At 40.9% G+C, this 121,658-nt stretch overlaps 2 protein-coding genes across 2 annotated transcripts; both read right to left on the reverse strand.

The window, feature by feature from the left end:
- Positions 1 to 24,755: 24,755 nt before the first annotated feature.
- On the reverse strand, positions 24,756 to 70,052 carry LONRF2 (LON peptidase N-terminal domain and ring finger 2). The gene is made up of 12 exons (XM_081326469.1): positions 69,003 to 70,052; positions 48,151 to 48,269; positions 47,531 to 47,653; positions 42,538 to 42,699; positions 40,264 to 40,483; positions 39,413 to 39,509; positions 38,529 to 38,643; positions 37,464 to 37,585; positions 35,883 to 36,041; positions 35,185 to 35,347; positions 33,808 to 33,957; positions 24,756 to 28,395 (listed from the first exon to the last, which is right to left on the reverse strand). Exons 1-12 carry the CDS (start codon positions 69,778 to 69,780, stop codon positions 28,237 to 28,239), a joined length of 2,367 nt encoding a protein of 788 aa, XP_081182595.1. The 5' UTR covers positions 69,781 to 70,052; the 3' UTR covers positions 24,756 to 28,236.
- A 20,191-nt stretch (positions 70,053 to 90,243) lies between these two features.
- Positions 90,244 to 101,952, reverse strand: CHST10 (carbohydrate sulfotransferase 10; the record flags this gene model as incomplete). Its single annotated transcript, XM_081327772.1, has 6 exons — positions 101,841 to 101,952; positions 100,628 to 100,763; positions 99,573 to 99,670; positions 96,486 to 96,720; positions 92,318 to 92,423; positions 90,244 to 90,781 (listed from the first exon to the last, which is right to left on the reverse strand). The coding sequence occupies exons 2-6, from the start codon at positions 100,725 to 100,727 to the stop codon at positions 90,244 to 90,246; spliced, it is 1,077 nt and encodes a 358-aa protein (XP_081183898.1). The 5' UTR covers positions 100,728 to 100,763; positions 101,841 to 101,952.
- Between the last annotated feature and the right edge of the window lie 19,706 nt (positions 101,953 to 121,658).

A 121,658-nucleotide genomic window follows, 5' to 3' on the forward strand; every position in this document is an offset into this window, starting at 1 on the left:
TGAGGAATAGGCACAACTGGTGCACCAGATGAATCTTCAAAGGCCTTCCTGGCCACAGCAGCTACCCCGTTCTCGAGCAGGAGCTGTGAATCCAGGACAATCCTAAGTGAGTATCAGTCTCCAATGCAGAATTAAGACTAATGACATCCAAAAGTAAAGATGAGAAATCCCAGATATAAGAGGCCAAATATCCATAGCCACTTAGTCTTGTCAAGACTGAGCCTGAACTTATTCTCCCCTTTAGACTGAATAGCCTCCAGTCAATAACATAATAACATCACCTTGGGTTAACATGTATAATTGGATGGCATCTGTATATTGATTATATCAGATTCCAAATCAACGAAAGACCTCACCCAATGGTTTCATATACCTAGTGAACAGGAAATCAATGTGAATAATGCCACCCGTTTCTCAGAAAACTATAACCTATAATATCCAAAGTCTAAATTCTGAATATCAATTGAAGTGAAGCTTTGTGGTAATATCCCCTTGATTAAAACTCATGTATGGTTCTTAATGATGTAGTTATGTTTCATCATTATGTCACAATACTCAATATTCTGAAGAAATTCCTTACCTTTATTCTTGCAGCATGACAAGAATAGCCAGTAATTTCAACCCTTGAAGCTTTTATATCTGTGAAAAACCCATCTTGCACTAATCCCAAAATTGAAGAATATCAATAATATGTCCTCTGTAAATTTTTATAAAATGACAAACTTGACAGCAATTCCCCTTCAAAGTGAAATAATTTTCTATATCATACAGGCCTACTTGGGGTAGCCAAAACTTCTATAACTAATAGCCACAGTGGCCTCAGGTTCCAATTCTGCAGCTTCTAGAGTACTCTAGGTCATATTACTGAAATCCAGCTACCAGGTTTCAATAATATAGTATTTATTTATTGTATTCATAAAAAGTAAATCAGTTAACACCTGAACCACAGCTCCATATATTTCAAAAACAAAAAGTGTGACGGAAAATTTCAGCCCATTCCCCTCTGCTGACCTATTCATTAATTTATATTTAAGCAAACAATTGTAGCATAGGTGTCAACTTCCTCTTACACATTTAGCCTACCTAGATCCAGCATATATCTGGCATCAACCACGATAGACCTATGCAAATACAACAGAAAACTCAACAATCCATTTCAAATAAGTACAAATTCATTTTCAAAGGCCCTGTAGACTGAGTGAGAGTACAGCCTCTTCTGTGGCTTCTGGAGGGTCCAAGAGTGATGCAAGAGCACACCTCATTCTCACATATATCTGCAGCTTCCAATAATAAGGTAAAAATGAGGCAGGCTATTGAGAATTAGGTGTTGATATGTCCCCCAAATGTTGTGACATGTCACCTTTGACATGCATAACATAATTCACATAATTCACTATCACTGTTCTAGATCAATCTTCAGATGTGTGCCTTCCAAATGCAATTTCTATAATGCTCCATTAACAGCTGGATTAAAGTCACAGGATTGTACATATCTAGTCACATCTGGAGGAAACAGAAAGACTCACCTAGTCCTAGACCAGGGGTGTCAAACTGCCAGCCCGTAGGCCAGATGCGTCATGGTGAAACCGCGCCCACCCCATTGCCGGCAATGGAAAAAAAGTTGTGATACGTCGCAATACGTCATGTGATGTTGCAAGTTTGACACCCCTGTCCTAGACAATCATCAAAGAACAATTGTCTGACTGTTACCTATTGAAGCTTCTTATCCAAGAAAGAAATATCTGCAGGTAGCCATTAATTGCTGTTATCCTTTGTACAAAGTGTCATTCGATATCCCTAAGACTTAGCCAGCCAATCATTTTGTTTAAAATTCTCGGTCATAAAGGGAAAGGTCAGTGAGAAATCGGGTTTGCTAAGACGTAGATACCTAGCATTCAGGTTGTGTAGCTCAGAAGATAAATCATGACATGCTGTGCATTAAGTGGGAAGGAATGAATAAGAGCGTGTGAGAACTTTTCTAATGCAGTATGCCAAACATAAGATATAAATGTGTCATTATTTAGATAAGATCTTTATTATACAAACATTTATTGAAATACATACAAAATTTATTACGAAACATTTTATAGGCCTTGACAGTGCAGAAGTAAAGAAATGGTCATTAAAGGCTGACAGGTGGTATAAATCACACTGAAGTCTGATTTAATAAATGTAAATCACAAAGATGGCAGGAAAAAGAGAGCAAGACAAGGCTACTAATAGTTGAGAATGTAATTAGGACCTGAACTTTTGTAGTAGAAGCACAGAAACAAGGCTAGAGAAAGGAAGAAGAAAATAAAAGTGGTCCAGGAAATACTGAGAAAATAATATGCAAAGGGGAAGAAGTGAGCATAACAAATGGAAGAGAAGAAAGCAGATCAAAGAGGAAGGAATGGAATCATGTAAAGGATGCTTGTACAGAAATTTGGGGAAGAGAAAATAATATGCTATTAGTATGAAGCAATTAGGCAAGCAAACACACTTTAAAGAAAGAGGAATTGAGTAACCCAAGTATACTATGAAGTAGACTTTTCCTACAATTTTGCTGCTAATCCAACAAATGATTCCACAGGAAATAAAACTGTGGCTTGCCAGTACTGGTAATCTACAACCCCTAGTACCCCTAATCTTTGGCTATGCTAGCTTGACTTATGTTATCCTGCATTGTACTAAATACATAGTCCATTTTATAATGCAAGCATATGGATAGCAGATACCAGCTGTGTTTGGAGTTCAGGTGATTACTGACTCCATTTCAGTTTCAGACAGTTTTAACTTTAACACTACTATCCTGTGTTGCTGCTTTAAAGAGGGAAGATAAAATAAAGAGATTTTATTGTGTAGCTGTTTTTATCACTGTGATTTTGCAGTCCTAATTATTTGTTGTCATTTGTCCACTGGCATTAAAGGTAAAGGTAAAGGTTCCCCCGCACATGCGTGCTAGTCGTTTCCGACTCTAGGGGCCGGTGCTCATCTCCGTTTCAAAGCCGAAGAGCCAGCGCTTGTCCGAGGACGTCTCCGTGGTCATGTGGCCGGCATGACTAGACGCCAAAGGCGCACGGAACGCTGTTACCTTCCCACCGTAGTGGTCCCTATTTTTCTACTTGCATTTTTACGTGCTTTCGAACTGCTAGGTTGGCAGAAGCTGGGACGAGTAACAGGCGCTCACTCTGCTACGCGGCACTCGGGATTCGACCCGCCAAACTGCCGACCTTCCGATCGACAAGCTCAGCGTCCTAACCCACTGAGCCACCGCGTCCCACTGGCATTACCAAGATTTTAAAAACATTTTTGTTATTTTTGCATAAGAATATATGTAAAAACCATTGGAAGACCCCAAAGGCCACGTTAGGGACAGAACTGTATGGAGCAAATCTGTTTATGTGGTCACTAAAAGTTGATGGCATATAATTTAAAAAATGTGTAAAAAGGCCTTGTAGGATGGTAATATTGAATCATTTGAGAGAGATGGCCAGCTCTATAAATCTTATAAATAAAATATATTTGAAAAGAGAACCTAAATAAGCCTTTCTCCAAATTGATGATGTATTGGGGACCACAAACCCCATTACATACCCCCAATGTAGGCTGAAGATATTTGAAGATAGATAGATAGAATTACAAAATCCCATAAGACACCAAATTCTGTAATTTCCTGCTGCCATCTAATGGTTCTTTGAGAGAGTCAGTTTGGTGTAGTAGTTAAGGCATCAGGCTAACAATGGGAGTGTGATGGTTCTGATAGATGAGACCAGTAGAAATAAGAACTCCAAGGCAATTGCTTTCCTCAAAAAATACATTTAATGGCTACATAGTATTGGCATGAACAAAGGTGAAACCAAGGCTTAAAGTTCCCACCCCAAGGTTACAAAATAACAAGTTGAACTCCCCACCCCTGCAGTATGTCATAAATCACAATCCCCAATTAACTACTTTGGTGGTCTTTCTAACAGAAACCTCCACCTGCCAAAACTTAGGTAACTTGGCCTTGGTTCCCACAGAACAATTTATTGTTATGTCTAAACTAAGAAAATACATCTCCCCCCTCCCATTACTGTGGCAACTGAAAACGAAGTGAAGCTGGCTGCAGCCAAAATTCGTTTGAAGGTTGACAGGGAGACCGTGAATTGTACTCCTGGCCTAGGTACAAATCCAGCTGTTAAACTTGGACGTCATTTTCTCTCAGACCTAGGAAAGAGGCAATGGATACCCCATTTGAAAAACCTTGCCAAGAATACTACAGGAATTTGTCCAGGCAGTCACTGAAAAACAGGCATGATAGAACTGAATAAAAGAAAAAGGTTCTTCAGAGTTTTGCAGTCTGTATCTGTCAGCCGAGTACACATCAGGATGCACATTAATTTGAAGAACGCCAAGTGACAGCCTCATGTCTCCAAGACAAAATTTGATATTTCTGCTTAAGATCCATTCATTTTACTACATTCCACCTTGAACATAAAAAAACACATTAGGCTAAGACAGGATTTCTCAAGCCCAGCAACTTTAAGATTTGAGGAGTTCGTTGCAGAATTTTCCAGCCAAAAAGGCATTTTGGAATTGGACTTCACACTTCTTAGTGGCTGAAGTTGGGAACACTGGTATAAATTCATAAGTGAACAACAATCTATTTCTTTATATTTAAAAACAAACTGCTTATTTACATGCCAATTTTTCCAGCACTAAAACAAAGATCTGTAATTTATTTGCTCTCTCATCTCAAAAACCCCTCCTAGTATTTTTGAAAACTGGACAATGGCAGACGTTCTTAAGTACGATTTTCCCAGCATATAGAAATTCTGCTGGCCAAAGTCCACCTGTTAACTGCCAGATGTTGAACTTTTTAATTCCTCAATACTAACTCTCCTATAGTTTTATTCCCACTTATTTTTAAACAAATTAGATATTTATGATATTTTATTCACAGCACATCCAAAAACTACAGCTAGTCACCTGTGGTGTTCTAGCTCCCACTTTAATTAATCTGCTCCTTTTCTTCTGCAAAGTCTCCAACTGCGTCTACTGCTTCTTTCATCTATCCCAGCAGATGCTGAGGGTGCCCCAATTCCAGATTGAGACAACAGAATTTTAATGGGTACCAGGAAGGGTTGAAGAGAAACATGGAGAAAGTAAATATCTTTAGATTTTTAAAAAAAAAAAAACAACCCACAAGGCTCCCTTCCCAAGGCAAGAATGAAGCAATAGAACAAGACGTCCTTAACTAACCCCAGGAGAAAGTCCGAGGCGCGTCCCTGCATTTAAGGGCTCCCAAGGTGTTTTTGTTGTTGCTCCTTAATGCGGGCGGCCTCGCTCGCTGCGCGTCGGACGTGAGCGGGGAGCTAGTGTTCCAGGAACCTCTCCAGCCTCCCTACGTGAGAGAAAACAAGCGGCCTCGCAAGCAGGGACATATGACTCATGCTCCAAGTCAGCGAGGCCCTTAACTCTTTCCCGCCAGCAGGAATGACAGTGCAGCTCAGGCAGGAGACAAAGTGCGGAGGCCGAGGGAGGACGACGACGCAAGACGGGGGTGGGTGGGAATCTCTCTTGCGTCCTTCCTGGCCTCTAAGTTTAGGTTGAAAAAATTCTTCGGGCGGGCTGCCAACGAGGCACCTGTTGCTGACTAAAGCACAATAGCCCGCTTGCAGGTCCTACTCTTAAGAGGTGGGAGACAATAAGGACAACTCATTGCTAGTGCCGATTAATGGTTCCTGGGACTAAATTGCCAAGCACAGGAAAAGGCGCCCTTGGGGTTTTCGGCCTCAATGCTGTGGCACTTTGGTGGAGAGAGAGAGGGGGTTTCTTTTACGCTGCGCTGGGGATAAAACATGTAGATGCGGGTTCTGGGTTGAGCATATTCAGAAGTATCGCGTCAGTTTGTGAGGGAGACTCCGCTAAAGTTTTATAATAAAGGACGATGGGAGTTGCGAGTAAGCAAAACGGGAAGGTTTCACATCCTTGTTGGAACGATAAAGGCTGTGTCAAAATTCAGTCAGTATACAGTAGGATGTTTCCTTTTCTTTATCTTATGATCACATTACAAATGGACAGCAAACACCATCATAAGTGACATGCGTCTTTCTCATCGGCTTCCCCAGTCTGATGTTCTAGAGATGAGTGTGTGTCTACATACCTTTGGGACAGTTTATGAATCCTGGCGGGACTACATCCTGCAGTTTTCTTGGCAAGTTTTTCAAAGTGATTTACCATTGCCTGCTTGTTAAGGCTGAAAGAGAGTGACTGGCCCAAAGTTACTGATACTAAAGCAATCACAATGTCCCATTTCTAGCCTGATATCTTAAACTCCACACCAAATTTCCACAATTTAATGCAGTTGGAGGTCTTGACATTGGGAGAGGCTGCCATAAAAAAATCATTTTTATTTCTTACAACACATATTGGGGAAAAATTCTGAGAATATCCACAGATGGGCAACACATATGTACCTGCACTGATCAAACCTATTACATTCACACATACATGTGCAGGTATCCTGATCAGACCCTCATTATTACGCATAAATACTTGAACATATATGTAGACATCCTTTTCCCTGGGAAGAAAGTATAAATTTCCAGAAATGGAGCAGATCTCTCATATAGCTGCTGCTGATAAAGAGGATGGGAAGAATTCCAGAACTCATGTTTTGCATGCTTTCCTTTCCTTTATAGTACCTACTTCTACATCTATTGTTTGATAACAATGTAACATGAATATGTTGGGGTGTTGTTAAAGGAATTGATTTATCGGTACATGACACTTTGTGAATTTCAACTTGCAGAGTCTGTCGATTCTCTTTCAGGTTCATGATAACATTTCAAACCTATTTCTAGCTCCTGATAGATCTCACAATACATGAGAACATTCAAAAAAATAAACCCAGTTATTTAGAATTTGTGTTTAAATATAAAGTTTATTTTTAGAAACTTGGCTGTGCCAAATATGGATGCTAAACTGGTGATACCTTTTGCCAGGGGAAACTGATGTTCTCAGCTATAAAGGTTGGCAGAACTTTGTAGTTTTGACCACCTTCTATCCTGATCTAACCTTGGTTACTTGCACTGAAAATATATAAATATGTAGCCACACTTATAGAATTGAAAGTGATTTTGATTTTAAGAAGAGCTAGTGTTCTTTTAATTTTTCAGGCCAGAAAACAAGAGGATAACTTTCGGATCCACATCCAATGTTGTAAATCCTCTTAAATTAGCATAATTCTCTGGTGCTTGTGAAGAGAGGGCTCATTACCATCCCTGTCATCCCTAACCTACTTAATCCCAGAACATTACAGTAGGTGGTTGTGCAATCATCCAATGGCTATTTGAACATAAATTTACCTTTTGCAGATTAATGGCACCAAATAATTTTAATTTGAAGACTTATACAGACTTCATGCCACGGTGCTGAAAAACACACCATCATTGTTCTGATTAGTAGGGAATGACACCTACTAATTGTCAACGCTGCAAACATTGGATGTTTTTGCTTTAACAATATAAGAGGCAGCCTTTTCCTTTAAATTGTTTTGCTTTTAGAATTTGATGAAGCTGGGGGGAGGAGAATGTTACCCCAGTTGTTTTTAATAAGATAAGAAATGGCTCATTATGGAAGGGAAGCTTTGCCCTTCAAACTGATTGGAGAATGTGATTTATGACTGCAAATTGGAGGAGGGAACTGTGCCAGATATTAGGTGCTGAAGTGTAATTCAGATTTTGGCATCTCAACATGACGTGCCGACTCTTTGTTCTGAAGGTTCTTTGAAGTGTTTCATTAGCCGGAACCATGACACTAATATTATTACCTATGGACTTACTCCATCTTCTTGGAATGTGTTGAGATTTCCATACTCCTTCTCTATCGTGGATGTCTTCAGGAAGAAAGTGAAGGGAGAACAAATGACAAAAATGTGCTCTGCAATTCCACACCCTGTGACTTGCATATGTTCTTGCATATAACTTCAAGATACAAACATGAAAGGCTAAGATTTGTATTAATAGGTCATGATTCATGTTTTGTCACTTTCATCACTGTGATTTATACCAAATGCCTATATTCAGCATGAACACATTTTGAGCACAGATACATTTTGAGTTATTATATTCTGATGGAACAAATTCAAAATCATACATGTGTTCCAAAACTAAAAATATTTTGTTCCTACCCTAGGAAACAATGCTATTGGAACAAGACTATGGTCTCTTTGTTTTCATCCCAAAGCCAAGGAGTAGTTGGATGGCAGTCCATGCTACTACTAGCTAGCTAAATGCTATAAATTAACACACACAAACCCTGCTTTTCTGACCATTAAAAATTCAGGCTTGAAGATAAGCATACTCAGGCATGCAAACTTATTTCTATGAGGTTTTCTTAATTTCTTTATATTTATTAAGAATTTCAGAAAAAGATTAATCTAAAGAAAAAGATAGATAAGGAAAAGAGAAAAACTAAACTCATAAAACATAATGACTTCTGACCTTCTCTTCAATAGATAATTGCAATCTTATAATCTCCCTGGGGTGTATGGGGTATTTAGGTAGGGATATAATCTCTGGTGGAAGGGTCTGCCATGGCCTTCTTAGGGCTGATTATTTATCTTTGAATGGCACTCAGTCCCATCTGTGGCTCTAAGTGGCTGTAAATGCACGGCAATCACATCCTGGTAAACTGTCTTGGCAGACGGGTGATGGTAGCTGATGGATCTTCGACTCTTGGTGAAATAAGAATTTGTTTATCCCAGCATGTGAAGTTCTGGCCCTGGCAGATTGAGTGAAACAGACTGATAAACAGTCGAACAGTCAAGAAGAAATATCCAGCATGTGTGGTAGTGTGCTAAGAACATCCAGGTCATCTACTGCAACAGGAATGGTCACCTGCCATAATGATTTTCCTTACCACTGCATTAAGTTCTCATCTGCTGAGAGAGTGCCTCCATTGAACTAGAGACTCTGCATTTCCAGATTGGAACTGCAGAGCTACTACAAGTGTGCAGATGAACTACATAACAGTGTGCCTTCTTCAAACCCGAAGGACTACTCTATATAATTTTCCCTCCTTCTTAGATGCTATACAAATCCTTTTAACCCTTAATTTTTAGTCCCCATTTTTTATTCTCAGTCCTATAAAACAGGGCTTTTCAACCGGTAGAACGCATACCACTAGTGGTACGTGAGCACCTGGCTGGTGGTACGCGTAGGACGGGTTGAACAGCACTGTAAAAAAAATGTAAAGAAAATGTAAAAAAAGTATTTTTTTTACTACCCTGCTTTCAGCTGCATTCCATTTCTCCATTCCCTTCTCAGCCTTCGCCATGCATGTGTAGGACAAAAAAAAAGTTCCATGAGACTTTCTAACTTCTCACAAGTTCTCATGAGAAGTTAGAAAGTCTCGTGGAACTTTTTTTCTTTTTTACCGATAGTCCCACAAACGCGTGGTGAAAGCTGAGAAGCAAACAGAGAAATGGAATGCAGCTGAAAGCAGGTTAGTAAAAAAAAATGCGCCGGGAGGCTTCAGAGCACCGAGCGTGGGTGGCTTCTGACTGCGGGTGGGGCAGCTTCAGAGTGCCAAGCGCAGGTGGCTTCAGAGTGCCGGGAGGCTTCTGAGCGCCCTGCATGGGCAGCTTCTGAGCACGGGCAGGGTGGCTTCAGAGTGCCAAGAGTGGGCAGCTTCTGAGCACCAGGCAACTTTTGAGCGTAGGCGGGGTGGCTTCAGAGTGCCAGGAGGCTTCAGAGCACTGAGCATGGGCGGCTTCTGAACGCAGGCAGGGCAACTTCAGAGCGCCGAGCACAGGTGGCTTCTGAGCACTGGGAGGCTTCTGAGTGCCCTGCACGGGCAGCTTCTGAGCGCCGGGAGGCTTCTGAGCGCCCTGCATGGGCGGCTTCTGAACGCAGGCAGGGCAGCTTCAGAGCGCCGAGCACAGGTGGCTTCTGAGCACCGGGAGGCTTCTGAGTGCCCTGCACGGGCAGCTTCTGAGCGCCGGGAGGCTTCTGAGCGCCCTGCATGGGCAGCTTCTGACCATGGGCAGGGCAGTTTCAGAGCGCCGAGTGCGGGCAGCTTCTGAGCGCGGGCGGGGTAGCTTCAGAGCGCCAAGCACGGGCGGCTTCTGAGCACTGGGTGGCTTCTGAGCGCCCTGCACAGGTGGCTTCTGACCATAGACGGGGCAGCTTCAGAGCACCAAGCACAGGTGGCTTCTGAGCGCCAGGAGGCTTCTGAGCACCCAGCATGGGCGGCTTCTGAGCATGGGTGGGGTAGCTTCAGAGCACTGAGCGCAGGTGGCTTCTGAGTGCAGCTCAGCTGTAGCTGCACACACCAAGCCTGGCTTCCAAGCGCCCCACACGCCCCGTCCTTCAGCCAAGGTTGCTAACGAAGCACAGGTGGCCCAAACAGCCCTGCGCTCTCGCATCCGAGCCCAACACATGGGCCCCTCTTTTCCTGGTTGTGCTTACAGTCAGAGATCAGGCCTCACACAGAGCCAGGCATGAGCATCTTCTCCCTCCAACCATGGCAAGAGGGCTGCCCAGAACAAGGAGGTCGGTGCTGGCCCACAGAGGTGCTGCTGGGGATACCCGCAGCCTCTCACAGGCTGCGCTGACAGTGGCCAGAGTCCCGCCCCTCGCGAGAAGGCGGAGAGGCAGCTGGCTGCTTTTTCCTGCTGGGAATGGAAGTGGGAAGTGTTCGACTTCAGGCATGGTTACCAAAGCTAAGGAAATGCCTTCCTACCATACTTCCATGTTCTTTGACTCTCTGCTTTGTTCCGCTGGAGAAATCCCTGTCTTTGCAAGAGAGGCAGAAGTGATCGCCCTTTTGCAAGCAGGAAATCTTGCTGGTCTCCTTGCAAAGAAGGAAACCCCAGGTGCGGGACAAGCCAGGGAAAGAGTGTGTGTGTGTGTGTGGGGGGGAAATCCCTGGCTGCTATTCCCATGCAAGATTTCCTGCTTGCAAAAGGGCGATCACTTCTGCCTCTCTTGCAAAGACAGGGGTTTCTCCAGCAGAAGATGTCAGCAATCCAGGTTGGGGCTGCAGGCAAGGAAGGGAAACCCCTTCTTGTAGCATCTGGGATGTGGAACCCCCCTCCCCCACTGCCTGCCTTCTCCTTTTTTTCTGCAATGGGGGGAGGAGGAAGGAGGAGGTGCAGCAGAGCAGGCAAGATTGCAGCCCACCCCAGTCCCACCCCCCTCCACCAGAGACCCACGGATTTCCTCCTCATGTAAATCACATGACCCTGGGGAATGCTGCAACAGTCATAAGTGTGAAAAATGGTCATAAGTCACTTTTTCCAGTGCCGTTGTAACTTCGAACTGTCACTAAGCAAATTGTAAGTCGAGGACTACCTGTACTTTATCTTTTTTCCCCTTTTTTGACACCTTGCTGGGCGACTGGTGGTACTCGGATATTGCCTTATCCTAAAAGTGGTACAATGGATGAAAAGGTTGAAAAGCCCTGCTGTAAAACATCTTTTTTTTCCTTCTTTCAGCAAAAAGTCCATATAAAGTTTCCAGTCTTAGAGAAAAGTTTTTGTGGGTTTTTTCTCTGATCAAATGGTGAGCCATCTCAGCGAGTTCTAACATTTTCATAATTCATTCCTCCAATGTGGGAATTTCATGAATCTTCCTTTATTGGGTATACAATAGTCATGCTGCAGTTATCATATAGAAAATAAATCTGTCATACGTTTTTTCTAGTTCATTGCTGATAAGATCCAAAAAAAGTTCTGGTTTCTTCATGGTATTCATCTTTAAAGTCTAAAAGTTCCTATGAGGTTTCCTTAATGTTTTCAAAAATCCTGCCATTCTACTAACTCAACAAAATTAAGCAACTATTCTGACTTTTCCTGTGTTGCTTTTGATTGTAGGTGGTTGTTGTTGTTATTATTATTATTATTATTGATCATCGCACAGTCAGCCAGATGTTCAGACTGGATTTGGCATTTTTGTCTACCTATTGAGTTCTTACCAAGGACCTGGGATAGGCAGATGTGGATGTTTGGTGGTATTATAGATATCGTCACAGGATGGAAGCAGTTCCTAGTAAGGCCGCTTTTTGCAATTGATTAATGGCAAATTTGTCAATGCCAATGGTGTTCAAGTGGTGCTCCAGTTGTTTTGGGATTGCATCCAAGGTGCCTATTACTATTGGTACTACCCTTGCTTGCCTTTGCCACAGTCTTTCTATTTCTATTTGTAGGTCTTTGTATTTTGTTATCTTCTCCAGTTCTTTCTCGTCTATTCTGCTGTCTCCAGGCACTGCCACGTCCACTATCCAGACTTTTTTGTCTTTCTTATCGACAATTGCTAAGTCCAGGGTGTTATGTTGCAGGTGCTTGTCTGTTTGAATTCTAAAGTCCCAGACCAGTTTAACTTTATCATTTTCTATGGTTTTCTCTATTTTATGATCCCACCAGTTCTTCCTTACAGGCAAATGATTTCTTGCAAATCTTCCAATGCACCATTGTTGCTACTTAGTCATGCTGCTGCTTGTGGTCAGTCTGTGCGATCTTCTTGCAGCAGCTTACCATTGGTCCACTGTTTCTTCAGCTTCTTTGCATAGGTGGCACTTACTGTCTGTTGCTGACTTCTCAATTTTGACTTTGTATGCATTTGTCCTTAAGGCTTGGTCTTGTGGAGCCAGAATTAATCCCTTGGTCTCTTTCTTCAACTTTCCTGCTCTTAGCCATTGCCAGGTCTTGTAATTATCTGCTTTCCCAGCTATTTTTTTAATGTACTGGCCATGTAGTGCTTTGTCTTCCCATGCCTCTATTCTGTTCTTCATTTGGTCTTTCTTGTAGGCCAGTTTGGTCTCTCCAGTAGTCAGTAAGCCTTCCTGATATACTAATTTCAGTGCATCTTCATCATTGTCCTTCAGATATTCTTCCAAAGCCATTTTTTCTTCTTCAACCATCTGATGTACTTGCAGCATTCCATGTCCACCTATTTGCCTTGGTAGATAGAGTCTGTCAATGTCACTGCATGGATGAAGGGCATGATTCATTGTCATTATTTTTTTGGTCTTCCTATCCATTGCTTTTAGTTCTGCTTGAGTCCAGCCCACTATTCCAGCTGTGTATCTAATGACTGGAATTGCCAAGGTGTTGATTGCCTTCATGGTATTTCCTCCACTGAGTTTGGACTTTAAGATCTTCTTCACTCTCTTGATGTATTCACCTCTAATCTTTTTCTTGACTTCACTGTGCTTGATGTTCTCAGCTTGAAGGATACCCAAGTATTTATAGTAATCTTCTTCATTCAGACTTTTAATGTTATTTTCATGGGGCATCTTGATTCGTTCAGTTTTCACTATTTTTCCTTGTTTGAGAGTAAGTGTGGCACATTTGTCCAAGCCAAATTCCACTGCAATATCTTGGCTATATATAGGGACAGTGTTGAGCAACAATTCTATTTCAGAAGATGTTTTTCCATACAGCTTCAGATCATCCATGTAAAGGAGGTGGGATAAGTTTAAGTTTAAGTCTGGCAGATGTTTTTGATGTTGGATAGCCATGTCCTGAGTTATTCAGTATTGTTGACAGAGGAGACAGTGCAATAACAAATAGTAGTGGTGATAATGAATCTCCTTGAAATATTCCTGTTTTGATATTAACCTCTCCCAGTTTTTCACCATTGACCTACAACTGTGTCTTCAATTGTGCCATCGATCTTTGCACAAATTTTCTGATGTTTCTACTGACTCCTGTTATTTCTAGGCACTTGATTATCTAGTCATGTGGCAGAGAGTCAAATGCCTTTTTGTAGTCAATCCATGCCACATTCAGGTTGGTCTTCCTTTTCTTGCAGTTTTCCAAGATCGTTTTTTCTATTAGGAGTTGATCTTTTGTTCCTCTGCTATTGTGGCAGTTTCCTTTCTGCTCAGGTGGAAAGAGATTGTTTTCAACTAGATGCTGTTGTACTGCATCAGCTACCACACCAGTTAGCAATTTGAAAGTTGTTGGTAAGCAGGTAATTGGCCTGTAGCTGCCTGGTGTTGCCCCTTTTGCTGGATTTTTCATTATTAGGTAGGTTTTCCCAGTTGTTAGCCACTTTTCAATTTCTCCTCCTTGTAGTATATTGTTGAACTGCTTAGCAATGAGTGGGTATATAACAGTTAGATGTTTCAACCAAAACCTATGCAGTTCATCTTCACCTGGTGCTGACCAATTTTTGATCTTCCTTGCTCTTTTTTTCTACCATTTTTGTTGTTATTACTAGTTCTTTCATTTCAACTTCCTTTTTATTTGCATCCTCCTCTTTTAACCAAGCCGCATCCTTGTTGTGTTTCTTTGGGTTATCCCATATCTGCTTCCAGAACTGCACTGTTTCTTCCTTGTCAGGTACTGACTGATTCATTGCAGTTTCTCCATTGATGGATTGGTAGAAATGTTTCTGATTGGATTGAAATTGGAGGTTCTGCCTATAATTTGCAATTTGAGCTTCGTATCTACTGATTTTCCTGGCTATAGCTGTTATTTGTTACTTTATTATTTCCAGTGCTTCCTTGATCTTCCTTGTTTCTAAGTGGCATCTTTTAATTAGGTATTCTTTGGTCTTCTTGTTCTTCAGCTTCTTTTCTTTCATCTGTTCTAGCTTGCTTACATGTGACCTTAACTTGCTGATCTTGTTTTCTACCTTCCATTTTTGTGGTGCACTGTTTGTTTTTCTTCTTTGTTGATTTTGCATCCCAGGTATTCAGTTATAACTGCAGCTGTGCTGTACATTATTTGGTTTGTTTCTTGCACTGAATTGGTGCTTATACTTGATATTGCAGTATTTGCATCTTTTAATGCTTGTGCTAGCTGTTTCTTTGGAACAAGCTTCAATGCAGGCAGCCTTATTCTGTTGTTTTTGTGCTGTTCTAGATGCTCAGATATTCTTTGTTTCAATTCTTTTATTTCTTTAGTTAAAGGGCTTTGTTCTTCCTGAGGAAGAGGTGCCTGGTTTCCAAATGAGAACAGTTATATATCTCTTCTGGATTCCTTCACTGCCAACTCCCCCTGGCTCGCCTCTACATTCTGAATTACTTCTGGCAAGGCTTTGATTTTTTTGCCCTGGGTAAACCTTTGCAGTTAGTCCAATTCTGTTTCTGTGAATACTTTATTTCGTATTATAAATCAGTGTTGATCTGCTAGTCCCTGTTCTGTTATTTCTGATTCTGGATATTGTTCTTTCCAGAACTGGTGCATTCATTTTAGATATCTTCTTCTTGTTGGACTTGATCTGTAATAACAGATTATTATTTCTTTGTTTTCAATCATTGTTTATTTGCAACGGGTAAACACCTTTTCTTCCAGTAGTTCTGCAGCTGCTGGCCCTGGTTGCTCAGCCAACAGTCCTGAGTCCTGTAACCCATTTTTCACCAGATATCCAGGAACTCCAACATCTAGCGCAGACCTTGTTAATCCGGGCGACATCCGACCTGGTATGGCATTCTGAAATTTATGTTTCACCATATTTTTTATGGGAGAGACACTCTTTGTCTGACTCCTCTGAAGAGACCTGACCAGTATGGTTGAACCTCTGGCATAGCTCTCATCTTCCTCAGAGTACACAAGCCCCACAACCACATCAAGATAGTGCCTCACTGGGGGATTATTATTATTATTATTATTATTATTATTATTATTATTATTATTATTATTATTATTATTATTATTATTATTATTTATTCCAGGCTGCTACCTGCAAAAAAGGAAAGGATTACCCATACACAAAAGCTCAATAAACCAGTCAAATTATCATACTTATCTGCATTTTTAAATGAGCCTTCTAAAGCTCATCATCAACAGGAAAGAAGACTATGCACTGAATGCAAATTATATCAGAACTGTATATTGTACAAATATATTTGCATTTGTACAACCTCAACAATATTGACAATGTTGTTGTTAGTTGCGAAGTCGTGTCCGACCCATCGCGACCCTATGGACAACGTTCCTCCAGGCCTTCCTGTCCTCTACCATCTTCTGGAGTCCATTTAAGCTCACACCTACTGCTTCAGTGACTCCATCCAGCCACCTCATTCTCTGTCGTCCCCTTTTTCTATTGCCCTTAATCTTTCTCAGCATTAGGTTCTTCTCCAGTGAGTCCTTCCTTCTCATTAGATGGCCAAAGTATTTGAGTTTTAGCTTCAGGATCTGGCCTTCTAAAGAGCAGTCAGGGTTGATCTCCTCTAGGACTGACCGGTTTGATCGCCTTGCAGTCCAAGGGACTCGCAGGAGTCTTCTCCAGCACCATAGTTCAAAGGCTTCAATTCTTTGACGCTCAGACTTTCTTATGGTCCAGCTTTCACTGCCATACATTGCAACTGGGAAGACCATAGCCTTGACTATACGCACTTTTGTTGACAGGGTGATGTCTCTGCTTTTTAGTGTGCTGTCTAGATTTGCCATGGCTTTCCTCCCAAGGAGCAAGCGTCTTTTAATTTCTTGGCTACAGTCCCCATCTGCAGTGATCTTGGAGCCCAGGAAAATAAAATCTGTCACTACCTCCATTTCTTCCCCATCTATTTGCCAGGAATTGAGAGGGCTGGATGCCATGAACTTGGTTTTTTTAATGTTTAGTTTCAACCCAACTTTTGCACTCTCCTTCTTCACTTGCATCAAGAGGCTCTTTAGTTCTTCTTCACTTTCTGCCATTAGAGTGGTATCATCTGCATATCTTAGGTTGTTGATGTTTCTTCCGGCAATCTTAATTCCAACTTTTGATTCATCTAGCCCTGCCTTTCTCATGATGTGTTCTGCATATAAATTAAATAGGCAAGGCGACAGTATACAGCCTTGCCGGACTCCTTTCCGAATTTTGAACCAATCAGTGGTTCCGTGTCCAGTTCTCACTGTTGCTTCTTGGCCCGCATATAGGTTTCTCAAGAGACAAATAAGATGGTCTGGTACTCCCATCTCTTTAAGGACTTGCCACAGTTTGTTATGATCCACACAATCAAAGGCTTTAGCATAGTCAATGAAGCAGAAGTAGATGTTTTTCTGGAACTCTCTAGCTTTCTCCATGATCCAGCGTATGTTGGCAATTTGATCTCTAGTTCCTCTGCCTCTTCGAAATCCTGCCTGTACTTCTGATAGTTCTCGATCCACATACTGCTGGAGTCTAGCTTGTAGAATTTTAAGCGTAACTTTACTAGCATGAGAAATGAGTGCAATAGTGCGATAGTTTGAACATTCTTTGGCACTGCCTTTCTTTGGAATTGGAATGTAAACTGATCTTTTCCAATCCTGTGGCCACTGTTTGCTGGCAAATTGAGTGTAGCACTTTTACTGCATCGTCTTTTAAGATTTTGAATAGCTCAGCTGGAATACTGTCACCTCCACTAGCTTTGTTGTTGCTCAGCTTTTCTAAGGCCCACTTCACTTCACATTCTAGGATGTCTGGCTCGAGGTCAGTGACCACCTCATTGTGATTGTCAGGGATGTTAAGCTCATTCCTGTATAGTTCTTCTGTGTAATTTTGCCACCTCTTCTTAATCTCTTCTGCCTCTGTTAGGTCCCTGCCATTTTGGTCCTTTATCCTGCCCATCTTTGCATGAAACGTTCCTTTCATCTCTCCAATTTTCTTGAAAAGATCTCTGGTCCTCCCTATTCTATTGTTTTCTTCTATTTCTTTGCATTGTTCATTTAAGAAGGCATTCTTATCTCTTCTAGCTATTCTTTGGAATTCTGCATTTAATTGGGCATATCTTTCTTTTTCTTCCTTGCCTTTCGCTTCCCTCCTTTCCTCAGCTATTTGCAAAGCTTCCTCAGACAGCCATTTTGCTTTCTTGCATTTCTTTTTCTTTGGGATGGTTTTGGTTGCTACCTCTTGTACAATGTTGCGAACCTCTATCCATAGTTCTTCAGGCACTCTGTCTATCAGATCTAATTCCTTAAATCTATTTGTCACCTCTACTGTATATTGAACAGGGATATGATTTAATTCATACCTGACTGGCCTAGCGCTTTTCCCTACTTTCTTTAATTTAAGCCTAAACTTTGCAACAAGAAGCTCCTGGTCTGAGCCACAGTCAGCTCCTGGTCTTGTTTTTACTGACTGTATAGAGCTTCTCCATCTTTGGCTGCAAAGCATATAGTCAATCTGATTTCTGTGTTGACCGTCTGGTGATGTCCATGTGTAAAGCCGTCTCTTGGGTTGTTGGAAAAGAGTGTTTGCTATGACCATCATATTCTCTTGACAAAATTCTATCAGCCTGTGCCCTGCTTCATTTTGTACTCCAAGGCCAAACTTGCCTGTTATTCCAGTTATCTTTTGGCTTCCTACTTTAGCATTCCAATCCCCCATGACGATAAGGACATCATTTTTCGGTGTTAGTTCTATAAGGTGCTGTAGGGCTTCATAGAACCGGTCAATTTCATCCTCTTCAGCACCGGTGGTTGGGGCATAGACTTAGACTACTGTGATATTGAATGGTTTGCCTTGGATTCGAACTGAGATCATTCTGTCATTTTGAGGATTGTATCCCAGTATTGCTTTTCCTACTCTTTTATTGACTATGAAGGCTACTCCATTTCTTCTGAGGGATTCTTGCCCGCAGTAGTATACCTGATGGTCATCTGAATTAAATTCACCCATTCCTGTCCATTTTAGTTCGCTGATACCTAAGATGTTGATGTTTAGTCTTGTCATCTCTTGTTTGACCACGTCCAGCTTTCCTTGATTCATGGATCTTACATTCCAGGTTCCTATGGAGAAAAAATCTTTACAGCATTGGACTTTCCTTTCACCACCAGACATATCCACAGCTGAGCGTCCTTTCAGCTTTGGCCCAGTCGCTTCATTCTTTCTGGTGCTACTAGTACTAGCCCTCTACTCTTCCCCAGTAGCATATTGGACGCCTTCTGACCTGAGGGGCTCATCTTCCAGCGTCATATCGTTTTGCCTTTTGGTACTGTCCATAGGGTTTTCATGGTAAAGATACTGGAGTGGTTTGCCATTTCCTTCTCCAGTGGATCACATTTTGTCAGAACTCTCTGCTATGACCTTTCCGTTTTAGGTGGCCCTGCACGGCATAGCTCATAGCTTCATTGAATTACACAAGCCCCTTTGCCACGACAAGGCAGTAATCCATGAAGGGGAATATTGACAATACTAATGTGCAAAACATAATGGGTCACAAACATAGCTATTTGCTTTCAAAATAAAATGCACTTGTCAACCTACATGAACTTATCTTGAACTATAACCTACTTATCCATAGCAATTCAGATTAATGTTGGATACTTGACTGTGTATATATATTAGATACACACATACTGAACAACTTTTAATGATTGAATAGTATTTAATTCTTGATATTTATATATCCCTCAAGAGATATTCTCTGTTGTTATTTTTGTTGCAATCCATAGACTACCATCTGTCAAAAACCTGCATGAGAGCCTTCTCTGAATGTTCAAACTCACATTTGAATGGTACTAACCTTGATATGTTAGCCATATCACTGAAGCCTTCAAAATACAATATCCATTTTAACTGTTATTTTATTTATTTTTATTTTATTAGATTTATATACCGCCCTTTCCCGAAGGACTCAGGGCGGTTTACAGGGTATTTAAAACAAGAAATACAAAAGTTAAAAACAATTTTAAAAATTACATCAATACCTGAAAAAAAAAGAAAAAACCCCAATTAAAATTAAAATTAAAATTCTCAGCCTGGGCCAGAGAGTCGAAGAGCCAGGTCTTCAGGTCCCGGTGGAATGAACGGAGGTCGGGGGCAGTCCTGAGCTCCACGGGCAGCTGGTTCCAGAGGGCAGGCACACCCACTGAGAAGGCTCTCCCCCTGGGTGTTATCCGCTGGCAATCTTTTACCGGCGGCACCCTGAGCAGACCCTCCCTGTGGGAGCGCACTGGACGAAGGGAACTTGATGCTGGCAGCAGGTGTTCCCTCAGATATCCCGGACCCAAGCCATTTAGGGCTTTATAGGTCATCACCAGCACCTTGAATCTCACCCGGAGGGCAACCGGGAGCCAATGCAGCTCGCGGAGTAGAGGTGTTACATGGGAGTATCGGGAAACCCCCATCACAACTCGCGCTTTGATATGACTTTTGACAAAAGGAAGTAGCTTAAAAACAATTAAATAATTGCAGGTTCTCTGTGTTGAGCATCTTGCTGGTTAAGGAACCTTTTGCGATGTAGAATCAATGACCTGAAGGATGATAGGTTGGAGAAGGCTAGACTGCTTTTAATTTTTGTATATTTCATAAAACACATGTACATATTCTCTCTTGCTTCTACAGTTATGTACAGTATACATGTATATGTTTATTAATTAAATTTATATAACCATCTATCTAACCAAAAAGCAAATGTACAAGAAACAAAAGTAAAACGAATACAAAATGGCATATTATACATGTGTATATGTCTATGCATGTGTCTTTGTAGTGTACATATACATGCACATACAAGGTCATTTTTTAGACAGAGTATTAAAACTTTTTTTGTAACTTTAAAATAAGAATATACATTTTCTTCAATTTTGCATCAGAATTTTTCCCTAGTTACTTTTTTATAAAATTTATGCTTAGTTGATTGGACAGATAAATGATTAAATTGGTAGACGCATTGAAATATCATTTTCTAGTAACACCATCAATTATAGAAAAATGTCATCCTGCTTTTTCAACTTGATATTTAAATGCATTATAAATGGACAAGACTGAGATTTTTTTAAAATTATGAACATACAATATAAAAACCTAGTTTCTGTTCGACAGTATTTATGTATTCATGTTTGTATTGTTAAATATAAAAAGGTAAAGGTTCCCCCGCACATGCGTGCTAGTTGTTTCTGACTCTAGGGGCCGGTGCTCATCTCCGTTTCAAAGCCGAAGAGCCAGCGCTTGTCCGAGGACGTCTCCGTGGTCATGTGGCCGGCATGACTAGTGCCAAAGGCGCACGGAACACTGTTACCTTCCCACCGGAGTGGTCCCTATTTTTCTACTTGCATTTTTATGTGCTTTCGAACTGCTAGGTTGGCAGAAGCTGGGACGAGTAACAGGTGCTGACTCTGTTACGCCGCACTCGGGATTCGACCCGCCAAACTGCCGACCTTCTGATCAACAAGCTCAGCGTCCTAACCCACTGAGCCACCACGTCCCTTTATTGTTACATATACTTCATGTAAAAATAGTAAAATGTCTAAACAAAACATTTCAGAAATAATGTTGAATATATATGGAGAAACTATCTATCTGATTTTAAGAGTTGATACCACATAATAATCAAACAATAGTAATGTGAATTATATAACACTTTTTATATTTTCAAATTGGGTCTTATTTCCTTTTATCGATCTGATATATAGTAATTAATTAAATTGTGAAAAACAAAAATACCGAGACTCAGAGGAAAGACCTGAAAATTGATTAAAGAAGCGACAAAGGAATGTAATCTCTGTTTCTAAGGATACTCAGGACAAAGTACATAATGTCTCTAATTTAAAACCAGAATTTTTAAAAAAAATGTTTTCATTTTTATAATACTATGTCAAATGATACTGAGAGAAGAAAGTAATCATTTAAAATATAATGTAGCTTTTAGAAAGATTACACATGGCCAACCTTCAGCTTTATCTCTTCAGAAAAAAATAGATACTATTAAATCTCTGAAAGCAGGAAAAGCTGGTTCTGATGGTTATCGTATTGAGTGGCATGACTCACACACTGGCATTTTTTTAACTCCTATGTTGTTTGTCACATAATAATAATAATAATAATAATAATAATAATAATAATAATAATAATAATAATAATAATAATAGTAATAAAAAATAAATAAATAAATAAATAAATAATAATAATAATAATAATAATAATAATAATAATAATAATAATAATAATAATAATAATATAATAACAATTTGGAAGGGATCTTGGAGGTAATCTAGTCCAACCCCCTGCACAGGCAGGAAACCCTATACCATTTCGGACAAATGGCTGTCCAGTCTCTTCTTAAAAACTTCCAGTGTTGGAGCATTCACCACTTCCGGAGCCAGGTTGTTCCACTGGTTAATTGTTCTAACTGTCAGGAAGTTTCTCCTTAGTCCTAGGTTGCTTCTCTCTTTGATTAGTTTCCATCTGTTGCTTCTTGTCCTGCCCTCAGGCGCTTTGGAGAATAGCTTGACTCCCTCTTCTTTGTGGCAGCCCCTGAGATATTGGAACACTGCTATCATGTCTCCCCTCATCCTTCTCTTCATTAAACTAGACATACCCAATTCCAGCAGCCATTCCTTATATGTTTTATCCTGCAGTCCCCTAATCATCTTTGTTGCTCTTCTCTGTACTCTTTCTAGTCTCAACATCTTTTTACATTGTAAGAATGCTTTTAAAAATATTTTTCTAACTTACTTTATGGAGTGTTATATAATTGATTTTGAAGGCTTGTAGAAGAATTTGATTTTGTAAGCCATATTCCAATTTTCTCAATGTATAAAAAAGTGGCTGATAACCCTGACATGGACCCTACATATGACCTTACCTTTGAATGTCCATCCATGTAGTCTGGCTTTATGAAAAGGCAACAAGCCTCAAATATTGATTATTAATATTTTTATATAAATTCAGAGAAACTGTAACAGCAGCAGCTTCAATAAATATGGGAAAGATATTCGAAACAGTGCAGTTGATATTTTTAGAGCCATCTTTAGAAAAAAATAATGATTTTTGTTCCTTTTTCATAATTGGATTACAATGTGGTATTCTAATATTTATTTATATTCTATTATTTATATTCTAATTCATTTTTATTTATAGGTTGTCCCAATGTATCACAATTCTGGGCAGCGTACAAAAATAAATAGAAATACAGACAATAGATATCATGAAGGTAGTGCCCAATAAAAATAATTGCAATTAAAAAGTAAAACTCCATACCAAAGTCCATCACCCTTTCAAACTCAGTGCCTAGAGCAGGGGTGTCAAACTGCCGGCCCATGGGCTGGATGCGTCATGCTGAAACCGCACCCATCCCAGCTGGGGAAAAAGTTGTGATACGTCGCGACACGTGACATGATGAGCCTGACACCCCTGGCCTAGATCAGCCAGGTCTTCACAAATCACTTAAATAAGGCCATAGTGTGGTCATACAAATCTCAGGGAGAATGTTGTTCCAAAGTGCAGATGCCATGATATTGAAGGCCTGTTTGCAAGTGTCATTATTTAATCAATGGGACCTAGCGGAAGACAACTTCGTCAGAATTTATGGAATGATCAGAAACTACAGGAGACAGCAGTTCTTCAAATGATCAGGTCATACACAGATGAAGGGCTTTATAGATGATACCCCGAATCTTCAACTGCTCCCAAAAGCCTATTAGTAACCAGTGCAAGTCATGAATTAGAGGTGCTACATGAGCATATCACAACATGGTCATAATTGCCTATGCTACATTCAGAACCAGCAGTGTCTTCTAGGGCAACCCGTGTGCAGAGAACTGCAATAATCACGATTGTATATTGCCAGGATGTTTACAAATTATTTATTAAAATCCTATCAAAATATCTTGTGAAACTTCACAAGATGTCCTTTTATCTCTTTAATATTGAAATCTGTCCAGTCTTACCAGACAGTTAAGACCTTCCAGCGTAAACCCAGCTGGAATTTGACACAATACAAATATTTGACTTGTCAATGATCTGTTTATATCTAATGAAGATTATGAATGCTCTGTACCAACATTGATATAGTTCAGCAGTTTAGTAAATCACAGGTAGTCCTTGACTTACAACAGTTTATCGACTGCTCAGTTAGAACAGCTCTGCAAAAAGTGACTTACAACTGTTTTTCACACGACTGTTGCAGCATCCCTATGATCACATGATTAAAATTTGGATGCTTGGCAACTGATTAGTATTTATGATTGCAGTATCCCATGGTCATGTGATTACCTTTTGTGACCTTCTGACAAGCAAAGTTAATGAAGCCAGATTCACATAATCGTGTTACTAACTTAACATCTGCAATGATTCACTTAACAATTGTGCAAGTAAGCTTGTAAAATGGACCAAAACTTACTTAACTGTCTTGCTTATTGACAGAAATTTTGGGTTTAGTTGAAGTCATAAATCAAGGACAACCTGTACCTGCTTACTCAATTAATTGCAGTAAATTTCATATATATTCTGTAGACTTTACTGCAATGAAAATGGAGTGTGTACAACTTGGAATTTGCTTTTGTTTTTTTAAAAATTGACTTAAAAAACGTATTGGAATTATTTCTGGAACATTCTTTGTTTGTAGTAGTCAATATTTTAACACCTGGCTGGTGGTGATATAATTATTATTTAGGAACTTAGGATAACCACCAGGTGGAGGGAATCGCTGGACATTATATTTTGAATGCAAAATTTGTTCCAAACCCATTACCCAACATCTAAAACTCTTAAATGACCATCAGCATTTAAATTCAGTTTGGATGATGATTCAGCATTCAGTTTAATATTGTGTGAAAAGAAGGGCTTGTTAATATTTTCTCCTTTTCCTGGAAGTCAAGAAAACAGCTAGGAAGAGGGTAGTGCGATTCTGAAAAGAAAATGCCTGGAAGTCAGATATGTAAGAAGCTATTTCTGCTGTTCTTAATCTCAGATAATGCAGATTAATATACATGTGCAAACAGCATCCAACCAATGAAGAAAATAACAGACTAATATTGGATGTAGCTAAATTTCAATGACTTGAAAAGATAAGGCTAAGATTCTCTCAAAAGAGATGTATACAAACATTTGACCTGATAAAATTGCTCATGCTTTATAATTAGAAAAATTAAATACAATGGCAAACAGAAATTATTTATTTGAAATGTCACTTAAATACATTTTCCCATGGATATTCCAAATATACACAAAAAGAACATTGCAGCAATTTTTTTTAAAAAAAATGGTTTTATGCAACGAAGTGCCAAACCTAGCTGTAACACATACCTGACTTTGTTTTACTAAGTATAAAAAGGAATAATTTATATTTACACTTATGTACAACGATCTACACTTATCCACATATGCACGTCAACTAGTTTCAAAACATGAGTATATTTGCTTCAAGTTTTATCTACATTAAATATTTTAAAAAAACTGGTCACAAGAGCCAGATTTTGTTTTTATGGTGCTTTGTTGATACAATCATTCCAGTGCTGCAAAATTAAGGCGCTACCCAACACCAGACCTTCAGTTATGCAAAGCGCTGTATGACTAATACACAGAGTTTTCTAAACAAATCTTATTCCTTTTCATTGAAAATGAACTGCAGCATGAATCAAAGAGCAGAAATCCGCTGATTATCAGCTTATCGGAATCCCAAAGCACCCTTAGCAACTGAAAGGAAAAAAGGATATTTGAAAACAGTAGATAAAGGCCACTGTAGCAAATATTTCATGAGTGGTGAAATTTAAAATGGTCTAAACTTCACCTATTATTTGGAAGCAAACCTATTATGGATTTCAGGTTTTTGCGTGCTTTTTACAGGTGTGGCTGGGATGTCTTTGGAGCCCTATTATAATCAATAACATTATGTTCTCAATATTATTTCTGCAAAGCATTTTAGACAATGAGGACACTGTAATCCTCAATTCTCTGTAAATTGCCAGATTGATCAGCCTAAGAGAAAGAAAAGAACATAAAAATTCTGGCTTTCATCATATACTTATGTTAGTATTTCTGCTGAGGTGACCAAGTTCTGATGGCTGAAAGGCTCATCAGCCTGGCTTTTGATTTTAAAGCGCAAAAGTACCATGCTGGACTGCCATAAAATTCATCATTCAAAAGATAGTATCAGATGGCAATCTCAGGGATAGTATATATACTAGGATTCTGCCTCAAAAATGGAAACTGCCAACACAGAAACTTAGGAAGAAATTAGTTTGTACTTATGCTGAATTGTTCTGTAGGTTCAATTAGTAACATAACAGAAAAGGGAAAGAGAAAACCAAGATGCGAACCGAAATCTTGCCAGAGACATTCCAAGCAATCACAGCTAATACTGTGAAAAATAATGAAGGTGGTCCAAGTTCCCTGCAAAAAAACCACTGAGGTTCATTTTGAAAAACTTTCTTGATAAAACCTGGAAGCTTTTAGAGTCCAGTGAATGAACAGGAAGACAGCTGTGTTGAAGGAAAGTGTGATAGCACCCGAGACTGGATAGAAAGGAGAACTAAGTGAGAACCTCCTTCTCTCTGGCTTTAATTTTGAAACAGGTAATATCACGCTTGACTTCTAGTGACTACCCGTAGAAATTCATGCAGTATTCCTGGCATGCCACTGAAGTGGCTTGCCATGGCCTCCTTCTGGCATGGTGTTTTTTTAAAAAAAATTCTTGGTCTCACCTACAGCTTCAGAGTTGCCAGATGATTTCCCCATCCAAGTAGTGATGAGGACTGACTTTGTTTAGTATTCAAGATCCACCAAGGTCAGCCAGGACCAGGTGCAAACTTTAAAAAAAATACTTGAAAGAGAATCTACAAACTATGGTAAAGAAATTAGAACTTGCAGGAAGGCTATGGCAGAAATTATTAGAGCTTCATTTGCAAGTTGCAGTTAACAATTGAAAGAGCAGTCACAGGTCAATACTTAACTACAAAAAGTGAATTCCAAGAAGAAGCAATTACAGTACATTCAGGCTGTGTTGATCAGTGTTAGGAAACTGTTATCTGGTCAAGATTTTTTACACAATCTTCTAATACCACACAATTATAGCACTTACTAAAATCAGTCTTTTTGATATTAGACTTCCTGTATACATTTGAAATTTCTATGCCTTTGTCCAAAAAGCACATGCTGTTTCTAATTCATAAAGGAGGCACTTTTGAAATATTTTGGTATTATCATTATTTTCTTGCCAGATTAATTTTTTTTACAACCGTTATCTTTTAGCTTGTCATGTCTTTGCACTATGTTCTAAAACCTGAACTAATATTATTTTCATGTCCGTTTCTGGAAATTCAGAGATCCCAGCAGTTTGAATTAGCAATACTGATTTGCTGTTTCATGTTTACAACTAAACTACTAAACTATTTCCAATAATTTGTCCATTTTTAAAAAGTTAACCACACATACGAAGACATCAAAATACAGATATATTTACATCTAATTTTAACTTGCATTGAAATTTGCAGTACAGGATTCCATTTGTGTCTCCTTTCATGTCAGCAAGAACTTCAAGCACGAACAGTATTCGGTACATAACAAGTAATATTAAGGTTTTGGTTTTCAAAAGTATATGTAATTATGTTTTCTTAGAAGAATCTATTAGGCTGGTATGGCAGTTGTGAGTAAAGATAGTTTTTACTTAAGTGTTACTTCCAGACAAAACTAGAAGGATAAAATTGAAATGGCGATTCAATTTTTCAACAGCCTTTAGTTAAGATGATCGCTGAAGAGCCTGAAATTAATAGTGTAGATATACACTAAATATGCTGGCCATGATCCAGCCACGGAGCTTTGCTATCTCAAGTATTTAATGGCAGAGAGAAGCTTTCCCTAAGACACAGTTATGTCCACTTGGGAGGCGGTTAGTTCCATGTCCCAACTGCAAGGCTGTCCACAGGTAACTCCTTATTGTAGATTCCTGATGTCATTCTGAAGGAAAGAGGGCTTGGGAGGGAAGAATGACTCAGTTTTCTTAGATATATTATGAAATATTTTTCTCAATACATATAGCATGCAAATTACAAACACAAGGAATTGGCTTATAACCAGCCACAAAGCTATTTCATCAGATACTTTTTTGGACAGTGTTCTTTGGAAGTGGAACATTTTATCCTGGCAATTCCATTTATGTCCGATACGTTTGTCCACGTTGCAGATAAAAAGTTGCTCTTGGTGCTTTCTTCCAGAGGAACATTTGAGAATTTCTTTTCAACTGGCTACTGCAAGGACAATTCTAACAATGCATATTCTCAGTTTCTAATCCACTACTCCAAGTCTGTTTCTACAAAGAAATAAAAATGTCAACTAGGGATTTGTAGACATTTTAGTACTTCTGACTCAACTGTCTCATTATGATAAGTAGATGGCAATTATGTACTCAGTTGATGCCTGCAACTACTGTACGCTCTGTTGTGGCACAACTTCCAAGAGGCTCAGATTATTCCAGGACAAGAGGCACAGAATACTTGGATTAACTATTGGGTCCAGCGTGTGCAAAGAAGAATGAATCCTTAAATGAGCAGAGGGAAGAACTGTTCAATTACGAACTGTTTTCTTATTAGAATTAGAAACCAGTTGTTTTCAATGTGTCTTCACAAATAAAACTGTGTCATCTGGGTCTTTTGCAGGTCACAAATATTAATACGCGACGAATGGCAATGAGACGATCTTTAAGTGAAGTCATAGCAAGAATGGCCAATTGGGCTCTGTTCTCTAATGGTAATACCGCCAACAGCCACCAGTACCAAGCTGGACCACTGGGATTACTCTGTAAAGAAAATATTAACAAATTAATTGTTTTTAGTAACATAATTCAAGCAGAACGCCATCTGAGAGCTGTAAGAAAATCTAAGAATACAACATTCTGTGCTGTTCACAGAATGCAGAAACTGAAAACTGTTCTTGCTTACCCACAAAGTATTTCTGTAATGAACCTGCAGCTCTCCAGATTTTGCTGATCCATCACTCCCAGAGCTTCAGCCAGGAAAATGGGGAAAATTGCAGTCCAGCAAGATCTAGAGAGTCACAGGTTTCCTCCGGATTTTATGTAGTAAGACTGTCCCCCAAAATTATTGTCATTATCTTGTTATTTCACAATTATAGAAAAAATATCAACCTAAAAACAATAGATCAAAGACAGATGACAACCAAACTTCAAACTGCTTTTTCTGGCTCTCACATTGTCCAGTGGATAATGTGTGCCAAAATTCAATAGCAAATATCAAGCATTATGAATGTAATTTCCTGCAGATTTACAGTATGAAAACTTGAGGCTTCAGAAATGTTAAACACCCTTGAAGTGACTAAATCCTCCATGGAATTAAAAACCCTGAAACACAATCAACCTGAACGCACATACAGGTAGTCCTCGGGTTATGAGTGTAATGGAGCCTGCCCATTCAACTCATAACTCGAAAACACGTGGGAGTGAGTCTCGTACCTCAAACGAGATCATTTGTTAAGACGCACACAGCTTGTTAAGTGCACATGAGGTATCTCAGGGTGGGGAAGGCCATGGGAGGCCTAGTGATGGAACAGGCCCCCCAAAGCCTCCCCGACCCACTAAGAAACATCATGCTTCTTCCTCCCTTCCTGCCGCACCGGATTCACTTACCTTGCAAAATCTGTCTCCTCTCTGCTGCTGTTTCTTTCCTTTTGAGGGAGAAGAGAATCAGCTTGGAAATGCTTTTCACATTGACAATGGAAGCTCCTGGGTGCTGTAATAGTGCACAAGTTCAAACACAAATTCTATGCAAAAGAGACCATGCCCCTCCAGAAGCTTCCATTCTGAGGGGGTGGGGGTGTTTCCTTCGTTTGCATGCGTATGGGGCAAAGGATGGAATTGGAGTTGGCCAGGCGCAGGAACCAATGCCGTCCATGGCCCAGGTGTGCTGCTTGCTCATGCGTGCCAGCCTTGGTTTGAGGGCAGGAACGAAGCCTTCAACTGAATGGGGAGACATTGTGGGGCGAATCCCCTTGGACCTGCGTTAACAGCCACCTGACTGGCTACGATCTTCCCTCCCCAGCCGCTCACCCACCTTGCCTGACCCAGTCCTTGCCTGACCGGCCGGTGGCACAAATCCTGACTGCTCTTCTGCTTGTGCTCCTCTCCACTCAAGCAGCGGCAGCAGCTTCAGTTTCTACACTCTGTCCAAAATGAAGAAAGCGGAGGCGCAGAGCAGAATTGTTCTGAAGAAGACACGAGTGTGCTGCTTGCTTGTGTGCGCCGGCCTTACTGAGAGCAATCCCGCTCTGCACTTCTGCTTCTTTCCACTGGGCGGAGCAGAGAAACTCAAGCCGCTGCCGTTCACTTTTTATCCAAATGCACACCTGAGAGAGATTGGAAGGTCTGTGTGCCTGCCAATGGGGAGCTTCAGAAACTGAAAGGAATGCTCCACGTGACTGAGGTCTCCGTTTAGATAAAAAGTGTTTGAGCGCCTATGGGGCTACTCAAAAAGTGGAATTGCTCTCAATAAGGCCAGCGCACGTGAGCAAGCAGCACACTCATGTCTTCTTGAGAGCAATCCTGCTCTGCATCTCCACTTACTTTGTTTCAGATGGAGCGGAGAAACTGATGTTGCTGCTGCCACCACTGGAGTAGGGAGGAGCACAAGGAGAAGGGAATTCACCCCACAATACCTCCCCGCTCAGTTGAAGGCTTCGTTCCTGCCCTCAAGCCAAGGCTGGCGCACATGAGCGAGCAGCGCACCCAGGCCACAGACAGCATTGATTCCTGCGCCCAGCCGACTCCAATTCCACGCTTTGCCCCATAGGCATGCAAACGAAGCAAACACTTTCCCCCTCCCCCAGAATGGATCCAGGGGCCATGATCTCTTTTGCATAGAATTTGTTTGAACCTGCGTGATATTACGGCACCCAGGAGCTTCCATTGTCGACACGAAAAGCATTTCCAAGCTGACTCTCCTCTCCCTCAAAGAGAAAGAAACCATGGCAGAGAAGAGACAGATTTTGCACTCATCTCCAGAACAAAACACCTAGCCGACGAACAACACCTAAAAACCAAACTACACACTCTCACTAATGTACTAACAGCCAATGGATTCCAAAGAAACATGATTACCAATTTAATCCGAAGAGAGACACCCACAAAAACCCAAGACAGAGAACAAGAAAATGGCAAAGCCCTCCTCCCATACTTAAAAGGGACCACAGACAGAATCAGCAAGATCCTCCAAAAACACAACATCAAAACAGCATTCTACACAGACAGAAAAATATCCACCATCCTAAGAAACCCCAAAGACATAATTGGGTTAGAAAATCAAGGAGTATACGAAATCCCATGCCCCACCTGCCCCACCACATACATCGGACAGACCAACAGAAGAATAAGTGCACGCATTGAAGAGCACAGGAATTCACTCAGAAAGGGAGAACAAACTTCATCCCTGTTCCAACACTTTAAAGCCACGGGACATGAAACTGATTTTTAAAAAACCAAAACTATTGCCAAAATTGAGCATTTTAACAACAGAATAATCAGAGAAGCCACTGAGACAGAAAAACGCCCCCACAGCATGAACAAACGAGATGATACCTCTCGTCTACCAGCCATTTGGAAACCCGCCTTGATTGACAGACGAGTCCCAACCACCAAGAATGATACCAGACCCAAACTCATAACATCACATGACATCACCACCACACAACCATTAAAAAAGCAAATCCGAACCCACAACGATAACAACACACAACCACAAAACAGAAACCTAACTACAGCTGCAACATCAGCCACTTTAAACCCCTCCAAACCACACAATAAGCAAACTGACACCCACTATAAAAACATGACACCACCACAAACACAGAGCCAAACAAAAGCAGCACAACTCACGAGTTCAGGTCTAAGGCTGGCAGCTGAGACCAGCCCATCCACTCAAAACACACCCCCACCCAATCAGAACACAGCCCCCATTCAAAACACACACCCACCCAATCACAACTCAGCTAACCCCCCACCCAATCAGAGCACACCTCCACCCACAGAACACACCCCCTCTGGCAGTTTAAAAAAGAGGAGCAAACAGCCACTACCACACACTTCTCCCAGAAGAACGAAGCTGAAGCCACCAGCCTGAGGATGACAGATGAGATTTCGTCGAAACGTTGCTCTTACACCTTCAATTCTACGTGGGGAAAAACCCGAATGACCAAAGATCTACATACAAACACCCGCGAAAACCTCAGAAAACACACACACACACACACACACACAGTCATGGCCGAAATTGTTGGCACCCCAGAAATTTTTCCAGAAAATCAAGTATTTCTCACAGAAAAGTATTGCAGGAAGACATGTTTTGCTATACACAGGTTTATTCCCTTTGTGTGTATTGGAACACAACAAAAAAGGGAGGAAAAAAAAGCAAATTGGACATAATGTCAAACAAAACTCCAAAAATGGGCTGGACAAAATTATTGGCACCCTTTCAAAATTGTGGATAAATAAGATTGTTTCAAGCATGTGATGCTCCTTTAAACCCACCTGGGGCACGTAACAGGTGTGGGCAATATGAAAATCACACCTGAAAGCAGAGAAAAAGGAGAGAGGTTCACTTAGTCTTTGCATTGTGTGTCTGTGTGTGCCACACTAAGCATGGACAACAGAAAGAGGAGAAGAGAACTGTCTGAGGACTTGAGAACCAAAATTGTGGACAAATATCAACAATCTCAAGGTTACAAGTCCATCTCCAGAGATCTAGTTTTGCCTTTGTCCACAGTGCGCAACATTATCAAGAAGTTTGCAACCCATGGCACTGTAGCTAATCTCCCTGGTCGTGGACAGAAGAGAAAAATTGATGAAAGTTTGCAACGCAGGATAGTCCGGATGGTGGATAAGCAGCCCCAAACAAGTTCAAAAGGAATGCAAGCTGTCCTGCAGGCTTAGGGAGCATCAGTGTCAGCGCGAACTATCCGTCAACACTTAAATGAAATGAAACGCTATGGCAGGAGACCCAGGAGGACCCCACTGCTGACACAGAGACATAAAAAAGCAAGATTACAGTTTGCCAAAATGTACTTGAGTAAGCCAAAATCCTTCTGGGAAAACGTCTTGTGGACAGATGAGAGCAAGATAGAGCTTTTTGGTAAAGCACATCATTCTACTGTTTACCAAAAACGAAATGAGGCCTACAAAGAAAAGAACACAGTACCTACAGTGAAATATGGTGGAGGTTCAATGATGTTTTGGGGTTGTTTTGCTGCCTCTGGCACTGGGTGCCTTGAATGTGTGCAAGGCATCCTGAGGATTACCAAAGGATTTTGGGTCGCACTGTAGAGCCCAGTGTCAGAAAGCTGGGTTTGCGTCCAAGATCTTGGGTCTTCCAGCAGGACAATGACCCCAAACATACGTCAAAAAGCACCCAGAAATGGATGGCAAGAAAGCGCTGGAGAGTTCTGAAGTGGCCAGCAATGAGTCCAGATCTGAATCCCATTGAACACCTGTGGAGAGATCTTAAAATTGCTGTTGGGAAAAGGCGCCCTTCCAATAAGAGAGACCTGGAGCAGTTTGCAAAGGAAGAGTGGTCCAAAATTCTGGGTGAGAGGTGTAAGAAGCTTATTGATGGTTGTAGGAAGCAACTGATTTCAGTTATTTTTCCCAAAGGGTGTGCAACCAAATATTAAGTTAAGGGTGCCAATAATTTTGTCCAGCCCATTTTTGGAGTTTTGACATTATGACCAATTTGCTTTTTTTCCTCCCTTTTTTGGTTGTGTTCCAATACACGCAAAGGGAATAAACCTGTGTATAGCAAAACGTGTTCCTGCAATACTTTTCTGTGAGAAATACTTGATTTTCTGGAAAAAATTCTGGGGTGCCAACAATTTCGGCCATGACTGTGTGTGTGTGTGTGTGTGTGTGTGTGTGTGTGTGTGTGTGTGTATATATATATATATATATATATATATATATATATATATATATATATATATATATATATATATATATATATATATATATATATATATATATATATATATATATATATATATATAAATAAATCATATCCCCTATATTTTCACACAACTTAATTTATAAACATTTTAGCTTCACAGATTTTAAATTACGCACTTAAGTGAATTATTTGCATATATTATTCACTGTGGTATTTAGGATTGTACCCTGTTTATTTTTAGCACTGATATACCATTGCATATTTACCTGTGGCTCACGTTCTTTCCCTGGCATTGGTCCAAAATGGTTTAAAATTTGTGCTTTCATATTGTCTTTAAGAGAAGTAAACCAGGACACAGCTTGATCGTAAACGGAATCATGAATGCGGACCAGCTCTTCGTAATCTGCCCCTTCAACCTGATTTGAGTTATCAAAATGGATTTTTAAATAAATGCATGTAAAATTTTAAATAAGTGCATAAAAAAAGCAAATGCCATTTTAAAAAGAGTTACTTTTAAATATCCTAAACAGGGGACTTTTTAAAATCACCTCTCTTTGAATAAACCCAAAATTCCAAGAAAGCAGCACGGATAACTTCAGGTGTTCAGTATTCAGAAGGATAATAGTGAAAATAGCTGATTACTGGGGCTGTTTGCCAATTTATCACTTAGTAGGTTGTTTTCCAACATTCACAATCAATGATGAAGACTGATGTGGAAAAGTACAGAACATAGGAACTAACATTTTTCAGGACAGATATAAAAATTGTTTGCAGATTTTTTTTAATATACACGAATTACTGAATTACATTTGAGAAACAACAGTAAAATGCTAACTCTGGATCGTACCATTGCTCATCTAAAATGCCAGTCCATTTAATTTTAACTTTCATGAGTAAGGGAGAGCCTATTATTTGTGTATTTCTCTTAAGAGCTGCTTTACATTACACTCTTAGAGAAACCAATCATATAAATTAATAGGATTAAAAGCCACTGACCAAAGCATGCTTAAGGAACATGTGATCTGATAGAGCTTGCTAATACTTTTGCATCAGTTTAAAGAAGAGAACTGGCATTACACATTCAAAGATCTGATATAATTTGCAAGCAGATTAGAAAATGGCAATCCTAACATGTTTTGCTAAAAATCTCCCATCTATGTAAAAATATATATAAACAGAAAGTAATTTGGATGGAATATCTGTTTTTTTATTTATTCCTATTTCCTTTAGACCATGCTTCTGTAATGCCATTTCCTTATTTAAAACACTACCCTGAAACAGGGGCAACTGAACAACTGCACAGTAATGCTGTAAATCTCTTTAGGAATACATTTTTAACATGTTAGGATTTAATATTGAATTGAGTATTTAAAACTTCTGAATATGGCATTTTGATTTTTAAAAGATGGTTTATTAAAGGAATTTTGGCTGCTCACTTTATTAAGGGAATGGAAACAAAAGGGGAGAAATAACTTCAGCTTTGGATTAAAAAAATAATTATGCAACAGCTAAAGAAGAAAACCACAAAAGCCAGCCAAAAGTTACGATTACTGTATGGGCTATCCTGTAATTTAGAAGACAGGGGACGGCTCACAAAACTTTAATAGATGAGGTAACAAAAAACTACTACACTAAAACATTACCTTTTCGTCTTCCAAATATTCAATATTTGCAGTATTATATCCATCTCGCTGACCATGGCATAAGACCCTAAAACGCCGAATACCAACTGTATCAACAACTGAGCGCCCATCAGGGAAAAACTTCACATCCCTGATCTCCAACATGCAGCCGTAATCTGCAAACCTGAAGGGACAAGGCCATATTAATGCTGTGATTCTAAATATATTTCAGGAAGGAGCCTTATAAATTCTCCGTAGCCTGCCTAAATACATTTTGAATGAAGTTGTAAAAGGAATTATTAGGCCTAATAATAATGAGATACAAAGGTTTGTAGAAATATTGTTTGTTCCAGTTCTGCAAAAAGCTATGAAATTACTGCTTGAGTTCTTTTGATGCTGCATCTAGATTACCTGTCTCAATCAAATATCCCTCAAATGAGCTGGATTTCAATTCCCATTTTCCCCCTAAACACTATGCACTTCTCCCAAATAGAAAATTTACACTGACATTGTTATTGATCAGCTAAGTGCTAGATCTTGGTGTATGCCCAAACACTGCTAGATCTTGGTATACGCCCCAACACTGGACAAGAAATAACAGCCCCATTTTCCTGATGAGACCACTTTCCCATATCTGTTGGGCATAAACCCTTATACCATTTTTGCACCCAGAAATGCATGGGTGTATTTTATAAAGGAGTTCCAAATCCTTAGCTTACCCTTTCAGTTCATCAGTTAAGCACATGCCGAATTGTTTAGTGCCTGTTTCCATGCATCTTCTTATCATTAATCGATAACGGGGTTCAAAGACATGAAGAGGACAAGGAATGGTAGGGAAAGCCATAGTGCATACAAAAATGGGAACATCTTTATTCAGACTGCAAGAGAAGAAAGATTTACTTTTATGCTTATGCAGTTCAATATCTATTAAAAACATAATTGAAATCCATGTTTGAAACTACTTATGTAGTAAGTTTCATTGTATTTGTGTTTTCACTCAGCTTCCCTGGATCTCTCTTCTGTAACTGACAAATACAAGAGAAGTCTATCTAAATATAGCAAAGACCATGCTCAGCTGAAATATTCCAAGTTTACAGTAGTACATACTTAAGACAACATTTTATGGATAGTGGGTAAATTGGAAATTTGGAACAAGCTATAGTTCTCATAAAATTGGTATTATTGGTTGTGGGAAAATTGATGTTTCATTCTGTAGTATGCCTGCTTGTTACATAATTATTATTTCAATCAACTACACAACTAAAATCAGGTGTAGCAGGAAACACATCTGATGTATATTACTGCATACATACAGGGACAATATGAGATTTAGAATAAAATTAACAACAGTTCGATCCTATAAGAATCCCACTCTATCAGAGGAGGAGGGGGGTGTTGAAGACCTTGCTGAGGGGGTTGAAGATCTTGCTGATGATAGCCCCCAGCAAGGCCCCTCTCATCTGGTCACGACGCAGACCCAGCTGTGTGAGCCTGACAGCGTGGATGAAGATGACCCACAGCTGGCCCTGTTCAAGGACGCCGGACGCAGGAGGCAGTCAGTCAGGAGTAAACAGAGGGAGGCAATGGGGCACCTCGGAAGGAGGCACAGAGAGGCCACGCCCTGAACTGTATTTAAGGGGAATGTGTGGGAGGGCTGGTTTGCTGAAGGCAACCGCTTGGATTGTTCCTGGGTCTTAGCTCGTGTTTTATGGTTGGTGTCTTGTCTTGCTCTTGTTTTATGTGAATAAATTTGGCAGGCTTTATTCCAGCCTCTGGCCGTTTGTAAAGGGGTCGTCCCTGCTTTTGCTGCAGGGCCAGTAGCAGGCTGGTACAGAACAATGTGGTTCTCCAGTTTTTGCAGCAAATATCAGAATAAATTTATGGCACTTCTGTAAAAGTCTTGTTAACAGGCTTTTTGCTTCAACTAAATTAGTATTCCAATTCATATGCGCACATATATATTGATTGTATAAAGGGGTTGAGGACTGCTTCCTATGGTCTTTCCAGCTACCAACCTTTTCATAAAGGCTGAGCAAACTTTGTACAAAACAAGAACTGGGTTTCCAAATGATTTTTAGGTGCAAGTTCCCTAATCAAATTTTCTATGAAAAATCAAGACAAAGGAAGAACTGACACATTAGTGTCAAAATGTCTTCTTTCACATATACAATACCAACATGCTAAAATAAAGTATTTTTGTCTGAAGATCAGAGAACTATAAATATGAAAATATACACAAGTTATTTAAGTTAACCCACTTAATTTTATTAATATTCTCTTTGTAAATGAAGATTGCTTACTTTGATAATTCCTTCATTTCTTCTTCATAAACCTTTTTCCTTTCAGATAATTCTTCTGGAAAGTAGCGGACTATTAATTCTTCAGTAAGGATGGTCTTTTTGTAAGTTCGATTTGCCAAAAACTATAAAGGGAGTTCAAGAATCCACATTATTCAGTTCTAGTTATTCTACTGATCAGTAATTAGAATGGCCTGGAAAATAGAATCTAATGGTAAAGTAAATCTTTTTAAGTTTTAACGCTCTAGGATGGAATCAGGAATTTGCGCAGAATATTACAGTCAAGCTCTTAAAACCATAACTATTAAATCACTATTGTATTTAGCGATTTACTGGTTATGGTTTTAAGTGGCTATTATAAGCACTTGGAGTGGCCATTTAATTATTCTACAATTGCTTCTTCAGAAAATAACTCTGAAATATATAGCAGTGTTTCCCATCCTTCGGCACTTGAAGATATATAGACTTCAACTCCTGGAATTCTCCAGCCAGGTAGGGAATTCTAGGAATTGAAGTTCACAAGTCAAGTGCCCAACGTTGAGAAACACTGTTATATATTAAGGTGATGCAAAAGAAACTACCTTTTTTTCTTCTTGTTTGGCACTGAAGTCAAACACCACACATATTTAAATACTACCTATCTGTACCATGGTGAGTCACATTTGTTTCTCCCCACTTCCAGTTTCAAGACACCAGAATCAGCTGGGTTGTAATTTTCATGTGGAACTTTCAAGCATTAAATGGGCTTATTCAGTGATGGGACTTAAATATGTGAACAACCGGTTGTCTGTGTGGATGCCTCTTCCGGAAGTCCATTCTGGGCCTGGGCAACAAAAAATTAGCTACAGGTTCTGCCGAACTGGTGCGAACTGGCTGAATCCCACCACTGGGCTTATAGAACTTTTGTATTGCACCCTTTAAAAAAACACCCTGAACCCCACTCCAAAAATCAGATCAATTCTCCCCTTTTTTGGAGGTGGTTTAAGGGAGTAAATGGGCATTTAAAGGTTCAAGAAACACAACCCTTTCATTTAAGCAGCTTCTGGAAATGGGATGGGAAAGACTTACATCTGAGAGCTTTTCTTTACAAAGCGGACAGTGGGGATTATGATCCAGACAACGTTCAAGGCATTTGAGGCAGAACGTATGTCCACAAGGAGTAGTGACAGGCTCATAGAATAACCTGAAAAAAACATGAAAATAACAATTTCATATATCCATTCATCTGCACATCGAGAAAGTTTTCCTATGTGATCCATACAACTATGAGTGCATAAAATATTTTACATTGAAACTGTCTTGAATTCAAATGCACTGTTTTTTATTATTATTTTAGAAATAATAATAGGGCTTCTAGCAGTATGAGGTATTATCATGCACCCACCACCCAATTAGCCCGTTCTTATTGAGGAAATGCTTATTTCTCAAGTTACGACATAGAACTCTTTCATTCATTTTCAAAAACTGTTTCTGAGCACAATAAAGTAAGACAAATGATGAATTCTTACTATAAAATTAAAGTTAATAAGCTGAAAATATATTAGTGTATTATTTCTTTTTTAATAAATTAGCATAGAACTCACAGCAGCTTTCAATACGACTTAACAGAATTATAAAATGTCCATCAAGCAAAAAACAACAGAATGGACATTTGCTTTTTCTGGAATGGAATTGTTTGGTTGTTTTCCATCTAAGTATTAACCTAGGCAAACAGTCCCTATAAGAAAATTACAATATCAAAATTATACGACTGTAATGTGTCATCACATAGATACTGTGACTTACATACTTCTGTCATGATATCTGACATAAGAACATAAATCATGGCATTTGTGTGATGATAAATCCAGCTTGTCTACTTATGCTTCAAGTCCAGAGAAGATAAGATACATGGAACTGCTGCTGAAATTTAAATCCTATAGAATAAGACATTTTGTGCAGCTTGTTAATACCTCATACAAAGGGAACACTCAAAGTCAGATGCATCCATATTTGTAGGAATCTCTTTTATGGGAAGAGAAGCTGAGTTTCCACAAGTAGCATCTCCATCTTAAATAAAAAAAGAACATTTGAAATAAATATGAATCCTTTTCTGAATGACCAGGTCTTTCAAAAACTATAAATTTCCAGTGAGTTCTAAAATTATCAGACAGGAACACAGGACTAACATTGTGCATTATTGAAGAATTAAAATGAGTGCAAATAATCAATTCTAGAGAAATAAATGATTTAGATTAACTTCTGCTGAGAAAAATTAAACAAAGATTTGAGACACACAACTAGAAAGCTTCATGTCTATGCAGTTATGGATACCAATCTACAAAATGTTTTGTTACAAAATAACTCTTAGTCTATGGTGTGACAAAATGCCATAACTATTCCCCTCTATTTGGAATCTGCTATTTAGAGCAAAAGACAACCCAGACCACAGCTTGTGTATTTTGTTCAATTTGATTAATATTAAAATTTATTATTTATATTGAAATTATTAATTTCAGGTTTTTAATATTCTACTCCATCCTAATCATTATAACTTATTTTATTCTTTACAACTACAAGAATAAAGAATGTCACATTATACTCATTTTCATTTAATGTAAAGCTATAACATATTGAAAATTATTATGTTTTTTCTAACTCAAAATACTGAGCAATTTAACTTAGTTTAAAATAGGAATTGCTAGATTGACTTTGGCAAAATATTTTATAACTAGCAAAAATCGTAGGTTTTTTCCTCTAAAATAAATACAGCAGCAATAACAAAAAAACCAAAATGGACAGCATGTAAAAGGCTGCAACAGACCTTTTCTAGGGATTTTGCTCGGGACATCCAGATTCTGTAAGTCTCCCCCATCAATAGAAAATTTTCTTTTCAAGTTTGCACTGGGTAGGCTGGAGAGGACTTTTCCTAAAGTTTTCTTGTTCTCTTCAAAGTAGAAATCATGATGGGAAATTGAAGAATCAATACAGCGATAGACATCATTTTCTTGGGAAGGATTTCTTGTTAACCTCAACATGATCTCCTAAAATAAATACATTTGTTTATAAATAAATACATAAAGACAAAAATGTGTTGTAGACATACTTTTGTTGATCATAACGATGATTCAGAACTAACAGTTTGGTAACCTATTACATGACTTTTGCTGGGACTATTTCTGTCAATTCTATTATTTATATATAATGTAATCATTGTACACATATGACTGTGTATCATCCGACCCATCTACTGCGATAATTAAGTTCGCAGATGATACTACCGTAGTGGGTCTTATTACAGGTGGGGATGAGACAGCATAAGTGGGGAGGTACAAAAACTATCCATATGGTGTTGCAACAACTTGCACCTGAACATCAGCAAGACGAAAGAGATGGTGCTAGACTTCCGGAGGAAAAAGGAGGAACCTGCCCCACTTTACATACATCTGCGAAGATCTTACCTGGAAAGTTAATACAACCCAGGTGGCCAGAAAGGCCCAACAGAGACTTCACTTTCTCAGGGTCTTGCGGAAGAACAGGGTAGAACGGCTAATGACCCTCTTTTACCAGTCTACTACAGAGAGTGTCCTCTCGTACTGTATTGTGGTTTGGTATGCTGGTCTGACAGCCACGGATAGGAAAGCATTACAGAGGGTGGTGAGAACAGCACAAGACATTGTGGGCTGTCCCCTGACACCACTGGATGACATCGCCAGGGCTCACTGCCTTGGAAGAGTGAGGAAAATTCTCAGGGATGACTCACCCCCTGGACAGTATCTCTTTACTCTCCTACCATCGGGTAGGAGATATAGGAGTATAGCCAGCCATACCAACAGGCTGAAGAACAGCTTTTATCCATGGGCTCTTAGGCTTTTGAACGGGAAATAATTTTATAAACTTTATGCATGATTGATTTGCAAGGCTGGTGTGTTGTGCAATTGGCTCACATGGTGTAATAAGATGGAGGGTTTGTGTCATTGTAAGTTGGGGGTGGGGGCACGAAGGGAGGCTCAACCAATCTCAATGTATACATGGTTGTACTTTGACAATAAAGGTTCATTCATTCATTCATATAAATAATAATAAATAACATGGTCTGGACTATATGGATATTTAGGGGGACGCGGTGGCTCAGTGGGTTAGCATGCTGAGCTTGTCGATCAAATGGTCGGCAGTTTGGCGGGTCGAATCCCGAGTGCCGCATAACAGAGTGAGCGCCTGTTACTCGTCCCAGCTTCTGCCAACCTAGCAGTTCTAAAGCACGTAAAATATGCAAGTAGAAAAATAGGGACCACTATGGTGGGAAGGTAACAGCGTTCCGTGCACCTTTGGCATCTAGTCATGACCACGGAGACGTCCTCGGACAAGTGCTGGCTCTTCAGCTTTGAAACGGAGATGAGCGCCCCTAGAGTCGGAAACGACTAGCACGCATGTGCGGGGGAACCTTTACCTTTTTATATGGATATTTCAGAAACTAAATGAATCAGCTGCTCAGGTAAAGCTTTCTCTGCATACTTTACCAGAACACAAAAGGATGGACTATATTTTAATACAGGTTTTCTAGAATTACGGATTCAATAGAAAACATAAGTTACCAAGTATATATTTAAATTAGGAATCCACAAATGGATAGTATATGATGGTGGGGTGCTCACTTCAAAACCCACCAAAACCTTAAATTTTGCCACACATCCATGAGATTTCAGAAATGTATAATATAGGGAGAAGGCAGAGTAGCTTCCATGGTTGCAACTGGAACCTAGTGCCCACAGCTAACATCTGCTTTTAAAAAGAACTCTCCAAATATGCAAATTTTAACTTATATTGAATCATAATCATTTTTTTATAAAATACATCCATTTTGGTGATTTTTATAATATATCCATTTTAGTAATCTTAGTAACCAATCACTACTTTTAGTTTCCATTCCATTCTATTTCATTATTAATCAGTTTTCTTTGGGAAGCTATGTCCTTCCCAAACTAAACTAAAACTAAAATTAAACTAGACAATGGTACACTTCTGAATATAATACTGAATATAATAAAATGCTATATGTAATGTCCTGAAATAAAGAGCAGACTCATGTGTTAAGTACCTTTGAGCTCTCTGCTGTTGACCCATCTTCACTAGAAGACTGTGTATTTATGCTACTTAGAAATGCAGGTTTCAATCTTGTATAAGACGTCCGATTACAAAAAGGTGTTGTTAAACTATCAGGAACATTTTCAAATGCTGGAAAAAACATCTCACACATTATCTAGATTAAAAAAATAGAAATATCATAAAATTCAGGAAGGCCTGAAGGAACATTTTCCATGGGGTCGCGATGGGTTGGACACGACTTCGCAACTAACAACAACAACAACATGTTTTGACATAATAAATTATAAGCTTAAATATGAGAAAGCGGACATAAGAAGACAGAGGATGTATTAAATGCTGAAATGGGAGAAATCTTGGTTATTGAACCTATAATATTTGGAAATTAATTAAAATAAGAATATTACATTGTATTGCTAATCTGTTAATATGGAAGTGAAATAGACAAGATATTTTATCTGGAACACTAGAGTGGGGAACTGGGGTCATGTAAAAATTTGGAAATGATAAGTATTACCATATATACTTGAGTATAAGCCGAATTTTTCAGCCCACTTTTTGGGCTGAAAAATTCCACTTCGGCTTATACTCCAGTCAACAAAAAAAAACTTACCGAGGACTTGTGCGCGGCTGAGGCTTTGGTGCTTCCGGGATCGCGCGCACCTCTCCCAAGCCACCGCCATCCGGAGACCTGCCGAAGTTTGGGGAGGTTTGGGGAGGTGCGCGCGCACCTCCCCAAACCTCCCCAAACGTCGGCAGGTCTCCGGACCTCCGCGCCTTGCCTGCCTGCTTCTTTCCGCAGCGGAAAGAAGCAGGCAGGCAGGGCGCGGAGGAACGGAGACCTGCCGACGTTTGGGGAGGTTTGGGCGCCTCCCCAAACCTCCCCAAACGTCGGCAGGTCTCCGTTCCTCCTGCCGACGTTTGGGGAGGTTTGGGCGCCTCCCCAAACCTCCCCAAACGTCGGCAGGTCTCCGTTCCTCCGCACAGACCTGCCGACGTTTGGGGAAGTTTGGGCGCCTCCCCAAACCTCCCCAAACGTCGGCAGGTCTCCGTTCCTCCTGCAGACGTTTGGGGAAGTTTGGGCGCCTCCCCAAACGTCGGCAGGTCTCCGTTCCTCCGCGCAGACCTGCCGACGTTTGGGGAAGTTTGGGCGCCTCCCCAAACCTCCCAAAACGTCGGCAGGTCTCCGTTCCTCCTGCAGACGTTTGGGGAAGTTTGGGCGCCTCCCCAAACGTCGGCAGGTCTCCGTTCCTCCGCGCAGACCTGCCGACGTTTGGGGAGGTTTGGGCGCCTCCCCAAACCTCCCCAAACGTCGGCAGGTCTCCGTTCCTCCTGCCGATGTTTGGGGAGGTTTGGGCGCCTCCCCAAACCTCCCCAAACGTCGGCAGGTCTCTGTTCCTCCGCGCAGACCTGCCGACATTTGGGGAGGCGCCCAAACCTCCCCAAACGTCGGCAGGAGGAACGGAGACCTGCCGACGTTTGGGGAGGTTTGGGGAGGCGCCCAAACCTCCCCAAACGTCGGCAGGTCTGCGCGGAGGAACGGAGACCTGCCGACGTTTGGGGAGGTTTGGGGAGGCGCCCAAACCTCCCCAAACGTCGGCAGGAGGAACGGAGATCTGCCGACGTTTGGGGAGGTTTGGGGAGGCGCCCAAACCTCCCCAAACGTCAGCAGGAGGAACGGAGACCTGCCGACGTTTGGGGAGGTTTGGGGAGGCGCCCAAACCTCCCCAAACGTCGGCAGGTCTGCGCGGAGGAACGGAGACCTGCCGACGTTTGGGGAGGTTTGGGGAGGCGCCCAAACCTCCCCAAACGTCGGCAGGAGGAACGGAGACCTGCCGACGTTTGGGGAGGTTTGGGGAGGCGCCCAAACCTCCCCAAGCGTCGGCAGGTCTGCGCGGAGGAACGGAGACCTGCCGACGTTTGGGGAGGTTTGGGGAGGCGCCCAAACCTCCCCAAACGTCGGCAGGAGGAACGGAGACCTGCCGACGTTTGGGGAGGTTTGGGGAAGCGCCCAAACCTCCCCAAACGTCGGCAGGTCTGCACGGAGGAACAGAGACCTGCCGACGTTTGGGGAGGTTTGGGGAGGCGCCCAAACCTCCCCAAACGTCGGCAGGAGGAACGGAGACCTGCCGACGTTTGGGGAGGTTTGGGGAGGCGCCCAAACCTCCCCAAACGTCGGCAGGAGGAACGGAGACCTGCCGACGTTTGGGGAGGTTTGGGGAGGCGCCCAAACCTCCCCAAACGTCGGCAGGTCTGCGCGGAGGAACGGAGACCTGCCGACGTTTGGGGAGGTTTGGGGAGGCGCCCAAACCTCCCCAAACGTCGGCAGGTCTCCGTTCCTCCGCGCCCTGCCTGCCTGCTTCTTTCCGCAGCGGAAAGAAGCAGGCAGGCAGGGCGCGGAGGTCCGGAGACCTGCCGACGTTTGGGGAGGCGCCCAAACCTCCCCAAACGTCGGCAGGTCTCCGTTCCTCCGCGCCCTGCCTGCCTGCTTCTTTCCGCTGCGGAAAGAAGCAGGCAGGCAGGGCGCGGAGGTCCGGAGACCTGCCGACGTTTGGGGAGGTTTGGGGAGGTGCGCGCGCACCTCCCCAAACCTCCCCAAACTTCGGCAGGTCTCCGGACGGCGGCGGCTTGGGAGAGGTGCGCGCGATCCTGGAAGCACCGAAGCCTCGGCCGCGCGCAAGTCCTCGGTAAGCTCCGGGCGGTCACTTGCTTCGCGTCTCCTGAGGGAAGGGGGGGCGACTGGAGCGGGCGTGTTTCCTCGCCTGGTAAATGTTAATGCAAAACTAAAGCTGAAAAAATTTATAAGGTTATTGATGGTCCAAAAGATGGAATGTCAAAATAAATAAGACGTGTAAAATTATTGATAAATGTAAGAAAGCTGTTAAGTAGCTGATGGATGGAATAAGAAGTATATTAATTTAAACGAGGCAGTATGTATTAAAGGAAAAAAGAGAGGAAATATTGGCTGTAACAGTTGGAGATTTGTATTAATGCACATATGTACATAATAGAATTATTATAACCCAGACACCACATTGTTTTTCAAAGGTATATTGGAAAATTAATAAAAAGTTTTTAAAAAATAAAGCTTGGGAAAAAAGCAATAACAGGACATTGATTGTATATAAGGATTGAACGTAAACACAGTTAAGATATGTATAAGCTAAAACTTATTGATAAATGTAATAATGATGTTTTTACTTAGTTGATAATAGTAAGAACTGTATTAGCCTAATAGGAGATAGTAGATATTAAGGGGAAGAGAGAAAATATCTGATGTTAAGCTTGTAAATATCTTACTGCTAAGCTTGTAAGCCGCCCTGAGTCTTCGGAGAAGGGCGGGATATAAATGGAATTAAAATAAATAAATAAAATAAATGTTGTAACTTGAGATTTGTACTAAATATTTATGTATGTTATTAAACTATTGATTAACCCATCCACCACGTTGCTTTTTAAATACTTAATTAGAAAATTAGAAAACTAATAAAATATTATAAAAAATATATTCATAATTATTAATCTGCATCTGTCAGCCTTCAAGCACCATTCAACCATGAATAAACTTCCAAGTAGGAAATATCATGACATTTGAAACAACCATACATTTAGCGGTCTTGTTTTCATTTTCCTTAATGGGATAGTGGAGTGGATAACAGTTTGGCACACAGTTACATATGAATGTAGAATTCTGGAAGAGGGAAATGAAATAGGAAACAGAGAAAGTAAAATTTGTAGGTTGCCAAAACTTTGATCTTATATGGTAAGATACATTCCATGATTGTATAAGTATCCTTTTTGAAATTCTTTATGTTTGAGCTGAATTTTATGATATTTCTATTTTTTGTTATAGATATTAAGTTGATGTTGAATTTAATTACGGCAGCGAGACTTTTAGTAGCCCAATATTGGAAGAAGGAAGAACTGCCGACTATAGAAGAGTGGACTTTAAAAGTTTCTAACTTGGCGGAAATGGCAAAGATTTCAGCGTATTTGAAAGACCAATCGCAACAGATACATTGTGGAATGGAGGAGATGGATTGATTATATCCAGAATAAATATGGGACTAAAAAGTTTCATTTAGCATTTGAATAAGTAGCGGATTTATATGATGTATAATTACTTTGTAGTTATTTTATTACTATTCTGATGATGGTGAGTTAAAGTGCGATAGAATTTAATGTTTTACAGTTGTTAGCATATTTTAGATTATGTTTATTTGTATTTTTATACCCTGTATTCAGCTCTGGGAAGTCGGGGAGGGGGAGGGAGGTTTTGGGGAGAGGGGGGGAGGAGGGGTTTTTTGTATTCAAAAATGTATTTTAAAACTTTTCAATTTAAAAAAAAAAGAAAGACCATTTAGTTGCAGTTTTTTTGGAAGAACTAGCCCATTTGTATTCATTAGATCACCTCCCTATTACTCCAATTTCCCAGAATTGTCCTTATAGGTTCATCTTCCATTCAATCTGTTCTTCTTCCTTCTCCTCAAATTTCTTCTGAGTTATATAGAAAGACAGAGGACTTAATTGACCAACAAATCCAGCCAATGGAAAATTCAAAAAGGGAGTGAAAACACTGAAAATGGAAAATAATTATGAATATCTAATTCACTGGGTACTTTATTTAGTTATTTTTTATCATGCCTTTATTATTTTTATGAATAACTCAAGGTGGTGAGCATACTTTTTCCTTCCTGAGTTGAGAAAAAGTGACTGACTCAAATAGAATGTTCATGTTACTGTGTTAAATATTAACATCTGTTTTGATTTTTTTTTAGTATTTTTAGTTTACCCAATAGCTTTGGTTTCCATTCAGCCAATCATTGGCTTTCAGTGACCAAAAAGCTGAATAAAAAAACTGAATAATCAAATAATTAATACTTCACTTACAACTTTTATTTTACATGAGTCTGATAGCTGTAGAGGCTAAAAACCAAGTGCATAAAAATATAACACTTTGATTATGGACGAAAAGTTTAATATTCTACCTTTTGGGCTTCTATCTTCATTGAATTCCACTCAGGATTTAAGGCAACACAATAAAGAAATTCCTTCAATGCTTCTTCAATCCTTCCTAATCCAGAAAGAGCTTGTGCTTTGACATAATGACCCTGCATGCATAGAAAGAAAGAGTGTGATAAGGAGCTCAAGCTTCATGATTCCAAGAAATATTGGCTAGAGTGTCTTTACCTCTTACAAGCATGATGGTATTTCAAAATAGAACAGAAAATGAAGATAAGAAACAAAGGTGCAAAGGGAAACAATGATGGGTGCAAATTTTAATCACACGATACATTTTAGTGTGGGAAATGTATCTAAGTCAAACAACTAGGCTTTGCACACTTTAGCAAATTGCAGAAGGGTATAACTAGTAATGCTGCAATTACTTTCAATATCATTTTATGTCTCTTACATATTTTTAGAGACAGTATGTATCCCCAAAGAATTGAGGTCAGCTAGTAAAGAGTCAGTTTTGTGTAATAGTTAAGGCACCAGACTAGAAACCCTCGCTGAAGAGATTTAAATTATATGTGAGAAAAAAATCCCTTTTTATACGCAGAGATATTTTGTTTTTTTTTAACTGTCAATTTGCAAACATATACTGTACCTTAGGCCAATGGGGTTTATTTTGACACAGTATTTCTGCATCATGAAGGGCTTTTTGATAATTCTTCATAGCTGTACAAAGTTCTGCCTGCTGTGCTATTAACCAACATTTACAGGAAGCTGGAATACAAGAAGAAAATGTGTAAATGACAAATGATGACTTTCTGAAACAGTAACTAACTAAATATTAGTCACTCATTCTTTTGTAACAAAAATGTCTTCAAATAAGTTATATGAGCAAATGTGTATGTTATGTTGCTAAATTTTACTCAATTGAGAAAAACAGTCTGCAAAATTAAAATTCGTAGCATGTGTATGATAATATAAATAAATATAAATGTAACCAATGCAATACAATCTGGTTATGTGGTGCTTTTGGTTTAAGGCCAAAAAGGCATTTTGGAGCACAGAACATGAATACATACTGACCTGCAATTTCTTAAACCAAATAACTTTTTTGCCAGGGTGCCATGGCGGCTGTAGGGAATAGCCACATAATCTGTGAAAAGATGTGGCTATTTTATAAATTGTACACAAATGCCACATTTAAATCCCTGTAGCTCCGAAGAGCTTTCTTTTCTTTCAAATCTAAAGCAGTTTCTTGCCTTGTAATATATTAATTTTAAAAAAATAACTAGTTCATTCTTTATTACTATAAACTTCCCAGCATATTCAGGCATACAGCAATTTCCAAAATTATTCATAAGAGTATTTCTAAACTTGCAGGAAGTAGCCTTAGCTTTTTTCAGGCTTTAATGTGAACATTTAATACACAACTGATCCAAAATGTTTTAAAAATGTTGATCAATGTAGTTGGAAAGATAAATTGATATGATATGAATGATTACTGGGAATGCTTAAATACTGCCTTATCCAGGAATATTAGTATGTTCTGCTTGAAATACAAGGACAGCATAATCTACATCTAGAAAAGAGTTTTGTATCAGCAAACTTTCTTGCTTTCATGCTCTCCATTTCAGCTACGTTTACCATCTTCCAATTCAGTAATGCCCTCATTTATTAAGGATCCTCTGGAATCTTACCCAACCTGTAAAACAACAATAGAAATGATGGCCTACATATTATGATCAATAATATCACAAGCCACTTAGAAATCTAAAGGAATCAGGACAACTTAAGCTTTAGTAACATATCCATGATAGAAGTGATAAAAGTCTTCCCCAATTATAAATCATTTCCATTTCATTCATTACAGAAAGTTAAGTCCAGAGTATAACTTATTTCAGTCAGGTTCTTGTGTATCAAGGAGATTCTGGATTTTCCAATATTAATGTTGATATTTTTTATCAAAATGCAAATAAATTGGTCTATGCACTGTATGGATGATAGTTCTCAATCTTAACAGTTGATACCATTTCTGCCTGGTTGTGCATCAAGCAAACATGCCTATTTATATATTAGGTACCCACACTTATTCATATATCCTTACTCAGTAGGTCTCCTGTTGTAGTAGCATTCCATCAATTCTAGGTTCTCTTGTCTCATTCAAGCCCACTTATTGTCAGACTGACCTGGTTCCCCAAAATCTGACATGAACCTGTTAATCTGGGTGGCGTCCAAACTGGCATGACTCTCCTAGTTCATGTCAGTCTTACATTTGACGTGGGCAAGTATTATGCCAGGATTTCAACCCTGGTTTTCCACGTCAAAGGCAGTGCTGTAACCACTACAATATAACAGACACACACACTCAATCTATCTGGAAATCCTTCAACTGTAATATGTTCTTGTGGTTAAGCTACATTGGGAATTTATTAATCAGACTGCACACACAAACACATTTTTGTAACTTGAAAAAGCTATCTAGCAACCAACAGTTATTCTATGCTTCTTTCAAAGTTCATTCATTCTAGCCTATTCCTGTGTGCATTATGTTAATTCTTTACTTGGGTAAAAGATAAATGGCTAATATAAAAAAGATACGAATAATGTCATAAAGAGCCTTGGTGGAGCAGTGGGCTAATGCCTCCTTAAGTAACACCAGCTGCCTGCAATTAGTGCAGGTTCGCATCCCACCAGGCTCAAGGTTGACTCAGCCTTCCATCCTTCCGAGGTAGGTAAAATGAGGACCCAGATTGTTGGGGGCAATTAAGCTGACTTTGTAATAATGCCACTTGGGGGGTGTGTGAAAGCCCTAATAAGCAGGCATATACATAGAATGAAGGCTACTGCTAAGCTTGTAAGCCGCCCTGAGTCTTCGGAGAAGGGCGGGATATAAATGGAATTAAAATAAAAAAAAATATTTTCAACATTAACTTAAATGTCATAGTTCCAACATTGATTTTTAAACAAATATGACAAAATAGTGCTCTGGCAGAATGGTTACAATCTAAATTATGCAACACAATCAGCAGGGTAGAGCAAAAACAAACTGTCACATACAGGCAGGTCCAAGCACAACTGAGACTAGAGTTTTGGTTGCTAAGCAAGGTGGTTAAATGAGTCACACCCAATTTTACAATCTATTTGTCGTGGTTGGTTGATTTATTTATTTATTTATTTATTGATTGATTGATTGGACTTATATGCCGCCCTATCTCCCAAAGGACTCAGGGTGGCTAACAACAATAAAAATACAATAATACAAAAGTTAAAAAAAAGAATTAAACTAGCAGCCCCAATAATAAGTTAAAAACATTTTAAAAATCCCTGTCAGTCCAGGTCAGCCTGATGGAAAAGGAATGTTTTAAGGCCACGGCGAAAGGACCAGAGATCCGGGGCCATCCAGAGCTCAAGGGGAAGTTGGTTCCACAGGGCTGGCGCTCCCACAGAGAAGGCCCTCCTCCTGGGGGTCGCCAGCCGACATTGTCTAGCCGACGGCACCCTGAGGAGGCCCTCCCTGTGTGAGCGTACTGGGCGATGGGAAGTCGTTCCCGGCAGCAGACGGTCCTGCAAATATCCCGGGCCTAGGCCATGTAGGGCTTTAAAGGTAAGTACCAACACCTTAAATCTCACCCGGAGGGCAACCGGTAACCAATGCAGCTCACGCAGGAGGGGTGTAATATGGGAGTATCAGGATGCTCCCATCACTACCCGCACGGCCGCATTCTGCACCAGCTGGAGCCTCTGGTGGTCTTCAAGGGCAGCCCCATGTAGAGAGCATTGCAGTAATCTATACGGGAGGTAACAAGTGCGTGAGTGACCGTACGTAGGGCATCTCGGTCCAGATAGGGGCACAACTGGCGCACCAGACGAACCTGGGCAAATGCCCCCCTGGCCACAACTCCTATATGATCTTCAAAACTGAGTCGTGTATCCAGGAGGACGCCTAAGTTGCACGCCCTATCAACGGGAGGTAACACCTCTCCTCCCATAACCAAAGATGGAACCTCTTGGACTAAATGAGATGCCGATACGTAAAGCCACTCAGTCTTGGCCGGGTTGAGCTGGAGCCGGTTCTTCCCCATTCAGATCCGTACCGCTTCCAGGCAACGGGATATCACGTCGAGGGCATCGCTGGGTTGGTTCGGGGTGGAGATGAAAAGCTGGGTATCATAAGCATATTGATGATACCTCACCCCGAAACCACGGATGATCTCACCCAGTGGCTTCATGTAGATGTTGAACAGGAGGGGAGAGAGGACCGACCCCTGAGACACCCCACAACTAAGGGGCCTCGGGGTTGACCTCTGCCCTCCTGCCAACACCATCTGCGAACGGCCCGAGAGGTAGGAGAACCACCGTAAAACGGTACCTCCCACTCCCAACCCCCTCAAGACATCGCTGCAAGATACCATGGTCGATGGTATCAAAAGCCGCTGAGAGATCTAATAGGACCAGGACAGAGGAATAACCCCTATCTCGGGCCCGCCAGAGATCATCCACCAGCGCGACCAATGCCGTCTCCATGCTGTACCTGGGCCTGAAACCCGATTGGTATGGGTCCAGATACTCAGTTTCCTCCAGGACCAAAGGGAGCTGCCGAGCCACCACGCTCTCAACAACCTTCACAAGGAAGCGAAGGTTGGAGACAGGACGAAAGTTATTTAAAATAGCTGGATCCAAGGCAGGTTTCTTGAGGAGGGGCCTCACCACCGCCTCCTTCAAGGTGGCAGGGAAGCACCCCTCACTCAAGGAAGCATTAATAACTGCCAGGAGCCAGCCTCGTGTAACCTCCCGAGCCGCATAAACCAGCCAGGAAGGACACGGGTCCAACAAACACGTGGCGGCACTTAATTTCCCCATGATCCTGTCCACTTCATCCGGAGTCACAGGATCAAACTCCTTCCAAATGTTATCGGCCAAACCCATCGCTTCCCCCTCGTCAAACACTGCCCAGTCGGAGTCCAGACCAGCCCGAATCTGAGCGATTTTATTCACCAGATACTGACTAAACTGCTCGGCCCATCCCCATAAGGGGTCCTCCCCCATCCCCTGATTTAAAAGGGAACGGGTCACCCTAAACAGGGCGGCCAGGCGGTTATCTATGGACGCAATGAGGGTGGCGAAGTGAGCACGCTTCGCCACCTCCATTGCCACAAGGTAAGATCTAGAAAAGGATCTTAACTGTGTTCGGTCAGACTCGGACCAACTGGACCTCCAAATGCTCTCTAGGCCCCTTCTCCGGTGCTTCATCTCCCGCAGGTCCATGGAAAACCAAGGAGCCAACTGGGATCTGTGCCAGGTCAGAGGCCGCAAAGGCACAACGCGGTCGAGAGCCTCCGAAGCAGCCCGTTGCCAGGCGTCAACTAAGGTCTCGACTGGGCTGTGGGAAAGGGAGGTAGGAATCAATCCAAGCGCCGTCTGGAACCTATCCGGTTGTTAAGTGAATCATTGCAGTTAAGTGAATCATGTGGTTGTTAAGTTAATATTGCTTTCCCCACTAACTTTGCTTATTGGAAGTCAACTGGGAAGGTTGCAAATGGGGATCACGACTCCAGGAGGCTGCAACCATTGTAAATATATGTTGGTTGCCAGGAACCCAAATTTTGATCACATGATCACGGGGATGCTGTGAATGTTGTAAGTAAGAGTTGTAGGTCATTTTTTGAGTGTCATTGTAACTTCAAATGGTCACTAAATTGCACTACCTGCAATTGTAATATTTTGTCCCACTAAATACCCTAATACAGACCTTTCCCAGATGTGACTATTTCCTATTAAACCATCTGGACAAATCATATTAAACTAATCTTGGATAGGAGACCACCAGGAAACCCAGAGTTATATCTGAACATAAAAAGAATAATAACAATATCAAAATTATTGTGGATGAAAGCAACAGCAAACAACATCACCAAGAAAACTACTAGGCTGTGTGCATGAACTGTCATCATAACAAAAAATTAAATTGCTTCATAAAAATGTGAGCTACTGACAGTCTCTAGGTAACTAGACTCCCACTACATGATATTGTCTTCTAACTATGAAAACCAATTTTAGAGAAACAAATGTGATGCTTTTGGAAGGGAAAAGGAAAATTGCTTCCTTTCTAAATGATGCACCATTTCATTTCAAATATATTTCTTATGTCCCTGGTCACGGTCAGCTAGTTTAATTTTTAAACTCTGTTTGAAAAAAAGAACCAATACATTTTAAACTGGCTGCTGTGGTTAATAAAACCTACTTTGTATTAAATGGGTAAGATTTATTTAAAGTGAATTATTTGTACTAGGTGGACAAATAACACTCTTCCTCAAATTACCACCATCCAGATGCGTTAGGACTTTAGGCATGTTGGCTAAGAGCTGTACACTGAATTTGCATATCTAGAAGGTACCAGGACCAGGAAGGCTGAAAAAGCTTATTAAACCTAAACCTAAAATAAGACATATTTACTAGACCAAAGCATGTGACCTCGAATAAGGTAAGACATTTTACTAGGCCAAAAGATGCAAAACACCTATGTGGAGCACCTTGTCAATGCCTCACTGAACACTGTTTATTTAAAACCTATAAAAGTAAACAAAGGAAGAAAAACAAAATTATATAAGTATAAACTTCCACGTTGTATTTTAATCAACTCTTTAGATTAAAAAGAAGAAAAAAAGATGGAACTGATGTTAAGTCTATCAGCAACTGTACAAAATCTGTTCTTACTGTATACTGACTCTGAAAGTTCTTTGAAAATTGGAAGTTTTAGGAATTCATTTTGGAATCATTAGATTATCCCTCACCTAGAAGTTCCTTTTCCACAGATTGCTAATGGATAATCTTTAAACTTAGAACTGATGGCGGGGGGGGAAAAACCAACAACACTTTACAAGGCATTACAATGGAGTTATTTAACTTAATTTTTCTTCTTAAAAGTAATTTGGAAAACGCTTGTTTCTTTGATAATGCCCTTCTAAACTGTAGCAAAGAATTATCTCAAGAAGCAATAGGTAAAGAGCAAGCAGATTCAGGTTCCAAGGCAAACAACAGAACATTATGATATTTACCACAAGTACGGATATCTACAGTAATGTCAGGCTCGGGTGACAATCTGTTCAGTTAATTCCTGTCACAACCAATGGATCACCGCTGATTAATCTGGGGAAAAAAGTATGTATCTACAGAGTGATTAATATTTGTCCACTTAGGTCACAGGTGTCAACTCACCACATCACGTGATGTGTTACAACGTATCACAACCTTTTTCGCCGGAACTGGGGTGGGCGCAGCCTCTACATGATGCAACCGGACTGCGGGCCAGCAGTTTGACATCCCTGGTCTAGGTTATCTGTCTCTTTTTCTACAACTAAAGAAAAAATGTCTATATTTCATAACATTTCTAAATGTCTGGAATCTTTTCTGATGTTGAATAAATGCCTGGAGTACTATTAATGGTGAGCTCTATATTAATCAAATATGATCAAACATTATGTCCCATGAACATCCCATCTTTCTACAATCAAGGTCAATATCCAACAATTAATTACAAGACCTATTAAAACGTCAAATTAATAGTCTACCATCACTCCAAGGTCACAGAAGATGACAGATGGAGGAAAAAATCCTTGCCATCTGTTATTTCTGCTATTTTTTAGTCCTTAAAAGGACTGTGGGACTGTAGGGTTGTGTGTGAAGCCAGGAGATCCTCGCGGATGTCTGGCTACCAGTTCGTCTGTTACTCATTTAGCACCACCCAGGAGGCACGTGTGGCTTAAGGATTGCCACGGACGTAACTTTGCCCCCAGCTATTGACTGGATTTCCAAACTCGACATTAAACTCTGAAATGTTATTTCTGTTTTCCTCTTAGGTTTTATTATTATTATTATTTATTTTTAAATTGTTTTAACTGTTTTAACTTGTAAATATGAAGTGCTTTTAATATTAATATTGTGTGTGACCTGCCATACGCTAAATAAATAAATCCTTGCCATAATCCTATCAATAAATGTAATGGACACAGATAATTATTCCATATTTGACAACATATCTCAATCAAAAGATAATTGCTTAATGGATTGAAATATTCTATTCTAAATGGGCTCATATCAAACTTGTTCTGAACCTGCGTTAATAATAATAGCAATAAACAATATCTTAACTGCACATGGTATACAGCAACAGGCCAACAGCAGGAAACACTCAAAAAGTCTATATAGGTTACTGAGAGTATCAAAAGTCACAATGAAAGCTTATATTTTATTTACTGGGAAATCTTACACATGCCCGCTCAGAAATAATTCTAATAAATTCAACGAGAAATATTCTCTGGGAAATGTGTATCTTCTCTTTTTTCCACTTTGGAGTGCTTCAACTATAACAGGAGTATAACTCCCATAATTATTTCATTATACTGACTGGGAAAAGGCTAGTTATTAAGGTGACCAATCGTCCTCCTTTAGGGAGGACAGTCCCTTCTTTTGTAAGCTCTGTCCTCTCTCGAAAAGTGTCCTCCTACATGTCCTCCTTTTCGATATTTGAAGATTAATTTGTAAATCTCCGTATTCGATTGATGCCGATCAGATCCGTTGCGTGTGATGTGACATATTTGTATTTGACATGACGATTCGTCAAGGCTCGGTACAGTGCGGCGAGATGCGATTATGAGACACATGCGCTCTGCACAGAATTATTTTGAGAGTGTGCCACGTGCAAAAGTGCACCGCACGCAAGTGGCTTTGTTTACTTCTTACCGAAATGTGACACGGCGGACAAATTAGACTCACTTATTTCTCAGTGAATATTCAATCATACACAGGTGAGCACAATAATTCACGTTTTATTAATTCATTATCTATTTAATTTTATAATTTGTATAATTTTAGTTACAAGTTTATACGCTTATGTTGTTTCAGTTTTAATAATTAATTTTATTTATTCATAATGAATGTGCTTGCATCGTTCGTGTAGCTCTATATTTTATTTTTAATTTTAAATTTCATTTAGGGATGGAAAAATCAAAAAAGAGGAAATGCTATTTCAACAATAAATTGAATAAGGAATTTCCATTCCTCATATCAAAGAAGGATAACATTGTTTTCTGCAATATTTGCAGCAGAGAATTTTGTATTGCAGTTGGGGGCAGAGCAACTATTATGAAACACTTGACCACCAAGAAACATAAGCAATCATCAAATGCATCTGCTTCCAGTTGTAAAGTAACCAGTTTTTTTAAAACTTCAAATTATTCTGAAGATGAAAAACAATTAGCTGCAATGGAGGGAACATTTGCATTTCATACCATAATTCACAATCAAAGTTTTCGTAGTATGGATTGTACAACTAAATTATTGAAAAAGTTTCATGATTCTAAATTTTCATGCGACAAGACAAAATGCGAGGCTATTATTAAATCAGTATTTAAAAATTACTGTGACAAAATACTTACAGAAGACTTAGAAACTGCAGCATTTGCAACGGTTTTATCTGATGCATCCAATCATAATGAAACTAAATTGTATCCAATACTAGTAAGATATTTTAATGTTACCAAGGGCATTCAAGTAAAAAAATTAAATTTAGAATCCATTGAGGGCGAAACTGCTGAAATTTTGTCAAACCATCTATACAGAGTAATAAACGAAAACAATTTGAAATCCAAAGTTGTTGCACTAACAGCTGATAATACAAACACAAATTTTGGTGGGTGAAGATGCAAAGGGGTGAATAATGTGTATGTAAAATTACAAGATTTACTCGAAAAGAAAATACTAGGAATAGGTTGTAATGCACGTATTTTGTCAAAAGCAATCAACACGGCGTCATGTGCCATGCCAATTGATGTAGAAGTAATAATAACTACAATTTATTTGTTTTTAGTCGTTTTACTGTTCGTGTGGCTACTTTAAAACAATTTTGTGAAGAAGCGAATGTTCAATACAAAAAACTTTTAGGATATTCAAAAGTTAGATGGCTTGCTCTAATACCTGCTATAAAGCATGTTCTACAATTATTTGAGCCTCTCTGTTCATATTTTTTAAGTTTAGACAAATGTCCTAAAATCCTGGAATCGTTTTTCAATAATGAAATATCTGTGATATTAATGTATTTTGTACATAATCAAGCATCTATTTTTCACAAAACGATTCAAAAGATTGAAGGTGAACACATTTCAGCTACAGAAGTTAGTATTATTTTGAATGACTTTATCCTTCAATATAAAACTTGATTTGAAGAAAAATTTCTTTCTTTAGTTATAAAAAGAAAATTGCCAGACTTAGAGGAATCAAATCCGGGCATAATGGAAAAGTTTATCAAAGAAGCGCAGAACTTTTACCAAACATGTTTTCAATATATTGAAGAATGGTCTGAAACAAATATCACAGGAAATAACAGTTTTCAATGGTGTTTTTTGAATTCATCGCACGTTTATTGGACAGATATTGAATCTTGTGTTGAGTTTTTATCTAAAGAAATGCCGGACATTAAAATAGATGACAATTGTCTCTTTGAAGAAATTAGAAGACCGAATGTATTATTAAATTCTGAAAAATTAATACAATGGGAAAATAAACACATTGAAATTGATAAAAGATGGGTGGAAATATTCAGCCATTTCGAAAATGAACATATTCCATGTGAAAATTTATTTATTCTTGTTCAATTTACGTTGTGCTGCCCTGGAACTAATGCAGCAATTAAAAGGGTTTTTCCAATTGCTAATGATTTTTGGAAAAGTAAGAAATCAAAACTGAATGTTGACAACTCTAGCTGTAGCAGTTGCCATAAAATTCAATATGAAGGATATTTCTTGTTCAGATATTTCCAATATATTGTTAGAAGATGATACATTGACAAAAATATTCATTCAATGGAAAAGTAATTTAAATAATAATAGGCATGTAAGCATAATTACAATATAAAATGTTATTGTTGCAAATGTTTTTATTATGCATTTATCATATTATAGTGTATTCTGTATTATTGTTGCAATGAATAAAATGTTTATTTTATTTACAATATTTTTTTCTTCAATTTATTTGTGTCCTCCTCATTGTAAAAAAGTTGGTCACCTTATAGTTATAAATTTCAGCATTAAAGCTCTTTTATAAGCCATCATACAGACAACAAAGTAGTTACCACAAAAATATTGGACACTTACTAAAAAATTCTTCAAAGACTTGTCTTGAGAGAAAAGGGCAAAGCAAGGTGATTTATACTTAAGCTAATTTAATTAAGTAACAGGAATAGGCAGAGATATCCCACTACTAAATCTCTGTGATTGAGAGAAGAAAAAGCATATGTAATGTAACCTTCTCAAAAGTGCCCCATTTAGCAGCTTTTATGTTCAGTAAGTCTAGACAGTCTGACTCAGCTGATTTCAGCAGCTTTGGGAAAATAATTAAAAAAAAGGCAGCACCAAAGGAAACTGTCTCCTTAGAGCCATGTAAGAATCTGGCCATTGAAATGGTAAAGCCTTTCTGCATTCAGGAGAGCAGAAGGAAACAGTGGCTGAAGAAGGAAATGGTACAGATACCATTAAAACAACACGGGATAAAGACCTGACTTATATCAGGAAATGCTAGGCTCTGGAATAGTCAAAGATTTCCTGGAAAACAGGGGCAAACCATTTCTCTACCAAAAAATAAAAAGTAGAAATGTAGAGGCAAAGATAATGGATAGATTCAGAATTGAGACTTCTTTATGCTATTAGTACGCTAAGAGAACACAGCCATATACCCATTGTCCTGTCAGGATTGAATTAGAGAGCCCTTTTATGTAAGGTATTGTCTGCTATACTATACAAGAATCCCTCAGAAGAAATGGAGTAGCCTTCATATTGAATAAAAAAGTAGGAAAATTAATACTGGGATACAATCCCCAAAATGACAGAATGATCTCAGTTTGAATCCAAGGCAAGCCATTCAATATCACAGTAGTCCAAGTCTATGCCCCAACCACAGGTGCTGAAGAGGATGAAATTGACCGGTTCTATGAAGCCCTACAGCACCTTATAGAACTAACACCAAAAAATGATGTCCTTATCATCATGGGGGATTGGAATGCTAAAATAGGAAGCCAAAAGATAACCAGAATAACAGGCAAGTTTGGCCTTGGAGTACAAAATGAAGCAGGGCACAGGTTGACAGAATTTTGTCAAGAGAATACAATGGTCATAGCAAACACTCTTTTTCAACAACCCAAGAGACGGCTATACACATGGACATCACCAGATGGTCAACACAGAAATCAGATTGACTATGTGCTCTGTAGCCAAAGATGGAGAAGCTCTATACAGTCAGTAAAAACAAGACCAGGAGCTAACTGTGGCTCAGATCATGAGCTTCTCGTTGCAAAATTTAGAATGAAGAAAGTAGGGAAAAGCACTAGGGCACTCAGGTATGAACTAAATCACATCCCTGATAAATATACAGTAGAGGTGACAAACAGATTTAAGGAATTAGATCTGATAGACAGAGTGCCTGAAGAACTATGGACGGAGGTTTGCAACATTGAACAAGAGGTAGCAACTAAAACCATCCCAAAGAAAAAGAAATGCAAGAAAGCAAAATGGCTGTCTGAGGAAGCTTCGCAAATAGCTGAGGAAAGCCTAATGCTGGGAAAGATTGAGGGCAAGAGAAGAAGGGGACAACAGAGAATGAGGTGGCTGGATGGAGTCACTGAAGCAGTAGGTGTGAGCTTAAATGGATTCCAGAAGATGGTAGAGGACAGGAAGGCCTGGAGGTAAGTTGTCCATGGGGTCGCGATGGGTTAGACACGATTTTGCAGCTATCAACAACAACATACATTGTTAACTGAGCTTTATTGTAGTTTTTGCTACTATATCACTATCAAAATTATTTCTGTGTAATGGCCTATAAGACAATTACTGTATATACTTGAGTATAAGCCGACTCGAGTATAAGCCGAGACCCCCAATTTCACCCCCAAAAACTGGAAAAAGTTATTGACTCGAGTATAAGCCGATCCGCCGTTCTGCAAGCCTCCGCCGCCGGCGGAGGCTGGATCCGCGCTCTGCAAGCCTCTGCTGCCAGCAGAGGCTCGATCCGCCATTTTGCAAGCCTGAATACACAGGAATACCCTGTGTGGCCGCGGCTCTCGGGGAAGCCCTGGCTGTCCGCTTCCTCACTCCACGCTGCCATTCGGGGCCCGCGCGTTCCCCGGGCAAATCGCGGCGCCCAGCAGGCGAGGAAACACGCCCGCTCCAGTCGCCCCCCCTTCCCTCAGGAGACGCGAAGCAAGTGACCGCCCGGAGCTTACCGAGGACTTGCGCGCGGCCGAGGCTTCGGTGCTTCCAGGATCGCGCGCACCTCTCCCAAGCCGCCGCCGTCCGGAGACCTGCCGAAGTTTGGGGAGGTTTGGGGAGGTGCGCGCGCACCTCCCCAAACCTCCCCAAACGTCGGCAGTTCTCCGGACCTCCGCACCCTGCCTGCCTGCTTCTTTCCGCTGCGGAAAGAAGCAGGCAGGCAGGGCGCGGAGGTCCGGAGAACTGCCGACGTTTGGGGAGGTTTGGGGAGGCGCGCACCTCCCCAAACCTCCCCAAACGTCGGCAGGTCTCCGGACCTCCGCGCCCTGCCTGCCTGCTTCTTTCCGCTGCGGAAAGAAGCAGGCAGGCAGGGCGCGGAAGTCCGGAGACCTGCCGACGTTTGGGGAGGTTTGGGGAGGTGCCCAAACCTCCCCAAACGTCGGCAGTTCTCCGGACCTCCGCGCCCTGCCTGCCTGCTTCTTTCCGCAGTGGAAAGAAGCAGGCAGGCAGGGCGTGGAGGTCCGGAGACCTGCCGACGTTTGGGGAGGTTTGGGGAGGCGCGCACCTCCCCAAACTTCGGCAGGTCTCCGGACGGCGGTGGCTTGGGAGAGGTGCGCGCGATCCCGGAAGCACCAAAGCCTCGGCCGCGCACAAGTCCTCGGTAAGTTTTTTTTTTGACTGGAGTATAAGCCGAAGTGGAATTTTTCAGCCCAAAAAGTGGGCTGAAAAATTCGGCTTATACTCAAGTATATACGGTACTACATACGGAGACTTCCCTGCTCATTTTAATGGTCTCGAACAGCATTATCAGAAAGTTGTCAATAAAAAGACGCTGTGAAAATCTATGATCTATTTTTGCCATTTACCACAGTTTTAGAATAACATTATGTACCACTTGGATTGACCCTGGAAGGAGGCTTATTATCTCTTTTTAAAGAAATCTCTTACTGGTTTGTGATGGTGAAATCAAAACTCATTAGCAATGCAGTTCATAGTCAGAATTAATCCTGATGTATTAGCCCTGAAAGATGTCTTACTAATATAGAAGAGAATGAAATACATGGTCTCCCTCATAATAATTACATTAGATAAATAAAATCTGAATGAAGCACTTTCAATTCTACATGCTTAATCACAATTTTGCCACAACTTATCTTGCAAACAATCTCAAAAACATGAATTCTTACTCAGAAACAAAAAAAAGAGGGAGAAGCTAGTTTTGTTAACTATAGGTTTTAAACTATTTGACTGCATGGGCACGTATGAACCTATTTTTAAATGTTTAAATATAGCAGTTCTCATATGGGAACCAAAGTTGATTTACTGAGTGTAGATTTCTCATATAGGGATCAATAAAATGGCATCCAAAATGGAATAATATCTCTTACACAATAGCAGATAAAGCCAAACAAGATTTAGGGAGGAGAGGGGAAAATTAATTGTAATTAATACTGAAAATTGTCTAATCTTATTTTTAACGGTCAACACAGATATTTAGACAATAACTCATTCAAATACCTTCCCTGAAAGAATTCAAGATGAAAAGAATGAATTTTTCGTTATTTTGATACTCTACTATTATTTTTAGGTCAAATACCAATGCCAGCAACATAATGGAAAGCTGTAGTAAATCAATTCCTATAAGTAGTTCAGATATTGAGTGTCTTAAAGCAAACTGGGTGAAAAGGAGAAAACCTGTGAGGAGAGAGTTATTTGCAACAGGAATGCCTGCTGGGAGACACAATCAAGGTCCAAATTACACAAAGCTGTCTAGGAATTCAATAGCTAGCAGGGGTCCTATTTATAGCAATGTGGGTAGAAAAACATATTGAAAAAGTACTCAGCAACTTCTTTAGTACTATCAGACAATCCCATCCATTCACACAATTTCTGAAAGACATACCATTTACAATAACAGGAATGCCCTGGTGGAACTGGCGTTCTCTTATTGTACAGATAACTTACGACCATTCATTCAGCAACTGTTTGAAATTACAATGGTACTGTAGGGACTTACAACCCCTGCCTAAAGTTCCAATCATTGAGCATTCCACGGTCATGTGATCAAAGTTTGGGTGATTAGCAACGTGCCCACCCTTACAACCAAGCAGTGTTGCAAACACACACCCCCAGGCAAAGAGGCCTTTGCTGGCAAGTTTTACTGGCATACGGAAACTTGCTGTAGACCGAAAGGTGTTGGCTGGCTAGGCCCAATAGCATGTGGGCTTTCCACCTCCATTCCCAAGCCCCTTCTCCTGCCCACCACAGATAGAAGGCCTCAGCCAGCTAGGCCCAGTGGCATGCAGATCTTGTTGCTCCCCCACCAATACTACCAAGAGGCCTGGACTTCTTTTTGCCCCACTTTGCCCAAGTCCACTTACCTTTCCTGCTGTTGCTAACAGATGTGCCCAATTGATGCAAAGCTCAGCTAGAAACCTACCCAAAACAATCTTCCTCAAAGCTGGAGGCAATCTTTCTCAAGGCTGTACATGAAGTCAGCCAGCAAAGTGGCTTTGAATGTTGGGTCTTTTAGTATCAAAGTTTTTTCACGTCTAGTCCTGCTTGATACACAATCTGAGGGCCCTCTTGGACTCGCGGCTCCTACTAGAAGAGCAAGTGGTAACCAAGGCAGACAAAGAGAGTCTTTGCACATCTTCAAGCTGTGCACCGATTGTGCCCTCCCATTTGGGCTATTGTAATATGCTCCACATGGGCTGCCCTTGAGCATTTGGAAGCTTTTGCTGGTACAAAATGCAGCTGTATAGGTCGTAAATGGTGTTGGCTATAGTTCAGGGGCTGCATTGACTGCCAATGTGCTTCTAGGCGCAATTCAATGTACTAGTTGTCACTGTTTAAAGCCCTTCACATCTTGAGCCAGGTTACTCTTCTCCCAGTTATTTTTACCAGCCCAATCTAGTCTGGCAAGATGGGCATTCTTCAGGTCCCATCAGCCAGGGAATATTGGCTGACAGGGATAAGGAGACATACCTTTTTTCTTAGCCATTGCCCTCTAATCTGTGTCTCTCTCCAGATATTAGAATGGCCCCCAACTCTGATGGCCTTTTGGAAGGACTTGAAGACTTGGCTATGTACCCAGCCTGAGGTCCCAAGTGTGTGAAGGGCTCCATTTCCTGATTTATGTTGACACTGATGGATTAAAATATTTCTTGGCTGATAACTGAATTGAATTTCTTTTTGTATTGTCTAAATTTTCTTTATGATTGTATGCTGCCCAGAGTTACTTGTTTGAGGGCTATACAAATTGAATGAATGAATGAATGAATGAATGAATGAATGAATGAATGAATGAATGAATGCTCTTCTCCAGTAACAGCAAAGGCTGATCTTCAAAGGCATCCAGTTTTATTTGTAGTCATCTGACCTCCACATCTTTCTTTGGTAAATAAGTACATATACAGCTATAATAATACAGCTATGCCAACATTCAGGAATCATTAGGATATTGTTTAACTATAAAGTTCTGTTAAACCCTATACTCAGAAGTAATACTAGCTTTGCTTCTGCATAATGCAGACAAAACAATCCTTACACAGAGTTTGGACAAAAGGTTTTTATCTCCTTAATAAAGGAAATTTCAAGTGTAATTATTATCTGACTTAGCTGGCCCTTGTTTACTCTGTATATTTGTTACATAAGCCTGCAAAGGTTAGCAACTTTGGATAAAATCATTAATAAGTAAATCACTATGGATGTTTTACCAGCAGAGGTCAAAGGTAATGGTTCTGCAATGAATCTGTCTATTTTGTATCAAAGCGGCAGTACCAACACATTTTACATATGGCTGTTTTCATCATAAACCGGAAAAGGCTTTTCTAGAAATGCTGCAGGATGAGTCATAAACTGCAAGGCAGTAAAGCATTTCACTGTTGATAACTTGATACAGAGTGATTAATTCAGGCTTTGTTTTCCATTGGATCCCATTCATTAGACCTTCTGCTTTCCAATGTAAAAAGTACATAATCCTCTAGAATGTAGGTAAAACCTGTCGTAAATTATGTGCATTTCCACATATCCTCTATCTTATATACACAAGGTAGCTCTAAACAAAAGTTAGGTAATGTTGTGTGGCAAGATTTATTGACTTTCTCTGACACATTCTTATGTATTTATTTAAAAACCCAGATCTGTGGCATGTTTAACACCAAACATTATAAATACAGTAAGTCAAATACATTATCACTGAATGGAGTAAATTTTTGTGTCAAACACTTAGATTTGCTCCTTAAGCTTAAGTTTAAATTGCTTAGACATCTAAGACTATATTCTTTCAAGTAATCAAATGAGAAGCAGCTCTGCAATATCTCCACTTCTGTGTAAACGTTTATTTGTAGCTTATTTAGTATTTTAAAAGAAATCCCTGCCACTGACAATCAGCTCCATTTGTAATTCTGAGATAAGTATACTTTTGTTCATCTAATAAGCAACCATTGTGCCAAAGAAGCTCTGGAGTTTATATCAGATACCTGGTAGCCTAAAATTGAGGCAGGGAGAATCTACAAATCACTACTTCACCATAAACAGGCAGCTACATCTGTGCTTTTCTTTAACTCAAAATGAAGTATGGGTATCCAACCTGATCCCTGATACCTTTCTCTGTCCCACATATATAAATAGAAAATTCCACTGAAGGATCTGAGCAGTCTTCATGAGTTATCTACTTTGGAAACACAGCCTCACAAATCTAAGCATAAAGAAATATTAAGAAGGGGGGGGAAATCCCACCAACACATTATAATCCCAACCATTTTATTTTTAAGAAAAGATGCTATGGGTACATCCTAAGTAACAACAGCAATGTATATCTTTGGCACCAGCAACCGTGTCAGCAAGGTCTGGTAAAGTTCCAACTGGAGGGAATCTGGAGGCAACATGACATGATTGCAAGAAAGGAGATGATCTGAAACATAAATTGCACTGAAAGGCAATGACATAGATAAATACCTATCACCCAATTCTACAGTACTGTGGGGTTTTAGACTGGAGTGTTTGCAAAATATGGTAAAAAAATGGCAGCTACCCCAATAAAATCAAAGGTCTCCTTAGCTTGAGAGAACTATCCTGGGCAATCAGGGGCAAAACTTTGCAGCACTCTCCTGGTACAGGAAGCATGTGTGTCTTCTAGAAGAACTTATGAAGTTTCTGGGATGGCCATGTTTGGAATAAATTCTCTAATCCTGCCTAGCCATATCTGGAAATAGATGTTACGAATACTAGGATGAGAAAAACAAATCAAAGAATTAGGACTGGCTTCACATCTGGCTGAGCAGAGCTGCAACTTGGCTCTAACATTTGGCAACAACTTTCTGGCAACTTCATCTTTCTTGTATCATAAGCATTTAATCACTAAAAATAGTTCAAACTCCATACTTTTTGCAGGTAAGATAAAAAAACCCACTGATATCAAATGACTGGGTTTTTCAGAATTATATTTATATTCACCTAACACTTCACTTTTAAAAGTGTTCCTTGGTAATTGCATGCATATCAGTTTTGCCAAAATAGCATTTAAATTTAATGACCTATATTCGTCATAAAATCATCCTAACCTGTTTATGGTTTTGAAGATAAATATAAGAACCATTCATCAAAAAGGGGCACCCTCACTGTGTATTTGGGAAAAGGGAGGAGATAACATAATTTCACAGGTTGTAGCATTTTAATCAAGTTTTTCCCCCCAAAACTTTATTCATATATTTCTTGTCAAATTACAAAACTGAAAAAATCTTAACATTGTTCTAAATCCAGCATGACAAACTGCTGGCCCGCAGGCCGGATGTGTCACACTGAAACCGCGCCAACCCCATTGCCAGCAATGGAGAAAAAGTCCCATTAGATCGCGAGTTTGACATTGCCTGTTCTAAATGCTTTTTCCAGTATGACTGTGGAAAAGCTTTTTATTAGCAATGTCAGAGGGAAAATTCCTATATAAAACAATTAAACTATGTTGCCTATTAAATTTACAAAGATAATTTTGATGTTCATGTTACAAAGATCTAAACTTTTCTTGAGGTGAACAACATAAGTCATGAAATACTTAAGTTTTCCAAAATGCACACGTATTCTACAATGATACAACTATTTGGAAACTAATGGAAAATAACAGTTCAATTAAAGTAGCTAATACATTTCTGTCTACTGGGAAGAACAAAAACAGCAGACAGAAAAAACAAGCATGACTCTTTCTATATAAGACTCTTCCCTAGTCTGTTTAGTTAGCCAGGAAGAGCTCAGTTAGAACAGCATATCAGAAAACTAAGTGTTTTTCTCTGCTTGCATTTCAAAGGTTAGACTGACCTGTAAAATTTAGTGACTTGATTGTATAAGAAGCCTACATCAAATCTCATAAGCAGCATTCAAGACCAAAATATTCAAAGTGTCTATATTTTGCAGTATAGACTATATTACAGTTCTTCTCTTTCCTATTGTGTTGCAATGGTGAAAATGGTGAAAATTATTTGATTTTTGTCAGCTGCAATTCTATACTCATTGTTTCAAGTCTTAAGTTATCTGAACTGAATTTATAATTAAATATACTAGCCTTTTGCATATAATAAAAATGTTGACAAATTCTGTTGCAACCAAATTGTAAGAAATGTTGAGGAAATTCTTAGATGTTTTAGTCTGAATTAAGAAGACTGGCAATGAAGTTACTTCTTAACACAGGGACACACACAGTTTAACGCAGGTATTTCACACCTGCTGGTCCCCAGATATTTTTGATTGTAATTCCCATGTTCTTCATTAGCATGATCATTCATCTAGTGATGTGTGCAATGTATCTGGAGGATATCTGTTAACAGAATGCTGTTCTAGGAATTCTGCCCCAAAGGAAGGGGGCCCAGCAGCATCTGCAGCAAATTTCAGTGGTGGTAAAATGACAACACAGTACATTACAATGATATCATAATACATATGCCATGCTTAAATCCTTGCACTCAATATTTGATGCATGTATGTAAGTTGTGGCACTTATGTGATATCATTGTGCACATTTCATAATTCCTCCCCCTCCCTGATACCCATACTTGTGACACTCATTTCCAGCTACTTCTATGACTAATGGAACCACAGATAATGAAAATCAGATAGGCTATTACTAGTTGGCAGGAGAAAGATGTTAGGTAAAAAGCTATGAAAAGAGAGTGCTACGTCATTCCCGTTTCCAATATACTAACTTTTCCACAGTGCTGTTTCACTGTTTTAATGTTTTATATAAGAGACAACTAGAATTGTCTATTTTTATGTAAGAGACAACTAGAATTATTTCTTACTAACTCACATCTAATTCACATATGAGACCCAGAATATCTTGCTGCCACTTACACCAAGAAATGTAACAACTTACACTAAGATTTCAATGTAAATATCACACAAGTTCATGTCAGTTTTGAAGTAGTACATTTCTTACACTATATTTAACAAGGAATCATTCTACAATTGCAATTGTCAGACTAAAGAGAGTTGTTTGCATAACTAGGAAACTCTGGCTGTTTCTATGATGTATGTGGAAGAATGCAAATCAGTTTATGCTGGCTCTTATGATAATTCAGCAAATGTAATAATTAAAAGATCACATTCACCCCTTCTCCTATTCAAATTTTTAACAATACTACCAATGTCATTGAATTCTGAAATGTGATGGAATGAATGTTACATTTTCAGATCTGTGTCACACTTCTAAACAGGACTGCATTCCAAACGTATTTATCTGATGCTTTATTCATCACACAAGCCTGTATTGCAGGAAAAGTGATCTAAACTAAGTTTGGGTTTTCTATTAGGTTACAGCAGTTAACAGAGAGCTGCACAGAATAGTCAAACGTATAGCATACTTCTAAGGACTGTATTATGTCTGAAACACAACATCAAACTACAGACTCTCAAATAAAAAAATAGAACAACTTTGTTAACACTCTGCAAGTGTGGTGTGTGCCAAGATACGGTTATTGCTAAGAAGTTATACTAGCTCACTCTGAGAGACTGATTACAGTCACAGGTTTCCTCCCCTACTAACCTGTTTCCTACCTAACAGCAAACAATAATACAAGTCGGCCTATTTTTTCACCACCACCCCTTCCGTTCTTTGTGAACCAAAAAGTCGGCTTATGACCGTTACAGGACTGAGGTTTAAATGTCACGCTAATCTTTTCTAAAACTGGCTTGATACAGGCGACCGAGGGAAATCAGCAAGACGAGTACGATATGAATGGGGGAGAGGCGAACGGGCACTCACCGAGTTCAAGGGCCTGGTTGTACTTCTCCAAAGCGGCCGCCAGATCTTGCTTCTCTCGCAAGGCATCCCCTTCGGCGCACAACCGGCGCGCTCTGTTCTCGGCCGGGAACCATTTTTCTAGCAAGCTGCCCAGCACCACGTTGACGCGGAGGTCGGCGGGGGCTTGGCCGGCCGTGCTCGGGGCCGCGGAAGAGGCACAGGCGGAGATGGGACGCCGGAGCGGGCAGCGGACACACTGCCCGCCGCCGCTCCGGGCGCAGCGCTTGCAGTGGGTGTGCCCGCAGTGCAGAGTCACCGGCTCGTGGAGGAGACGCAGGCACGAAGGGCAGCAGAGCGGCTCCGGAGGGCGGCAGCAAGCGGGGTCCCCCAGCGGGTCAGCCGCCTCCGGGGCGCCCCCGCCGCCGCTCCCAGGGCCCTGCCAGGGAGGCAGCCGCAGCTCCTTGTCGCGGACGAGAAGGGCGAAACTCTCGGTCAGCTCGCGTAACTCCTCGGGCCGCAAGCGGGCTAATCTAGCGGCGACGCTGTACGAGTCCAACGCTTCGGCCATGCGCCCCGCGCGGGCCAGCGCGTCCCCTTGGCGGAGGCACAGGCCCCGCTCGGGGTGCGGCAGCTCGGCCAGCTGCGAGCTCAAGATTTCGGCCGCCAGTGCAAACTGTCCGCCTCGGAAAGCCTCCTCGGCCACTTGCAGCATCTCCGGGCAGGGACCGCCGCCAGACAGGGCCTGGGGATGGTGGGCATACTGTTGCGCCGGCTGCCCGGTGTCCGGCCCCAGCTCCATTATCGCCGCCAAGAAGCCAAGTGGGTGTGGCGGCTGTGGCAGCAGCGGGGGGTTGCGGCTGCTACGGCTCCATGGTCCAACTCAGGCTCCGCGAAAGCAGGCGGCGCGGGGAATCGTCCCACCGTAGCCTTCCATCGCCTCCGCCAACGGCTCGGCCCGGCCTCGGACCCTCGCGCTAGAGGGCCGGGTCACTCAGGAGCGCCCCCAGCCCTGCTTCGGGCGGTCCCCGGTGGTGGAAACGGCAGCAGGGTCAGGGGGAGGAGAATCGGACGGCGCGCGCTCCCTGCCTGGAGCCACCCGAGCAGGCCACCGCGACTATTTCTGGGCTCGGGCGCTTATGCAACTCCGAGCCGTTGTATAACTCATCCTCCCCGGCGGAGGGCAGCACCGCCCTACTGAGCCCGCCCAGTCTCCAGCCTGGTGAGCCCGGCGCACATGCCCTCCGCCAGCCGCAGCGCACGTGCGTGGCCGGAGAGAGGTCGGCCCGCCGTTTAAAGGCTTCCTGGAAGGGAAGCCCAGATAACCATAGCTTTCTGGCCGGGCTTCCTCTTACTTCAACCGTAGGGCGGCTCAGTGTGATCTTTCGCCGAGTTGGGTAGGTGACATCTATTTAGAAAGAGCTCCACGGGGCGGTCTTAGTTACCAAGTGCTTAGAACTTCCTTTTCAACCATTGGGTGTAAATGTGGCGTATTTTGATAGACACGTTTTGCGCATCTTGCTTTTTTTAAAAAATTTGGAGAAAACGGGTATTAGGCAAACTTGTTTCGCCTTCCCTTGCAACGTCCGAGGGAAGCGAATGCTGCAACGTTATCAGGCACAGCTGACTGTTTGCTCTCCGTTTGTCGGATGGGAGCGGGACCCGTTCAGTTTTCATAAAAATCGAACCTAATGAGAGATGAGATCCTCTACGAATAATTCAACACGATGGATTACCCCTAATCTAGTCTAGATTACTTTCTAGCAGGAAGTGAACAAAAAATGACAATTTATAAGAATTTACACAATGTGTTAAGTACATCATTGTGGCCTGGTTTGTTGAATCATAAATCATAGCGTGCAAAATACAGAGTTCAAAAATTTGCACTGTCAAGATAAACAAAACATCTTATTCAAATTTATTAATCTATGCTTAATCCTTTTTTTTACCTTTTCATAAGAATGGCTTGCATTATATTCGCAGAGAAAAACTACATGGGTATTCTATAATTCTTTTATGCAAGAACTTATTCTCCCCCTTCAGTATTAAAAGAATTAATTTTTTATATTTGTTATAAACCTGAGTGTTGAATAGTAGCTTCTAAAATTAGACACATTTGCATTGATCAAAATCCAGGGTCGTCATCAATGTAAACCTCCAACTTTTATTTTATTACAATTTAAATTGACTGGGCTAGGATAGTCAAACTTGATGCATTTGACAAGCATGGTTCATTATAGTCTAGGACTCTAGGATAATAAAGTGGTAGTGTAAAATAGCCAGAGGACCTAACATGCTTACCCTCTGGGGTAAGCATGTTACTTCATGGGTTTCAGGGAAATGTTTTTATGGTTATAATCATAGCTAATCAATTCCAGTCCTTCCATAATACAGACAGAATTTGAATATTGTAAGCCTCTGCTTATGGTTTGCATGAATCTGTTATAATTGTCAGAAATTGTGATTCCATTGAAGTGAAAATGTTACAAGAAGCTAAAGACAGTGGACTGGAGGTTATACTACCAAGCAACTATTTTAACATGGCTTAAAGCAGACATGTCAAACACAAGGCCCAGGGGCCAGATCTGGCCCGCGAAGTGGTTTCATGTGGCCCGCGAAGCCATCCTGGAAACAGTGAGGGAATGGCCCCTGCTGCCTTGGCCCCAGCCCAGGCTGGCCAGGAGCCATTGTACAATTTTGTGGTGGTCATCTATGCTGAAATACATTCAGTGTTAGCTCCACAAGGCCATCTGGAAACAGTGAGGGACCGGCCCCTGCCGCATCGGCATTGCCCCCTGGGTGCACGCTGGGGAGGTATCACCCTTTGTGAGGAATGAAGAAATGCACCATTGCCTGGAAGTGGCCAGCACATGGCCCTGCCTACTTCAGGCAGGCTAGGGGCTGGGCAGCATTGTGCTTCTCTTCAGATTTGTGCCACCTGGCTCAGTCTCTCGGCACTGTGAGAAGAGGGCCATATGCTGGCCACTTCCAGGCAATGGTGCATTTCTTCATTCCTCATGAAGGATGACACTTAGGAAGGAAGGAAGTAGAGGGAGAGTCTGTGGAAAGTCCTGCCTTAGTCCTGCCCTGCTGCCCTTTCACCATCCCCTTGTCCCCTCCTGGCCTATCCTGGGGGGTCTCCCATCCTATTGCTAAGGAAGCTTTGGATACAAAGCCAGGTCTCCTCACATGGAGAGGAAGTGGGCCTCCCTCTTGACATTGCCCTTGTACCCATCGTGAGCAACCTGGCTAAGGAGAGCAAGCACAGCAGCTGGGCACCCCCTTGGGGAAGTGGGGCTGGGCTTAGTGCTGTGGGTGCTTGAAGGCTGGGCTGGGCATTTGACCTCCGCACCACTGTCCAGCCCCCCCCCTGCATGGCCTGAGAGGAACAGTGAGGCTCCTCCAGTGGACCATGCCTTGGCAATTGTCCCAGTCCCATTCCTTCTGCCAGAGACCCTCAGATCTGTCTCACTCCTGCCCAGGCCCCCATAGGCACCCTTGACGCGAACAATGTAGAGCTGGCCACGCCCACCCAGTAGGTCACACGCACTCCAGCCACACCCAACCAGTAGGCCATGCCCACCCTGGCCACACCCACCCGGCCCCACAAGGGTAAGCACAATGCTGATGCGGCCCTCAATGAAATTGAGTTTGACACCCCTGGCTTAAAGAATGGATAACGCTTAAAGATAAAAGACTATTGTACCTAGAGGGGCATGGCCTACAAATTGGTTGGCATGCTTTTCTGTGTTGCGGAAAGAATAAAATACATAGATACTTTCAAAACCATTTTATAAGAAATGCACTTTTTTTTAGAATGGGAAAAAATAAAAGAAAAAATTTATATTAACATACCTGAATGGCTTTCAACAATGGAAGCCTTTGCTTACCCAAATTTAATTAACTACAATAAAGTTGTGACTTATAAAGATATTTTGGATAATGAAGGAAAATTGAAAGCTAGACAAGACCTACAAGAACAAGGTATTGACTTAGCATGGTGGCCATATTTGCAAATTCAAATGAAATATGAAAAAGATGTGAAAACAATGGGATTTTATAAAAAACAGACAGAATTTGATCAGATACTGTTAAAAACAGATGAAAAGTTGATCAAGAAAGTATAGATTTCTGTTAAATTTAAAGATGGAGGAAGAATAAGTAAAAGAAACAATGATAATATGGGCAAAGAATTTTGGATATACTATAGAATTAGAAGAGTGGCAAAAATTATGGGAAAGAAATATTAAATTAACTAAAGCAGTGCCATATAAAGAAAACTTATACAAAATGTTTTACAGATGGCACATGACACCAGTGAGACTAGTGAAAATGTTTAAAAATACTTCAAACAATTATTGGAAATGCAAACAAAGGCCAGGTACTTATTACCACATCTGGTGGACATGCCCTAAAGCAAAAAGGTATTGGGCTAAAATACATCTATGGTTGGAGAAGATGACTAAAAAACAAATAGACTTCAAATCAGAATTGATTTTCTTAGGAATAATAGGAGCCAAGTACGAGAAAGATTGCAGAAATCTAATACTACATGTATTAACAGCAGCAAGAATTATATTTGCCCAATATTGGAAAAATGAAAACTTACCAACTGAAGAAGTACTAATTAAGAAAATTCTAGAATGTGCAGAAATGAATAGATTGACTTTACAGATTAAAGAGAACTTTAGAACATGGGATAACTTTTACCAATGGATAGAAAAATGAGTCAGAGAGAAAGGAATGTGATATGTAATTTTGAATCTATATTAGTAAGAAGGCTACTGAGTGATTAATTCATACTGTTTATGATAATTAACTATATTACTGTTAATTAAATACATGTACCCAGACAATATGCTGTTTGCTAAATATTGAAAATGTTACCTGGAGAATCCCAACCCTAACCCAAACCTCAATCCTGACCCCATTTTATCCCTAACCTATAAAAAATAATAAAATTTATTTTTTTAAAAAATTTGTGATTCCATCAAGGAAACACATTTTAACTAGGTTAGAATTCTTGGGGAATTAGAAGACTTGTTTTTGGCCCTCTATTTGCACAATTTTTTAAATGTTATAATGCTGGGTTTCCTAACCTTTGAAACTTTTTAAGACATCTGAAGTTCAACTTACAAAATTCTACATGGCTGGCTGGAGAATTTTGGAAGTTAAAGTCCCCAAGTTTTAAAGTTGCCAAGGTTTGGGAAACCCTGTTGTAATGGAACCCCCAGAAAAGGTTAAATGTTTAGGCTGGGAAATTGAAAAAAACCCAACAACATCCTGGTAAAAGGCAAATTGCTTCTGTAATATTGGCAGAATTTCCTGCATAGATGCAATCACAATTTCAGCCATCTCGTTTCTTATCTAGAATGTGCATTTGCATTGAAAAGTAATCGTCAGATTTTCTTTTAATAAACAATATACTGTATTATCATTTATCCACCCAAACATTTTCACCAAGTCACATAAAGAATTTCATTGTGAAACTAATAAAATTGATATATTTACTAGTACAGTCCTCATGACATGATAAAAAATTCTCTAGACTTTCTAAGCTAGACAAAAAATATATTCCCTCTGTTTCACATTAACAGTTAATTGATTTAAATACACGGTCATTTCCAGCCATTTATTATATTATTGCTGTTAAATTACATTTGGCTTGTATATACAACCATATATATTTATTCACAACATTGGACCATGAAGATACCTGGGACCAGGATTTTTCATATATTATCACTACTACCAAATTATCCTGTATGGCTTTAATTTTGCAGAATAATTAGTTTAATAGACAACTGCCAAATTGGTCAGAAGATATTTACAATTTTGTTTGAATAAGAATTGTTTGTTGGGGACATCTAGTGGTGAATCCAAATAATAAATACTGTAGTTTTTAGACTAACAGGTGGAAGCATAGATTTAAACTGAGTTGGAACAAAAAGAACATTAAAATGGAATAATGAAAGGTCATATATGTTATTGCAGTAGCTATACTGTAGCATCAAAATCTAGAATGGTATTAATTTTGTGTTATGGTGGATACTAGCTTGGAGTATTTGGCTTATGAAAATTTAGGTAATACATTCTCAGCTAAAATAAACTTTGAACCAGGGACTTTTGAACTATGCACTTGACCATTCCGGTCCAATGAAATTCCATTTTAATGTTTAAGTTGCTTCGGGGGTAATTCTTTCTACAGTTCAATGAACCATACTTGATGCTTAGGTAAGTGGGCCACTACTTAACCAGTGGTTTGACAGTGAAAGTGAGGAAACTGCAGAGTGCCATATGATGGACTTGATTTGACGATCATATGATGGACGATTTGAGAACACTGATATAGAGGCCTGTGAAGAAAGAGGTAAAGTGGAATTATCAAGATTGGCCCAAGACTGCAGAGATGAAGGACAACATAAAGGTACTTTACAGGTAGTCCTCCACGTACAACAGTTCATTTAGTGGCCATTGAAAGTTACAACACCTCTGAAAAATGTGCCTTGTGGCCGTTTTTTCAGAGTTACGATTTTTGCAGCATCCCCATGATTTTGTGATCAAAATTCAGATGCTTGGCAATTGGCTCATATTTATGAACATTGCTGTTTCCCAAGGTCATGTGATCACCTTTTGTGACTTTCTTTACAAGCAAAGTCAATGGGGCAGCCAGATTCACTTAACAACTGGGTTACTAACTTATCAACTGCAGTGATTCACTCAACAACTGTGGCAAGAAAGGTTGTAAAATGTGGTCAAACGTAATAAATGTCTCACTTAACAACATAAATTTTGGGCTCAATTGTCTTTAAGTTGAAGACTACCTATATTTTACTTTATTGTAAGAATGGTTTCCACTGCACTGGACATGATATGCTGCGCTTTCTTTTAATGTTTTCTTATTGATTCTGTCTTCCACCATCTGCAATTGGAGTGGTTGCACATTCTCTTTATTGAAAAGACAACTGAGGAAGTCCTAGGTATTCAAAGAGTGATGGTCTGGGCATTACTTTCTTCAACAATTTTTTATTTTTTAAAAACATGTCATCAAATAGCTTAAGTATTCTTCTGAGCCCTATACAACCCCCACTGGCATTTTTTAAAAAATGAAAGGCTGTACTTCTTTCAGTGGAAGGCTGTAGAAAACAACCACCAAGTAAGATACTTTGATAGAGGGTATTTCTCAGGAGACTAAGAAGAACAAGATGTATCCTCACTAACTTTTGCTACATGAGTATTTTATGATTAGAGTTTTCCACTACATCAGTATTTTGGAGTTGCCCCTTATGACACATTTACCAAGTCCGATATGTACGCAACACTGTTGCCTTCCCACTGTAGTATTTTTCTACTTGCATTTTTACATGCTTTCAAACTTCTAGGTTGGCAGAAGCTGGGACGAGTAACAGGCGCTCACTCTGCTACGTGGCACTCGGGATTCGACCTGCCAAACTGCCGATCTTCTGATCGACAAGCTCAGTGTCCTAACCCACTGAGCCACCGCGTCCCCAGTGTGTGTGTGTGTGTGTGTGTGTGTATCAGATAAATCATCAACAGATGCAATCATACCACATGCTGAAGACACAGCCAGACATAGCAATAGAGAGATCCTGCAACAACTTAACATCCATACTTTGCATGACAGCTGCATTTCACAAGACAGAAAAGATCAGCAGACGGAGCAAATAGAGCAGCGGAACTAAAGCATATCTGTCTCACTTGTGCGGGAGGGGGTGGCCTTAAGGCTGCGTACTTTCTGGATCTCTCTTCTTGCGGGTTCCAACCAACTGCTTTGTATCTTGCCGAGGTCCCTAGGCTGTAGCCAAAATAGCTGCAATCAGAATATGCAGATAAAGCAGCGTTATGCTGGCATTGAAGGCAAGCGGAGGCAGCGGATGGAGGAGGCAGGGCTCACTCCCAATGTCTAGCCTGGGATCCGGGGCAGCTCCTTCATGTTAGTCAGACTGCCTGCTAGCTAAGCACTCGGAGCTGGCAGCCTGGTGAGCGAGTCTGACTGCATGCCACGGCCGAGCTGCTGCTAAAAAGGCCATCCCCATTTCTTCTCTGCCGCTTGTCCTTCCCAGGATGGCCTCGCACACTTTCTCGCTCACCTCCTGCGGATGAGGCAGTGGCATCCCGACTGCGGGAGGTGGAGGAGCCCCGCTGAGCGGAGGTGCTGCCAAAGAAGTGGGACCCGGGTGAGGGGAGCGAGGGAAAGGCAAGCGGGCTGGGGAGGGAGCAGCTTCTCTTTCCCTCTCTCCCTCCCTTGCTGTGTCTCCATCACCAATGTAAGCACTGCATGTGGGGAAAACCCAGCACTGGGAACTAATTGTTTACCTCTTCCGGGAGAGGAGTGGGTTGATCACCTTCGCGGCAGCCAGGACTCCTTTGCGTGTTCCCGGCCAGCGGGGCCCATGGTAGCACTGGCTGGGGATCACAGGGGCTGAGCTCCCTTGGGGCTGCAGCTTACCGGAGGGCTGGTCCGCTCAGCAGAGGCTCCAGTGGGCCACTCCCAGGGGGGATCCCGGGGCTGCCTCGCGCAGCTCCCCGGCCACGTGTGCCTTGGACGAGGCCAGCCCGGGAAAGGGACTTCCTGGCCACGCTTCTCCCAGGGGACGGGGCAGCCGGGCGCAGGGCCAATCAGGAGCCCTGAGAGAGAGAGAAGGGAAGCGAAACACATGTGCTTGTCTTTATCTCTGTCTCTCTCTCTGCAAATGGCGGAGGAGGACTGGAACCCCAGTAGAAGGCTGAAAGGGCCGCATGCAGCTCCAAAGCCACGGGTTGCTGACCCCTGCGGCCTAAGCCAAAAAAAAAGAACCATTTAACAGTGAAAACATGGAATTTTGAAATCAAGTTACTAGAAAGATAGTGGATTAATTGGAGTTTGGAGTTGGGCAGATGGTTTTGATTCTTTGCTTGGAACTCAATTTCAATCATCCGTCATGTTTTTTGCATCATGAATGCAAAACAATGGCAACATGCATTGTTGATCTGCCTTTCTAAATGGCTTGGGCAACACCTGTCTTCCCAAAGCAGAATACCTGTGTGGGTATCTAGTTGGAGGAAGCTGCACATATGAGTAAATTGTTTGTTTGTCTCCTAAATGACTTGTTTGTCTACTCTGCAAAGGTAAACACTTCATAATTAGTCAGCAAATAATACAGTCCCAGGACACTCCTACATGTAGCAACTCACTGTGAATGCAAAATGTTCTTGGTTTTTTAATAAATGGAATGAAGTACTTTTCATCTTTTTTGATTAAAATTTTGGGGATTTTTTTTTATTTACCATTTTTTGGTTCAGAATATGAATCATGAAGTATTGACTTAATATTCAGTATAATTTGAATACAAATATCACAGGAGTGTAAGTTTCACTTACCTCAAGAAAAGGCGAGTTTTTTTTTAAATCAACAAGATCTATTGGTATTTGAAATGGAGAGTTGATGGTCAAAAACCACAAGGATCCAGGGTCAGAAAAGAGATGTTCAATATTTAATGTTCAGCCCACTATTTGTTAAATTTGGAGTTATTTTTAACATTAATAAGTGTGTTCAAGACTTAACACACTTATTACATTTAGTTTTCTATACATAGTTAATGAGTAATCATGCCATTATGGCTATTTGATGTACTTTTTGGATAACCAGAAGTGGCACACAACCAGGAGCTGCCCATCTCTGATTTATCAGGTGATGACAGAGAGATGACAGCAGAGACCACTTTTAGTTGATCAGAAATGGGTAAGAAATGTATCTAGTTATGGAGAGGTATGAAGTAAATGCTTGTAAATTATAGCCAAACCTGTTTGCCTCTCAGAGCATACATAATGTCCACGCTGCTAACATCGGATGTTCTTGCTTTGACAGTATATGAAAATGCAGCCATTTCCCCCTTAACTTGTGTGTTACTTTTAGAGTTAGAATTAGATGATATGTGGTGGGGGGGTATACCAGTAGAAAGAGGTAATAAAAGAGGCAGCTTTGCACAGTAAGAAAGACTCATCGACAAGCAGTCTTGGGAAATTGGATTCACTTAAATGTGACAGAAGAAGTCATGAAATCAAGTGTAAGTGCTAACTCTTAAAGGGGAGTGTTAAGTTCACTTAACTGCCTTGATCAGCAACAAAAATGTTGGTCCTGATGGTGATCATAAGTTGAGGATTACCTATAATGAGGTCCAACAGTTCTTACTAAAGTTCCATGCTCAGTTCAGCATGGGATTCCCTGGTAGAATTTATCTTTGTTATGTTGCATTCAACTTTACAAGGCCGTCAGAAATACTAGGGTATACTGTATGTAACTTGCTGGTCCCACTTTTGATCACCCATGGCAGCAGGATTGGCATAATTAAATGACATAAGGATGCCATCAAAGGCAATAGGCCCAGAACTCTGGAATTGGTATGATATTACTTGTGTTCCAGTTCCACCAATATCTGTCATAATTTAACTAAACAAGCTTGCTTATCTATAAAAGGATTGACTTTTAAATATTCAGTTCTCTTTGGAGTAGTCACTTCATTTTGCTTATATCACTTTAACCTTCTGTGAGAACTAGCATAGCTTTCATTTGTGTTTACCCTCTAAAAGCATGACTCATATATACTGAAGAAACTTTTTTTAATATGATGCTGTCATTTAGAATTTCTTTTCACTTCCTTAAAGCCTAAATGTGATCTCTTGCTCACACACTGCTGTTCAGTCTGAAATTTAGATTTGACTCATAGGGTAGAAAATAAGCAGCAATTTCACTTGTTGAAGGAATCCATCAAATGCAGCAGTTAATTTTGGTGATTCGTCAACATATACAGGTAATGCCCAAGTTACGAGCGTTCAGATAATGCTCATTCAGTTATGTGATGAGCGCCCCCTAGTGCTTTTGTCCCAAAATTAGAAATATTGCAGCACCATGGCAGTCATTCGGCCTTACGAACAACCGCACTGGCTCTGCAACATTCACCCTGGTTATTCCCTCCTTCCCCACCCCGCCTCATGTCTCCCTAGGCACCAGGCCTTCAATAATCACCCTGCGAAGATCAAGATCCTTCGCTTTCTTGGCTGCTCCAGGCCTTCAGTGCTTTCGCAGAGAATGGAGACCAAAAGTAACGCAAGATCATGCGAGATCAGTGGGGCAAGATCTCACGCTTCTGATCTTGCGTGTGCTCATGGTACTTTAGGCCTCTGTTTTCTGCAGCAGAGAATGGAACCAAAGTCGGGGGATGCTTCCACGTGCCTCCAGAGGCTAGATCAGGATGTCAGAGACCTTTTCCAGGCCGCTGCCACCCAGATCTGAGGCTGGGGAATGCTTCCTTGCCCCTCCCCCATGGCCCGATCCAGGCTCTGGAGCCCTTTTCCAGGCCGCTGCTGCCTGGATCTGAGGCCGGGGAATGCTTCCGTGCTCCCCTGTGGCCTGATCCAGGTGGCAGTGACCTGGAAAAAGCCTCTGATGCCTGGATTGGGCCACAGTGGGGGCTGCAGAAGCATCCCCCAGCTTCAGATCTGGGTGGCAGCGGCCTGGAAAAGGCCTCCGTTTGAAGTTCATATTTGAAACAGACCTTCAACAAATTGATATTGTACAAATAATTATTATTCATTCTTGAGTCTCTAAATGACTAAGACTTTTAAAAAATTATTCCATTAATTCTCATCCAACCATATCATTTAACAGAATATTTTTTTCCTCTGACTCATGTTCATTCAGAATACAGATAATGTTTCTCTAAAACCATCCCTAACCCTTCCATTATCACTATTCACTGGACTAGAACAGGGCTTTTCAACCTTTTCACTCATTGTACCACTTTTAGGATAAGACAATATCCGAGTACCACCAGTTGCCCAGCAAGGTGTCAAAAACTTGATCAAAAAAAAGGGAAAAAAATGATAAAGGTAGTCCTCGACTTACAACAATTCGCTTAGTGACTGTTTGAAGTTACAATGGCACTGAAAAAAGTGAATTATAACCTTTTTTCACACTTATGACTGTTGCAGCATCCCCAGGGTCATGTGATTTACATTCGGATGCTTGTCAACTGATTCATACTTATAACATTCAGTGTCCCAGGGTCATGTGATCAATGGCCAGCTCATCACTCAGGTTGCAGGGTGCCTGTGAGGGGGTCTCTGATGGAGGGGAGTGGGACTGGGATGGGTGCCTTCCCTCTCTCCCATTGTCCCTTCCTTTCCTTCTCTCCCCTTCCTTCCTTCCCTCCCTCCCATTGTCCTGTGCTACGCTGCCCAGATCCCAGCCTGGTTTTGGCAGGCAGCGATGCATTCTCATCCACACGGAGTGGCCGGGCGAAGTAAAACCACCGACATCATGGCCCTGCCTGTGCGCACACAGAGGCAGAGGAGAGCGCATGCGCCTCAGCCTCTCCACGCACACAGACAGGGTGGGGATGTCGCTGGTTCACCTCCTGTTTTCAGGTACATACATTACGAACCGGCTACTTCTCCCAGTCATTTTTCCCCTACCAGAGCCCAGCGTTTGAGCCAGGTTCCCCAATCCTCTCCATGTACATCATTCTTCCTATAGCTCTCCCCAGCGCTGTCAAGAGATACCCATTTCTGGCCGCATTGCTACTGTTCTTAAGTTACATTTGCACCTGCCCAAAGGAAGAGAGTGATGCTTTTCTCCCTCCTCCAAAGGAAGGGAGACAAACCCGCATCACCAACAAGTCACCCTTCCTTCAGGTGAAGTAATCTCTGGACCCAACTTTGAGACTGTTTTAGCCTGAAGCAGAAAGTCGGAGAGCTGTGTCACTCTTGCCATTTGGACCCTCTACTTTTACACCCCAGGACCAGCTTACTTTTCAAACCTCCGATATCTAACAGAAGGGGAAACCCACTGCAAAGTTGCATCTTGCAGAGTCTTTGCCAAGCGATGCCTGTGCTCCACTGCTGCGGAAATAGAAGCGCAGCGTTTCCCGCCAGTGCAGGCAGCCCTGGTCCTGTGAGAGGCCGAGTGGGAATGAAGCAGCCCTCGGGTGTGTGCTGCAGAAAAGCCGCAAGTGCCGGTATTGCCTGGGCTCCTGCCCAGCTCGCTTGCGGAAAAGAGGCTGGTGCTAAGTGAGCTGGGCAGGAGCCCGGAATCAGCTGAGCCACGCTCAAAAGTCACACTCAGAAACGCTGGAACGAAACACCCCCCCACCCCCATTTTGGATTTTAGCTGGAGAGGCTTGTCCTGATGAGGTTTTTTTTTTTTTAAAAAAAAAAGGTTTTTAATTTAAATTTCCTCCAGAAGTTGTGGGTGTTCCCTCACTGGAGGCTTTTAAGAAGAGTCTGGATAGGCATTTATCAGAAATACAGTACAGTACTGAACTCTCTTGTGAGAACAGTGGGTTAGACTAGATGAACTTCAAGGTCCCTTCCATCTCAGTTACCAACAGTTTTGTAAACTCTACCCCCATCTCCTTCTGAATGCCTGACTGGACACGCTTAAGCTAATGGCTGGCAAATGTTTGTGTGTGTGTTTTAAAGCAATCAGAGATTTCTGTAAACTCCTGGAGACACTTAAACTAAATTACTTTAGTGGCAGCTGCAGTCATAGAGTTCTTCACCCCCCCTCTGAAAAAGCCTGAGCTGGCTAGTAACAAATGGCTTTTTTTAAAAAAAAGACTACTGCCTACTTGGCAGTTTACAAGTATCGTAGTTATTGAAACCAGAAACAGCTGATTTGCAGCTGGAAACAGCCTGCAGCAGCGGCGATAAAAGTCTCTCAGGCAGCCATCAGAGGAAATAGTAAATCAAATCTTTGTTCATTTAACAACCCATTTGATTCAATTAATGAGTTTGATTTTAAAATGTTGTAATATTGAGTCTGATTCATTTGATGATTATGAGCCTAATGGGCAGGCTCTATTAGGCTCATACCTCGGGGACTACCTGTATGTAGATTGCAAAGAAATTGTACTTCACTGGGTATGAATCAGCTTCTAGGTGGATTATAAAGGGCTGGGTTTGACTATAAAGTTCTTTAGGATATGATACCTGTTCCGACCCTAATTGGTCTAACCTGTTAAATCATCTAGGAAAAAACTAGTACTCTGTTGAAGGAAAAGTCTTCATCATGGTTCAGTCCAAGCCGGGGATAAACAACTTGGCGACTGCTTTAGAAAGAAGGTTGCAGTTTATTGAAGAGGAAAGCCAGACAGGAATATGGCTCTGGAAGAAAGAGAAAAAGGGCTGATCACATGTAGGGAGTGGGTTTTTATACCCTCTTGAGCCTTTTGTTTTGAGTTGTTTCCTGTTCCTGTTTGAGGCTATTTCCTGTATTATGTATTCTGACCTGAGTCTGGGTGTGCCCTTTAGCATCTGTGGGTTAATCCTATTATGTCCTGTCTTAGACTTTGGGTGGGGTATGTAGATTTTAGGTATCTTTGTCTTCTTAATCTTCTAGCCTAGGGCTTCCAATCTTCCTGGATTATTTACATCTGTATTTCTATAGAGCTGGTTTCTGCTTGTGGGAGGGAGACCTGGGGCTATTAAGAAAAACTGTGCATGCTTTTCTGCCTCTTTAAGATCCTTTGAGGAAATATATTTTTATGCCCTTTTAATATTTCCTTCTCTGTGGGGCTGACTTCCCACAACTCCACGTTGGGAACTAAAGGGATTTGAATTTTCTAGAAAGTTTCCCTGTAGATAATCAGATAGGTGCTATCCCAGAGTCCCTTCTTTAAGATAATGGAGCTGCTCCAGAGAACATTTTAGCCTGTTTGGAATCATACTTTTTTCCTTTTTAAAAATTTTGCTTAATGTTCATTTTAAATTTAGTTTCTGCATAAGCCATTGATGGGTAAATAATAATAAAAGTAATAAAGAATTAGAACATAAATCTGAAACTGGTCAAGTGGTTAAGGCTATTCTGATAGTCTTAACCCTTGAACATTTAGGAATATATAAAATTAGTTAAATGTCATTGAATGAGGGCTCTGCTCATATATATTATTTATATGCTGATTTTTAGGAAAAAGTGGGGAAAACAAAATCGAGAATTGCTTTCATTTACTGAATGTGATGTCATTCATACACTGACACTATATGCATCTTTCTTATTCTATTTTGCTATTTTGAAAGTTGCCCGCATGTTTTATGAGGTAAAACAATCATCACAAAAAATAGATTTGCAGCATTAATATAATCACCTGTATTTTATTTCGTATTTATTTTGAGAACAGAGACATGGCTTAATATATTCTGGACAATTAGAAGGAAGGGAAGATTCACTTTTGTATTAGAACTAATTTTTAAGGCCTTAATTTACTACACATCTCATATTGTTACATTTTAATTCAGCAGAGAAGTAACTTGATCAGCTCATTAGTCCTGAAATAAACATATTTTCTCCTACCATTTCATATAAAAATAACTTTAACCTTACCATGTCAGAGATCTTATTAATATTCTTTCTTTAGAAGGACAAGAAGATTTAAGTTTTGTTGTTCTTTCTTTCTTACTTTTTTTCTTTTTTCTTCTTAAGGACAGCTTCATATAGAATAATTTTTATAGAGAGATTACTTTTGTAAAGGAAAGCTGTAAGTACATATAAATGTGGCAGTATGCGCAGGCAAGCTTTCCACTCATGCACACAACAAATTAATATGTAATTTTCCTACACAGAACAGGTATCTGTCAGGAAAAAGTCTACATGAAAAATATCCCATAATTCAGAATATATATATTTAAGCCATTCTACACATTACAAAATAAAAATAGCAGTAATCTGTGTGGGGATTATTTTATATACTTTGTCTAATCACAGCTAATTTATTGTGATTAAAGGCACCACACTAGAAACTAGGAAACAGTCCTGTCTTCAGCATGAAAGCAACTCTCAGCCCTACGAAGAAGGCAAGGGCAAATCACTCCTGAAAAATGTTGCCAAAGACTTATCTATCCAATCACCAGGAATCCAGACTAACTTGAAGGCGTCTCCGCACGCACACGCACGCACACACACACACACAAACACACACGCAGAAAGGGTTATGATGCTCCTTTTTTTCAGATTTGCTACAGTTGAGAGAGAGATGAAAAGATTATAAAACAGAACGATTTGTTAACAAATATAATATTGTCTACAGGCCCAGGTATTACACCTCACCAAATTTGCTGTGTAGGACTTGGATATGCAGGGGAGTAGAAAGAATAAAGCGGTTGTACAAACCCACTTCTGCTCATGCCCTGTTGGCTATAGCCCTACATTTTGAATTCCACTATAAAATTTTGTTTTTATATTGTGTAGAATGGCTCAGTTTTTAGGAATCTTTCCGAGATTAGCTCTCACTAGCAGTCTTTATTTTGCGGAAAGGAACAGTTTTGGCACTGTTTTTTATTTTCAAGTTTACAAATACAAAAATCCTTGAGAATTATAATCAGTTTAATAGATTTTCTCTTCATTTACACCATTCAGGCCAAAGTCATTAAGACCTTACTAGAGCATGTAAAGTATTACTCCAGATTTCCTTTTTTGATGTACTGCTAACTAAAATTTATCTGGTTTGTTCCTCCTGAAAACACAAGGGAACAAACTGTAAGATTTTATTGCTGGTGAACATGAAAGTTATCTTCATCCAACAGAAATAATACCCACATATTATACTTTCCCCTTCATGGGTTACTGCCTTGTCGTGGTGAAGGGGCTTGCGTAATTCAATGAAGCTATGAGCTATGCCGTGCAGGGCCACCCAAGACGGAAAGGTCATAGCAGAGAGTTCTGACAAAACGTGATCCACTGGAGAAGGAAATGGCAACCCACTCCAGTATGTTTGCCATGAAAATCCTATGGACAGTACCAAAAGGCAAAACGATATAACGCTGGAAGATGAGCCCCTCGGGTCGGAAGGCGTCCAATATGCTACTGGGGAAGAGCAGAGTACTAGTAGCGCCAGAAAGAATGAAGCGACTGGGCCAAAGCCGAAAGGACGCTCAGCTGTGGATGTGTCTGGTGGTGAAAGGAAAGTCCGATGCTGTAAAGATTTTTTCTCCATAGGAACCTGGAATGTAAGATCCATGAATCAAGGAAAGCTGGATGTGGTCAAAAAAGAGATGACAAGACTGAACATCGACATCTTAGGTATCAGCGAACTAAAATGGACAGGAATGGGTGAATTTAATTCAGATGACCATCAGGTATACTACTGCGGGCAAGAATCCCTCAGAAGAAATGGAGTAGCCTTCATAGTCAATAAAAGAGTAGGAAAAGCAATACTGAGATACAATCCTCAAAATGACAGAATGATCTCAGTTCAAATCCAAGGGAAACCATTCAATATCACAGTAGTCCAGGTCTATGCCCCAACCACCAGTGCTGAAGAGGATGAAATTGACCAGTTCTATGAAGCCCTACAGCACCTTATAGAACTAACACCAAAAATGATGTCCTTATCATCATGAGGGATTGGAATGCTAAAGTAGGAAGCCAAAAGATAAGCGGAATAACAGGCAAGTTTGGCCTTGGAGTACAAAATTATAGAATTTTGTCAAGAGAATACGATGGTCATAGCAAACACTCTTTTTCAACAACCCAAGAGACGGCTCTACACATGGACATCACCAGACGGTCAACACAGAAATCAGATTGACCATATGCTCTGCAGCCAAAGATGGAGGAGCTCTATACAGTCAGTAAAAACAAGACCAGAAGCTGACTGTGGCTCAGACCATGAGCTTCTCATTGCAAAGTTTAGGCTTAAACTGAAGAAAGTAGGAAAAAGCACTAGGCCACTCAGGTATGAATTAAATCATATCCCTGTTGAATATACAGTAGAGGTGACAAATAGATTTAAGGAATTAGATCTGATAGACAGAGTGCCTGAAGAACTATGGACAGAGGTTCACAACATTGTACAAGAGGTAGCAACCAAAACCATCCCAAAGAAAAAGAAATGCAAGAAAGCAAAATGGCTGTATGAGGAAGCTTTTCAAATAGCTGAGGAAAGGTGGGAAGCGAAAGGCAAGGGAGAAAAAGAAAGATACGCCCAATTGAATGCAGAATTCCAGAGAATAGCTAGAAGAGATAAGAATGCCTTCTTAAATGAACAGTGCAAAGAAATAGAAGAAAACAATAGAATAGGGAGGACCAGAGATCTTTTCAAGAAAATTGGAGAGATGAAGGGAATGTTTCATGCAAAAATGGGCATGATAAAGGACCAAAATGGCAGGGACCTAACAGAGGCAGAAAAGATTAAGAAGAGGTGGCAAAATTACACAGAAGAACTATACAAGAATGAGCTTAATGTCCCTGATAATCACAATGAGGTGGTCACTGACCTTGAGCCAGACATCCTAGAATGTGAAGTGAAATGGGCCTTAGAAAAGCTGAGCAACAACAAAGCTAGTGGAGGTGACAGTATTCCAGCTGAGCTATTCAAAATCTTAAAAGACGATGCAGTAAAAGTGCTACACTCAATTTGCCAGCAAATTTGGAAAACTCAACAGTGGCCACAGGATTGGAAAAGATCAGTTTACATTCCAATTCCAAAGAAAGGCAGTGCCAAAGAACGTTCAACCTATCGCACCATTGCACTCATTTCTCACGCTAGTAAAGTTATGCTTAAAATCCTACAAGCTAGACTCCAGCAGTATGTGGACCGAGAACTACCAGAAGTACAGGCAGGATTTCGAATAGGCAGAGGAACTAGAGATCAAATTGCTAACATACGTTGGATCATGGAGAAAGCTAGGGAGTTCCAGAAAAACATCTACTTCTGCTTCATTGACTATGCTAAAGCCTTTGATTGTGTGGATCATAACAAACTGTGGCAAGTTCTTAAAGAGATGGGCGTACCAGACCATCTTATTTGTCTCTTGAGAAACCTATATGTGGGCCTAGAAGCAATAGGGAGAACTGGACACGGAACCACTGATAGGTTCAAAATTGGGAAAGGAGTCCGGCAAGGCTGTATACTGTCGCCCTGCCTATTTAACTTATATGCAGAGCACATTATGAGAAAGGCAGGGTTAGAGGAATCAAAAGTTGGAATTAAGATTGCCGGAAGAAATATCAACAACCTAAGATATGCAGATGATACCACTCTAATGGCAGAAAGTGAAGAACTAAAGAGCCTCTTGTTGCGGGTGAAGGAGAGTGAAAAACTTGGGTTGAAACTTAACATTGAGAAAACCAAGATCATGGCATCCGGCCCTCTCTATTCCTGGCAAATAGATGAGGAAGAAATGGAGGTAGTGACAGATTTATTTTCCTGGGCTCCAAGATCACTGCAGATGGGGACTGTAGCCAAGAAATTAAAAGACGCTTGCTCCTGGGGAGGAAAGCCATGGTAAATCTAGACAGCACACTAAAAAGCAGAGACATCACCCTGTCAACAAAAGTGCGTATAGTCAAGGCTATGGTCTTCCCAGTTGCAATGTATGGCAGTGAAAGCTGGACCATAAAAAAGGCTGAGCGCCAAAGAATTGAGGCCTTTGAACTGTGGTGCTGGAGAAGACTCCTGTGAGTCCCTTGGACTGCAAGGTGATCAAACCGGTCAGTCCTAGAGGAGATCAACCCTGACTGCTCTTGGCCACCTAATGAGAAGGAAGGACTCACTGGAGAAGAGCCTAATGCTGGGAAAGGTTGAGGGCAAGAGAAGAAGGGGACGACAGAGAATGAGGTAGCTGGATGGAGTCACTAAAGCAGTAGGTGTGAGCTTAAATGGACTCCAGAAGATGGTAGAAGACAGGAAGGCCTGGAGGAACGTTGTCCATAGGGTTGCGATGAGTCAGACACGACTTCGCAGCTAACAACATTATACTTTTATAATCTTGGGCATTTACATTTTATGTTAATATTTCCATTCTTATGCACACAGACATCAATATTTTGGATTAAGCTGGCTGTTTATTCATTGATGATTTTATATGAAAAATTCTGCTGTGAAAGTATGAAAAGAAACTCATTTGGAAAAATTGAGTATTTGGGGAGGAAGGATAATTTATTTATTTTATGAACCTGTAATAACCAAACCCAGTGGCTGATTGTGAAAACTCCACATAAATTATTGAGCAGAGACAGAATTATGCCTCATGATGAGTATGATGCAACATGTTTATACCAATAGGCACCTGCTTTTCAATTTTGTGATGTTTTATAAGATCAAAATTTGAGAAATCAAAAATGACTTGTATAAGAGAGCCTTGGTGGAGCAGTGGGCTAATGCCTCCTTAAGTAACACCAGCTGCCTGCAATTAGTGCAGGTTCGCATCCCACCAGGCTCAAGGTTGACTCAGCCTTCCATCCTTCCGAGGTAGGTAAAATGAGGACCCAGATTGTTGGGGGCAATTAAGCTGACTTTGTAATAATGCCGCTTGGGGGTGTGTGAAAGCCCTAATAAGCAGGCATATACATAGAATGAAGGCTACTGCTAAGCTTGTAAGCCGCCCTGAGTCTTCGGAGAAGGGCGGGATATAAATGGAATTAAAATAAAAAATAAAAAATAAGGTGTTACACATTAAATAAGTATACCTATGGAAGCTTGCTGCCTCATCCATATGTATGGTTATTTCTTAAAGTAAGAAATCCCAAAAATAAGCTAGGTTTCAATAGAACATTGATCTCATTCATTATGGCAACTTTATAATAGCACCACTGGGGAATAGGATTAGCAAATGCATAGGCTTAATGGTCCTATGCAGTCAATACTGTACTGGGATTTATTTAAGATTACTCAGCAAATGAAGAATCATTTTTAGTGTCTAAAAATTTCTTCAATGGCATCTATAGCTTATCTTGCAAAAAGATTTTTAACCTCATGATAACTCAAGAGTTCACAAATTAAAATTTGCGCAACCATTATTTCCTGAATGAATAACAGTAAGCAACCATCCATCACAAGACTACAGCGAAAGGACCTTCAAATTGATTCCATGGTAGGATCTGAAGTATTTTCCTTAAATTATACAGTACTTACCAATCTGTTTGGTCTCCACAGATTTGTACGGCCATTGACATAAGTGGTATTTCCTGCCCTTTCTAAATGTTTGGTTTTGTATTCATATCAAATTTCTTTACAGATTACTTCATTCATTCTCAGTTGGATAAGGAAAGTCTGACACTATCTTTGTAATTTTTGCACTGCTGTAGCAGTGTCATGTAGTAATATTTTTAATGACTAATTGGCAGTTCTTTGTGGCTCCTATTGCAAATATTCAATAAATGCAAGGAACATTTGGAAAATTCTAGAAATGTTGCAATAATGAGAGCCTCAGTTACACAGTATATGTTTACAATTAAGATTTAGATTCATTTGCCCAGAATTTCTAGATACTAGTTTAGTAGAAAATCTGGTTCTTGATAGCCAAAAAGATTAAAATCTCCTTCAAAGCGGGCATAAAGGCGCCTTATGTCTCTCTTGCTTATGCCTGAAAAATAGTGTTCCACTTTTGTTTTGTTATATATTGTTATGCCTGGAGGAATTGTAGGATAAGATACCAGATGGTCAATTCCTGCTTCCTTTAAGATGTATGGTGCATCTTCCTCCAAAGTTTCATGATGTCCAATTACACTATATGTTATTTCACAGGGGGCACATAGTTCAACATAGGTTAACCAATGAATTATATGATCTCCAAATTGTATATCTAACCATCGATGATTTGGATCACCTAGGTAGCGCACGAAGTCCTCAAATTGTAGTCCTTTAGTCTCAGTGCGGTTCTTTCTATATTTTCGAATAATTCCAGGAGCAATTTCATGTCTATACCAAGGTTCAAATCTAGGATTGTGGACAAATTTATCCTTAAATGCAGAAATAAGCCTTTCAAAAGGATCTCTTACGATGAAGAACTTGAAATACAATTTCAATCTAAATAGAAAACATAAGCAAAAATAATCGTAGATAGTATTTTAAAATTTACTGGAAATTCAGTTTACAACAGTGCTGATTTGCCCATGTTCCTCTCTTAATGACTACAGTAGCAAATGATGTGCAACTGAGGCATCACATAGTGACTACGAACAGGGTAAATGTACTGGTTAGGGAAAATTTTAAATTTTGATGTTAGGCATGTTTGCATACTATTCAGCTGAGAAATCTGAAAAAATTAAGATCTTTGATTGCTTCCAGTTATGTCCAATGACAGAATAGTATTATAGAACAGATGGTCCTCCCTTAATGATGTAATTGAGACTGGCAATTCACAACTATGTTGACTTAAGCACAGTTGCAGCAATTCCAGTTGCTATCATGAGGTGACTTTCATGTGGCTGCAGCATCCCATGGCCATTTGCAACCTCCTGCCAGTTTCTCTATTGACTTTACTTGATGGAAGTTAGCAATGAAGGTCACAAATACTGTGATCATTGGAATTGCAAGCTGATTGCTAAGTCAGTCATGATCGCATGATTGTGGGACACTGCGATGGTTGCAACTGTTAGGAACAGTTGTAAATCCCGTTGTTCATCATTACCATCACTTTGAATGGTCGCTGAAATAGTACAATTACTATTGTAATTGGTTCCCAGACTGATAAAAACTGCTAACTTCTCCATTTTAAGTAAAAGATTTACCACCTTGCAGGATTACAGGAAGGCTCTTAGAAAATTAAGGCGTTTGTATATATCACGCAGGTATCTATTGGTTCTAAATGCAGAATAATTTAGTTGTTCAAATTGTTACAACACTATCCTTTTCTTCTCAATAAGTCTTGTTAAAGAGAGCTCCTTAAGAATAATGTTTGGAAAGAATCAAGGCATTGTTTGGCCACTGGTAGGCAATGGCCAGAGAACCTGATAGGAATCTGTCAGCAGGATTTACTCATATGTTTTGTTCAAAGAAGTGCACAGTCAAACTTCTATCACTGAACAGAAATCTGTTCACCTAATAAGGAATGCAGCTGCTAAAATTGAAAAAATAGCAAAAAATATAGAGATGCAATGAAATCAAATTGTACAAATAGTATCCTTAAAAGACTATTTAAATAGATGACAATATCAACATATATTTTTTTCTTCTAGTTCTGCTCCTAAGACTATACAGGTACGTAGTCCTTGCTTAGTGATATGATCCCCTTCTGCAACCTTCTGACAAGCAAAGTCAATGGGGAAGACAGATTCACTAACTTAACAACTGCAGTGATTCATTTAACTGTGGCAAGAAAAGTTGTAATGTGGGTCAAAACTCACTTAACAAGTTTCTCACTTAACATAAATTCTGGGCTCAGTTGTGGTTGTAAATTGAGGACTACTTGTACAGCCTTTTCTGATTATTGATATTTAAGAGTCTATGGGAATGGGCAGCTATAATACATTTAAATAAATAATAATCATAAACTGCACAAATGATCAAAAATGAGATTTTCATAATGGAAGGTTTTCAAAGACACATTAAAATACTACTTACCTTTTTTTAATTTCAGAATCACTGAAGGAAGATAAGCGTGGAAGACCGTTCTTCTCATGGTCATGCACAATGTTTTCAGGGATCTCACTGATGGAAGGAAAAGCTCCTGAGAAAATAAGTTAGAACTTGCTCTTACAATGGCACCTTTCAGTCCATTCCCATTATGATATACACTAGTGGTTGTCATGATTATTTATTTGTTAATAGGTAAAAAGGTAAAAACAGATCAGGTCTTGGTGACTTCATGGAAATGTCTATCAGTTTGCTGGTACCTACTTATGGTACCTACTTTCTACTTTCCAGTCCAGTCTCCATGTCCTGATAATTGCTATTAAGTTTCTTATCTTCCTACAATCCAGGCCTGAACCCCAGGTCGCTCTTTAAAAAATGGAAAGCTCAATGAATTGTTTTTATCATGATTACAAGTTTCCATATAGTAATAGGGTTTCTATTCCAAGACACTGCGTATTGGTGTAATCTCTCTCAAAGTCTGACCAATTACTGAATCTGGAACTGCAACATCTGGATCCAAAAAATACAGTGGGTTAGTTATACTATTTTTTTTTAGATATGGGCAGAAAATCAGATTCGTAATACTGACATGTGATTAGCCAATTCTTTGATTTCATACTACCCAGAGTTATGTGTAACTCTCCATTACAGCCTTATGCTTGAAAAATATATTAGCCAGAGTAGAAGCATACAGGTAGTTCAGTAAGTGTGGCCTGTCCTTAAGCCAAAATCCAATATTGTAGAAATCTGTTTGCACACTAGGACTTTTTTCCCCTTTATTTCTAACAACAGATCTTGTCATCCTCCTATCTACTCCAAAGGGTTTTCAATTTTTAAGAAAGACTCTGAGGGACCAGAAATTACCTATTTAGATCCACTGCCAGAAAGAAGTCCATCAAAAGAAGACTTTAATTACAATATTTTAATTATAGCTCCCAAAATCAAATTTTTCAAAGCAATATTGTCTTTCACATAATATCCACATGGAATTGAGTTGGACCTGTTTCACTGCCTACTTAGTTTTCTATTAAAGGTGCTACTAAAATAAATTAAAATGTTATTACTTTGCTTTATAGTGGTTTCTTGGTGTTCGTTATTTTTACAAACTATTTTATTTATTATAATTTGCCCTGAACTAAATGTTACCAATAATTCAAAATGAATTCAATGATAATATGATAACCGAAAGCATTATCTGTTCCTTCTAAGGAGGATAGGCTGTCAGACACCCATCTATATCTCTATCTCAGGTAGATGTGGTACTACTGCTCACATGATTTAAAATAAAATTGAACAAACATTCTACCAAAGAACCTGTATATATTCCCTAAAGATTTATTTATTTATTTATTTATTTAGTTACATTTATATACCGCCCTTTCCCTGAGGACTCAGGGCGGTTTACAGGGAATTAAAAATCCAACATACAAAAGTTAAAAACCAGATTAAAAAATATTAAATTGACCCTGTACTCTTAAAAACCCCAATTAAAAATTTCTCCTTAGCCTGGGCCCGAGAGCTCAAAGAGCCAGGTCTTCAGGCCCCGGCGGAATGATCGGAGGTCGGGGGCAGTTCTCAGCTCCACCGGCAGCTGGTTCCAGAGGGCAGGCGCTCCCACTGAGAAGGCCCTATCCCTGGGTGTCACCCGCCGGCAATCTCTCACCGGCGGAACCCTGAGCAGACCCTCCCTGTGGGAGCGCACTGGGCGAAGGGCGTTTGATGCAGGTGTTCCCTCAAATAACCCGGACCCAGGCCATGTAGGGCTTTATAGGTAATAACCAGCACCTTGAATTTCACCCGGAGGGCAACCGGAAGCCAATGCAGCTCGCGGAGTAGAGGTGTTACATGGGAGTATCGGGAAACCCCCATTACAACTCGCGCGGCCGCATTCTGCACCAGTTGAAGCCTCCGCGTGGTCTTCAAGGGCAGCCCCATGTAGAGAGCGTTACAGTAGTCCAAACGGGAGGTCACAAGCGCATGAGTAACTGTGCGTAGGGCGTCTCGGTCCAGATAGGGACGCAACTGGCACACCAGGCGAACCTGTGCAAAAGCCCCCCTGGTCACGGCTCCTATATGGTCTTCAAAATTGAGCCGTGAGTCCAGGAGGACGCTCAGGTTGCGAGCCCTATCAACGGGGGGGTAACACCTCACCCCCCATCATTAAGGATGGAATAACTTGGTTAACCCGAGATGCCGATATGCACACCCACTCAAGTCTTGGCGGGATTGAGACGAAGCCTGTTTCTCCCCATCCAGACCTGAACCGCCTCCAGGCACCGGGACATCACGGAGAGGGCATCACTGGGTTGGTTCGGGGTGGAAAGAAAAAGTTGGGTATCATCAGCGTACTGGTGATACCCCACCCCAAAACCACGAATGATCTCGCCCAGCGGCTTCATATAGATGTTGAACAGGAGAGGCGAGAGAACCGACCCCTGAGGAACTCCACAAATGAGAGACCTCGGGGCGGATCTCTGCCCTCCTGTCAACACCGACTGCGAGCGGCCCTGGAGGTAGGAGGAGAACCACCGTAGAATGGTGCCTCCCACTCCCAGCCCCCTGAGACGCCGCAGCAGGATACCATGGTCGATGGTATCGAACGCCGCTGAGAGATCTAATAGGACCAGGACAGAGGAACAACCCCTGTCCCTAGCCCTCCAGGGATCATTCACCAGCGCGACCAATGCCGTCTCCATGCTGTGTCCGGGCCTGAAGCCCGATTGGTACGGGTCCAGATAATCAGTTTCCTCCAGGAACAGAGGGAGCTGATGCGCCACCACACTCTCAACAATCTTCGCCAGAAAGCGAAGGTTGGAGACTGGACGATAGTTGTTTAAAACAGCCGGGTCCAAAGCAGGCTTCTTGAGAAGGGGTCTCACCACCGCCTCCTTCAAGGCGGCAGGGAAGACACCCTCCTTCAAGGAAGCAGTTATTACTGCATGGAACCAGCCTCGTGTTCCCTCCCGAGCCGCATAAGCTAGCCAGGAGGGGCACGGATCCAACAAACAGGTGGTGGTGCTCAGTCTCCCCATGATCCTGTCCACATCATCAGGGGAAACAGGGTCGAACTCAGTCCAGATAACGTGCTCAAGACCGCCTGATTCCTCCACATCAGACTCTGCCCAGTCAGAGTCCAAGCCGGTCCGGATCCGAGCGATTTTGTCCGCCAGATGATGACTAAACTCCTCGGCTCGTCCCTGCAAGGGATCCTCCCTCACCTCCTGGTTAAGGAGGGAGCGAGTCACCCTAAACAGGGCGGCCGGGCGATTATCTGCGGACGCGATAAGGGCGGCAAAGTAGTTAGACTTCGCCGTCCTTATCGCCGCAAGATAAGACCTTATAAAGGTTCTTAACTGCAATCGGTCGGATTCGGATCGGCTGGATCTCCAACCGCTCTCTAGACCTCGTCTCCGACGCTTCATCTCCCGGAGCTCCACAGAGAACCATGGGGCCCAGCGGGATCTGCGACGGGTCAGAGGTCGCATGGGTACAACGCAGTCGAGTGCCCTGGTGGCAGCCGTTTCCCAGGCCTCCACCAGGGTATCGACTGGGCTGTGGGTAAGGGTGATAGGTATAGGTATAGGCCCAAGCGCCCTCTAAGATGGTGTTAGGTTCAAGTAATAAACAATTGCTCAATTCTAAAAAAATAGATATACACATTTAAGCTATTGATTTGTATTAATTCCAGCTGTGGAAGCCATCATTTTCCAGTAGAAATTAAAACATGGAAACGTTGCAAACATTTTTGCAATCATCCTCTTCTCCCTTATCTCCAGAGTTTATGCTGCAAAGAATCCTGGGGATCTTGAGAGCTTTAAATTAAAGCTTTAAGTTTAAGGTACCTGTGTGATACCTTAGTTGTCTAACTTTTGAAGGTTAGCATAATTTCACCTCTATTAATCCCAGCACATAATCATTTCACAAAATAAACAAGACAGGAAGCCTAATATATGTAAAGTTCTTTGGGGTGGGCAATGGCAGCTAGAATTAGGCTAGGATATTTGAAGCAGCTTTCAAACAAAATATAAAATGCCAAAAATAAAAATGTATTCCATTGAATTATATTATTTTTATGTTTTGCCGTTTGAAATTTTTGAAATCTTTATTTGTTGTCTAAGCAATCACACATTTGAGACTTTAAAAGCTAGCTAAATACCATTTAAAACAATCAAGACTTTTTTCCACTGAGTATTGCCAACTTTTGGAGTTTGACAGAAGAGGATCTTGTGCTTGTCACATACAAAAATTCGGTCCAAAACAAATTTGGAAACAGTAGTATGGGTGAGGTTTTTCAGAGATGCATCTTGGCAGACATTCCTGAGTAGTTCAAGCCTCTCCATATGGACCAGGCCTTCATGTACAAGGTCTTCAGATAGACTTTTTCCTATTGACTTGATATAAAAAGGGATTGGGATGGTAGAAGAAAAAGAGCAAAAATTATTTTGCATTTTCAATGTTCAACTCATAGAAGAAAATCTAGCATTTCAAATATATACAGGTAGCCCTCAACTTACATCCATTCATTTAGTGACCAAAGTTATAACAGGACTGAAAAAAGTGACTTAGGACCGTTTTTCACATGACCTTTGTAGCATCCCCATGGCGATGTGATTAAAATTCATATGCTTGGCAACTGGCATGTATTTATGATAGTTGCAGTGTGAATTGGGAAGTCAGATTCATTTAACGTCCCTGATAATCACAATGAGGTGGTCACTGACCTCGAGCCAGACATCCTAGAATGTGAAGTGAAATGGGCCTTAGAAAAGCTGAGCAACAACAAAGCTAGTGGAGGTGACAGTATTCCAGCTGAGCTATTCAAAATCTTAAAAGACAATGCAGTAAAAGTGCTACACTCAATTTGCCAGCAAATTTGGAAAACTCAACAGTGGCCACAGGATTGGAAAAGATCAGTTTACATTCCAATTCCAAAGAAAGGCAGTGCCAAAGAACGTTCAACCTATCGCACCATTACACTTATTTCTTACGCTAGTAAAGTTATGCTTAAAATCCTACAAGCTAGACTCCAGCAATATGTGGATCGAGAACTACCAGAAGTACAGGCAGAATTTCGAATAGGCAGAGGAACTAGAGATCAAATTGCCAACGTACGCTGGATCATGGAGAAAGCTAGAGAGTTCCAGAAAAACATCTATTTCTGCTTCATTGACTATGCTAAAGCCTTTGATTGTGTGGATCATAACAAACTGTGGCAAGTTCTTAAAGAGATGGGCGTACCAGACCATCTTATTTGTCTCTTGAGAAACCTATATGTGGGCCAAGAAGTAACAGGGAGAACTGGACATGGAACCACTGATTGGTTCAAAATTGGGAAAGGAGTCCGGCAAGGCTGTATACTGTCGCCCTGCCTATTTAACTTATATGCAGAGCACATCATGAGAAAGGCAGGGCTAGATGAATCAAAAGTTGGAATTAAGATTGCCGAAGAAATATCAACAACCTAAGATATGCAGATGATACCACTCTAATGACAGAAAGTGAAGAGGAACTAAAGAGCCTCTTGTTGCGGGTGAAGAAGGAGAGTGCAAAACTTGGGTTGAAACTTAACATTAAGAAAACCAAGATCATGGCATCCGGCCCTCTCTATTCCTGGCAAATAGATGGGGAAGAAACGGAGGTAGTGACAGATTTTATTTTCCTGGGCTCCAAGATCACTGCAGATGGAAACTGTAGCCAAGAAATTAAAAGACGCTTGCTCCTCGGGAGGAATGCCATGACAAATCTAGACAGCACACTAAAAAGCAGAGACATCACCCTGTCAGCAAAAGTGCGTATAGTCAAGGCTATGGTCTTCCCAGTTGCATTGTATGGTAGTGAAAGTTGGACCATAAGAAAGGCCGAGCGCCAAGGCCTTTGAGCTATGGTGCTGGAGAAGACTCCTGTGAGTCCCTTGGACTGCAAGGCGATCAAACCGGTCAGTCCTAGAGGAGATCAACCCTCACTGCTCTTTAGAAGGCCAGATCCTGAAGCTAAAACTCAAATACTTTGGCCACCTAATGAGAAGGAAGGACTCACTGGAGAAGAGCCTAATGCTGGGAAAGATTGAGGGCAAGAGAAGAAGGGGACGACAGAGAATGAGGTGGCTGGATGGAGTCACTGAAGCAGTAGGCGTGAGCTTAAATGGACTCCAGAAGATGGTAGAGGACAGGAAGGCCTGGAGGAGCATTGTCCATGGGGTCGCAATGGGTAGGACACAACTTCGCAGCTAATAACAAAAAATTCATTTAACAACTAATACTAACTTAACCGCTGCAGCAATTCACTTAATAACTAGCACGAAAGGTTGCAAAATGGGGCAAAACTCACTTAGCAATTGTCTTGCTTAGAAATTTTGGGGTCAATTGTAGTTGTAAGTTGAGGACTGCCTGTACAAGGTTTCTAAAGGTCAGTGTTACTGTTTTGAAATTGCCACTTCTGTCAAGCTGATGCAAAGTAGTTTGATTTCATCAGCAACAAAATAAAATTTTAGAAATTGAGTGAATTTACAAATAAATGGGGAACACAATATTCTAAATGAAGGAATTTTTTTTCGCACCATAGAAAGAAAAAGGAAGATGGTTTTCACTTTACTTATAAGAATAAAGCAAAAAAGTTCCAAAGTGCAGTGTTTAAATTTTTTAATTTTAATTTTAAATGAAAAACTGAAGTACAATTTTGAAACTTTTAGAACTTTTAAATCTGTTCTAAAAACTGTTACAGAAAATGGTACTCCAATCTGTTATTATATTATGTTTAACAGATAAGCCTGCTTAGGAATCTATCCCTGATTATATACAAAAATACAAAATATTGTGTTTTAAAATATCAACATAACCCAATAATGCAGTAAAATTTTAATTCATAACACAATACCAAAACAGTTTTTAAAACTAAAACAGGTCAATTCCTGGACAATAAAGCAAGAGAAAATTGCTTTTGAACAGAAGGCACAACAGATGGCTACAGTGATGCTTTGCTCATAAATCTCTATAGTATTTGGCTGACTGGTTCTAGGAACCAGTTACAATTTAACACAGGGGTGTCAAACTGCCGGCCCATGGGCCGGATGCATCATAGCGAAACCGTGTCTACCCAATTGCCGGCAATGGCAAAAAAGTCACGATACTACACATCATGTGACGTTGCGAGTTTGACACCCCTGATCTAACACAATGAAATATGACATAGAGAACTCTTAAACCATACCATTTGTTTAACCTTTCAACCTGTTCTTTTTATATACCTGAAATTGTCCAGGCAGCCTCTTCTCTTTTGTTACGTGACCTTTTCCTACTTCAGTTATAGTTGTTGGTATTACTGGCTCTTGCTTGGCACCGTGAACTAGATGAAGAAAACAGAGCAACTGAAGAAAAACAAACTTTTTTTCCCTTCATACTGCATAAACAATTTGATCACAACCATAAAATTATAATTAAGTTACACTTCAAATCAGCTGTAATTCAAGATTTTAAATAGAATTCAAATTATTTAAAAAAACAAATTTCATGATTTGGAAAACCTTAGTGTAATGACCTCTGAAACCAGATTCTCCAAACTTGTCACCTACATGCATTGAGAATATTTCCCCATCTTCTCAGACAGTTATGCTTGTGTTGTTTCTTAAACCAAGTCTGAAAAGATGTTATTTTTACCACAAAGACTGAATTTTAGACTAGGGAGGAGCATAAAAAAGGGAAACATCACAAAATTATGTAACTCTTGCAAAGTTGATTGGAAGATGCTAACATTAAAACCATTCTAGTCTGTGAAAGGGAACAGGGTTAGAAGTACTGTATCTAATATAATAGAACTAAGCAAAAATCTTTCCTATAGGAAAGGATATAAATGATTTTAACATCTATGTGCAAGTATTACAAGTTAATTTGAAAAGGAATAGTACACAAAATACTCTGATATGCCAAAATAATTCAGTATCTGTACCTTTCCATACAAAATTAAAATTCTATCAAATCTTTTTCATCTTCATTTTCTTAGATGGAGTTCAATGTTGAAAGAAATAAGGAATAATTGTAATATTCAACATTTAGACATTTGCCAAAAACAAAAGCAGAAAATATCCAAGAAAAAGTGGGAATCATCTGCATAACTATTTCACTGTTGCAACTCACAGGCAAATTGCATCATGTTTTAGACTTAAAAGTCAACATAATGAAAAAAAAGGAATGGATAGGAAAAACCAAAACTAGGAAATCTGTTTAATTTCTCTCACACCATTTTGGACACAAAAATTGTTCAGTGATTACTTGCATTAATAAGAATAAAGTTGAATCAACTTACCATCAGGATCTTTGAAGGTCAGTGTGATGAACTTGCTAGCAACCATGAACATGAATATTACCCAAAAGCATGCAGCTAACAGCAGCCACCGGTGGTGCATGATGTCAGATATAAGCCATGTAACTTCTGTTAGTTTCTGCTTTTTAAAAGCCACAAAAATAAATTAATGTGTACCCTTTTATTTATTTTATGAGCAGTCTCTACAAATAACAAAAGATCTCTGAAATATAGAATACACTGTGTAAGGGGTCTAATAGCACAGCCTTTAAACTACCGATGGTGTTTGTCTTCTTCTTGTATTATTTTTGCAGAAATGAGAAATCCATTTAGTTGCCCTAAATTTCAGTATGTTCTCATCTATATGGAGAATTAAAGAAATGTTCCTATATAACAAAGCAAAGTTTTGAATGCAATATATAGCAGCTTAGATATTTTAGTGTAAGTTTGCATAGATAGAGGAAAAAATGTGGTTCCCCTTCTTTGTTATTAAGTTTCCTGCATAACCATTCAAATTTAGCAATATGATTTGCCATCCTGAACATATCTGAATAGGTTACCGGTAATTTAAAAAATAAGAATTATAACTGCTGGAAAAAGCTTTAGCAATAGTATCAAATGTTATAGAATTAGACTGCTACTGAGCTCAGCTATTCAAATAAGCAAGCATATTTGATCAGGCATGACAAAAAAAATTCCCTAAATTTATTTTTCTAATTTTCCTACAATTGAAAGGTAATCCTGCAATTTCAAAACTTTTTCCCCATATCAGGTAATTTTGAAAATACATACAGATGTGCTGTGTTTCTATGAATTAATATTCTTATGAATAAATCAGTTTTTAATAAGTCCTATCAACACTGCTGTTTGCACAATGCTCACTCACAACAAATTTGTGAAGATAACAGCACAGAATTAAGAAGCCCAATTACCATACAATCATATATTACCCAGAATAAGATGAATAGGACTCTGCTTAGTGAAGTGTGTATACAACAGCATAACTGTCACAATGCAGCTGAGGATCCTCATATATTATTATATGTGATCTACTTGTTAATAACATAATACATTTTACCATAGGTGGATGATTATGTTACTTTTTTCCCCATAAAACCTTTAAAACTGCCTAAACACTTGAGGTATTTGGTAGAAGCTACAGAAATTCTTTGGGGAAGTTGTGAACATTTCTTTGCAGTGACTGAGTAGTACCCACTACTTTTGTCCTCAAGTATCAATCCTTAGGCCTTTCATATCTAACAGGAGATGAAAGATGGCTTGTATTGATTGATTATTCTTCACAAAGGTTCCAACATGTGGGAAAAGACCCCCGGCCAGGAATCAGTTCAGGATGCCTCCAGACTGGCCAGGGTTAAGCACCAGGTAGGGGGTGTTCAGACTTGGCCAGAACTGCTCAGTTGTGCCAGGGTAGCTGCCTCAGGAAATGCAGGAGGTCTGAAATAAAGCAAGGAGGAAGGTGGGGCTGAGGGGATTGGAGTAAAGCCAACACAAAGCAGATAGTGATTCCTGAGATAGGCAGTTCAATTTATTTGTTTGTTTTATATGTTACTCATGTTTCAAAGCAACTCTGGGTGGCTTAGAGTGTTAAAAGCATTAAAATAAAAGACAATTTTTAAAAAAACAATAAAAATGGAAATTACAATCAAAATAGAATTATAGTTAAAAGATGGAGAAGGAGGGAGCAGGATGCACAGGGGAGAAAGTATTGTCTCTTAATTCATAACCAGTGTGATGCTTCCTATTGGGTCCCCAAGCCATTTTCAGAATCAGGTCTTCAGGCACTTACGGAAGGTCGAAAAGGTGGGAATCGACATCTGACCATCACATCAGATGGTCAGATGTTCCAAAAGGCAGGTGCCATGGCAGAGAAGACCCTTCTCCTGGACTCCACCAGGCAGAATTCTTTGACTAACAGGGCCTGTAGCATGCCTCCTCTGATGACACAGGTGGGGTGGGGTGCATATATTACATTATCCTCAGGATAAGACAAAATTGAGTACTGGTGTGTATTTTATTAATAATTTGGCATAATTGTTTATATGAATCTTATAAAATAATTACCATTATTTTACTATCCACTGATATTAATCTAATATGGGTAAGGAAAAGACAACTGAAATTAATGTACTGTTTTTCTTTGTTTTCACCTATCAATCTGAATGACAATTGCTCCTCCAAACACTTTTTTTCTCCAAACAGCAGCTTGAAGCAAGATTAATTGGTTTCTTTCCTTCAAAATAAAATTTATAGGGCTCTGAAACTATCAAAGGGTAAATTCTAAGTTCATGTTTATTTTCCAGCTTCTATTAATATACAGGTAGTCCTTGAGTTATGACCAGTTGCTTAGCAACTGCTGGAAGTCACAACACCCCCCCCCCCAAAAGATTCAGGCTTATGATCAAATTCTAGATTTCTGCCAGCTGGTCACATGATCATATTTTGGATGACTGTCAACTATCCAACATTTACAGCCATTTCAAGTACCACGTGGTCACACAACTATGATTTACGTTTTTGCTGAAAATCATCATTTACTTCCAGTTTCCAGCAAAAATGCCTCATAACAAAAAATAGGTTTGTGTAATTGTCGTGGCATTTGCTTAACGTACGCTGCAAAAAAGGTCATAAAATTAGATTGTTTATGTCAGAGGTCCCTAACCTTTTGAGCACCAGGGACCGTTCCGTGGAGAGAGGTTTTTCTGCGGACCGGAGGGGGTGTGGTTTCATGTACTGCCTGCATCCCATGGATGGGGCTTTCCTTGTTTGTGCGGCCCTGTGCCAGTCCATGGACCGGGGGTTGGGGACCCCTGGGTTATGTGATGACTCACACTAGGACCTTCTTGGCTTACAACTGTTAATTGGCAGGCTTCATTATAGTTCTAAGTCAAGAGGGCCTCCTCAGGGTGCCTCCGATCAAAGAATGTCGATTGGTGGCCCCCAGGGGGAGAGCGTTCTCTGTGGGCGCGCCAGACCTATGGAACCGCTTGCCGGTTGAGCTCCGGATGGCCCCCGACCTTCGCTCCTTCTGTCGCGATCTCAAAACCTTCCTTTTTGAACAATCCGGCCTGGCCTGATGGGATGGGGTTGGGTTTTATAAATTGGTCTTAACTTTTAATGTGTATTAATTTATTTACGGGCATTGCTGTTTAATTACTTTTTAATTTTTGTATCCTGTTTTTATTATGTATTGCCCTGTTCACCGCCCTGAGTCCTTCGGGAGAAGGGCGGTATACAAATTAAATTAAATTAAAATTAAATTAAATTAAAGTACAATCTATACAAAAGACTCTTGGCTTTGGCCTAAAGACCAAATTGTATTTTCATATGGAAGCAAGTAGTTTGATGCAAAGGAGATATTCTCCTTCACCACAGGACTTCCAGCTCCTCCCATGTTCTAGAGCAGACATGTCAAACTCGCGATGCCACATGATGTCGCGCAACGTATCAGTACAGTTTTGCCATTGCCGGCAATGGGGTGGGTGTGGCTTCTGGATACGTCCGGCTGACAGGCTGGCAGTTTGACACCCCTGTGCTAGAGGCTGATTAAACAAAAATTAATACTATCTCTTCTCCTGCTTTATACCCTCAGGAAATTCCCATGTGGCTTACAGCTCAGCAGTCTCAATACCAGATTTTGACAAATGCCTAAATCTTTCGGTCTAGCCATCAATCAAAATTTTCCTAGCCCACATTTGGGATAGTGAGGTTTGCGGGTGATGGTGGAAAATAAAATCAAGTGAATCTATCAGTCAGTTTCCCTAACTTGTCCTACAGTAAACCCCCATTAATTTGGGCAACTATATAAATCTGATTAATGAATTAATAAATAACTGTAACAGTCCTCATGAGGACTACATAACATATATAGGCCCGGAGGAAAATGCTTGTTACACACTCATGAGAGAGAACCTAATAAATCATAAGTGAGGAATTGGGATTAGACCTAGTACCACTGCATGTTATTGAATAGTCAATTCTTACAGCACTATATTATTGTTCCTGTGATTTTATTTTTGTATGGGATTTATTTTATATTTTTCATGTGAGTCACCGAGATTCATTTTTAATTTTCCCAGAATGCAAAGTATATTTAATAAATACCTACTTATTTCAAACTTGAAATTCAACATATTTGGTGCCATTTTGTAAATAGCTTTTCTTTGCAATTAGTACAGGCGATGTGATTTTTAAGGACAAATGAAAAAATAGTATTTCTGTTAGATTCTGGATACAAAATGCATTAAGAAATCAATGAAAAAACAGACTACCAGTGTGGCTTTGTACTTCAGGGAACAATTACTTTGGAGCATGCAATGTCTATCACAAAAAGGTTTTCCAGCTTTTTTTTTAATCAACCAATTTTTTGACAAAATTGCCATCTAATTTATTTATTTCATAGGTTCTTGGATATGCAATCAAAATTGACATAATGAAACACTAACATTGATAGAAATATTAATATTGTGATCTTACTTCAATCACAACTGGCAAAGCTCTGAATTTCCTAGCAAACAAGCAAAGAAAATTGGTAGACTATTATTTTTTTCATGGTATTTTCACTCAGAATCAAGTGCTGTTCTGTTTTTGTCTTTATGTGTCAAGGTCAAGTTCATTGTGTTAGAAAGCTACGTTAACACTGCATATTGAGCAAAAGAACAGATCGTAGCATTTCAAAATAACAACCACAGTATATGCATACCTACACCAGTATTTGGGGACAAACTTTCAGACATTTGATAATTTGGAATGTTCTCTTAGACAATAACATTTCTTAGTATAAAGAATTGTACAAAATATTTAGTTTCTCATCATCTAGTAGAGAGAAAATCCTACAAAAAATGAGAAATATATGTCAATATACTGCCAATTGCCTATTTTTCTTATTGGAAAGAACAAATCAGATCTATTCTGCCAACTTCTAGCAGAGTATAACTCCCTACTATGTAAAAAAATAACAACTAGAAATATTCCTATGAAACTAAGAGTTGCAAGTAAAACTTTAACAGAATTTCAATCTTTTGATCAAAAGGCAAGCTTTCTAAAAACCAATAGTAATGTGCCTCATCCCACATTGGGGTGGGGATGTAGTATTACAGAGAAGGGAACAGTGTCTGAAAAGGAACATTTCTGTGGTACCTGATGATGATAATCTCTAATCATGGGGACGTGTAACTAGTTTGTTCTACTTATGGGGCGGACAGACATTACAGGGAAAAAGCAGCTTAAATCAGAAATGGCTTTAAATGTGACAATCAGCACTTTGAATTGTACCCAGCAGTTCACGGTTAATTTGTGCATTCCTCAGAATTGTTATGTGGGTGGTGAGGTACACCATCAGCACCTGAGCTGCTACAATCTTGACCAGCTGTAGCTTTTAATGCTCTTTGAGGCAGATCCATGTACAGTGCATTGAACCAGTCCAACTGAGAGGTGAGTAATGCACAAGTGACACAGAGTAATGTCTGCTTTCCCAGTTTATTGCTGCTTAAGATGGAATTACTACTGTATGTATAAAGGCTCTCTTTCCTACAGCTGCCACCTGCTCTTTGAGATCTTCAAATTGTGAACATTTGGGGAGCACAACCCTGTTCAGAATAGTTTCATACTGAATAGGAACAAAGAGCATATCAAGTCCTGCAGTAATCCCCAATGTCCATGGCTCAATCTCTGCCCCCACAACTGCCTCTATCCCTTTACGAATAAGAACTATATAATATAGCACTCCCCATTCTTGATGCTTGGAGAATGTCAGAATGATAACAAGAAGGTACTGAAAGCTGCTGAGATAAAGTAGGATCAGAAGGATCAACTTTCCCGTACCACCAGAAATCACTGATAATGAGAGCAATGCCTTTTCTATGCTGAACTAAAAGTGAAATTTTTTATTTATTTATTTTTATTTTAATTCCATTTATATCCCGCCCTTCTCCGAAGACTCAGGGCGGCTTACAAACTTAGCAGTAGCCTTCATTCTATCTATATGCCTGCTTATTAGGGCTTTCACACACACCCCAAGCGGCATTATTACAAAGTCAGCTTATTGCCCCCAACAATTTGGGTCCTCATTTGGGTCCAGACAATCTGCTTCTCTGGGATCTCTGAAGTTTAGGGCAAAAATTTGCTGTATAACCTTGCCCCCAAAGAGGAAGTTGGAAATTAGATACTTATCCAGTATATCAGAGTTAAGTGATGGCATCCTGAGGAGGCATAATATTCCTCTTTCAAAATAAAACATTAACACTCCTCTGAAGGAGTGTTACTATCATTCTGATTCAGCTTTCAGTCATTACCTGGAGGCCTTTATTAACTAGGAGAACTTATATACTATAGGGGCTGAGCTGATACAGATAAACAGGCGGTCCTTGCTTACTTTAGAGACCACTCAAAATTACAATGGTGTAAATAAATCCACAGCTCTGTGACCAGTTCTCACATTTATAATTGTCACTGTGTACCACAGTCACATGATTATCATTTTTGTGCTTCCCAAGTGGCTTGCGACAAGCAAAATTAGTGGAGAATGTGGAAGAAAAATTATAAGTTGTGGGTTGCAATTGTGGTCTCTAAGCAAGATTTACCTGTACTACAGAGGACCCTCCACTTCCTTAAGTTTCAAAGTATCAAACTCATCTCAGATAACTTTGCAAGATGAGACTTCATCTTCTCTGGACCTAACTAGCTGGCATCAAGATGAGCAATTTGAGCACTTTACAGCAATTGTATTTAATTAAGAAATGGTTTAATCTGTAATTTCCCAATATTGAATATGCCCTTTTTCACAATTATAGCACAGTGAGTGTGGGAAACTGAAGATTCCTTTCCTGACCAAGTCAGCCAATTTTGGGCTTTAGGACATATGTCAAGCATTTGTAGAAAAGGACAAATCTGATCGTTAACTATCAAACTCTACCTATTTGGTTAGTTTATGTTTCAATGTAATGTGCAGATCCAGAAAATGGGTCAATTCAGTCAGGTAAAAACATGATTTGTCAATACTCAATGAAGTGTTCTAAAATTATAAATCAGTTTACATTATGACTGCATATTTACGCCATGACATTTATGTAAAAAAAATTTGTTACAGTCGAAATGGACATAGCAGGTTTTTTTTAACACGCTTTAAATAAGTTGCGTTCTCTCTGAACCACAAAGACTTTCATCTAATACGTTGCTTAAACCCAGACCATGTGGACAGTTGGTGGTTCGCTGTATAACGGGATCTCGGAAAACTAGGTTGAGAAAGCAATGATTGAATCCACAGTAGGTAAGCGCGTGACGCGAAGACGCCAATGCCCGCTCCCAGGGACTTAACAATTATGCCCGCCACCCCCCCAGCTTCATACGGAACTTGAGAAGCCAATACTTACTCCCGAGGATGTGTCAAACGAGCCAATTCCTTTGGGGCCCAAGAGGAACCATTTATTTGCCCACGACCGAAGGCCAGCGCTTCTGGAAGGAGGCCTTCGTGCAACGCGCCTCCCTTGGGTTACATCGCAGATGGGCTCCTGTCGCCGCCGGGGATCGTGAGCTGAAAAGCTTCTTCCCCAGGCCGCAGTTGCTCAGCAACGCAGCACCGCGTCCGCCTCGCGCATTGTTTGCCGTCTTTTTCCAGGGCCGCCCTGATAGCGTTACCGGCTGGGCCACCGAAAGAGCCTCGCTTCAGCCAATTACAGGGACAGCCAAGATCGGCTGCAGCTGCAATTGCAGCTGCATCGCCCTTGGCTCGGCTCGCCTCGTCTCCGCTTCCAGCAGTAACAAGGCCACCAGCCTGAGCCCTTTAGCGCCGGTTGCCTAGCCGCGCCGAAACGCCACCAACCACTGCCTCCATTTCCTCGCTCCCTCCAAAGTAGCTCCGCTGCACCTTTCTCTGTGCTGCCTCCCGGGGCAAGGCAGGCTGGCCTCTGAGGAGGCGGGGAAGGAAGGGGGAGAGGGGGCTCCCGGCGGGAGGAGGGAAACGTCTTGGGGAACTGCGCTGACTCAGCCTCCAAAGGGCGGGCGAAGCAAGGAGGAAAAGCCGGGGTACCCTGTTCAGTGGAAGCCTAGAAAGAGAAGATCTTCAGATGCTGTTTCATCATCTGGAACAGGCTGGAGACAAATATCGCTTAAATCGGTTTGGTTTGATAGTGAAGCAAAGGCTGACTAATAATAGCTTTCCTCAGAAATGGCGTTGTTATATGCGCCTCGAGTGATTTCTAGTATTGAAGCCTGGAAACATGTTGAGTTTAGTTAACCATAATCTTCCGGCTTGTGTATCGGGCCTACAGTTTGATACCTGTTTCATTTTGGACCTAACCTATGTTTTGAAAGCTGAGGTGGAAAGCTATGATCCGCTCCCATCCCGGTTAGCTGAGGCATGTAATATCTGTTTACCCAGCATTAACAGATGCTACTGGTATTATTATTATTATTATTATTATTATTATTATTATTATTGTTATTGTTATTGTTATTGTTATTGTTATTATTATTGTTGTTGTTGTTGTTGTTATTATTATTATTATTATTATTATTATTATTATTATTTATTAAATTTTTATACTGCCCTTCTCCCGAAGGACTCAGGGCGGTGTACAGGGCAATAAATATCAAAATGTAAATACAAAAGTTAAAAAAGAGTTAAAAAGAATTAAATAATTATGCCCAATATAATACAATAATAAAACTGTGTTAAAACTAAATCCAACCCCAAACCCATCAGACCAGGCCAGATTGTTCAAATAAATAAGTTTTTAAATCGCGCCGGAAGGAGCGAAGGTCGGGAGCCATCCGGAGCTCAACCCGCAAGCGGTTCCACAGGTCTGGCGTGCCCACAGAGAACGCCCTCCCCCTGGGGGCCACCAATCGACATTCTCTGATCAGAGGCACCCTGAGGAGGCCCACTCTGTGGGAGCGCACTGGACGGAGGGAAGTTGATGCCGGCAGCAGGTGCTGCCGTAGGTAATCCGGACCCGTGCCATGTAGGGCTTTGTAAGTCATAACCAGCAAGTTGAATCTCACGCGGAGGGCAACTGGTAGCCAATGCAGCTCGCCGAGCAGAGGTGTAACATGGGAGTATCGGGAGACCTCCAACACAACTCGCGCGGCTGCATTCTGCACCAGTTGAAGCCTCCGGGTGGTCCTCAAGGGCAGCCCCATGTAGAGAGCGTTGCAGTAGTCCAAACGAGAGGTCACGAGCGCATGAGTGACTGTACGCAAGGCATCCCGGTCTAGATAGGGCCGCAACTGGCGCACCAGGCGAACCTGGGCGAAGGCCCCCCTAGTCACAGCTCCTATATGATCTAAGGAGAGCTGTGAATCTAGAAGGACCCCCAAGTTGCGAGCCCTATCTACGGGGGGGGGGGTAATAGCTCACCCCCCATAGAAAGAGATGGAATATTCTGAATATCCTGAGATGCCGGCACGTACAGCCACTTAGTCTTGTCAGGGTTGAGTTGAAGCCTGTTCCTCCCCATCCAGACCCGACCCGCCTCCAGGCAACGGGACATCACGTCGAGGGCATCACTGGGGTGGTTTGGGGTTGAAATAAAAAGCTGGGTATCATCAGCATACTGATGATAACCAACTCCAAAACCACGAATGATCTCACCCAGAGGCTTCATGTAGATGTTGAACAGGAGAGGCAAGGGGCCTCAAGGTCGACCTCTGCCCTCCTGCCAACACCGACTGCGAACGCCCCAGAAGGTAGGAGGAGAACCACTGAAGAACTGTGCCTCCCACTCCCAACCCCCTGAGGCGCCGCAGCAGGATACCATGGTCGATGGTATCGAAGGCTGCTGAGAGGTCTAAAAGGACTAGGACAGAGGAACAGCCCCTGTCCCGAGCCCGCCAGAGATCATTCACCACACACAAGATTTAGATGGATAATCTTTATTGTCATTTTTTACTGTGGGCACAATGGCACACATTAAAAATGAAATTTAGTTGCTTGCTCTCAAAGTGTACACATAGCACACATTTAAACATACAATACACAACATATGTATAGAGTAGACCACGGGTCGGCAACCCGCGGCTCCGGAGCCGCATGCGGCTCTTTGAGCCGTCTCCTGCGGCTCCCAGCCGCCCGGTGCGCGCGCACCTCTTCGAACGGGCAGTGGTGCGCGCGCACCTCTCCAAATGGAGAGTGGCACCGCCCGTTTGGAGAGGTGCGTGCGCACCTCCCCGAATGGGCGGAGGTGCGCGCGCACCTCCCCAAACCTTTGGAGAGGTGCGCGCGTACCTCCGCGCGAACGGGCCGCGGCGTCGTTCTTTGAGGAAGCTGCCACGGCCCGTCTGCAAAGCTGCCGAAAGCGGCAGATTTGCAGATGGGCCACGGCAGCTTCCTGAAGGAGCGACGCCGCGGCCCGTTCCGAGAGGTGCGCGCGCACCTCCCCGAATGGGCGGAGCTGCGCGCGCACCTCCCCAAACCTTTGGAGAGGTGCGCGCGTACCTCCGCGCGAACGGGCCGCGGCGTCGTTCTTTGAGGAAGCTGCCACGGCCCGTCTGCAAAGCTGCCGAAAGCGGCAGATTTGCAGATGGGCCACGGCAGCTTCCTGAAAGAGCGACGCCGCGGCCCGTTCCGAGAGGTGCGCGCGCACCTCCCCGAATGGGCGGAGCTGCGCGCGCACCTCCCCAAACCTTTGGAGAGGTGCGCGCGTACCTCCGCGCGAACGGGCCGCGGCGTCGTTCTTTGAGGAAGCTGCCACGGCCCGTCTGCAAAGCTGCCGAAAGCGGCAGATTTGCAGATGGGCCACGGCAGCTTCCTGAAAGAGCGACGCCGCGGCCCGTTCCGAGAGGTGCGCGTGCACCTCCCCGAATGGGCGGAGCTGCACGCGCACCTCCCCAAACCTTTGGAGAGGTGCGCGCGTACCTCCGCGCAAACGGGCCGTGGCGTGGTTCTTTGAGGAAGCTGCCACGGCCCGTCTGCAAAGCTGCCGAAAACGGCAGCTTTGCAGATGGGCCACGGCAGCTTCCTGAAAGAGCGACGCCGCGGCCCGTTCCGAGAGGTGCGCGCGCACCTCCCCGAATGGGCGGAGCTGCACGCGCACCTCCCCAAACCTTTGGAGAGGTGCGTGCGTACCTCCGCGCGAACGGGCCGCGGCGTCGCTCTTTCAGGAAGCTGTCGTGGCCCATCTGCAAAGCGGCAGCTTTGCAGACGGGCCGTCGCCGTCGGGCAACCGGGAACCGGTTCCATCTGACTTTTTAAAAAAAATGGTGACTGCGTGCGTCCGCGCATGCGCAAAAAACCGTTTTGCGCATGCGCAAAACATTTTTTGCGTGCGGCTCCCAGTTTTTTTAATTTGTGATGGAACCGGTTCCCGGTGGCTCTTTTACTTTTTTAGGTTGCCGACCCCTGGAGTAGACCTACACCCTTGCAAATAAGTAACATATATAAATATTAATCACTGCAATGTATTGGCCTTTTGTATACGTTGTAAGTGTTTGCTCTTGTTGCACTGCTTGCTAATTGCTTGCATTCAATTGCTAAGTGCTAGTTCACCTGTATGTTTTAATGGTTGCTAGCCGGCCCAGACTGGTTGTCTCCAGCCAGCTAAGTAGGTCTTTGGACGGGAAACCTATGCTTCAAACCTATTGGTCGCCGCCTATTGGACAACCGTATAAATAGTTGCACAGCAGCTCCCTTGTTGCTTCAGTTATATTTGACCTTCAATAAAGCCTGTTGCTGTTTTGAACCTTCCGTCTCACTCAATGCCTGCAAAGAACGGGCTACACAACACTGTCCATCTTGAATACATAACAGAAGGAGGAAGCTTTAGAGTTCACAAGGTTAATACTGTATGGAACAAAACTCTGAATCTGGATGTTCTGCTTTGGATACCACGAAGCCTCCTCCCAGAAGGTAACAAAGAAAACAGGTTGTGAAGAGGATGTGTAGTGTCCCAGATAATCTTAGGGACCCTGCTCAAGCAACGCTTAAGTGCTATGACCTGGATGGAAGGGAGGGAACTGCCAATAATTTTTTCAGCTATCCTCACCACTCTCTGCACCGCCTTCCGGTCTGAAGCAGTGATGCTTCCATACCAGACTGTAATGCTGTATGACAGGATGCTCTCGATTGTCCCTCTGTACAAAGTGGTAAGGATGGGGGGAAGGAAGATGTGCTTTTCTCATGCGACACAGAAAATGCGCTGCTGTCCCTGCTTCACTAGTGTCTCACTGTTGAGCAACCAAGCCAGCCTACAGGAATTTGATGCTGGTAACCATCGACAATTTTTTTGGTTTTTCCAGTATTTAAAACTAGGCTGTTTTCCTTACATCAGTGCACCAAACACTCAGCCTCCTTGCGGTAAGCATGGGAGAGAAGTTTGGATTTGTTTGCCTTTCACATGAAAAACTGATGGTTTGGGATAATTCCAGTTTAAAGATTGCAGATGATTTTCTACTTTTTGGAGAACCTTAATAGAAAAGGGTTTTGATGGCTAAAACTAAGTTATTATTTATTTAATGGGTGCATAAATCTGCCAAACAGCCAACAACTAAGTACTTCACAATTTGGAGCTGTGTGTTAGCAACTTAGGAAACCCCAAAATTATTGTGTTATTGGAAAATGTTTTAAGATTCTAAACCTCAGATTGTTTTTTATAAACAGCTCTTAATGACGACAACAACAATAACAACAATAATAATAATGTTGGAACGGACCTTGGAGGTTATCTAGTCCAACCCCCTGCTTAGGCAGGAAACCCTATAACATTTCAGACAAATGGCTGTACAATCTCTTCTTAAAGACTTCTAGTATTGGAGCATTCACAATTTCTGGAGGCACATTGTTCCACTGATTAATTTTCTAACTGTCAGGAAGTTTCTCCTTAGCTCTAGGTTGCTTCTCTCTTTGGTTAGTTTCCATCCATTGCTTCTTGTCTTCCCTTCAGGTGCTTTGGAGAATAGCTTGACTCCCTCTTCTTTGTGACAACCCTTGAGATATTGGAACACTACTATCATACCACCCCTTGTCCTTCTCTCCAGCAACCGTTTCTTGTAAGTTTTAGCCTCTAGTCCCCTAATCATCTTTGTTGCTCTTCTCTGTACTCTTTCTAGCATTTCAACATCTTTTTTACATCATGGTGACCAAAACTGGATGCAATATTCCAAGTGTGGCCTTACCAAGGCATTGTAAAGTATTAATACTTCACATGATCTTGATTCTATCTCTCTGTTAATGCAGCCTAACACTGTGTTGGCTTTTTTGGCAACTGCAGCACACTGCTGGCTCAAATTTAGGTGATTTGACTCCCGAGATCCCTCTCACAGTTACTACTATTAAACAAGGTACCTTGTAAACTATACCTGTGCATTTGTTTTTTCTTGCCTAAATGTAGAACCTTACTTTTTTCACCATTGAATTTCATTTTGTTAGATAGTGCCCAATGTTCAAGTCTGTAAAGATCCTTCTGTATCTTAAGCCTATCTTCTATTGGCTATTTCTGCCAGCTTGCTGTCGTCTGCAAATTTGATGAGTTCCCCATCTATCCCCTCATCCAAATCATTGATGAAGAGCACTGGGCCCAGAACAGAGCCCTGGGGCACCCCACTACTCACTTCCCTCCCTTTTAATAAACAGCAATTTCCGAGAGCATCTCAATAAAAGAATGCAGATATCTTAATAAGAGATAGAAAAAACATGCATGCATGTGTATATATACAAACACACATCCACTTGTTGACAGAAAAATCTTCATCAAGGTCATCAGGGTCCAGTCTAAGCCAGTAATAAACAAAATAGAGACTGCTTTAGAAAGAAGTTTGTAGTTTATTAAACAGCAGAACCACAAGACGTGGCTCTGGAGCAGCTGACCACATGTAGCTGGGAGTGGTGGGTTTTTATACTTTCTTGGGCTTTTATGTTTGGAGATGTTTCCTGTTCCTGTGGCATGAAGTTTGACCTGAGCTTTTGAGTGTGTCCTTTTTGGTATTCTGATGGTTAATCCTATTATGTCCTAAAGGTCATATTCTGCTTCCCTGGGGCTGGGGCTGATGGCTATGTCCTGTGCTGGATTTTTTGGGTGAGGGGTTGTTGGTTCTAGGGATCTTTGTCTTTCTAATTTCATCAGCTCTAAGCTTCCTGGTGCCAGTCTTTCTGAAAGGATTATCAAATCTGCATTCTAAAAGCTAGCCTGCTTGGTTTCTGCTTGGGGGAGGGAGACTTGAGGCTGTCTTTGCCTAAGATTTTTCATTATTCCTTTGGGGAAATATAATATTCTGTCCTTTTTAATATCCCCCAAAATATTTCCTTCTCTAGGAGGGTTGTCATGGTTCCAACAGATGGAACTCTTCAATGAACTTCAAGGCATTGTTTACCTTAAAGAATCTTTATTCAAGTAGCATAACATCAGCATTAACATAATTGAAGCCAAAAATTGAATTCCCCTCCCCTGAGCACATAGTATCAAAGCACAATTCCCTCCTCCAATTAACAGTCATAAATCACATTCCCCAATTAGTTTGAAGTGCAGGCTTCTCCTGTCCAGCCCACCAATTGGAGCACAGATGGTCAACAAATTAGTGGATTTTATTTAGAGAATTTTCAAATATATCTCAAATAATTTGCTCCTTCATCTTGATTCCCTCTTTGGTCAAAGAATAGCTTGTTTTTGTAACTCATTTAGGGATTGCTAGCAGTTCAGGAATCATAAAAATCAGAAAGTTTTAGCCACCTACAGCAAAGAGACCAAGCTACGAGTTATTACAATAATAGATTAAAACCACAGCTTTCAGTCTTTATGTTTCTCCATTAGCTTTTCTTTTCTTTTTGCTCCACGCTTCTTTATTTTGGCTTCCCTTAGCAGTCTTCTTCCTTGTTTAACCCTAAAGAAATCCCCAAAATGGTGCAGGTCTTCAAAAAGGCGTAGCAGGCTGTGACTAAAGAGAGCCTCTTTTAACTTAACTTAGTAAAGATTAATAGTTCTTAAAGGTGATTAAGAAATGAAAGGCCCAAGTTGCTGTCCATTTGAAAATAAATCTCAAAACAGCAGTTTCTTCAACAGTGAACAGTCCCTCCCCCCAGCATTTGGCAGGCAGCAGTTTCAAAGCACAGCTCCTGAAGTTGCTTGCAGACCTTGGCTGTTTTGGAGGCTCTTGAACAATAATTCTTACTCTCCCTGATCCAGGTGGGTCATAAAACCTCAAGGAATGCCAGTCTCTTCAGTTAGTAGATGAAGAGCTACAGCCCAGGGAAAAACCCTTCAGGGATCCCTCCCCGAGCGTGTATTTAGTCAGCCATTAAATTATTTAATGCAAAATCTACTGCTAATGATTACATAGGACACAGCCTGGACTTAATTGTGATTTGTCCTATAAAAAGTGCAGACTGGATTTCTGAGAATCTTGTCCAGTGCAATTCTGAGATTGGAGAAAGGGTTGTTCAGGATGAAGAGAGGATCTGGAAATCAATTCTGTTTAACTGACTAAAGATTAACCTAGCTACAACTAGGCTGATTTCTCTAATTACAAAGGATAATTAGTACATGACAAGAAAAAATATATTTAATCAATCTATCTTCAAAGTTCCTATCGATTTTGTGTTTCAATAAAGCTTTTCTATGCTGAAACTATTGATTGCCAGCTAGCAAGATAGAAAGTCCAGTAATATGTAGTCTCCGGCAGAAACTATCCAGTGATACAGTATGTAGGCTCAGGCAAAAATGAGGCTTTTTATTAATATTTTAAGGCAGCAACTATAAATGTAATCACAGGGTTGGCTCATGTTGAGATAAGAATCAACTAAACAAATGACAAATCCAAGAAACAAGACAAAATACAAGGTGAGGTGGAAGCTAGAGTTTTAAGCATGGCATGGCAAGGTAAACATGTTAGAACCCAGTATCTGCTTCCAGGGAGTGAGACCAATAAATCAAGCATGCTGAGCCTCCATCCAATACATACCAGTAGCTGTGGGAGTTTACTTTCCAGTATTGGCTTTTCTGCACACTAGTTTCTTGGCAAGTCTCTCAGATCTACTGAGTTCTGTTCTCTGTTGTTGAATCTTTTTTTAAAATATATATTTTATTAATTTTTTAACAATCACCTTAATAATTGGTAAATGTGTTGTCTGGGTTTATATTTAAAAACAATAACAATTTCTATAATTCCATAATCCATATTGTATAATATTCTCTTTTATCAACCTTAAATTAGTACATTTAGTATTTTAATAGATAACAATTGAATATGAACATTTTTCTAGTATTTTTACAACAACAACATGTTTGTTTCTAATTGATCATGTTAATCACCTTGTCATAGTTCCTGTTTTCACAGCTCTTATTTAGATTTGTTTTCCCCACAATGTTCAAAACATTCTTACCTGTTAAGATTTTCTCAGAATTAATTACACTTAAGTAAAATCTTTTTTCTCATACAAGTCTTCCCAGCAGTTTTACATTTCTCATATCTTAAAACAAAAACAAAAAAATAGAAGAAAAAGAAGAAGGAAAGAGTATACTACTTGAGAAACAAGTCCCTCTTAAGCTAGAATACATTTATATCCATTTTTTCCTATTCTTTTTAATCATATTCAAACAAATTTTAATCTTTAAATATTTCATCTAATAAATCCAATCATCTAATCTTTTAAATCTATTCAACACATTCTTTTCAATTGAAATTTTCTCAAAATCAATTACACTTAAGTATCTAAAACATTTCCCTCATATAAATCATCCCAACATTGTTATATTTCTCATATCATAAAAAATACTATGTTACCTGAGGGGCCCATCCCCCTTAAAGTAAAATTCATTTATATCCAAATTTTTTCTATTTCTTTAACCATATTCAAACAAGTGTTTAATCTTTAGATATTCCATCTGATAAATCCCATCATCTAATTTCTTAATTTTAACTTTAGCCTTTTTTTTTTGCCAAACATCTTTCCTAATCAGTATGCTCTGCTGGACCAAAAGGTTTTCCCATAGTCTTGTAGATGTTATAAGTACAAGAGACAAGTCAAGTAAGATGTTTTTGTGGAAATGTTTCACCCCTTCGTATTCATTGAGATCTTTTTCTTTCTTTTTCTTTTAATTTCTCTTATCATTTTTTGTCTCTCAAGTTCTTGTAGTTCTCCTGACAGCTCTGTAATCCATTTTGTTGAATCTTTTTTCTTGTCCTCAGATTTATTTTGCAATCTTGAAGTGTAGTTTATCTTTTCCGTTCCGATATTTCCTGCAAGTTTTTCTCTGCCTGGGTTAAGTTATAATTCCTTCCATTGTTGGAATTTAAATCTTTAAATCTCTTTCCTCTGGTTTATGTTCAGTTATCTGCTTTATTTGATCACTCTCATTTTTTTATTTTCTGAGAGTTTTTTTGGTGTGAGGTTAAATTGAAGATGTGTTCATTTATATTTTCAAAGTTGTTTTTAATTTTCTCTTGGTTTGAAGTCATTGTCATTTGTATTAGTTGCAACATAGTATACATTTCCTCCTGGAAACTATTTGTTTTTTCTTGATATGTTCTTTCTGCAGATCTCTGATGTTCCATGATAGCCAAAAATCAAAGTTTTCCTTTCTCTGCAAACAGCTTTAAAGTCACAGTTCAATAAGTATTTATAATCCAGGAAGATAAATTCTTTTTCCCTAAGGTTTATGGTTCTCGCTTTGTAGATAGCCCAAAATGTTTTCTTTTCTTTGTTACAGCTGTTCTCTGTTTGGTTAAAACACTGAAGGTCACAAAAACAGGTTATCTTTTTCTGGGCTTCCTGCCAGTTCCTGTATCAGAGCAACTACAATTGTATATTTTCAGCCACCACTAAATGTCAGCACCAGTTCATTTTTCAGTTTTCAAAATAGGTAATTAATTTCTTCTGTTTTCATCAATAGTCTTTTTCAAAGAAAATCTTAACTAATTCCACCAATTTCACACATCCAGATTTAAGTCTTATGTTCATTTCATTTCAATGTATTTCTGTCCCCCATAAAAGTTTAATTTGCTACTTCCATCTGTGGGAGGGTGGAGCAAGAATCCCCCTCCTTCTCACTTTCAGAGGATTTTTGCTTCTTGGTTTTTTTTCCCAGGAAATCAATCATCAAGTAGAAAAGAGAATCAATATTCTTACCCAGTTCGACACATTGTTTACAATGAAGCTTAAATTAATGCTTTTGGACTTCGGCTGCTTGTAGCTTGAGCTGGACTCTGAAGTGAAGCTAGCCTTTTTTCTGCTGGTTTCTGGAGGGCTTTCCCCAGATGACCGGATCAACTGCCATCTCTCTATGGTTTGGCGGGGCACCCCTCCTTCTCTGTCACCTCTCTGGGGTGAGTTTAGGCCCATTAAGGTTCCCCCAAACAGAAATTAGATTGGCCGTAGGATGCAGAGCCAAGCGATACCTCAACTGTTGCACTATTGCACAAAACTGGAAGCCTCTGTTGTTGACTCTTTATCACAGCACTTTTGTTTGGGACTGGATATCTGGACTTCAGAGTCTGAAAGGCTGCCAGTGGGTGCAAGCAAGGTATCTTAGGGATTCCTAGACTTGTGTTGGCTCTATAATTAGTGGAAATACACACACCAAGACACTTGACCCTAGAAGCCCCAGCTCCTCTTCCACCTTCTCATAGGACATGTCCAGGAGAGCCACACCAAAGGTCAAGGAAACAATTAGGTAATGAATTGGAGAAACAAGAGTTATTAAATGAGCGAGCTATGTATTGAAGATCTCCCAATCACTGAGGGAAATACAGAGGTATTGAGTCCTCGCCTGTCAGCAGATCCGGCAGCTGAATCAGATTAATCAGATGAGGGGGAAGGGTTGCCTGGGGTCACATCGGAGTCTGTGGAAGGCTCTGAGGAGCACAAAGACTCAGAGCTAGATGTGATACCACGCCCATCTACTCATGCTCAGCAGAGGACAGCTGGGTTGGTGGCCTGAACTGAGTGAAGACGAGGAGCAGCTGGGGCCTGTTCCAGATGCACAGATGTTCAGGGATGATTTTTTTAAAAGTCCTCAAGATTCTTAGATATTTAACCAGGTGTGTGGGATTTCTGTGTGTTTGAGTGACTTAAACCTTGAGCATTCCAGCTGAGAACTCAGAGACTGATCTCATTCATTTCAACAGCTAAAGCAGGGCTTTTCAACTTTTTCACCCATTGTACCACTTATAGGATATGGCAACATCTGAGTACCACCAGTCGCCTAGCAAGGTGTCAAAAACTTGATGACCAAAAAAAAAGGAAAAAAGTGATGAAGTACAGGTAGTCCTCGACTTACAACAGTTCACTTAGTGACTGTTCAAAGTTACAATGGCACTGAAAAAGTGCCCCCCAAGCCACAGCCGAGCAAGACACCTGCCTGCATGCCCAGCGGCACTCTTCTTCCTGTTTGAGCATTTCTGTTGAGGATTGGCAGCGGGGGTGGGGGGGTGTTTGGTTTTTATTCCCCCCCCGCTAGGTGGTTGCAGCAGGTTTTGGTCACTTCACATGACCCTGGGACACTGACCATCATAAATATGAATCAGTTGCCAAGCATCTGAATGTAAATCACAAGACTCTGGAGATGCTGCAACGTTCCAGCTGATCGACCCTTCTTCTGGGCTCAGAAACACCAGGAGTAGTGCCAAGCTCCAGCTGGAGCCTGGCGTTGATCCTGGTGCTTTTGCTGAGCCCTGACAGCCCTGCAGCTCCAGCCATCTCTTGTTCAGGCTTGTGCAGTGCTGCCATCGGTTCAGCTCATTCCCCTCCCCTGCTACCACTTTTCTAGGATGGTCGCATACCACCTGCTAGGTGCCAATGTACCACAGGTGGTACCCATACCACTGGTTGAAAAGCCCTGAGCTAAAGGACTGGTTGGAGTTTTATTCCATAAAAGCTGTGTCAAAATAAAAGGGGTTTATCTTATCAAGTCCTGCCTTATTCCATGCAAAGGGGTTTTTTATGAGTAAGCGGTTGAGCAGTATTCGCAGAGGCTGGGACAGAACAGTTTGCATTCGACCCTTTACCCCCCACTACCATGGAGCAGTTACGTGCAGAGAATGCCCAGTTGTCCCAACAGCTGGCTTTTCTGGCAGCTCAAGTTGCTCAGCTTCAAGCTCCTGCTGCTCTACAACCCCAGCAGAAGTGTCCAGTAGCAGTGTCTGATAAATTCAATGCCACTCTGGATATGTTTCCAGCTTTTGGGGGACAATGCCAGCTCTTTATCAGCCTGAGTGTGGCAGACTTCCCCACTGATCGAGATAAAGTGGGATTTATGATCAGCCTCCTATTTGGCCCTGCGGCCCATTGGGCCACACCCCTGTTGGTTTAGCCTAGTCCATTGTTGGATAACTTTGGGGGGGGGGGTTGTGACTACATGGGTCTCATGTATGAGGACCCCATTAAGATGCAGACCACTACCAGACACCTGAAAGCTCTGAAGCAGTGCTGATGCCCTTTACAGGGATATATCAGTGAGTTTAGGCTGCTTAGCCAGGATTTGGCCTGGAATGAAGCTGTGCTCATGGGCACTTTCCAGGATGACTTGTTGGAGAAGCTGTTGGACAAGCTGGCCCGTGTCAATGTTCCCCAAGACCTCAATGGGTTGATCCATCTCTGTTTGCAGGTTGACGTTCAGCTGTAGTAGCCGTAGGAGTTGTCATGCTTCCCCAGAGACCTGGGTGACCATGGTTATGTGTGAGACTCTGGTTTTGCAAGAAGAGGCTATGGAGTTAGCTGCTGCCAGGCCTCACCTATCAGTGGCAGAAATTGATAGATGATGTTTGGGGCGGTTGTGTTTCTACTGTGGGGAACCTGGGCATTTGGTTACATCCTACCTGAAGAAGGGACAAGGGGCGTCAGCTACTTGTCCTGCCCCGCGAAAGCAATCTCATCTGTCAGGAAATGCCCCAAGCCCGACCTAAAAGGCGTTTTGGTTCGGGCTTCCTCTAACACCGAGTGACATCCATCAGATGCGACATTCGGACCCCCACAGCATTTGATATTGGTGGCACACTTGATCCTCCCTGGTAGGCCCCTGGGTATTCTGGTACACACCTTGGTCGATTCTGGGGCCACCATGAACTTTATGGATGCTGTGTTTGTGGCCAAATG

This window comes from Vipera berus, assembly GCF_964194415.1.
Source record: "Vipera berus genome assembly, chromosome: 4".
Classification (NCBI taxonomy): domain Eukaryota; kingdom Metazoa; phylum Chordata; class Lepidosauria; order Squamata; family Viperidae; genus Vipera; species Vipera berus.

Excerpts from the sequence above, each read along its gene's own strand:
- LONRF2 (XM_081326469.1), bottom strand. The coding sequence starts at position 69,780 with ATGGAGCTGGGGCCGGACACCGGGCAGCCGGCGCAACAGTATGCCCAC. Across the intron at positions 42,700-47,530 it reads TGAAGATAGAAGCCCAAAAG|ATAATGTGTGAGATGTTTTT; the intron begins GTAGAATATTAA and ends TTTTTAATCTAG. Across the intron at positions 40,484-42,537 it reads CAACAGCAGAGAGCTCAAAG|GAGATCATGTTGAGGTTAAC; the intron begins GTACTTAACACA and ends TATTTATTTTAG.